This window comes from Coffea eugenioides, chromosome 9 (genome assembly GCF_003713205.1).
Source record: "Coffea eugenioides isolate CCC68of chromosome 9, Ceug_1.0, whole genome shotgun sequence".
In the NCBI taxonomy this organism is placed as follows: Eukaryota; Viridiplantae; Streptophyta; class Magnoliopsida; order Gentianales; family Rubiaceae; genus Coffea; species Coffea eugenioides.
Window position 1 is genome coordinate 3,574,063 of NC_040043.1, and position 142,346 is coordinate 3,716,408.

General features: G+C 36.3%; 14 protein-coding genes across 17 annotated transcripts in view; 8 read left to right on the plus strand and 6 right to left on the minus strand.

The window, feature by feature from the left end:
• Window positions 1-4,606: 4,606 nt before the first annotated feature.
• On the minus strand, window positions 4,607-18,297 carry LOC113782855 (starch synthase 3, chloroplastic/amyloplastic). Its single transcript, XM_027328791.1, has 16 exons — window positions 17,909-18,297; window positions 17,030-17,093; window positions 15,512-16,933; window positions 14,730-14,944; window positions 14,223-14,493; window positions 13,418-13,593; window positions 13,025-13,132; window positions 12,407-12,516; window positions 10,721-10,826; window positions 9,686-9,856; window positions 9,421-9,549; window positions 8,048-8,230; window positions 7,484-7,615; window positions 7,289-7,400; window positions 5,686-5,809; window positions 4,607-5,307 (listed from the first exon to the last, which is right to left on the minus strand). Exons 1-16 carry the CDS (start codon window positions 18,035-18,037, stop codon window positions 5,178-5,180), a joined length of 3,582 nt encoding a protein of 1,193 aa, XP_027184592.1. The 5' UTR covers window positions 18,038-18,297; the 3' UTR covers window positions 4,607-5,177.
• Window positions 18,298-28,034: 9,737 nt separating this feature from the next.
• LOC113782007 lies at window positions 28,035-30,112 on the plus strand. The gene is made up of 4 exons (XM_027327921.1): window positions 28,035-28,482; window positions 29,077-29,484; window positions 29,596-30,017; window positions 30,095-30,112. Exons 1-4 carry the CDS (start codon window positions 28,035-28,037, stop codon window positions 30,110-30,112), a joined length of 1,296 nt encoding a protein of 431 aa, XP_027183722.1.
• A 4,936-nt stretch (window positions 30,113-35,048) lies between these two features.
• On the minus strand, window positions 35,049-36,551 carry LOC113783423 (ATP synthase gamma chain, chloroplastic). Its single transcript, XM_027329552.1, has one exon. The coding sequence runs from the start codon at window positions 36,396-36,398 to the stop codon at window positions 35,268-35,270; it is 1,131 nt and encodes a 376-aa protein (XP_027185353.1). The 5' UTR covers window positions 36,399-36,551; the 3' UTR covers window positions 35,049-35,267.
• Window positions 36,552-37,241: 690 nt separating this feature from the next.
• On the minus strand, window positions 37,242-40,464 carry LOC113782679 (pentatricopeptide repeat-containing protein At1g11710, mitochondrial). Its single transcript, XM_027328560.1, has 2 exons — window positions 40,336-40,464; window positions 37,242-39,497 (listed from the first exon to the last, which is right to left on the minus strand). Exon 2 carries the CDS (start codon window positions 39,465-39,467, stop codon window positions 37,500-37,502), a length of 1,968 nt encoding a protein of 655 aa, XP_027184361.1. The 5' UTR covers window positions 39,468-39,497; window positions 40,336-40,464; the 3' UTR covers window positions 37,242-37,499.
• A 1,474-nt stretch (window positions 40,465-41,938) lies between these two features.
• LOC113783561 lies at window positions 41,939-50,784 on the minus strand. Of its 3 annotated transcripts, none has more exons than XM_027329730.1 (10): window positions 50,700-50,784; window positions 48,514-50,207; window positions 48,023-48,383; window positions 47,508-47,592; window positions 47,280-47,336; window positions 46,304-46,363; window positions 45,967-46,188; window positions 44,735-45,006; window positions 43,359-44,598; window positions 41,939-42,813 (listed from the first exon to the last, which is right to left on the minus strand). In XM_027329730.1, exons 2-10 carry the CDS (start codon window positions 50,102-50,104, stop codon window positions 42,376-42,378), a joined length of 4,326 nt encoding a protein of 1,441 aa, XP_027185531.1. In that variant the 5' UTR covers window positions 50,105-50,207; window positions 50,700-50,784; the 3' UTR covers window positions 41,939-42,375. The 3 variants fall into 3 exon arrangements, with proteins under 3 accessions (XP_027185531.1, XP_027185529.1, XP_027185530.1); XM_027329728.1 differs by having other exon boundaries at window positions 41,939-42,858; XM_027329729.1 differs by lacking the exon at window positions 50,700-50,784 and having other exon boundaries at window positions 41,939-42,858; window positions 48,514-50,235.
• Window positions 50,785-52,765: 1,981 nt separating this feature from the next.
• On the plus strand, window positions 52,766-53,744 carry LOC113783708 (transcription factor CPC-like). Its single transcript, XM_027329915.1, has 4 exons — window positions 52,766-52,793; window positions 52,938-52,995; window positions 53,291-53,381; window positions 53,497-53,744. Exons 2-4 carry the CDS (start codon window positions 52,944-52,946, stop codon window positions 53,585-53,587), a joined length of 234 nt encoding a protein of 77 aa, XP_027185716.1. The 5' UTR covers window positions 52,766-52,793; window positions 52,938-52,943; the 3' UTR covers window positions 53,588-53,744.
• A 1,272-nt stretch (window positions 53,745-55,016) lies between these two features.
• On the plus strand, window positions 55,017-60,846 carry LOC113782709 (tRNA wybutosine-synthesizing protein 2/3/4). Its single transcript, XM_027328612.1, has 9 exons — window positions 55,017-55,852; window positions 56,373-56,760; window positions 57,079-58,239; window positions 58,435-58,564; window positions 58,968-59,203; window positions 59,704-59,839; window positions 59,932-60,008; window positions 60,257-60,363; window positions 60,499-60,846. Exons 1-9 carry the CDS (start codon window positions 55,024-55,026, stop codon window positions 60,606-60,608), a joined length of 3,174 nt encoding a protein of 1,057 aa, XP_027184413.1. The 5' UTR covers window positions 55,017-55,023; the 3' UTR covers window positions 60,609-60,846.
• Window positions 60,847-68,178: 7,332 nt separating this feature from the next.
• On the plus strand, window positions 68,179-70,523 carry LOC113783119 (peroxidase 42). The gene is made up of 4 exons (XM_027329158.1): window positions 68,179-68,460; window positions 68,562-68,750; window positions 69,329-69,494; window positions 69,779-70,523. The coding sequence occupies exons 1-4, from the start codon at window positions 68,236-68,238 to the stop codon at window positions 70,186-70,188; spliced, it is 990 nt and encodes a 329-aa protein (XP_027184959.1). The 5' UTR covers window positions 68,179-68,235; the 3' UTR covers window positions 70,189-70,523.
• A 9,397-nt stretch (window positions 70,524-79,920) lies between these two features.
• Window positions 79,921-85,799, minus strand: LOC113782752 (calcium-dependent protein kinase-like). Its single transcript, XM_027328665.1, has 8 exons — window positions 84,713-85,799; window positions 83,012-83,155; window positions 82,767-82,919; window positions 81,524-81,639; window positions 80,982-81,149; window positions 80,751-80,878; window positions 80,394-80,493; window positions 79,921-80,309 (listed from the first exon to the last, which is right to left on the minus strand). Exons 1-8 carry the CDS (start codon window positions 85,476-85,478, stop codon window positions 80,235-80,237), a joined length of 1,650 nt encoding a protein of 549 aa, XP_027184466.1. The 5' UTR covers window positions 85,479-85,799; the 3' UTR covers window positions 79,921-80,234.
• A 2,867-nt stretch (window positions 85,800-88,666) lies between these two features.
• On the minus strand, window positions 88,667-90,219 carry LOC113783713. Its single transcript, XM_027329924.1, has 2 exons — window positions 89,363-90,219; window positions 88,667-88,732 (listed from the first exon to the last, which is right to left on the minus strand). The coding sequence occupies exons 1-2, from the start codon at window positions 89,747-89,749 to the stop codon at window positions 88,706-88,708; spliced, it is 414 nt and encodes a 137-aa protein (XP_027185725.1). The 5' UTR covers window positions 89,750-90,219; the 3' UTR covers window positions 88,667-88,705.
• A 4,117-nt stretch (window positions 90,220-94,336) lies between these two features.
• LOC113783585 lies at window positions 94,337-97,624 on the plus strand. 2 transcript variants are annotated; one of them, XM_027329771.1, is made up of 2 exons: window positions 94,337-94,803; window positions 95,662-97,624. In XM_027329771.1, exons 1-2 carry the CDS (start codon window positions 94,408-94,410, stop codon window positions 97,084-97,086), a joined length of 1,821 nt encoding a protein of 606 aa, XP_027185572.1. In that variant the 5' UTR covers window positions 94,337-94,407; the 3' UTR covers window positions 97,087-97,624. The 2 variants fall into 2 exon arrangements, with proteins under 2 accessions (XP_027185572.1, XP_027185573.1); XM_027329772.1 differs by having other exon boundaries at window positions 95,701-97,624.
• A 19,500-nt stretch (window positions 97,625-117,124) lies between these two features.
• On the plus strand, window positions 117,125-118,334 carry LOC113782881. Its single transcript, XM_027328827.1, has one exon. It carries the CDS (start codon window positions 117,397-117,399, stop codon window positions 118,054-118,056), a length of 660 nt encoding a protein of 219 aa, XP_027184628.1. The 5' UTR covers window positions 117,125-117,396; the 3' UTR covers window positions 118,057-118,334.
• A 5,836-nt stretch (window positions 118,335-124,170) lies between these two features.
• Window positions 124,171-131,440, plus strand: LOC113783426 (uncharacterized GPI-anchored protein At1g61900). The gene is made up of 8 exons (XM_027329557.1): window positions 124,171-124,615; window positions 126,332-126,508; window positions 126,611-127,216; window positions 128,579-128,824; window positions 128,947-128,958; window positions 130,006-130,155; window positions 130,287-130,331; window positions 130,920-131,440. The coding sequence occupies exons 1-8, from the start codon at window positions 124,531-124,533 to the stop codon at window positions 130,994-130,996; spliced, it is 1,398 nt and encodes a 465-aa protein (XP_027185358.1). The 5' UTR covers window positions 124,171-124,530; the 3' UTR covers window positions 130,997-131,440.
• A 6,695-nt stretch (window positions 131,441-138,135) lies between these two features.
• The window catches only part of LOC113783470 (protein DETOXIFICATION 40-like), a 4,770-nt gene continuing 559 nt past the window's right edge, over window positions 138,136-142,346 (plus strand). Inside the window, exons 1-6 of the mRNA XM_027329610.1 lie at window positions 138,136-138,674; window positions 138,999-139,630; window positions 140,618-140,674; window positions 141,540-141,778; window positions 141,949-142,067; window positions 142,203-142,289. Coding sequence (XP_027185411.1) covers window positions 138,360-138,674; window positions 138,999-139,630; window positions 140,618-140,674; window positions 141,540-141,778; window positions 141,949-142,067; window positions 142,203-142,289 — 1,449 coding nt within the window. The 5' untranslated portion in view covers window positions 138,136-138,359. The remainder of the gene's footprint in view (window positions 138,675-138,998; window positions 139,631-140,617; window positions 140,675-141,539; window positions 141,779-141,948; window positions 142,068-142,202; window positions 142,290-142,346) is intronic.

Below are 142,346 nucleotides of genomic sequence, written 5' to 3' on the forward strand. Positions count from 1 at the left end.
CGCCACCGAAACACATGAAATATATAGGACGAAGGGTTGGGTTTTTGGCGTGATGGGTCAGGAGGAGGGTGAGGATGGAATCTAGCTTGATGTGCTTTGGCTCAGCAGGTAAATAGGAAATGAAAAAAGAGAAAGAAAGAAACGGGTTTTGGTGCACCTCTTCACAGAACCAACCAAAAAAGAAAAGTAGGAGTAAGAAGTTTTGTGAGAGCTAGCTAGCCCCAGAAACTAATACCACCTCTCTGGCATGCAAAACTCCAAAATAATTCACAGATTTCAAGGGGACTTCAAAACGAGTCTGCTGCGGTATCAGTGGGAAAAAGACAATCACCACAGAAATACTAGTAAATGACATGGGCTGTGAACTATCTTGGCCATCAGATCAGATCAGAAGAATACGTAACTGAAATAAATAAAAAGCCGAGTTAAAGGGGAAAAAAAGGAAAAGGGATCAGAATCTCAGTTCCCGCAATTTGTTGTTGTACCTTTATGTTATGGTTCATACATACTACCACTTTCTCATGTAACTGGAAACAGTTTTGATATTGAAAGCTGCTTTCTTGGTAGTACGAAAAAGGGGTCTAAAAACGCCCACAGGAAGTTGTAGCTACCATATGGGACAAGAGAAGAGATAGACACACTAGGGAAGCGGTGGTGAGGGGCATCAGGATAAGGGCATTCTGGACTTAGGAGGAGGCACAGGAAAGACCATATAGCCAACTGTCGTGGCACCAATTTTTTCCCACTCTTGATGTAGGGATTTTTTTTTTTTTGGTTTCTGTTGACATTGATGGAATCCATTGATTGCAATAGGTTATTAGTAATTTAGTACAAGGCCATAAATGTGCTTAAATACATAGACATTATCAAAGGCTATAAATTCCTCTGAAGTATCAAAAAAGTCTGGTGTGTGATTGGGTAAGGTGGAAAAGAACACTTGGTGGATGCAGCCAACCTCACACTGAATTCTGTAGCAGGCAGCCTTCTCTTCCCTCTGCCCTTATCCAACTCTCAGTCGTAGTTAGTCGTAGTTAATAAAAGACTTTGCATTAAACCAGAGAAAGGCCAGCCATGAAATGAAATGAATTATAGTTTCTTTTTGTGCCTAGGAGAAGGTGCTAATGCAGTAAAAGCATTTGGTTGGCTGATGCTGCATTGAGATTTGTGGTGTGTGTGTGTGTTTTGGTTTGATCCATCACTACTGGCCCTGCTGTGGATATATCTCGACTATTAGTTACTCTTCATTCTTCAATGCTCCTGGGTTTTTGGATTATTTGCTGAGATGATTGTTCAGTCAGCTTCTTAATTAGGCCTTAGATTCATAGAGATGGAGAAATTTCACACTATCATCAAGAAAGTCCTCAGTTTTGGGATTATAGCGTTGCTCATATGACAGCACAACATATACCAGGAGAAATGAACAGGGTCACATAATCAAATTTTTTTAAAAAAATTATTTCCAAAGTTTAGATTTTTTTTTTTTTTTACCTAATGGTGAACTAGGGTACTGTGAATTTTCATAAAAAATGTGGTGGAAATTATATGTCAGGGGGGACAGGGGTTGAAGGATGGGTCTTCTCAACTTTGGATCAGCAAGATACCCTTTATATGGATGGAGACATCACAATAGGTTGTGTGGGTCAACTTTGCTCAACATTTTTTTGTGCATGAAAATGCTAGTGCAATTAGAGTATGTTTGCAGTTGAGTGACTCTTACCCAATTTGTATTTTTGTCTACCGGTTTACCAATAATTTTCAATCATGTCGACACTTAACAGCGAGGTGATATTAAATATGATTTGTGACGAACATTTTTTATGTTATCTGTGGACTGAGATGGTGAAAGAAAGCATTCAAATCTCTATCACTGAACAACCTTAACAAGGCAAAAACAACAGTTTATGCCACTTAATTAAGTGGCACTTCTTTTTTTTCCCTCTCCTTTTCGTGAAAGAGGTGGTCCACTGGCACCTTTCTAATGGCGATTTTGGAGTGAAAATGTTCTTGTATGCATTTGCAACATTGATTTGAGAACTGGTGGTAACAAGACAGTATGTATATCCATGGTGGAATGTGTGTGTGTGTTCCCCCCCCCCCCCCCCCCATATTGGGACCAGCTATTCATGTCTAAAGTTCATGCATGCGGCATCGAAAAGAAAAAAGGAAAATTTTCGACGATAGAAATTTTACTATGTCAAAGGAGTTAAGTGTAATTTTTCAAATTTGAAGGGAGTTTAGTGAAATTGTTAGAAATCTAAAGGGAGGTTTCTGAAAATATCCCTTATAAATAAGCAAGGTAGTGCCTCAAATTTTTGAAAAAAAAAAAAAAAGGAGGAGAAGAAAAAGAATTACTATTGCTTGTAAATGCAATTTGAGATAATGACGTTGAGGGGCCATATATATATATATAGCTTTCTTTTGGGTCCAATAAGTAATAATACCAAATATGACTGAACCCGCCTCATGAGTCATACTCAATGACACAAGATGCCCACTAGCTCTCATGAACCAAATTAATCTACATGCAAATGAGCTCAGACAAATGCTCTTCATGTCATACCTAAACATCTTTGTCCCACTGCCTTATGCTCCCACCCTATCACTACTTAACTAGTATATACATGGGATTTGGGGCAGGGACGGTCATCAGTATGACCGTCCCTGCACGGTTGAGGGCCAAGATTGGCCCTCAAAATTTTGTGCGGCTGAGATTACACCATGTAACTCGATTTCCGTGCCAAGTGTGGGTCCCACCACTATCTGTTGTGAAAATACATCCTGTGAAAAAAAAGTTACACGATGTACAAAGAAAGTTACATGGTGTTGATAATGACCAAAATTGGCAGGGACGGTTGCCGTCCGTGCCCCGAGTCCATATACATGTATAGTAGACACTAATTTCACCTTCCCTCAAAGCCTCAAGTTACACCTGCGACTTGGAATTACATGTAACATCAATGAAGACTTGAAAGGTTTCGGAGTTTGATTCGAAATTAAGATACATTTAACATCAGTATTTCTATTTTAGTGTTAGGTCTTAAAAAGATGGGGTGGATAAAACGTTTTTAGGTAGTTCAAGTGTAAAATGAGCAAAGTTACTAAGCACGATTGATAAGCCTAAAGTACGGCTTAATTTAGTGCATGCAAGAAAATAAGCTTCTCAAGTGATTTACAGCAAATGCTTGTTCAAGTTCGAAACTGATGAGAGTCCAGCCAAACTTCTAGAGAATTTAAACTAAATTTTGATAGATACAGTTAACTGGTTCAGCATCACAGTTTTTCCTAAGAAAGTTGTCTTCATTACTGCCACACCCAAGAGCCAAGATGCATCACATTAACTGTAAATAATCAAAGCGCACCAACTCATTGGCTCTGTTAATCACAGTAACCATTTCATTAATTTAGCACAACACGTACTATCTACTACTAACTTGATTTTCGTGGACAACATTAATACAGATTTATCCTTTCTGGTCACCATAACATTAAGATATAGATTTATCCTTTCTCGTCATCATAACATATAGAAGCATGCAAAGAGAAAAGGTGGGAGTCCCTTAAAGCCAATAGTGAAATCGTCCACTGAATATGCCAACTTCTGTCAACAGTCGACTTCACAAATCACAACTATCATTTTCACAGAGAGTTGGTCGCTTCAGTGCTAGCCAAAACTTTCTATTACTTGAAAGTTTATGAGGTTAATAAACTAAGATTCGATCACTCAAACATGTATCAGTAAGATTCGATTACCCCAATATATATATCAGTAAAGATTCGATTGCCCAATATCAATATGTATGTATTATCAATACTCATGACTAAGAAGCATTAACCTTCTCAGGTTCTGCCATTGTGCTCGTACGACATTCTTGGATGATTCTGTTAATTATTCACTCTTTGATATATTCTCTCATGTCACTTCAAATTTAGATTTTGCCATGTACCCATCCACCTTTAATCTCTTTCAATGTTTTTTAGTCCACTCCATCAGGCGTTTACAATCTCTAATTCTCTGTTAGAACATCTCTATTGCACCCTCTTCTTCTTCTTTTTTCCCCGTTTTTCTGGTTGCTGCATTATGTCGTACGTGCATGTAGATAAATCGTATCAGACAGCACACCGCGAAAGTAAATCTAGCATATTACCCAAAAAATAACAAAACAAAAAAAAGGGAAAAGGAAAAGGCAAGCAAATCTAGCAAAAACGCATAAATGATTGAATCAGAGAAGATTATTGACCATTTGGTGCAATTGAGGTTTCATGTTTGTGGACAACACATGCTTCTTCGTCGTGTCATGAATCGTGCTGATTGATTGATGGGGAAAGATGCTAAAAGTCAAGAAAAGGATAGATTACAATTTCTCCACGGGGAGGAAATGTGGGCTATCAAATTGCTTTGGACAATATTTGGAAAAGTGTTTTTGGAAATGATAATATTCTGGGAAAGATTAGAGTGCCAAGTGCCAACCCCATTAAGCTGATATTCTTGAAGGTGGGAGACTACTGGCAAAGTGGGTGTAGAAATGGGAACTTAAGAGCAACTCTAAAGTCTACAGCATTTGACAAATGAAGTGCAGAAGAAAGTAGAACCTTGGGGGCCATAGAGGAAACGAAGGCTGCAAATCTACATTTCATGCCTGCCAACTTTTTATCCGGTCAAAACCTTAGAATGACTGGTGCCACCAACACGAACTCTTAACATACACCAAGAAACAAAAAAAGAACACTTTTTTCGTTTTTTGGTAGAGGAACAGAAAAAAAAAATTCTCAATCTCTGTACAAATCGATATTGTTAATCCTATTTCTGAAATCAAGCTCAAAATGGCAACGCCAAACTTCTCCTCAATAATTTGCCACCCTTCTCGTAATGATGCCCCCAAAAAACTTTGTCGTTATTGGATTGTTGATAATAATATGTACCATGTACTAAGACTACATTATCTGACCTCAGCTGTGTTCCTGTATGCTGCACAACTTGCAGGAACCACATCCATAATTTCAACTGGCACTGCCTTTGCTTTATTTACAGTAAATGGAATTATATGCAGCCCTACATTGCTGTCTGTGTTGAAGCAAAACTAGACCAGGAACCAGTATTCAACTGTACATCCATCTCTCTGTACTAAACCGTTTGCCCATCCCATTCTGCAGGTTGAACCATCTCACTATTTCTTGTTTTACTTTAGAGCTGCATGATAGAGCTCCAAGTAATCAAGAGCAGGGCGATTCCAAGACCAGTCTTGCTCCATTACTCGTTTGCACAACGAATTGAACCAGTCTCGGCCATCATAACAAGCAGACAAAGCTCTGAGAAACAGAAACAGGAAGCAAGTTACATCTCATAACCAAGTTAACTAGCAATTAAGTAGGCCCCTTATTTCTTGCTTCCTATCTTCCCCTTAAACACATTTCTGTTCCCACAGCATAGTTTCCTTTACTATTTTTTCTTGTTCCATTTTTTGATATGGAAATAAAAATCGTAGAGCATTTTACGACAGCACTTGGACGCTCAAACATTAGAATTGTCTTGCCTAATCTTTCTGACTGGCCCACGAAGTTCCAAAAGGAAGTAAAGAGAAAAAGGATCTAACTATTCCTATTTATATGAAGAAAATAGGCATACTATCACTGCAGGAATGAGTGCCAAATTTGGACTCCAACCCAATAGGATCGGGTTAATTTTACCTATTGAGTGCGTAATCAATGCCAGCAGCATCTGCTCCATCAAAACTGAATCCATTTGGTTCCAAAGCACAAGCTTGTGCTCTTTCTTTGTCATGGTCAACATCAAATACAGTGTCGTAAAGCCCTAGAATGATGCAGAAAAAGACAGTCAATGTAAAATAAAATCCAAGATCAAAAACTGCCATAAATGCAGATTAAGGAACTCAACATTCCAGTTCTAGTAAAGTTTCATGACATAGAAAGAAAAGAATTTAGTCACTTGAAAAGCTTAAATATGATCTGACACATTGCCTAAATACCTCACAGTGGGAGTACCCAGAATTCCAGATTTGGGAAATTATGCTAGGGAACCTCAAGGTGGATTACAAGCTGCAGGTGATGTCACACAACTACTGGACATATGACAGAGGCAAAATTCTTCTGGCCATAAAAGGACAACATTCAAATTGGCACAACAGAGATCTCATTATACATGCAAGTCGCCAGTTCAAACCAAATTTGCTTCATTTGATTCAGGGAAAAGCACATTTTACAACTTGTTAAACTCAAGATGATTGTTATTTAAAATGATTGGCCCTTTCACTGAAATTAGAAAATTATCAGTTTCAAAGAAAATTTAAAAGAAAAAAAAAACAATGGAATAGATGAGGTTTGCAACAGCAATTTGCAAGACATCCTAACTGTGAAAGGTCTTGCCTTGAAATTTTTTGTGCTGCTGGTGTAGAGATCCTTTACACATTTGCAGCTCATTTGGGAGCAAAGAAAAGTTATTTGAAGAGAAAGCCTGCCACTTTCACTCTTACTTGTTTAGTGAAGGAATAAAAGAGCAGAAATGGGATCACTGCACGTCGACTCTTGTCCTACAAGGCCACATCTTGTTAGTGAACACCCAAACAAGATGGGTAATGATTCAGCAAGATTCTCTTTTCTTTTCTCCTGCTTTCTTTTTGTCCTAATCTTCCAAAACTATGCCGTACAGCAAAATTTCTTTGAGGAGATTAAATTCAAAGATGAAAAAGAAAGAGAAAAAAGAAAAAATAGAGCAGAACTTTAGACGAACCAAAAAATATCATGGTGGCATAGCAGTTCCATTTGAATAGAATTTGTTCGGCAAAGTTTCTGAGAGAGAGCAATATCCTAATCATAATAGAGTCGCAAAAACTTTCGACTGAACTCCTAGAATGCAATAGACAGTTCTATAATAACTTTTCTTTTCTTTTTTTTTTGCTGCAACGATAACATACCTACAACCTAATCTATCATATTCTACAGGGAGAGGGAGCCTAAAAGAGGCTGTATAAGAAGCTAGCAGCTGTACAGACCCGACTAAACCAAAGGAGTGCTCTGGCACCTCCTTTGAATTTTTTTCACTACAGGTGCGTTTCGAACCCCCAACCTACAACCCAAAGAGGGACTTGATCTCTTTTTGGTGTCCACTGAGCCAAAGTTTGGTGGCTCAGTTCAATAATAACTTTCAGAAAAAAAAAACAACAGAAAAAGAAACCTCCCAAACACAAGGATTCAGCAAAAAGAAAAGGTAACAGATTAAAGTCACCATTTTCTATCACCAGAAATATCAGAAGACCAGAATTTATCCACACACCTCCAGTTTTACGAACAACAGGGATCGAACCATATCTCATTGCTGTAAGTTGAGTGAGTCCACATGGCTCAAAAATTGAAGGGACCAAAATAAAATCTGCACCAGCATAAATCTGCAATTTCAAATGAACCATTTAATACAAGTGCAACTGGAAAATATATGTGAAACTGGAGAGGAAGTTCCACAAGTGAATACCAAGTGAGACAGAGGTTCATCGTAGGTCAGGCAAAGGCGTGCACGGTCATTATGAGAAGAATGCAATTGATTTGCCAAATTAACAAAATCATTTTGAATGCGTGGATCAGGAGCCGAACCCAGCAGGACAACCTGCACCATAGTCCGTTAAAACACCAAATACAGGGTTGACATATCAACCACTTCCTAATTGGAAACAAGCATCAGAACTTTCAACTCATCGATGTATATGCACATTATGGTCATTTTAGTATGATTTACTTCACAATCATACAGCTCATTTATCCACCCAATGCTCCAAACCACCCAGATAGAGATACACAGGTAAGTTGACATCACATGTGAATATACAAAAAGTAGGCTAAAGGGCAAGTTTAGATTGATATCAACAACACGTCAAAACTAAAAAATTTCATTGTTATTAAGAAACTACAAAAGTCCATGGTATAGATTCATATCTGGTGAAGAGTCAAATGCAATCCTCGAACAATCAGATGCAGGGTAAGCAATCAGTTAAATTTGAACCCTATGAGCAACCGGAGAAGGAAGTAAGAAGCAAAAAACCTGTCCACCGCGGTCCAAAGTGCGCCAAATTGCATGTTTTATTAGGTGGATCCCTTTCTGGTGAGTCAAACGACTGATAATTCCTACCAGAGGCAGGTCTGCCCTTTTCAAGCCAAGCTTCTGCTGCAAAACTTCTTTAGCAGCCCTTTTGCCTTCAATAACATTTTCTGAAGTGTAAGATACCTGCAATAATTAGTAATGCATTAGCATTATACAAATTTAGACAGGAGAGAATTTTCCAGTTTCAAAAAATGGCCTCCCTTTTATGGTATATTGTCAGACCATGGCTGGAGACTCAAAAAAGTTTATAAAAAACATTTGAGGTCCTCTATGGAAATTCTCCTCCTCTTAAATGTTTCCTCAATTAATTTATTTCTTCTTTACATAAGGAAACCCAAAAATTTGCAGTAAGTGACCAAACATTGTCTTCATAGGCATAATCAACATATAGAGCCAGCAACATACTAGGCAGTCACATAATGCATAGAGCCTTCAAACACATATCAAACATAAATTTGGAATGCTTGGGCCCCAATTAACATATGGAAAACTTACCCCTTCGCAAGAACATATCACAAATTGAAGCTTAAGAAACCACAGTACTAGAGCACCCTTCATGCAGTAGTTACGATGCATGATAACATCAATGCTGCAGATTTAGCCTATCAAAAACTAGAATTTGCTCATTAAACAAATTATAGCTCCATAGAATCGAAAGTAAGAAGATTAAATAGCCGCAAAAGGGGACCAAAATTTTATGCAAAGCACAAAGAACATTTCAATTGATTCGTTCAAGAAAGCAGAAAGTCATCTAGATCATCTAAGAGCAGCTGAAATATACAGGACATGCATAAAAAGACTCCCATAGAGCCACTTATCGTCCTTTAGCTTCTACCAAGATTAAACCTCAGACTGCTTAGTTCATTACACACAATGTTTTTTAGCAGTAACTAATCTCTTATCTTACAGTGTCTCCTTCAGTTCTGTTTGTACCTTCAGTAGCCTTACCCTAGCCTGCTGCTCCACAAAGCTCTAAATTCTATCATCATCTCCAGAAAAGTATCTCATTCTGTACTAGATAAAACCTATCCCCAGTGCAAATATCCAGCAGTACCAAATAATTGATCAATATCAATTGGTGTTGATGTTATTTAGACAGTAAGGCACACTAAATCTGCTAAAAGTTGAACAAAGTACTGAAGTAGCAAATACCATAACCTTCCTAAAGTCAGGCACCATAAAATAACAAGTCAATGATATAACAAAATGGAATTTAACAAGATAGATTTAGTTTTACTCCATTATGGGTAAAAAGATGAATGAAGGTACCAGAGAAGCAGGGAAAAAGAAGATTAAAAAATTTTAATACTTACAGGAATGAATTTATCATTATAAGGGTCCCATATGTCTGGGTCAATGCCATTTAGTATTCCATGAAACTTGTAAAGATGAGAAGCAACTGCTGGATTTCCTGAGACCTCCCGTGAATAAGTGGGGGAGACCTAAAGCAGAAGACACATTCAGAGTCTTATGGCGTCTGTGATACTGATTGAAGAAACTTTTTTCATTGCAACAGAAGGTAAAGAATATAATCATTAACAGGCTGGAAAATGAGTATAGAGTATATCAGGCACTCACAGTTGTAGCCTTATCAGTGTATGCCATTGCTTTGCCAATCAAATGTGCTCCAAATTCGAGGTTATGTATTGTGAAAACAATGCGGGCTTTACTAAGACCATAGTGCATATATTGTTCTTTGAATAACCATGCAACTGGAGCACTAGACCAATCATGACAATGAATAATGTCCTGTCAAAACAAAAGTAACAGTAAATGTCATCAAAGCAATGGACTCTCAATTTTGTTCCTTGCACATACTCTAATCAGGCCTTTGCACGTACTGCCTACAAATTTCTTGGATTTTATACAGTTAAAAAATTGGTTTTACTGCTCGACAGACAGAGAGGACAAATGGAAGCACCAGGAGAAAGGAAAAGATGATAGCAAGAATATACTTACTCTATGTACCTTTACAAAGAACTAACATGAAAATCAAAATCAGAACATCAGAAGTTAGTTACACCTTCCTCTGTTTTCTCAAAAGAAGTAGGCTCCAGCTTGGTTCAAACTAAAATTGGTTTTAAGGTATTCACATTTAGCTTTTACCTCTAAAATATATATATATATTTTTTTAACTTGAGAAATGGTTCTTCAACAGGAAAAGTCCTGTGTAAATAATTTTTTTACTAACTTGTAGGTTATTTTTTTCCATGTCAATGGGAAGGTGACATTGGCAGCAACAAGAGTAAAAATATAGTTTTGGAGAACAGTGGCTTCAGCATTTGGGCCAACACGTGCTCTCTTTTAAACTTTGAAACAGCTTTTCCAGAATGTATTCTTTTCAGAAGCTTTAAAACAACCTAAGGAAAGAAGAAGCTCTAATCAACTAGGTAGTAAATAGAAAAGTCATCTCTGATTATGTGCATCTTTTTAGATATCAGAGCAATCTATACGCAAGAAGTGCCTCCATTCACACAATGCATCACTCATCAACATGATCAGAGAAATTGGATATAGTACTTTAACAAACCACTCATACATCAGATCTGAACAAAACTAAAATTTATTTTCTTAATGGTGAATGACTGTTACTTTATGAAAAATTAGACTTACTGGATGGAATCCACTTTGCAAAAGGAACTCAAGAGCAACATGACAAAAGAAACCAAATCTTTCACCATCGTTATGGCAACCATATATACAGCCTTTCCCAAAAAACCTGCCACAGGCAAATGAATGTATAATACAACAGCCATTTCCCCTAAACAAATTTACAAAGACCTAGGGAAAGAACATATATGATGTATAATTGTACTGAATATGTGAAGTAACTGAGAAACAACTTCATTCTCTTTTTTATCATCCTTCATAAGGTTGATTTTCCCCACTCAACATTTCAGAGAGAACGATAGAAAAAATGTATCTAAAAACATAGTGAAACTGAAATCTCAAACTGCACCAAACAAATTGACATTAGTTAGCCAATTATCAATTCATAATAAAGACTTCACTCACTGCACCATTTCATTTTCTCAGGTAGACAACTTAGAAGTTGATCTACCCTTCTACTTGTTGGAAGAAAGCAAACATGCACATCCAGAGACAAAGCAAAACTCTAGACTCAAACGATAGAAACAGATGGCATGAAAAGTTCTCCTCTTTACTAGATGATAACATAAGTGAAGCTTACAATAAAATGCACAAAATAGGCAAAATAATATAAACCTTCATTATGAAATTGTAAAGGAATCACATGCCAAGGTTCATCAAATTCGTAGTAGCAATCAAGTTGTTGGAACATGTATAAGGAAAGAAAGGATCTAAATAAAAAGTCACGTCTCTGTTGATTCAGAACTCAAAAGAAGAAGAGACACAATACATTACTTCAGGAAACATAAATTTCCAAGCAAAAGGAAATACCAAGTTTCCCATTTCTCCAATGATATGGCAACCAGGAACAAATTCTCAAACTGAGTAAAGCTTCTATGTGTTCCTGTCAAAAATTTTAGACGAGACAGCTATACTAATACAGTTTTTTCCAGAAATTTGTTCTATCTTGTTTAGCTTATTTTCTGTGAGACAATCAGAACCTAAAGATCCGAAACAACCTTTTAAGGGATAACATTTCCAGAGAGAAAGAGTTTATAGTGCAAAATATGAAGGCGGGGATAGGCTATCATCTTAAATGATCTATCAACTATGATGAGTTGACTCATATCAATTGAATGGTCAACTGAGATGTAGATTCCAAGACCACATACTTAGTATAATTACTTGCAATGGAAAAAAAAAAAAATAGCCCCATTTAGTTGTAATTACTTTTTTCTAATTTGACCAACTCTTTAGTTCCATTTTGTATTTTGAAACTGCCAAGAAGAAACATGCACTTCAACACAAATTGATTTTCGTGAGAGCTATGGGTACATAAGAGAGGGAAGTAAAGCCCTCTCAAGGATAAGAAGATATGAGGAGGCCATAAGTTGGGATACAAGTTACCCATATTAATTACCCATTTTTCAAAGAACAAATCAAGAAACATAATACCTTTCATGTCATGTGATTTGTGTAGAAAGAACTTTCCTACAAATAACTCAAAAGACTAATTTTATCAAGAACATTTGAATGTACCACAATAATAAAAAGAATCAGGAAGCATTTTAGCAAGAGAAGCTAAAATATTGAGTATATTACTGGTCATCAAGTACTCCCTAAATAGTGTTTGCACTATACAGCAAAATCGTAGTAGAATTAAACAAGGGGACCACAGAAAAAAAGGAGTATGGGTATTACAGCAATTACCCATTTTGAGGCTCCAAAAAGTAGACAGAGAGGCCTTCCACCTTGCCAAACCAAACTTTAATTTCAGTCCCACCCCAAGAATAGCTTTTATGAAACTGAAAATCCTTGACCTGTTTCAAATGACATAGAGCTAATCAGCTCTCGAGCAAAAGGTTACTAGTTCAGCCAACAGATTATGAGGAAGCACTTCCTATAAAAATAACATCTAAGATGGTTTTCCTGATTGGCTAACAATATTAGCATAAAAAGAGAACTGGTCATACAGAACAATGGATCAGGCACTAGATCTCTACATTTCAGGAAGCAAATATCCAGAAATATTGTGTAATATACATCTGTCTATATATTAGTGTAGTAAGACTTCTGTTGAGTTAGAAATAATCAATGATGTGCAATCATCATAGTACTGCAATGACTGCAATAGTCAGAATGTTTCAACTGCCCAATGACGGCATTTAAAAAATATGACTGATCCATAAAAGTACACATTTAATACATTGGAAGAAATATTCCATCAAACTAAGAGATCAGAAAAGTAAATAAATAGAATCTGCAGGCCACTATTCACAGCCGTAAGGAAGACATGACACCCAGCCATATAAACAGATGAAAACTTACATGGCTAAAGTTCAAACAGTCATACTTCGGAAGGATAACATCTACACTATGTTTTAAATCCTGTACAGCACGGGAAAGGCTAGTGACAACATCACCAAGGCCTCCCACCTGTTAAAGCATAGAGAAAATTGCAAAAATGAGTAGATGACCACAGCCTTCATCAAAATGGTTTTGAAATTACAAGCATGAATCAACTGCAACACCAATCCTAAATGGTACAAATCACATGCATCACAAAAAAGAAGTTTCTCCCAAACCATCAGTATATCAGAGAAAGAAACAGTTGAAACTGTTACTACTTTCTTGATAACAGTTGGAGAAATTAATCAAGGACAAATGAGCAAGTGTGTTGTGTTCACTTTTTGACATATCTGAAAAAACCTTGAAACCAACCTTTGCAATGGGAGCCATTTCAACTGAAATATGCACAATATGCATCGGGGGTTCCTTGATAACTCCTCCAATAACAGGTATGTGATAGTCCATGCCATTCTTGTTGTCAAAAATTCCACCATCCTCTTTCTCAGAGAATACAAAGTCCATCATATATGCATCTAAAGGAACCTTAACTATGGGAAAGAAAAAGGCATAAGAATATTATTTTGGATGTATTCTTATTCAAGGTTTACTTGCAAATGAATAAAAGATACATCCAGCATGTATATAGTCTTAAGAGTGCTGAGAAAATGGAATCCATATTCACGCAATGTATCATGAATACAGGTGGCTGCAGATATGCATCACTTATTGTTAATCTTCCTACTAAGCCATGAATTGGTTCTACCAAACTGTGCATGTAAAATTTACAGGATGCTACTTTTTTTATTTGTCATGGTTGCGTTCCAGAAAAGTTTTATGCAGAAAAGTTTTATGCAATTCAGAAATTTTAGTTACACATCATAAGTTTGTATTGTAAGCATCCAAAACATCACAGACGACTATTAGCCACCTTATCTTGGGTCAGAGCAAATGTATGTGCAGAAAAGGTAAACAGAGGTCTGCCGAAAGGTTCTGAAAGAACAAATTAAATAAAATTTTGATCTAGGGAAGCAAAGACTTCAGTCAGTTCTTCCCCAGATGAAAAATGCCTAGCCTTGTTAAATATCAAAATGCAAGCAGGAAACAGAATAATCTGTTAAAGAAAACTAATAAACCTAAAAATACTTCCTCGCTGTACATAGTAGCAAAAAATACACACCAGTTGCTTTAACATGAGAACTTTGATCAGCAGGCAACATTCTCTGTGGTGGCAATGGACCCATACGGTGAGTCCAACGATTGAATGAGAATCTGAACCAAATTTCAGGCTTCCCATTCAAGACTGTGTTGGTAGGATTATAGAAAACAGTTGCAGCATTCCCAGCTTGGACATCAAGAGGTTCAGTGTAGACAATATGCTTTTGAGATAAAAGAAATGTTTTCAAAGTTCTTTCCTTTGTTTCTGCTTTCATCCATGCTGTCTTCTCAGCCTACAGATGGCAGATCACGAGAGATTAAGATTTAGATATATCAACAGAAATTTTTCCCATAAAGAAAAATTGAATTGGACTGATTTTTTTTTTTTTTTTTTGGGGTGGGGGGTTGGAAGGGCACAGGCAGCAGTTAGAAAAGAATTTCTCTACTCCATCAATTTTGCATCATAAAGAATTGAAATCAAGGTGCCATTTTGACAACATCTTTTGAATATATTTTTCAAAACATCAACCTTAGCACGGATGGCCTCCTCTCTGATCCGTCTCTCCTCTTGGAGATTTTGGTATATCTGATGCTCTTCTTCAACCCAATAGTGATCCTCAGGAACACGCCGTGGAACAATAGCACGGAAATCCTGCCTATCATTGTTATCGTAAACCCTTGCTTGGTGAGGTGGACCATCAGCAAAAACCCAGTCCAAGACAAGGGCACGATTAGGCACAACAACTGTAAACAAAATAAAAATAGATCAGATAAAATTGCAACATCAATGGAAAAAGAAAGCTGAAGAAGAAGTGCATGAAGTTTTCAGAGATACAAACATCTGTTGCAAATAATATATTATGTCTCTGCAAGTAAAAAAATGGTTCAAGTAATTATTAAAAAAAAATTTTAAGTGTTTATCATAAACGCAAAAATTCAGTAAAAGATGCACAAAGAAATCTCCAACAAATAGTGCACAACTGTAGATCTCCGAATAGGAAGAATTTCAGAGATTCATGATAAATTAAGAATCTGCATGAACTCTGATAAACAGGTTCATATTATCACTTCAGGAAATGAGATTCTCTCAAAGAAATCAATACTGATGGAATCCAATTTTATCCTTCAAAAGACTAGCTCTACCCAGTCTAAGTACCGATTCCCCAAATCCTAACAAACTAGAAATCAGATGAAGCACTTCTTATGTAAGGTAAACATTTTGCTTGACAAAAAGAATCTTCATATCATACTCTATCATGAATACCAACATGCATCATTGATCATTCAAATCACATAGGATATCATACTTACTTTCAGCATACCACCAATCTCCACTTTTCCTCTCAGATCTGGCAAGCTTTGTTGAGATGGACAGCCCATCCTTCCACTTATTGTGACCTCCATGCAGCCATAACTCCTCAGCCTGAATCAATGGACCTGAGCTCTTTTTATAGAACAACCTGACCTTGTCCCCACCTTTAAAATCGCTAGGTTCTATGTGCCAGACATCATCAACAGACTTCGCAGCCTTTTTTATCCACTCTTTCAACATTTCCTGTCTCCTTGCAGCCTCCTCTCTTGCCTGTGCTCTATCAGCCTCACGTGCAGCTTTCTCTGCTTCTATGCGCTTCTGTTCTTCTTCATGTCTTTTCCTTTCAGCTTCCTCCTTCGCAAGTTTCTCCAACTCCTTGCGTTTCTCCTCAAGCAAGAAATCTTCAAACTCAGGAACAGTCATACCACCTTCAACAGTAATGCAGAAATCTTTTTTGTCATTATTATCATAGACATCTTTTCCATTGTAGAACACAAAATCTATCTTGTATGCTTCCTTAGGAACATGGACCTGGCAAGCCCACCAATCACCATTGAGACTTGTCTTATCCAACTTCGTAGTAAAAGATTTCCATCGCCAGTCATTAAAGGCTCCCATTATCAGTACGTCAGGTTCATTACTCAATGTGGATAGACTTCTATTGAGGAACACTTCTATATCTTGATCAGGTTTTACCAATTCAGGATAACAGAATAATCTGTTTCCTTTCTCAAAATTTTCTTCAGCAAGCCTTTCCAATGCATGTTTGCGTAAATTTGCTTCCATTTCCATCCTTAACCTTAGAGAAGAATCATCCTTCTCCTTTTGCTCTGGTTTCAAGAATTCATCTTCACTCATATATTTGACAATTTGAGTACTCCCGATCTGGTTTACATCATTTTTCTTAATTGTGTCTTGCTGTTTTGGGTCATCAATTTCGACGGGCTTATTACTTGCGATAACATCAAATGGCTGATCTTCTAAAGCAATTCCACTCAAATGACCGTCAACTTCATTTTCCTTTGCAACTCCTCTTACTTCATTTGTCTCAGTGAGGTCCTTATTACCAGATCTAATTCTTCCATTTTCTGTCAACTTGCTCATTTCAGCATCAAGTGGTGGTTTCCGGCTTGGCCAGTCCTCTTCAACAACATTGTCAATTTCATTTTCATAATCTTCCTCCTTTGCTTGTTCAATGTCATCATCCTGTTCTTCACTGGTTTGTTTGAGTTCAATTCTATTTTTGTTTGCAGTCCCAAGATCCTTGGGTGGCAAGTTACTCTGACTTTCTTTCTGCCCATTGTTTTTCTGATCTCTTCTCTGGCTGCTTGTCCCTGGCTGTGTTTTTGGCACAAACCCTTTTGGTGTAGAGTCTTGAGTTCTAGGAGTTGGTGTTCTTCTTTGTCTTCTTCTAGAAAAATCTACACAATGCAACATTCAAGTAAATATTAAGAAAATTAGAGAAATAGCTCAAGTCCAAGACGTTCAATGGAAACTTAAAAATGAAAGCAGCCAACCTGCACTTGCAGTGATTCGATGCGAAATGTGAGCTACCCCATAGTCCTTGCTCCATAAAGAAGACTATAACAAATGCATCAGATAGGATAAAATATATCAACGCAGCAAGTCCACTATAATCCACAATGTACACAAAAAGCTACCAGAATTTGACAGAAATAATGAAACTGCTATTGATGTAGCATTGAACAAAGTCTTATAAGTATTAACAGACAACTGGTTCTGCCTCAAAGGGCACACAACCAAATAGAACGAACTGACCAGAAACATATGCCTACCAAGAAACAATACAAAGACAAACCCTTTTAACAGTTTGTGAGACAGCTTATATGCATACAAAAAATGTTAATGAAAAGTGGCCACTAAACTACGCCTAGAAAAGAGTAAGCTTTAGCTCAAGTGGTAAAGCCACCCCTCCGCAGGCCATCTCCCACAGCTAGAATGTCATCACGATCAGCGGCAATGTACTCAGTTTGTGTTTGTGTGTGTGTGAAAGAGAGAAAGAGAGAGGAGGAAGGGGAAGGGGGAGGAGGCGAACACACTAGCCTTAAAGAGACATCAATCGGTTCTAATTCCCATCAAGACTGATTATAAATTCAGAAAAAAAAAAAAGTGCAATCCAATCAATAATCACTACCTTATACAAAAGGGTTCTACTCAAGATATCATTTTGAGCCTCTGATTGATACAGGACAAGCTCTATCTCTGCTTACGCATAAAAGCAACGAGTAACCAAATATCAAGACATGCACACACACAAGCACTTATTAAATGCTAATATGAACCCCTAGCATCACTACCATAGTTAACAGGGGAAATTTGCTCACGATAGTAGCATTGTAAGAAAATAAAACAGTGAGTGAGAAGCAAACTTTTACTTGGGAAGACAACAAGCTTGTGGTTCTATGAGGCAGGAATCCCAAAAAAGGCGTGATCTTGATGTGGGTTCTACCATTAACCACTGCTCTACAACTCAATGGTTTCTGCAGTGGCAAAGGGACCTCCATTGGTGATATCTTCAAGAATGTTTCATGAGGGTCTGTCTTCTTTCTTTAACCTCGGAATCGGTTAAAAACATCCCCTTTTGATTCTCTACTTGATTGAATTGATATGGATATTGATAATCCCTTCTGTACTTAATCTCACTTTTTCTCTCTCTGTATCTGTAGTAATCAATAATAGTACAAGTATGTGCTTACTATTATTAAACAAATCGAAAAAAAAATATCTGCACTAAAATCCAGATGAGGTGCTCAGCCTACTTTGGTAATCAGCTTTTCTTACTAGTTAGTATTATTTCTTTCACGGATAACAGAACGGGAGAGTCCAAAAATTCAGAACCATAGAAGCAAAATGTTCCTTTTTTTTTCTTTTCTTTTCTGTCATAATCAAATATTTAACGAAAAAAAAATGTAACGAAATTGCGTGAAATAATCCTACGGCTGAGAATGGTTATCTACTGGATTCAAGGGTGGTGATTTTTGGGTTCCATTACTAGTAAGTATTACATGCTCTTTTTTATATTTTTGGGTTTAAATTTCTGGAGATGGGAAGATGTAGCTAGAATGAAACATTCCGGGGTGATGCTGATCCGGTTGGGGCAGGGCAATCCAATCAAAACTGGAAATAATAGGGTGGGGTCAAGTGACACTTGGAGATAAAAAAGAGTTTGGTTTGTCTAAAGAAACGTACGAGGGTGGCTTTGATTGATTTATTTAGTATAATGATTCAATGGTGAACTGATAAGGCATATACTTTAATTGATCTTTGACTAGTTTGATCTGGGAGAGGCATAATTGTTAATCACTAATTGATCATCTACTTTCCAATATTGCCAAACTGTCCCCAAGAAATGACCCCCACCTAGAGGCACTGATGAGAGCGATGGCAAAGGAAAGGCAGGAGCAAAAGAGCACTCTTGAAACATCCAGAGTCAGTGAAGAAGCTGTTCAGGTACAAGATGAGGCTAGTTAGGGAGTGCTAGTTAGTGCTTAGTAGAGGCTCCCCTGTTCCCTCTTTCTATGTCCCACATCGTTTGTTGAGTGTGTACGTGAGTAGTACTTAAGTTCCATGGGTGCAACCAAAAGTCAGCCTTTTGATTGTATCTTGTGGGGTTAATTTAAGTGTCATTGATGAACTTCTTGTCAAAAAAAAAGGTACAAGATGAGGCAAAAATTAATCCGAAGATAGCTATCTATGAGGATAAGGATACCAAGCGGCGGGGAAGGGGCATGGGGGCAAAGAATCACATGGGACAAGTTAAGACAGCTTGGGCTATGAGCGACAGAGGCACAAGCATACCAATACTGGATTTAGCTGAAACAATAAGATTAGTTTTGATCAAGGCTAGAGAAAAGCATTGGACAGAATTTAAAGTCCATATCCCTCAGAAAGCAGCTTTTATCCTCGTTGATGTCCAAGAAAACCAAAGACAATCGATTGGCAAATCTGATGGATGATATCAACAATCTTAACTCTTTGTTTCAAAAATGCTCATTCTGTTTAGATGTAGCAAATGATAATATATGTAAATCTGTTAGTACTTATGTAGTAGGCATTTGCGGTAATGAGGAATGGAACAATCCTCAAGATATCTAACACTTTTATATAACCTGTTTGAGTCATTGCTCTACAAGTGTAAAATTTTTGGATTTATGAATACAATTCCTATCGTTTCAAGGAAAAAAAAAAGTGCCACTACTGAGTATGTGGTTTATGAATTTGATTTTGATGTCATTAGGTATACATCTTTGAATTCCATGCTATTAAAGCAATTTATTCATTTCTTCATCACTAGTAAGAAATCCCTTGAAAGAGAAAAACATTATTGAGTATTAACCTCCGAGAATTAACCTTGTCCACGATCTATATCTATTTGTGACGATTGAGTACATAAACTTCTAGGTTTTACCCAATTTCGTTCTTGACTGATATTGAGCTCACTCTTAACCTAAAGATGAATGATGTGTTGAATGTGCGAGACTATAATGCAAAGTAGGTTCTTTCTTCTAGAACTGAAATTTATGGACATAAAATTGTGTATTTGACATACCACTTGGGTCAAAGTGACATACAAAAGAAATTTAGAAAAAAAAATGTCATGCAAGGGATGCAAATACCGAAAATTTCAATAGTTTAAGAGTGCAAAAGTTGTGTTAAAACTTTGAGTACGACTCTTTTTTGATTAAACAAAAAATTCATTCCATGAGATGTGCATTAATAGTAGAAAGTACATTAAACATATTATAGATACAACTACTCTGAATAATCACTGGACTTAACAGATCTTAAAAATAATAAAAATTACACTGTAAAGCTGCAACAAATTATGAGCAGCTCTAAGTACAATTCTGAATTATGAGCAAAGAGGGTACAAATTTCTTTGAAATGTATTATCGTTTGTAAAGCTAAAGATTGCTTTTTTATTTCTTCTCTTCTTTAGATAGTAAAAGAAGTGCATAAGATGAAACAAAAATGAAAAAGTAAAAAAATATGATAGATTAAGTCATGGGGATTGGGGAAACATAAAAAAGCCCCTTAAATCATCCATAAGAAATGAAATACAAAATTAGGACAGAAGTCAATAGATCAAAAGGAACCATCACTATTTTCTCCTTTCTTAGCCAAAATGTCCACATACTAGTTAGGTTTTCCAAGATTGTGCTTCAAACAAGCATGTTCAAATGTAATTTAACAGCTCATCGCATACGTGAAAAAGTTCATGAAAGGTCATTAAAATCTAAATTTGACTGTAAACATTTACTTCTTCTGATGATATAACATGCCTTGTCCAAAATGCTGAAATGTCACTAATGAACAACTCAGGTGGTGTTTGGTAAGAGAGTTTCGAAATGAAAAATTGGAATAAACTCCATAATTGTTGTTTGGATTACTATTATCAAAATTGAAATTTTGGAATCATATCTGAAAATTTGGAATTCCCTAATTCTCTAATAACCTGAAGGGTTTTGAACAAAACCTAAGTCTGATTTTTATTTAATTTATCAAAAACTAGGGATAGCAATTGAGGTGAATGGGGCCGAGGGAGGGGGAATTTTTTTTGCCCCATTTAGAATGGGACCCATCCCGTCACCGGTTAAAAAAATTAATATATAATTATATTTATATAAAATTATAATAATACATATATTATATTTATAATATATTATTATGTACACGTATATAATATATTATATAAATATATATTATAATTATTTAATTAAATATAATTATAATATTTATATGTATATAACAATATATTATAATTATAATTATATATATTTATATTATAATATTAGTATACTTCTATTTAATTATATACATAATATTTAATTTAATTAGTTATAAACTTATAATAATGATATTATTAGTTATATGTATTATATAATGTATATTAGTATATGTAATATAATTGATATTATCAATCATACTAATAATTATACATGTTTACTAATAAAAATAATTAATTAGTTATACTAAATTTACTAATACATTTAATTAATAAAAATTTCTTATATCCCAATTCGAAAGAGTCTATTCTAAACCCAGGATGAAGGATCCCAAATCCGAATCCGATTTCAATATGCGAACAAAATGCCACCTCAATTTGCCCCACCTATCTTAAAGTTTTCTATTTGGATTACAGGCTTAAAAATTCATAACAATGAGTGATTAGCTACCTTTCTTTTTTCCTTTTTTCCTTTAGCATGCATTGAAAAGAGAAAAGTGCCCATTTGGATTATTGTTATTTTCTGATGTTTTTTTATAGAAAAATGTATTGTAGCAATTTGATGTTTGTGAGATAAAAAAATGGTTAAAAAATAGGGCAAAAAATCGCGGTGGTCCTCTAACTTTCAACTTTGCGCACTTTTAGTCCTCTAACTAATAATTGCACAAACGTAGTCCTCAAATTAAAAAAAGTGTATATTTCTAGTCCATCCGTCCAATTTCGTTGTTAAGATGGACAGAAGAGACATCACGGACTACTCTCATAATATTTGTTGGGGGCACTATGGTACAAAAAATAACAAAGTCCCTCGAAAACAACAAAGTCCCTCGAAAGCTTCAAAGTTCGGACTGTTAGTGGAACTCCATTTTCCAGAGAAACCTAAATTACTCCTTGCAGTAACGAGATTTGCAACAGAGAAAAAGACAATCGGGTTTGAAGTCTGCCCAAAGGAATGGTGGAATGGAAAATCAGGAGAAGGGGCGTCTACTTCAACCCCTAGTTAGTATACGGTAAGTGCACTTAAACTGTACAAAGTTCTACAAAAATGGTACAACAATTGATGGTTATTTGTGTTACAGTGATGGGTAAGTGAATAGGAAATTTTATTTTGGTTGTGGGGTTGAATGTGAGGGTGTTTTGTCTCAAATATGGGAGGAAAGTGGTCCCATATTTGGGTTCACTATCTCTGTCTATAAATAAGCACTAGTGGTCCTGAAGCATATTTTTTTAAACTACTTTGTCTTGTTGAGTTAGCCTAATTATTTAATTTCTATTGTTAATTAGTTTAGTATATATTATTTTAATTGTGCCTATTGACCTAGGTTTGGGATTATGGTCTTTTATACACAAAATTAATGAGTTAATTAACTAGTTACCAAATTAATGATTACTCGTAATTGTTAATATACATGCAGGATCTGAATGATTTACTATAAGAATGCATCACAGGGGAAATATTCGTTGGGAAAGTTACATAAGTTATGTTGGTGGTGATGTGGACGATGTAGACTTATGTGATTGTGAACGGATGTCAATTCATGAACTGAATCAAATGGTAGAGGAGTTAGGTCATATTCAGGAAACCATAATGTATTACTATTTTGAACCAACTAAAGATCTTAATAGTAGGTTAAGGGAATTGTGTACAGATGCTGATGTAAACAAATTTTGCAACTTGGCTTATGAACATAAAGTGATGGAGGTTTACTGTAACCACTTAACAATTGAAGAAATTGATCAAGTTTTGATGGAGGCTGCTGGTAGGGGTAATTCAGTAGAGCGGAAAAAATATGGTGTGGTAATCGAAGAACTAGATAATGAAGGTAAGGTGGTTACGGAACCATGTTTACAAATGGTACGTAGTGCAGTAGGGACATCACAGTCAACTTGGCAAACTGTTGACAATAACACTGGGCAGACTTCAGCACAACCATTAAGGGACAATGGAGGTCATGTTGAAAATCCAAGGAATGAACAGGGCACTACACATGAGGGATCTGGAACTACACATGAGGGCACTATACATGATGGTGAAGTTGCATCTGAATCAGATGCTGAAGTAGAGAGGTTTCCTTGGGATAATGATTATTGTGGAGATGAACAGCTTCTTTATAACCTCATTAGAGAAGGAGACCAGCAGCAATTGGATACAAGAGGTGAACAACAGCATGATACATCTGAGAGGTCTTCGCAGGCTAGAAACAAGCATCAGCAGTCTAAAAACCAAGTAGGAGCTGAGCAACAACCCCAACAGCCCTCTGTTCAGCAGACAACCAACAATCAGCAACCACAGCAGCCAAAAAAGGGGAAGAAACAAGTGAGGAGAAGAAGAGAGAAACCTGTAGATGAAGGTCCTGAGAGGCAGACAAATGCATTTGATGAAGATTATGTACCAGATCACTTAAGCAGTGATTATAATTCATCAGACGAAGATGAGAACCAGTTTGAAGGCAGATACAAGAGATTTGTATGGGATAAATCCATGATAGACCCCAAGTTTGAATTGGAGATGAAATTTGAGTCAAGGCCACAATTCAAGGCAGTAGTGACCGACTATGGTATCAAGACAGGTAAACCAGTCTGGACATGTAAAAATGATACCAAAAGGGTGAGAACTGTTTGTAGAGACTCGTGTCCTGGGTTTGTTTTTGCATCAATTGAGAGGGCCCTTGGTACATCAGATTTGGTGGTAAAGACAATGCATGATGTGCATGAGAATTGCAATCACGCTTGGAAGAATAAAAACATGACTTCTACGTGTGTGACAACTCGTAAAATTTCTTATATTTTTCTTAAAAATTTCCTTTTATTTGGAAATTATTACTTTATAATGGCCCTACTACCCAATCACCCCACAATAAGTGTAAATGAACATAGAATTAAGGATTTTTCCTTTCGTTTTCAAGTTATCGAAAATTAGTGTTTTTACGCCTATCCGTAGTGTGACTATCCGGTACAGAGGGTGGATTAAATTTGGTGATTAAGAGTGAGTTTTAGTGATATTAAATGTGTGATTAGAAGTGATAATAATAAATTAGTGAATTATAAGTTAAAACCCTAGTGTACGCGATTTAAGAAAAATCGGCTCGAACCGACGGGTATCGTTTGCTACCGATTGAACCCACCATTTGACCACCATTTTTATCAAGTTAATCTCATTGTTATTGGAGCTTAAATATCAGCTCTAAAGCTGATCAAAGTGGCCGAAAATTTTGACCAAGGAAAATAAAAAAAATTGAGATGGAAATTGGTAGTGATAAGTAGCACTAATCCAAGAACCTTTGACCCAAACTATGACTAAACCTTAAAACCATCTTGGAGCTTCATTCTTCTTTATTTTTTTCAGCTTGTGGCCGAACCTAGGAGAGAAAAAAAGAAGAGAAAGAACTTCAATTTCATCTTGGGTTTTGCTTGATTGAGTGAGAAAAACAAAATTCTAAACCGATTAAATCTTTCTTTGAGCACTTGGAAAGTTTGGTGTGTAAAAGGTTACAAGGAGAGGTGGTGGATAACTCTTCCAAGCATCTTTGAGAGGTATATTGGCTGCCACATTTATTTCCCTTAATCTTGTTTAAGTTGAGTAGTAACTTGTAATCTTGCTTGTGATGCCTAAGTCAAGTGATTTTGATGATTGAGGTGATGAATTTTGAGTTAGGGTTTTGAATAATTCACTTATAATTCTTTCGTTTGGATGGTATATGGTATATATAATCTTGTATAGGAGGTTGTAGTAGTGATTTAAGCTAGAAAGGTGAAATTATACTTTGAACTCCTTAAATTCCAGAAATGAAACTCTTCACTGCCCTGTTCTGTTCGGTAAGGTTTGACCATGAGAGAGGCTGAATTAGCCTTAGCACAAAACATGAAAGTTGTAGATAATGATATTTTATAGCTGTCTGTAAAATTTCAACTCAATCCGAGCACTATAACACATGAAAAGATAAAAATACCCCTGACTACCATAGGTAGAGTTTTGTGACAGTTTTGACATTTCACCAATCTGACCGCGTCTGTTCACCCTGATCCATACTGAATTAGTATTTGGCCAAAACGCAGAAGTTATAGTACTATGTCTTAGCTTTCTAACAGTCCTGAAAACGCCTTAATCGGACTTCGATAACCTAAGTTATTGTCGTTTACGCATAGTGCGGTTAACTAGCCCGAATATGAGATTCTGGTTCTGTAATTTGAATTTTTGACCTGGATACACTACGAACTGGACTGAGTGGTATTCATCAAAGTTGTAAGCCTTTATTTTAGCTTCGAAACGATATAAATTGTACCCTAATTTGATAAGCGTAGCTTCGATTGTGCCCGTTACGCTAAGCGACGGCAAATCTGTCTTTTATTTTCTGACTTAAATTTCATTTTCAGACATTTTCCTACCTTGAATTTGTGCTTGTACGACTTTGATCCTATTGAATGGCTATGGAAATGAGATTATTTTGTGTGTGATTTTGGGACTGATTGAGAAAAAGAGTGAAGCCATAAATTGATGTAAAATAGGTAAATATAAAGGGCGTGCCGCCCAAATTTACGCTCGAGAGTTAGGTAGATATACTTGCGACTCGAGTAAAGCTTGAGAGCGAATACCACGTGAACCATCTAGGCTATTGCGTTTTCTTTTATCGAGGTATATAAATTAGAATTTGGCCGAACTTGTACCCTTGAAAAATGAAAGTAATTATCATTAGAAATACGTTTTCTTCGTTCTTTCGACTCCAATAGGAGTTCTAAAGTTTTAACCGCTTCCTTATCGAAACTAAACGAGCGAGCATAAATTTTTCAGAATTTGATAAGTATCTTGAATACTACTTAAACGAGTTGCATTTACTTAATTTTTTTGAAACGAAACTCCTATGTTTCGAATTCTAGAGAGTTTTACATTCGTAAATGATATTTTATCGCAGATTTGGACTCCAACCAAAGAGTTGGACTTGAACGTGACTTTTGAGAGGCACTAGACCTTTAGTGAGTGCTTCCAAATATCTGATTGAACAGGACACTTGTTGTCAATACTTGATCAATGTAAATACATGATATGTGATTTGTTTGATCGGCCAAGAGTGTACTTTATCACACTTGTCCTAATATGGTATATACTTATTTATTATTGCAATTAACGTGATATACTTGTACTTGAGTTGTAAGTGTGGAGCGGCAGTATGTACTACACTCAATCCGAGTAGGAGGTGCCTCTCATTCCCGTCTCCGTATTTTTATTTTGATTCAGTCGATTGGAGATGTTATCTCATCGAATTCTTGAAAACCTAAACCCCACTAACTAGTTAATCGAGTCGAGCCGGCAAGGGTTTGGTCGATTAGATAACGAACCATGGGTAGTTAGTGATGTCCAGTGGAATGTTATCTTTTCGACTAATCGGTATACTCAAGTATTATCACCAGTGTTTATCGTAGAGTTCGGGCCCGATAATGGATTTGGTTGGTGGACGGAGATTGGAGTTAAGTGGTGTACTATTGGACTAGTTAATTTACTTGAAAGTTGACGGAGTGTCAACTAATACTTGATCAAGTTCTGGTGAAGAAATGGGAATTCGGCTCCTGAGAGTCATCTGTATCCTTATACATTGATTGTTATTCAAAGTGTTATTGTTGTTTTGGAAAACTATGGATGTACGCGAGCCGAGCTACTCGCGAGTAGCTTGGTCAACGGCTTGGCTCGAACTCGGGTTGACCGAGTTCGAGTCGAGTTTCGAGTAGCTCGATTGGAGTTCGAGTCGAGTTCGAGTCTCAAATTTTTGGCTCGAGACTTGTCGAGTAGCTTGTCGAGACGAGCTATTTATATAATATATTTATAATTTAAATAATATATATGTATTATAATTATAAAATGACTATTATGGGTATAGGTTATACGAAATTTACAATATACTCTTCTTTATAATAAAATTTTATAAGGGTAAAAAAGTAATAACATAATTATAAAAATACCTAAAAAGAAAAAATGTCTAAAAAATGCCTCAATTTTTTGGTCGAGTCGAGTCAAAAAACTTGATTAGACTCGGTTTGATAAGACTTGACTAAGGGTCGAGCCTTATCGAGTCGAATTTCAAGCTTAGAGCGAGTACATCGAGTCAAGTTTCGAGTATCAATTTTTTTGACTCGATCGAGCTCGAGTCGAGCTCGAGCCTAGGGATATATGAGTCGAGTCGAGCTTGAGTATAGCATTACTCGAGCTTGACTCGGCTCGATTACATCCCTATGGAAAACAAAAAGAGTTTTCACTCGCTCATTTTGACATTTGCTATTTGAAGTGTTATTGCTCACTTTCATGAACTTGTTATGCTCGCTATTTTGCTACGTGATATTTGTACTTTTCAATAATGGTCAACTTGCTATTTGGAACCTCACTGGGCTTTTAGCTCATTTCACGCCATTTATTTTCCTTACATGGGGTACGAGCGAGACGTGAGACTTGTACAGACTAGCGTAGTCTAGTTTTTTTTTATTTTGATATTGTACTCACGCCAACACCCGTCTAGGGTTGATTTTAGTTTGGTTATAAATAATTTAACGTTTTGGGCATATATAAATTTGTAGCTAGATTTGAACATCAATGTATATGTAAAGTTTGAGATTGTTGTTTCATTTCTTCTCTATGGACGCGGTATCTTTCTCGAATTACGCGTGAGTGAGTCCTGACGAGAGTTGGGCAGGCGGTCCGCTAAACCCTGGGGTACGCCTTAGGGGGAGGTGGAGTCGTCACAACGTGGCTATCCAATAGATATATGGAGATAATCAAGTCTAACACAAAAATGCCCGTTAGGGAGTTTAGGCAAACTGTTTATGAGAATTATGAGGTTGAGATTTCTAAATGGGTGGCTAGAAAAACAAGAGCCAAGACTATACAGCTTATTAAGGGGTCTGCAGAGGTACAATACAAGAAAATTTGGGAATATTGCAATGAGATAAAGAAGACACGTGAGGGAAGTATTATGGAGGTCATGTTTACCCCATTCAGACTGCCTACAAGTAATCCAAGATTCATGCGACTATACTGCTGCCTTAGGCCACTTAAGCAAGGCTTTAAGGATGGTTGTAGGCCTATTATAGGCTTAGATGGATGCCATCTAAAAGGCACTTATCCAGGACAATTACTTACTGCTCTTGGAGTGGACCCTAACAATGGTTATTGGCCAATTGCATGGGCAGTTGTGGAGAAAGAAGCCACAGAACAATGGAAATGGTTTCTGAAGTTGTTGAGTGAGGATTTCGAAATAGAAAACCAATACCACTACACTTTTATCTCTGACCAACAAAAGGTTATGCATTATATCATTGTAATCTGGTTTCTATCGTCAAGTTAGGTGTTTACTTTTCTATTTATATTGCAAGGACTGGACAGAACATTAGTTTAGGTGCTTCCAAAACTGTGAGCACCGATATTGTGTGCAGCATTTATATAGAAATTTTAAGAAAAAACATTCAGGAGAAGCGTCGAAAGAGAGATTTTGGAATATTGCATATTGTACTACATCTAAGCACTTCAATGAGGCAATGTCAAACCTTGAGATGTATGACAAGGAAGCACATAGCTGGGTGAAAAAGGCACCTCATCCTCGGCATTGGTGCAAGACATTTTTTCCAATTCATACCAAATGTGATATACTAGTATATCTTTCAATGATATACTAGTCACTATATCATTGTAATCTGGTTTCTATCATCAAGTTAGGTGTTTACTTTTTTATTTATATTGCAGGGACTGGACAGAACATTAGCTTAGGTGCTTCCAAAACTGTAAGCACCGATATTGTGTGCAGCATTTATATAAAAATTTTAAGAAAAAACATTCAGGAGACGCGTCGAAAGAGGGATTTTGGAATATTGCATATTGTACTACATCTGAGCACTTCAATGAGGCAATGTCAAACCTGGAGACGTATGACAAGGAAGCACATAGCTGGGTGAAAAAGGCACCTCATCCTCGGCATTGGTGCAAGACATTTTTTCCAACTCATACCAAATGTGATATACTAGTCAATAACCTTTGTGAATCTTTCAATGCTCATATCCTTGAATTCAGAGATCATCCTATAATTTCACTACTGGAGACTATCAGAGAATATATTATGGATAGGATTCAACAAAGAAAGGCAGCCATGGAGAAATGTAAAGGTCCTATTGGACCATTGCCCACCAAAATTGTTGATGAGAGGGTGAAGCGTTCAACTCACTGGAATCCTATTTGGAATGCTGCTGTTGGTTATCAAGTGAAGAGCCCTAAATGAAACCAATATGATGTAGACCTAAAAAAAAGGCATTGCACGTGCAAATTGTGGGCCGTAAGTGAAATTCCTTGCTGTCATGCAATAGCAGCAATTCATAGGAATAATGGAAATTCTTATAACGAAGTTGAAGGTTGCTACAATGCAGATCTATTTTTGAAGATATATTGTAATATCTTCGAACCAATTAGTGGTGAAATTTTATGGCCCCCATCCATCATGTCTATATTGGACCCACCACTCACTGTTGCTCAACCTGAGAGGCCAAGAAAGGCTCGAAAGAGAGACATCACAAAAGGAAAAAATCATGGTAGAAAACTGAGAAGGAGAATTGTTATACATTGTAGAAAGTGTGGAAAGGTAGGTCACAATACAGCTACATGCTGCAAAGAAGGGTCTACTCAATCTAATCAAGTAGAAGAGGATACTGATATTGGTGTACATACTCCACAGGGTGCAGAAAATTCTAAAAGTCCAAAGTCTTCTACGAGGCCATCTAAAAGGCAGACTGTAAGTGTATAGAAATTGTGGTATATATGAAATGGTAGATTAAAATCTTACTTTTTGCTATTTGCTGCCATTGACAGGTTAGAAAGGACCAGTAAAAGAAGAAAAAAAGAAATGTGCAGCGATGATCTCCTCAAGTTGACGAGGCATATGAGCATCAACGTTCGGGATTTGAATTTGAACACCAACATGAGCATCAGAAGAGACACATCAACAACAAGTGGATCAGCAAGACCACCAATCATCATTCCAGCATGGCGCTAATCTTCAAGAACAGCAGGCCTCTTGTAGCATTCCTTTAACACAGAAACTACCTCATAAGAGGCAGAAGCAGAAAAATTCAACAAACCAGCCTTTAACAGATATTGATAAAGGATTTATCAATCTAAACTACACATATTTTGGCAGGCAACCTCCCTACCTCCCTTCACTATTGGGAATTGGAAGGGAAAATGGAGTGGCAGGGGCAGAGGAAGAGCTGGTAGATGAAGGGGAACTGGAGGTACAAAAGGATAGACAGCAGCTTAATACAACAACACCCACTGTTTTGCAAACCTAGCAGTACTTTATTATTGGATCTTTTTTGACTGGGAAACGTCTTTTGTCTTTTGTAATAGACAGCTTTTAACCAAGTAATGGTTTTGTCCAACTGCTTAGCTTTTTCTGTATAAGTGGATTAGTTTTTTGTCTACTAATTGTTAAATGGTCAAGCTTGACTATTGTTTTGACTGCTATGTTGGATGGTATCCACTTGTAAATGCATATAACAGGGCATTTTGTTTTGTTTTGTTTTATTCTGGTTTCTACTATTATTTTTAGCACTCATTCAATGTCAATTGGATGGTACAATTTTTGTTGGATGGTACCCACTATTTTCTCTTGTAAAGCTATGTTGGATGGTACCCATTGTTTTATTCTGTTTTGTCTACTAATTGTTAAATGAATGTCGTCTTCATGTGTGGCTGCCAACCTGCCATTACAATTTCACAGCTACACCAGTTTAGATCAAACTTCATTCTATTACTTCCATTCTTCCAAAAGCATAGAGTACAATTCAACTGCATATTCGTTAGCCTAGCTAACACTACAAAAGGCCAATACAGTGTGGCAAGATTACAACACAATTTTTACATTATCTTAAAATCAGATTACTCCATCAGCATCTTGATAGATACAATTTTCGTAGAGCTTCTTCAATTTGCAGCATTCCAGAAGTCCATCTTTCATCTCGAGGCCAAACCACCATTAATAAGATTAAAACCCAAGAGAGTACCAGTAGTCTTACAAGCCACTTCCTAATATGCTTTTGTCTCGCCAAGTCGTGTTCCATGTCCTTCACTTTCACCTTCAACTTTGCAGCTTTTGACTCCAATTTGGTCAGTACAATTTGCAATTCATCCTTTGGTTGCTCAGTTGCATTCACCTTTCTTAGAAGATCGGGTATCACCTCAATTGAGTGACGACACATTTTCCCGTCGATCCAATCCCAACACTCGCAACCCCCATCTGCTTATACTGCATACCTCCTGCCAGGATTTCGAGATGTCCACGAAGTCACCATCTTTATCGATTTACCGTAGGGGCACATAGGGAGAGTTGGAGTGTTCAATCTCCTGATTTTTGCTCAATTGAGACCAAAAATCTACTAGTACCACTCCTACAAGCTTCAGATGGAGTGAAAATGGAGAAGAAGGAGATTTTTAAGGCAAGTCCCTCTGCTGTGTTGACAAGATTGCCCCTAACAAATATTATGAGAGTAGTCCGTGATGTCTCTCCCGTCCATCTTAACAGCAAAATTGGACGGATGGACTAGAAATATACACTTTTTTTAATTCGAGAATTACATTCGCGTAATTATTAGTTGGAGGATTAAAAGTGTGTAAAATTTAAAGTTGGAGAACCACCGCAATTTTTTGCCCTAAAAAATATGTTCACAGAAAAAGCGAGATTAGATCTAGAAGTTGCATATGCAAGGTACTAGTATAACTTACTCAAAAGTCTCTTTAAACTTTACATAGTTTGTAGAGTGACACTTTTAATTGTATTCTTTTGGTACTTTTAATCATATAATTTAAATTATAACTAATTATTATACATCTAACCCCACTTTTGTAATCAAATTAGGTGGTGAACTTTTCAAGAATTTAGTGTTACCTTGCCCCAAAAAAAAAATAGAATTTAAAGGAAAAGCATAGTGCCTTTGAAGCCAAAAGGCAAGCATGGTGCCTTTGAAGCCAAAAGCCCATTTACATGACTTCATAAGGAGGGAGGAAGCAGAGTCGCCAACAAAATCTCATCATCCCATTTTTCCCGCCTATCCGCCCTTTGTATTTAAAAAACCCTTCTTCCCCGCCTCCTCCTTCTTATGCTTCATTCTAGGGTTTCTCGATTCCTCTCTCTCTCTCTCTCTCTCTCATAACCTGTAAGCTACTCATCTGTTTGCTGAAAAATGAAATCCAGAATCCGAATCTGCAGCAGCATCAGATCACAGCCATCCACATTCTGCAGATACTACTTGAAGCCCGGAGCATTAGCCCAATTCAGGAATTCCAAAATCACCGCCAAATTCAAAGCAAAAGAAAATTTGAATTTTACCCAGATTTCACTCTACAAACTCAAACCCACCTCTGAATTGACCTTGCGGCCATCTATTTCCGACATGGAGGCGATTCCTTGTTTGCCTTCTCACGAAGAAACTCATCGCTGTCACGCCGATATTTTCCGAGTTGTAGTCGGAAAACTTGTGTTGGGATCTCTAATTTCTTTTGTTCATTTTTTTATCCATTACCGGTTGTGATTGTAGTAGCAAGGCTGAAATTACAGTAATCATTATACTAAAAAAAATACCATATGTATGATGTAGAAACTCAAAAATTAATTAAAAAAAAGTACTGTCTTTCTTCTTTCTTTTTTGAATATGGGTTGTTCATTGGCAGTTATCACCTATGTTTATAGTGGATTGATTATAGGAGTAATTTGTGCGGAACTCAGTTTTGTTGAAATTTTGTTTCTCTTGTGGGTGACGGGTTTTAAATCAAATGAAGAACGATGTCTATGTTGGAGAGGTTTGATATTTTGCTTGTTTTATTTTTACTAGTGCAATGTGGAAATGCCTAAGGTGTGTAAGTGTCTTACTTAGGGTAATTTAAATGGATCATCAAATAGCAATTTCTTCTCGTTCTGATTTTCCCAGGCCTGGCAAGCATCGAATCACTAATAGGACAATGGAGCAAAGTAGAGGGTTTAATTGACTTTGAGTTTCCTTAATACAGGACATGACTCTCAGCCCTCAAACACTCCAGTTATGTTTGTACAGGATAAGCTCATTAATATAAAGGAAGACCAGTATCAGTTTTTTTTTTTTTGTCAAAATGTCGCTTACTTTTCTATTAATAGTTAATGCCTTTACAACAGTATACAAAAGGGAGCAACTGCTCCATCAGAACTGTGATGCTCCTTTTGAGCCACAGGGGGAAGGTTCTTTCCCACTTAACATCATGTATCAGTTTGGTTGCAAATTTTGCAAGCTTAAAACTAACTCTATCTTCCTGCTGACTAACTAATGAGAATTTACACTTCCAAAAGGATGCTTGAAGTTGCTTTATATCTCTGATGATTACTGCTAGCTGGGATTCATCTTCAGCATCTTCATTCAGTCTATCTATCAAGGCTTTACACTCAGATTGGATCTCTAAAGAAGCCCACTGTTTCTCCATTGCATATAGCAGTCCTGCACGAATTGCTAAAGCTTCAGTTAAGATCCTATCTCCACTGAAAGTCAAAGGAATCGCCCTTGTCGCTGTTGGCTTCCTACTGTTATCTCTGACTACTATGCCTAATCCTGCCTTTTTCCTCACTCTATCAACAGCTCCACAGGTGGACATTTTCATAGCTCCTGGAAGCCCAGTATCAGTGGCTGGATAATCTTTTAAAGGATTTGATTTGTTTCTTGGACAAAACTGCTATAGACCTAAAGCTTTTCTGGCTCTTTCATCTCCAGACTACAAAATTATCTTAGTCTGCTAAAGTCTGAACTAGAAGTTGAGGAGAAATATCTTGCTGTCTGTCCCAGATATTTCCTCCTTTGTGTCCTTTTTTCAGCTACAAGCCGATGTTTCGTTTACAACTTGTATTGTGGATATTCATTAGTTTGTTGCCCATGGTATTTGCATTTGAAGCTAGTTTGAGATGTCTTAATGAGCTCCATGTCACCATCAACAGCTCATTAAAAGCTAATTATGCAAGCGGCACAATGCGACTAGTCATGAAAAGTTCATTCGTTTAGCATATTTGCTATTTAACTCTGTAGCTACTGGGATCTCTAATAATAATGTCTATAGTTTGGTTTGATGCTAATGAAACCAAAGTAAGAAGAAGGCTCATATGTCCTCGAGAAATTGGCAGAGCAAATCAGTTGATAGTAGCAGTATCGAGATGTTGCTGCAAGTTATTTCAGCCAGCAGCCTGGGAGGTAACATACATAAAGGCTACACCCCAAAAATGGTCCAGTCTCATGGTGGCATGGGAGCTTCCAGAAGGAATGGCAGAAATTGAAGATACTTGATTTTCTTCACATACTAGGAAAAGGGCCATTTTTCCAACAGTTGTACTCTGCATTTTCCAAAGTTAAGCTAGGAAGAAGTAAAGTACAGAGCAAATTATCTAAGACTACCTCATAGCAGCCAAGAGCATATGAGTTTAGATTATCTGAATAATTAGCTTTCAAGCTGACTTGAGATGAACTATTGTGTAATCATAATGACATCTTTTGTAGATATAGGTCCCAGAAAAATGATCAAGCTACTGGACATAAAAATGAATTTCATTTGGTGAATGTTTTACATATAAACTGAGATCTCATGCCACGAAGTAAACTAACCATCAGATGAAGAAAAAAAATGCCCGGTGCAGTGTCAAGTAATTCTGCTGTTTCTGTAGCAGTAGATTTATGAAAACAATTTAAAATGTCCTAGCGATCAAGAAAATATGTTGAGCTGAAACTTTCTGAATTAATATAAGAGGTATTACACAAGATGACTCAAAAATAAAAGTTTCAAAGATGCAGAAACACTCTCATGTCTCCAAAATACATTGTGGTTCTCATATTGCATGAAGTTTGTATGTGGTTGGAAGTTACAACACGAAACTGTCTACTCTACTTTACAGTTCTTAAATAAGCATAGTTTGATGAAAATGGAATTTTCAACAAAAATACCTATAGTGAAGCACAATCATGGGAGACAATTAGAATGCTCAAGTCAAAGCATTGGCTCCAGCAACAATTTCCAATATCTCTCCTGTAATCTTGGCCTGACGCTCTCTGTTGTAGGCTATAGACAGGGATTTCTTCAATTCACTAGCATTGTCAGTCGCATTGCTCATTGCAGTCATCCTAGCAGCAAGCTCACTAGCCAGTGACTCCTGCAATGACCTCAAAATTTGACTATTTAAGTAAAGAGGGAGTAAGGCATCAAGGATCTGAACAGGGTCCTGCTCAAATTGCAAGATCGCCGAAAACTCTGCTGTTTTAGTCCTCATAATGTCTCTTTCCACTGTCAATTTGCCTTCTTTGGTTGTCAATCTGAAGAACTCATCCTCGGCTGCATCAACACAGTTCCCATTTATGTCACAGATCTCTCCTTTTGGAGACAACGGAAGCAGAGTGTGAATCACTGGTTCGGCCTTCACTAATGAAACGAACTTAGTGTACAAAAGCTCTACCTTATCCACCTCTTCACTTATGAAAAGGGAGAAGACATCATCTGCAATTGCTTGAGCTTCTTTAGCAGTGGGAAGAGAAGTACCATCAAGAAATCTGTCTACCGGAATATAAGGCCTGCGGATAAAATATGCGTTACCCTTTTTCCCCACACTGATTATAGTGTAATCAAGGCCAAGTCCCTTCAATTCTGCTATCCTAGCCTCCGCCTTTTTAATAATTGCATTGTTAAAACCACCACAAAGTCCACGATCACCGGTAACGACTACAAGACCAACCTTCTTAACAGGCCTAACTTTGGTGAGAGGAACATCAATGTCGTCAGTTTGGAGCTGCTCATTAATGTTGTAAAGAACTTCGACTAGAGATTCTGAAAATGGCCTGGCATTGACCACAGCTTCTTGAGCTCTTCTCACTTTAGCAGCAGCCACAAGCTTCATGGCCTCCGTGATTTTCTGTGTGTTCTTCACAGTACCAATACGATCACGAAGCTCGCGAAGTCCACAATGAATTGGAGTTACTGATGATGGCCTTGAGGGGTTGGCAGTGGTTGAGTTGTTGCTAGGGAGCTGAACAGGGGTGATTGAAGAGCGAAAAGAAAGCGCAGTTGAATCAGAAAGAGAAGTTTTTGAGGAAACCCACATGGTTAAATTTGAGCAAGACATGGTTTCAGGCTTCAGCCCCTCTTTGGAGCTCTACAAAAACCGGTGGCAATGGAGGAGAAGAGGAGGATCAGAGGGAGGGGAAGAGAAGAAGATATGAGGTGTGGGGTTGGTTTGTTTTAAGAGTTTCTGTGCAATGATGTCTTATCTCTATTGCGTTGTTGTTGTTGTTGTTGTTGTTGTCGCTGTTGTTGGTTTCTTGAGGTAGATTTCTCCTGGTGTTAAGGGCAGGAGGGAAATGAGAGGTGGAGGGTGCTTAATTGGATGAGGCTTTGGGATAAGGATTTTGACCGTTGGAGATTACGGTTGGGAGCTAAATTTTGTTTTCGTAGTGGGATTTGGCACCTTAAACTCCATTAAAATTTTGATTAGATTCTGGATTGCATGGTTTGTGAGGAAGATGTCCTCTAGTGATTGATTGGGTCCACCGTTTCGTACTGCAGGAATATGCGGCAATGCGTGTGTGATTCTTCAAGAAGCGTCTGCTTCAGCAAACTCGGCTTTTAACTTATTTTTGCTTTCTTTCTTCCCTTCTTTCTTTATCGGTTTCGAATAGAAATTGGGTTTCACTTTGATTGATACAATATATAAGCACCATCCATCCCACCAATTGTGAGGTAACAACATTCAGTTCATTCAGAAGTTTGTACCTCTTCAATTTGCATCCTAATTTCAGCAGCTGCAAGTTCCTAATTTCAGCAGGCAAAAATGTTTCTCTTCCCACCCACCCACAAAAAGACCGTTTCTGAGGATAAAGAGATTATACTTTCTACATGTTAAACACTTAAAATTCAAGTGGAAACATAACGGAGAAAAGGATCCCGAAACTCACCTCAATCAGAAAGCTAATTTAAGCAAGTCGAAAAGAACCTTTAACCTTCAGGTGCGCCCAGCCAAAAACATTTAGTACATGAGAAATTCTGTAGCATAGGTAGGAACAGAATGTGCAATATTCCCAGCCATTTAAGACACAGATACAGCATGCCTCTAAGTCATGGCTTAAAGAAGTCTAGTACACAATGCATGTTCTACCAAACTGAGAAAAAAGGAACATGCCTTTTCAACTTCATGAGATGCATATACAACAATATGTCCAGTAAAAAGTCAAGTGAAATCTGAATATACCCCTGCTGTGAGTGGATGAACAATGGCTTGGTATGCGTGACTATCAGGAATTACTCCTTTAAGCACCATGTAGTCATGTAATTCAACAACTTCCTCAGCTTCACAGTTCTTGATCCCGCTCATAATAAGAGTCGTATATGTAACAGAATCAGGATTTATGCCCCGAGCAAGCATCATATCCACAAGTTCCTTTGCCTGCTCAATCAACCCAAACTTACACAAGAAGTTGATCAATATATTGTAAGTGACTCTGTTGAAAGAAATTCCAACCTTCTTCATACCCACAAGTAACTGAAATGCATTATCCATATTGCCGCTAATGCAATATCCATTCAACAAAGTGTTAAATGTTACAATATCAAAATAATCTTCTTGTTTTAGTGCATCTAGCAATAGTTTCCCTGCATTTACAGATTGGTCTTTGCAAAAACCATCTAATATAGAATTATAGATCACCAAATTGGGATTTTTCTCCACCTTTACCATATCATCATAAATTCTCAAGGCATTTTCCATGTTTCCTTCCTTGCAATACCAGTCAATCAATGAACCATAAGTGACCAGGTCTGGAATTAGTCCACGGACAAACATATTGCACAAAAGTTGCTTAGCCCCTGATACATTTTTAGTTCTGCAAAGATAATTGATAAGTATATTGGCAGGACAAACATCTTCAACAAGCTTCATTTCTAATATCCACTTATAATACTTAACAGCTTCACTCATATGGCCATTCATACAGAGTCCATTTGCAAGAATGGAATAGGTAAATTTGTCTGGGCATATATTCCTCTTGATCATGTCAGACAATAATACTGAAGCTCCATTCACATCCCCTTCCATGTACAGCCAATGAATAACTGAATTATAAACAACTGCATTAGGCATCAAACCCTTTTCAACCATAACATTGCACAACCTGAATGCCTCCTCCAAACACCCATTTCTACAATATCCATTAACCAGTGTTGCATAAGTTCTTACATTGGGCTTGATACCCATCTTGAGCATTTCATCAAGAAAGTCCTCTGCTCTTTCCACACTCCCCAACTTACAAAATCCATTGATGAGAGTATTATAAGTAACTGAATCAGGGGTCACACAACCCTTTGACATGGTTCCTATCTTTCTGATAAGCTTCAATGCCACATTGAGGTCACCCATACCACAAGCACCATCAATAAGCATGTTGAGAGCAACAACAGTTGGCATAATCCCATTTTTCAACATCTTATAGAAAACTGAGATGGCTTCAAAGAATTTACTTTCCTTGCAAAAAGCATATATAATCAAGTTAAAAGTATTCACATTCTCATAATACCCATATGAAATGATTTCCTTGTATACCATCCAAAACTGAGCTACCTTATCTAATTTCAGCAGATGACTTAAAAAGTTATTCCATGCATGAATAGAAAGCCAAAAGCCCTCCACTCTCAATTTATTGATGACCTCATAAGCACCCTTGGTTGAGCCAATTTGAGTACACACCCCCACAAGTGCTTCAAAAACTGCACTACTTGAAAAAACCGAGTCATAGCTGTTAAGCAATATCTCCAGAACAGTTAAGGGCGAGCATCCCCTAGCCATCATCAATTCTTTCATCAAAAACAGTGCATCATCATACTTTCTGCAGTTCACCATGACATGAATGACTATACCACAACAACTTGAAGAATCCAATATAAATTTGTACCCTCCAATCCTGTTGTAGAACTCTAAAACTACCGGTGGGGATCTTTGAAACTCGTGGAAGACACGAGAAACAACAGAACTTGTTAGGCTTGGCAACATTTTGTCCAGTAAATTCCATTTCTTTTGCCTTAAGTTCACACAAATTGCCTTAAAAATAATATCTTCAGCACTTGGGTTGGCAAACTGTTTAGCCAAATGAAAGCCTCTGATAAAAAGACATTGTCTTTTTGGTGAAAACAAGCCTAAAAACATAGAACGGACAAAGCCACTTCATAGCATAGCCTGCTTCATACCAAAAACAAACAAAAGGTTGCCAAACAAATTTATTTGAAGAAAATGAATATAAGCAGACAAAAGTTGACCATATCCGTGAAGAACAAACTAAAAAGTGCATATAGAGCAATCAGAACATAGAGGTGAAGATAGTCAAAGTGGAATTTCAGCAGCTGAGTTAACAGTCTTCAGGCCACTATCTCAACTATAAGCAGGTGTTTCGACAGAAATAGTCAGTGAGCCAGCAGCTAAGTGACAGCAAGAATTCGCAATTTAATCTGCTTCAACTGAATTAACCATGGAGCCCTCACTAGTTGAACGTATAATGGTCCAGGCCAAGAAAACATGTTTTCAAGAAAATGTTTTAAGTGAATCTCAGCTTTCAATTCAATGGAAAATAGGTTATCACAGACAATACATAGATGCGTAATTGATGCCTGAGAAACAGTTAAAACAGCCACAAAATGTGTTTGCAATTAGAAGAACGAAAGTAGTCTATTTGGATTGTGATACTCGCAGTATCCAGTATAATAAAAAAAAAAAACATGAAGACCAAGCGTATCATGTCCCCAAAAAAAAAAAAAAGAGTTTCTTTCTACAATTTTAGTTCATGGGCTGCTGAGAAATTGTACACCCAGAAATCCATCTTGCAACAATCTAACCTAATTATTAAAACAATAAAAACCCATATCTGCAATTAAACTTAAACAAATTAACAGAGAAAAAAAAGGGCAAACATTCTCTGTCAAACACTCTATCAAACAAGTGGTAGAACTATAACAACCGCCAAGAAGAGAAACAGAAAACTCAAACAAATTCAATCCTGAACTTGGGAATGGGGACTCACCGGATTAGTTCCAGGGGGTTCCCTTTATGGTTCTTCGGGGACTATGGAGAGCACAGAGAAGAGGAGTCGCTGGCGGCAACGTAAATAGGAAAATGTGACTGTCTTGTTCTAAAAGGCAGAGGAGAAGCAGCAGCGGGGGCACATTTTCAAGATTTTATTTACTACCTGTTTTCCCAAAAAAAACAACAGGTTACGGGTCGTAAAAACAAACCAGGGCTATTTGGACTTAAAAAAGGTGATCCAGATTCTATCCCTTTTGGATTAGCTATTTTTTGGAGTGTTTTTGAAAAATTTTACTGTAATAGAGTTTTTATAGTATATTTTGAGATATTTTTAGAAAATATTTTGGAATATTTAAGAGCAAACGAGTCTTTAGAATATATTTTGGGATATTTTTTAAACATTAAAAAAAATTTAGACTACTTTTTAGAGTACCTTTTAAAATACTATTAAAAAATTTTATGTGTATTTGAAAAATTAGTTTATGAAAAACTCAGCAATCCAGAAACAGTTTTGTTCTACCAAAAAATTTTTACATTTTTCTGTAGATATATTTCTCAATCACTTTTTTATTTCACATACATCAAATCATTATAATATATTTTTATACAAAAATTTTAGAAAAAAAATAGCAATCCAAATAGGAAGTTTATCAAATCAAAGATTAAACAAGGTCATATATTTTGTTTATTTTTCCAATTGACATAATAAGTGTAGATTATGAAAAATTCACATGGTGAGCTAGTCAAGTTTTACTTGAGCTTGAGTGGATTCATTAAAGCGGGCTAGGCTAGGCTAGATTTGAAAAAGAAAAAAAAAAGAAAAGAAAATAAAAGAAAAGGTTGATATACAATTTCGAAGTGGTTAAAAATTTAAAACAAGTTTGGATTCGCATTTATAGTATTTGGACTCAGACTTATCCATATGTGTATTGAAGCTAGTTTTTTGTGCTAATAATGAATAGGTTAATTGACAAACCAATCTACATTTTCAAATTGTGTTTAATGCATTGTTATAATTTTCATTAAACTCTAGGGAGTAAAATCACATTTTTAGAAGAATAATGCTGTTGTTTTCAAATCTTTTACTGGAAAATAATGGATTATTAGCTCTTTGTTCTTTTGGCTTGAAATACAAAAAGTACGATGAAGAAAATGCAAAGAATTAGCTAATTTTTAATCTAACTGATGTTAAAACTATCAAAAAAGTTGATGAAATACCCTAAAGTTATAATGCACCCAATTTTTCTTTTCACTTACTTTTACTTGCAAGTAACCGAGCGTGAGGCAGACAACAATTTTCCTGTTGCACAAGGATTAACCCGGAAACTTTTACCCAGCTCCATTATCAATCCGGATTAGTTAAATAAAAGTCTTGAAGGTCTTAATGCTTTTATTTTATTTATTTACTTACGTATTTATTTATTTTTGTCTAATGGGAGATTCCAACATTTACAAGAGAAAAGGGAAAAAAAGAAGAGAGTTTAAGAGTCGAACCAAAAAAAAAAAAAAAAAACTCATAGTAATCTGACTAATATCCCTGCTAACTTTAGAATTTAGAGCTAGTAGAAGATTGGAAGAGTTTTCGACTCTTTCCTGTTCAGTTTTTCTGTGCCCTCTCCTTCCCCCTTCCCCCCATATAAGGAAGGCATAGAGATAAAGAGTCCCTTGGATCAACAAAGAACAAAAATGGATTCACAAATCTAAATGCATTTGGCATTAATTATGCGAGTTTTGTATAGCCGTTCACCAACTCTGACTGTTCTCAGAGATTAAAGAAACTTCAATCTGATTATCTCTCTTTCTTTGATGCCATTAAAACCAAAATTCAGGAGGCCTTGTGGGGGATTTGTGCAAATACAAGAATCCCCCACTCTTACCTCTTGAGATCCACCAATCTACAGACAAAACTTCACCTTTTATTTACAACTCAAGGTGTTGAAATTTGGCATAGCACCACCTCCAAGACGAGTAGAATAAGCCTAACAAACTCGAACGTTTGAAAAAATTGAAGAGCTATCCATACCTAGCCGAATTAACCCTAGCTGTCTTGCTTGGACTTTGCTGAGTTCGTATCAGTTTTCAAGCTTGTATTTCTTCTTTTTGGTGTGCCCCTCCGTAAGCGCAAATCCGCACCACATGCACGTTTTCTAGGTTTTTTCGATGAAGTGATGCCAGAATTCAGATTTGATTGTGATCCAAGCTCCACGACTTGCTTCTGAGACGCTACATTGTCATCATTTGATGGAATGTTTTCAGTAGCTGCTCTGGCACCAGAATGAACCTTCTCGTCTGGAGCTGTATTACTGCCCTTTAGACTTCCATTGTTGGGCTTCTTCATTAAAGGAGAGCCTGGAGGACAGGAGTTTAAATTTAAAGATAAAGAGCTGGAGGAATGATCAATTTTCTTGCCCATCTGGCAGCCTTCTACGGTTTGAAAAGCATTGCCTTCTGAATCATCACACCTAATTGGATCGTCCTGTTGATCATTAGAATCGGCATCAGCATCTGCCTTCTCCACATCCTAATCAAAAGTTAGAAGTAATCAATAAGAAACAAGCAATTTATAGAAAGAATGAAATCAAATCTCACATTAAACAAGTTCAATCAATCAGAACTTGGTAAACAGCACTATTAAACAACGAAAACTAAAAATAAATCTACCCTCTGACAAGCCAATGTCCATAATCAGATATTTTACACTTTATATAGGTCCAAATGAAAAGGTATAAATCCCAGCTTCGTCATACACTAACAGTTACAGAAGTTTGCCATGAAACTGTTGAGTGGCTTATTCTTTTTAAGTTTGACAATAAACTTGAAAGCCATACAGTTCTTTCTGTCACATGAATGACATGATAAAGAAAATACCATGCAGATTTGTGCAACCTAATCAGCAAAGCAGCATTAACAAACCCAATTAATTACCACAAAAAAAAAAAAAGACATAAAGCATCATAGTGTATCTTGCCAGGGAACAAGAATTCAGGCAGTTGAAAACGCAAAAAGGCATTGGAGCAATACCTCATTTTGCATGTCAACCATCTGGTCAGAATCAGATCCCTCCTCTGCTTCTGAATCTGCCATCTCTTCACATTCAAACTCCACATTCTCTCCAACTTCATCCTCAGAGTCACTTAACTCCTCCTGCTCCATTACAATTTCTGGAAGAGATTGGTCCTCAGTATTATCAGCACTGCTCCTGTTTCCTTCATCACTAGCTACAACCACCGCATGGACACCCGAATCCAACTTACTGCCAATTTTGTCTGGAGCATAAGCCACAGGCATATATTGGCTGGACTGTTTCAAAGAATCCTTTGGCATTGGAGATCCTAGGTTTCTAAAATCCTTGGCATTTGCTACTGATACAGCAGTACCACATTCATTTACATCTTCACTTCCTAGTGCCTTGTGCTGTCTGGATGTGGAACTGAGGCATATGTCCAAGTCAAGTTCATTAATCTTTTGACCGGGGCTCACTGCAGAGGCAGCGGAACTATTATGCGCACGACACATACTAGGTGTGCCACCTAATGGACTTTGAACCTGAGCACATCTTCCCTCAGATGTCTCTAAATTTGCTGAAAATTGAGCTGTGGAACATGCAGCCACTGAGCTGGAATTCACATCCTCAGATCTTTGAAGAAGTGGATGAAAATCAACCCGACAAGATGAACCTGATTCACTCGGCTTCAATGACTTTGCAAGGAAATTAACAGCACTGTTTGCATGGCGTGGATTGTGGAAGAGACTCAGATTTAATTGGGGTGGACTTCCTGCAAAGAAGTTAAAAGAACTAGAAGCACTTGCACTAGAGTGCAATGGATAATATGGAAAATGACTGTTTTCAGGGGCCTGAAACAGTAAAGGATGCATCTGAAGATCAGACTCATCTCTTTCTTCAGAAGCATCCTTATTCCTGATGATTAGAGAATCTCGAGGCTGCCGATTACTAGTGTTGGCGTTCACAGGGCTTATTGTAATTTGTCCTGCTTTTGCTGAATTACAAACTCCTGAATTTGCAGTATGCTTAACCACTTTCCCAACTCCAGCTTCTGCTCCAGGACCTATAACAGAAGAATTGGCACTTGAAGGCTGCACAGTTGCTCCACCCTGATAGCTCTTAAAAGCAGACTGTGACATCACACGGACAGAGGGTGGAAGATTTACAGGAGGCAGGTCTGGAGCTAATTTCACTAGACGGGCATTATTAACTCTACGTGCACGATAGGGTCTGCCACATACTTGAGAGCTAGATGACCTTAAAGTTAAATCAAAAGCATTAGCTGAGCATTTAAATGAATGTCCAAGATAACAGTGTGAATTACATTGTCAAATTGATTTCAGAAAAACTAATGAAAGATATGAAATGATAATGGTGCAGACGCCTGAAGTACCTTACAGCGGCTGGAAATTCATTGAAGATAGGGGCTTGGGCACCTTCTGACCCACTCCTATGCAGTTGTTCACTGACTTGGGAGCCCTCCTGCAATGGTGGTTGCAGAGGGGACTTCTCCTGCTGCTGTGAGTTGGGAAAACTGGAAGCAAGATTGGAGGTACCTGGTCCCCAATCTGCCAAAAATGCCTCATGAACATAAGATTCCTCTTCTCTGTCCATCTGATTACGTACATTATTTTTGTCTACACAAACTTTATCCGTGCTATTATCCTGTAAATTATGAATTCAAATAAGTAGAGACACATAGTTAATCAAAAGAGCTCTTTGGTTGTGTCTGGTAATCCCAAAGCCACAAGTCAAGAGAGAGACAAAAAGCCAAGGCCAGTTATTAAAATCTAAAACAATATGATACCCAAGATGCTAATCAACAAATTTCACTCAAGCCAAAGAACTGCAACTCAGTCTCTATGCACAAAGTTTGCAAACAAGCAAACTAATTATCATTCATGAGATATAATAACAAAATGTCTCTCCACCAGGCTTAATGCTCTCAATTTTTTTTCTTCATTTTCCTGTATTTTTGGGCTTTTAAGGAGAGAAAAGGTTTTTCTTTTCTTTTTTTTTGTTTGTTTGTTGTGGGTGGGTGGGTTGGGGGGGGAGGGACACAATGCCATTGAAATCCTGCTAAACTAAAAGATAAGACCTTATAGGGAAGGAAAAGCACAAGGGCCAAGATTAGCTTGCACTACCACTTCGCATAGGCTTGCAGCGTGGGGTCATCTCTCCAATTACAATCAAAGAATGGGACAATCTGCCCCTTCCCAGGCTCCAAATCTGCAAAAACCTTATTGCAGTGGGTTTGCTTCTAACGAGAGCTCATAGAAGTTATGCAAACATGGTTATGCAAGCACACATTTGACATTGACATACACCACTGAACAACACAACAAAATTGAACCCCAAAAAAAAAAAATCAATTCCCTCCTTTGTTTATCCTTTTTTAAATTTTCACGTGTACCTGATTAGGCATTATATATTTAACACAAGCCAAGATAATTGAAACAAAAATAAAAATAGTAAAATTAGCTGAAAGCGATAAGGCACTGATATAGAATATATTGTTTATGTAGCAATTATTCACCTGTTAATGGGTTCTTTTGAAAAGGAAAGAAGGAGGGGGGGGTGCATAGTAAGTGTGCAACACATACCATTTGAAAGATGAAAGCTTACCTCTTTCTCTGGTGAAGTCTGCCAGTTGGGCAAAGCTGCAGGTTTGCTTGCTCTCCTGTTTCTTTCATATAGCTGCCGCTTTGCATTTTTAGTTGCGTCACATTTATATGACTTTTGAGTTCCATTAGCAATACGCCATTGCCGAGGTAGCAAGGATGGATCTCTATAAGGAACAAAAAACTTCCATATGGACATCCAATCAAGTTTAAATATCTTCAACCCCTATACATAGTATCATTAGTCAATAGACATCCAATCAGTTTAAATATGTCAGCCCCTACATAATCAATAAATAGAAAGGATGCCTATGAATTATATTCAGCTATTACATAGTTACCTCTTCTATGCGTGCTATTTCGTCAGCTGTCAAGGGAGAATTTTTCATCCTTCGAACTGCCTACATAATCCCAAAATTTGGAATTTCATCATGAAGCATACTAAGTACAAATTCTCAGCACCAAAATTCCAATAAGATAACGAAATCCAGCTTAACCAAGATGATGGCTTATCAATTTGCTAACAGGCAAACTACGATTTTCTTGATATAGATGAACTCAAGTTGATGAACTTATCAAATAAACACTGGAGTATCTAAAGATGCTTTATTATTTTAAGGTTTTCTTTAATCTGATGGAAAGCGCCTTATGTAAAATGCTCTTGCATATACACAGATGTCAATTATCTTATTTATATCTTGACTGGAAGGAATTCTTGGAGAATTTTTACATCTCCATTTTAGAAAATAGAAATTTTCTTTGAACATATCATTGGCTGTAATGGCTTGCTTATATTGGACCCAAATTAACCAGAAACAAGACCAACTAAGAAGGTTTCGTCTTAATAGGAGTGTGCCATGCCGAGGAAGTTATTTGAAGAGGGATTCTTTTTTTCTTTTTTTTTTCATAATGTTAAATAAATCATTGCAAGATCTAAATGATGATGATATTAAAGTTCCTCTCCGTGCTATAACATCTATCCTGCACTGTTTGGTATGTTGGAGACAATTTTATGATCCTGATGCCCTTAGATTTGTTCAATAACTATGATTTTCTTTTTCTCTTTTTCAAAGGGTAGTTGTTGGAGGAGGAAAAGCGGTGCTTACAACAGACATTTCCTGGAAGCATTAAGTAACTAGATCCAACTCCTGAGCCAGAGGTTTATTTACAGCAAAAAAGAAGAAATGAACCAGAACTTAATTCTACCACTTGTTTAAGAATACTCTAGTAATATTATAATCAATGAAGATGGACCACAGCAGCAGCAGATTAGTCGAATAGAGCTTCAAGTTGTGAACCAAACAAGTGTAAACATACCTTTATTGGATTTTCAGGTGCTTTAGAGGACGAACGATTCTTCTGCCTTACAAAAATCTGTCAAAGATTTAATAGAATTACCACTTAAACACAACTACTTTAACGAGACAATGCAACAATCAGAACCAAGATGTGATGCCATTTCACAGAGAGGGATAATTGTTCTGTTTGGTGGGGGAAAAAAGGCATAACGTATTCTTGCCACTGCCTTGTCCAAAAATAAATCACCTGATGCTTAGATTTGCAAGGAAGAAAGCGCTGCTGAATTGCTTTCCAGTCTGTATTATATTCCATTAACCCCAATGCTAATAATCTGCATTTGAGATATTACAAGAAAATAAAGTTCTAACGCTTTTCAGTTGCAGAAGATAACAGAAGCAAAATTGCATGAGTATGAAAATGCAGATAATCAGCAAATAACAATAATACTCTAACTTTAGAACTTGATCAAATGCTAAATTCTAACAAAACCACGTACTATAGTTAACCATGGTTGACTTTCAATAACCTTATCTTCACAAAGACAATTGAAAACAGGAAAGCATTGGGAAACAATGCGGTATGTTACAAGTCAATAGTAGGCAAAAGGCATTTCTAGCTGAATGATTAAAAAAAGAAACCAAAAAATGACAAATGGAAATTGAACTATGAGTCATAGCCAATGACATGAACTTTAAAGCATTCCAACATATAAAAAATTAACATGATAAATTAGCAAAAGTAATGAAAAGCATACAACTCACTCATCCTCTGCCTCGGTGAAAAGTACACGGTTTGCAAGAGGGGCAGGGGGTGGCTTATGAGGGTAAAGGGCAGGATTAAACAAGGGATAAAATCTCTGAGCTATCTCAGCAATCTCCTTTGGAACTAGAGCAACTGATTGCTTTTTGGCCCTTTCAACTAGGGCAGATGCCATTGTCTTCTTAGGTGTTCGATCACTTTTAGGTGACAAATGTGCCACACTCAAAGTTGGAGAATCAGCACCTCTCAAAATTTGATCACATGGTTCAGAAGCAGGGAAACAGCTTAAAGGGAATAACGGTTCCCTTTCTGAGCGAGTATCACACGTAAGTCCCACTTGGCGTCTATGATATTCCTGCACCACTGTATGAGTTAAAGATCAATAACAGATAAACCAGAATGTTCCAAATATACGAGGAAGCATCATGCCTCCATGACTAAACATGCATAATGTGAAAAGATATAGCTGATAGTTTTGTCTTGAATAACATACCAGCAGAAACATCATCCACAAAGTTCCCAACTAATCTGAGTGGAGCTACATCCATTACAGACAATACTGAACCATTTATGTATGGCATCCAGAAGGAACCCTCAGGACCATGGCCATCACGAAGAGACTCACGTCTTCCTTTTGAAGCAGAGATGATATCAGGCGGTACCATGTTATTCCCTGAAGGACAGCTTCTCCAAACGTCAACAACAGAAGAAGATTCATCAATGCATGGCACTGGGGAAATTCTGGGTGCTTCATTTGGCACTGATGGATGAATGTGAGGAGGAAAGAAGCAGAAACTAGGATATGGTAATCTTCTCCATGCTAACACATGATCACGTACATGAAGCATCTCTTTAATCAATTCCTGAACTTTGGCAGCTATGTGCCGTCGAGAAGGCTCAAGTACACAAATGGAAAATACCTGAACAAGAAGCTGCATGTGTTCATGGATCAGACAATGCAATTGCCCAATCTGATGTGGAGAAAATCCATTTATAGATCCATCAGTTGTTGAAGGAGGAAAATCTGCAGCATGGTTCATTATGAAGCTTTTCCCATCCAGAGTTGCAAAAGGCAGCCGTTGTGCTAGAGGTGCACTTGGTAAGAGCGGGCGTAATGGCCTCTTCGACTGCCCCAAAAGCTTCTTGTTGCCTTCAACAGAAGCTTTCTTGCGTCTATTTTGCCTAGTCTTGGGTCGGCGACCAGCAACATCATAAACCTCTTCTTGAATCCCATCCCTTGCATCCTCATCAATGTCACTCTCAAGTGCCTCTTCAATTTCAAGCTCGAAGTCTGCATCATTTTCTTCATCTTCATCATCAACATTGTCATTCTCTTGTGCACTTTGAGGGTCCCCATCCCCACCAAGTAGAACAGCAGCAAGAAATTTCCTGTACTCTTCTTCATCATCAACATTTTGAAGGTCATCATCATCATCTGTTTCTTGAAGAAAAGTCTCCAATTCATCAAGTGTAAAGCTAGCAAGTGAGTATCGAGCTCTTGTGCGCATGCAAATTGCATCCTCATCGTCCATATTTATTACAGGCTTCCCGGAATGTACAGCAGGGCTGAACTCCCCAGCCACCAAATCACTATCAACAAACATCCGGCTGCCTGATCCTTCACTCTTTTCATGCAGGGACCCAATTTCGGAGCCTTTTTTACATTCTCCTGCAGTAGAAGTTTCAGTCTGTGTCACAACCTCTTCACCTGGGTCAGTGTCTCCCACAGGACAGTCCTGCACTGGACTGGGAAGCTTTGCTGTGGAATCAGTTGCTACAGATGCAGAAGCATTTTCCCTAATATCCGTAACATCAGCATCCAAACCTTCATTTTCAGAGCTCAAGCTTGAAGAAGCTTCTTGAGAAGGAGAATCCTTTAATAAAGGATTGAAATCTACATCCTCTTCCTCATCTTCATCTTCATATCCATCCTCAACCTCATTTCTGTTACCAACACCATCTGCAGTATCGCCCTTGTTCTCATTGACCTCTTGTTCCATTGGATATTCACCACATTTGTCTACGCTGGCACAGGCAGGAATTGTACCATGCCCATTGGGGTCCTCAACTTCCCGTGGTAGCATAATTCAACCTTAAATAGTAAGGCATATTTCAAATGCAACCTACCCTGAACATAAGTTCACGACTTGGGCACAATTTCACACACAGAGATATCCACTTTGCCTCCTATGCAATTTACAACCAATCTAATCAGTAGACAGTTGAGCTTGTATTTTGTATGAACCAAAGTTAATGAAAACTAAAACTTCCAACCAGAAGAAAAATGAGCCAATAAAATTCCAATGCTAATAAAGCTTCCATTTTGCTTCTCTGGCTTTCAGCTGAGCACCACAACTTTACAGCATAAAAAAAGAAGGGCAATGCAAAAGATGCATGATCACCAAAATTCCCCCCCACTGATCCTGAAATTGTACCATAGCTTATTCAACAAAGCCAAAAAAATTTATCACAATCCAATTCGTTCTCAAGTTTTATAAACATTTTGCTATTTAATCCCTTTTTCAACCCCTTTTTTCTTCAACCTTGCATGAAGGGCCAAAGATAACCAGAATTTAAACCCGATAATTAAAATCAAACCAAGATGATTAAAAAAACCAGGCTTGATAATACAAACAGGCAAATTTACAATCAGATAAGAGAAGGCGAAGAAAGGAGTACCTGGAGAAGCAACTGAGTCTGAAGAAAACCCAAATGGAGATGGACTGATGGAGGAGGAAAACTACACCCGGAACCGGAAGGGGTTGTCGGGTCGTGTCCCTGTTTTACTTTGGGAGGCGTTTTTCAAGTAGAAGCGTCGCTAAAGCTCAGCGATTTTGCTTGTTTTGGGGGCCCAAACAACAAGATCCAACTCTACCCGAAAAAACGAAACAAGCTTCAAAGAACCCAACCCAAATAGCTGCCTGCAACCCAAGGCTCTTTGCTATCTACCTTTGACGTCTCTTTTGGACCCGGAGTGAGTGACCCAGTTCTATGATGTGAAGTCGGCTATTATTCTAATCCCTATTAGGGTGTTGATATATCAATAATCATGAATTTTTTTTGAAAAAATTATTCAAAACGTCCCTCATATTTTACAAAATGACTTTTTTCATTCCTCACTTTTAAAAGTATAATCTTATGTTTCTTACAAATTTACATTGGTCAAGTTTGGTCTCTACTTAGATTTTCGATTAATTTTTTGTCGGAATTCACTACGTGTCTAACATGTGATCATTTTTTAGGGGTAAAATTGTCAAACATATTTCACATAATCTGATCCATAGTTCTTTACATTTCACAAAATAAATTCTTTCATTCCTTATATTTCACAAAATGAATTTTTTCATCTCTCACATTTTATAAAATGAAAATTTTCATCCATCGTTAATTATGTATACGATAGTTTTTTCTTATTTTTGAAAGCTCATGTATATGTCTATTTGATTTTACCTGAACAATACAAATAGCATGTAAAGTATCTCTATTTAATTTCACTTGAATAAACTAATTGTTGTTGTAGATGAAATCAAATACAGATATATTACATGCTATTCGTATTGTTCAGGTGAAATCAAATAAATATATACATGGGTTTGAAAAAAACCTATTTGAACACATGATCAATAAGCGATAAAAAAATTTATTTTGTGAAATATGAGGGATGGAAAAATATATTTTTTTGAAATGTGAGGGACGAAAAAATTTATTTTGTAAAATATAAGAGGCGAAAAAATCGAATTATGTGAAATTTGATTTGACAATTTTGCCCCTAAAAAATGATCACATGCAAGGTGTGTGGTGGATTCTGACAAAAAATTAGTCGAAAACTTAGGTAGGGACCAAACTTGACCAATATAAATTTGTAAGAGACATAAAATTACACTTTTAAAAGTTATGGATGAAAAAAGTCATTTTGTAAAATATAAGGGATGTTTTGAACGATTTTCTCTTTTTTTTTAAGGACAATAATCATGAATTTGAGTAAAATTTTTCAATTTTTTTATTACCATCTAAATTTAGATTTCGTAAATTAGATGTTCATAATTAGTTTGCGATCGAATAACTGGTAATTCAATAATATCCAAGACTTTATAAGTAATTAATCAAAAATTTTGAATTTCCTCTCGTCTTCCAATTGAAAACAAAAAAAAGGTCAAAACTAAAACAATATGTTTATAATTCCCATGTCAAAATCTTAAACAACATTGAAATGGCGCAAGAAGTCCTAAATTATAATTATATCAAACAACACGTCCAAATTTCTAGAGTTAGTTTAGACATTTAGGGTCAGAGTTAGCTTCGGAACGCTTCGAGAATATGTATTTGGATAATGATTGAAGCATTGGGTACAAGTCATTATAACTCTCTGATTTTTGTTTGCAAGTCATTCGATGCATTGCCTTGCCTGCTAGTGTTTATGCTTCTGTTGTGGTAAGGATTTTAGGGATTGATTTAATAGAGGAATTATTTCCAAGCAGTAATGTACTGTTTTGATGGCTGCTCTTTCACCTTCTTCCGTTAGGTTCTGTTCATCTTCTTCTGATATGTGTGTGTGTAGTTTGATTATTAAATCAAAACATGTTCAGCAATAATGTACAGAATCATTAAACTACAGAAGGAAAATATATATAATAGTACTATAATGACTGGGGTTGCTGGATTTGCAATTTGCATTTGGATGATTTACTTGTTTGTATATACAGGCGGAAAAGACTTCCAACAAACTACCAAGTATGAGAGCTACCAGTCTTGTACGTTAGACTACTTCTACCTGTAAGTCTGTACTCTGGTGAGTATATCAATAGGCCATGCAGCATAAACTACACATTATCCAAAGCATAAATATTACTGTACTAAATAGTGGACATTGAATCTGGCCATTTCATTCCTGCTCTGCTATACTACTGCTATTAGTAGCCCAGAATGGCAGACTCTCATCGCACCAGGGTTGATGGCAATGACAAAGTTGAAAAAGGTACTGCATATATTGAAATTTTTTTGTCCATGGCAAGTAATCATAGCCCATGATTTTGCTTGCCCATAAGTATTATGAAGATGTTGATAAACCCTCGACAAGGTCAAGCTCAAACGTGATTATAATGATACGCAATCTGTGTCTGGTTGAGCTTGAAAATCAGAAAATGAAGCGATTAAGTTTGAGCTCAGCTTTGCTTATTTACAGCCCCCTATAAGTTATAATTATGTCATCTTTTTTTTTTTTGGGCTAAAAAACCTTTCTTTCTTCATTATTTTTCTTGGTTGTTGTGTAGAGGGCACCATCAAGAGGAGGGAGTCCAAGCCAGAATTCTCAGAAGATGAAGAAATGCTTATGGCCAGAATGTATAGACTGGTTGGACCAAGGTTAACTTTGTATTAATACATTATAAGTTCAAGGAAATGTTTAACTAGTACATATTCCTGTTGGTGGAATTTTAGTTGCTACTAATAATTCGCAATTTTCTCCCCTCTTGTGCAGGTGGGCTTTGATAGCTGGAAGAATACCAGGAAGAACACCCCAAGAAATGGAGAAGTACTTCACTTCCAAAAATGCTTCAACAAGCAATTAACCAAGGATCTTGAGTTGCACCTATCTAGCTAGTGTTCGTTCGTCTGCTACTCCTGGTTTGGATTGTGCTGCTTCTGCCCCTAGCTGTGAAGATTGTTCCATGGATTTTCAGCAACTCTTTTAAGTGTGTGCATTTTCTTAGTTCTTTCTTCTCTTCATCAGACTTTTTATCTGTGCATTATGTTAATCAGTGTTCAATTTATGTGCCAATATGTGGATATATTTCCAACTCAATGAAAAAAAACCCTGTGGTATACCTAATACACAAAAAAGTCACCTGTGATTTCAAAACATACAAAACGACACCTCATATGTTGAACTAAATTGTAAACTAATAGAATTCGTTAAAGTTAACGAAAATGATGATTTCGACTGTTAAACTTACCGGATTTCATTAAATTTCTGTAAAGTTTATTGGATTTTGTTAAGTTTAACAAATTCTGTTAGTTTACAATTTAGTTCAAAAAATGATGTGTCGTTTTGTATGTTTTAAAACTATAAGGGGTTTTTCTATGTATTAGGTATACCACAGGAGGCTTTTTTGTTTTTAACCCAAAAAAAAACCAAGCTAGTATTTTGTCATCTATTAATTGTACAAGTCCATGCAGAATCAGCATGCAATCATACTGCACGTGCAGGGTGCTCATCAGCAGTTGCAAATTGTAGTCTCCTTCCAAGAAAAGAAATTGTAATCTCCTTTTGCCTGATATAGCATATTATTGTTATAAATCCCACAGTAGTTTTTGGCATCTAAGTCCAGAACAGAGTATTTCAAAATCAGTGTAGAAATAACAAGAAGAAGAAGAAGGAGGAGGAGGAGAGACATTTGCAGGAGTCCAAAGAATTTCAGCCGTGTAGAGATGGACAAGTGTGGCTGCTTTTAGGAGATTTTGCAATTGATTATAATGAAGGAGGAAACCTTCATCGCATACACCAGTGAATATCTAAAAGACCAGAGTGAACAGATGGGAAGCTTACATCAAGCTTAACTATGTTGTATTTTTTATTATCAAACACGTTTGAATAAATTAAAATCCGAATGCATTAACTTAAAGCGAAGAATTGAGTTATCAGACACGACGTAAATTAAAAGTTTATGTCAATAAGCCAGGCATGAGAAAAACACAAAATTTTCCAGTCCAGTTACATACTACGCCTTTCAATTCACAAAGTGCCAACTGCCACGACTTCGAAATAAAAGCGTGATTCTCTAGCCCTATTTACAACTACTATATGTTAGGGACACACAAGGGCGTGGACTTCAAAAAAGCGTCCACCTTTGAATTGATGTAAACGTGAATTTATAAGATCGAACGCTTGCCTGTGGAGCCCCGGTACCGTTTTAGGGTTTATCCCGCTAAACCCCCCACCCTCTTCCAAGGGAAAAGAGGAGAAAGGAACAGGCCTGAGAACAAGAAGAAGAAGAAGAAGGAAGGAATGGAGTTTGAGAAAAGAAAGGCAGCAACTTTGGCCTCCATGAGCTCCCCTGAGCCAGACAAGTCCCCCAAAGGCACAATTGACACCCCAATCATCCCTCTCCTAACAGCTATCAACTCCCACCCTTCATACTTCACCACCAGCTCTTGTTCTGGCCGGATATCCATCTTCTCCCAACCTATAAACCCCAACCCCGCTTCCAAAAAGAAGGCCAAAGGCGGTTCTTGGCTCTTCATCTCCCATTCCCCTGTCGACCCTACTTCAGTCCTCCCCCTTCTCTTCCCCTCTTCTTCAATCCAGTCAAGTTATCGTGGCATCAGTGATCAAGAATTTCAGGATTGCCCACATAGCCTAGTGTTCAAATTTGAGCCCCTGATCATAGCTGTGGAGTGTAAAGATATTGAGGCAGCTCAGTTTTTGGTTTCTTTAGCTATCTCACGTGGGTTCAGGGAAAGTGGGATTACTAATTTAAGTAAAAGGGTTATTATTGCAATCCGGTGTTCGATTCGATTGGAGGTGCCATTAGGTGATACTGAGAAGATAATGGTGTCTTCAGAGTATGTAAGGTATCTGATTGAAGTTGCTAATGAGAAAATGGAAGCTAATAGGAAAAGAACTGATTCTTTTCTTGATGCACTGCTGAAGAATGGATTTTCTGGAGGAGGGCGTGTTCTTGAGCATGGAACTGCTAATGGTGAATTGGGGTGTGATGAAGATTCTGGGTGTTACAATAGTGGAAAAGTGGAATCTTTGGGAAATTCTGTGAGTTACCATGAGGACAATTCCATGGATGGTGAAAAGAGGAGCGGTCTTGATGACAGCCAATCTGGTAATTACTTCTTTAACTCGATTGAAAATGCATTACTTTAGCGTCAAGAGTGTTGAATTTGTCATTCTCAGCACAATTTCTAATTTTTTATAGCACCAAATATGTTCATTGCGTTTAGTCAGTCTACTTGAGAGTTCTGGCCCAAAGCTTCATTTTTTTTTTAGTTTTGCACATTGACCCTTAGTCATTGAATTCAATATTACATGTGCTTGCGAAAGATCATCTCACACTCATGTTTTTCCAGTGAGACTTGGGTAACATCCAATTTTGCACCTCCAATAACTGATATGGGAAATGAATTTAGATCTTTGATTTGATTCTTTATTTCCTTTTTCAATCTGATTCTTATTGGAATATTGATTTGCTTTCTCCTCGTAAGTTTTGCTGAGCAAGGCCTGGAAATTTGTTTATTGCTGTAAAGGCAGAAGATATGGTCATAAAATGACATGCTATATATCTTTGATTGCAGGATGCTTTGCCTTAACTATGAGCACAGTCTGAATATTTATATAATTGACAGGATCTTCACAACTGCCTATTTCTCCCATTATAGTTGTTGGCGAGCCTGTGGAGAGGCTTTTCCTTTGGGGTCACAGTGCTTGTACATTGGATAATTTAAACCATGAGGTGATTGTCATTTTTGGTGGTTTTGGTGGCATTGGAAGACATGCGCGACGGAATGATTTGTTATTACTTGACGGAGAAAGTGGAAAGACTCAAGTGGTAAATGTTCAGGGGGCAGCACCATGTCCCCGTATGGGTCATACATCTAACATTTTAGGGGATTCAATGTATGTTATTGGAGGCAGGGCTGACCCATTGAGTGTTCTGAATGACGTGTGGGTATTCAGGATGGGAACAAAAGAATGGAGTCTGTTGCAATGTTCTGGCAGTCAGTTCTCACCAAGGTGATTTCTTTGATGCATTTTGATTGGGTAACACATTTGACAGTGCTAATTATTAGAGTCTAGTATTTGTCATTGATGCTTGCCTCCTAAAAGCATGACCTTCAATGTTCCAAAGCATCTGAGCTGTAAGGTTCGAGAATTTGATCTTTCATTTGTTATGATTGCTCTACTTAAGAGTCTTTTTCTCCTAATTCTTATTTACCTTTTTTTGTGTCCTTGTCAAGGTAAAAAAGAGTCCTTTGCTCCTAATTCATATTTACCCTTTTTTTGTATCCTTGTCAAGGTAAAATGTGTCCTATGATGTTGAGGTTTTTGCAGGCATCGACATGCAGCAGCTGTAATGGGTTCGAAGATATATATATTTGGTGGAGTTGATAATAATGCAATAGTATCATCACTTTTTGTCCTTGACACGAAAAATTTACAATGGACAGAGATACCCATCAAAGGTGAATGGCCATCTCCACGTCATTCTCACTCCATGCTGGCATATGGGGATCATTTATATATGTTTGGAGGATGTGATGGGGAGAAAGCGCTTGGCGACCTATATGCTTTCAATGTTCAAATATGTGAATGGAAGAAGTTAAATATGGATGGAAGAAAACCAACTGCTAGGTTTTCCCACTCAATGTTTACTTTCAAGAATTATCTTGGCATTATTGGGGGATGCCCTGTGAGCCAACATCACCAGGAATTATCCCTTCTTGATCTGCACTCTGTTTTGTGGAAGCATTTCATGGTGGATTCTACTGGCACTGACCTTTTCGTCCGCAGCACAGCCAGTATCCTTGGTGATGAGTTGGTAATGATTGGTGGAGGGGCATCTTGTTACGCATTTGGAACAAAGTTTAGTGAACCGACAAAAATAAACTTGCTTCCTCTGATGTCTCTTACTCAAAGTAGGGAGAAGCATATTCACTGTCATGAAAAAGGATCCACTCATAAAAACAGTGACAGCTGCCAACTTTCAGATATGGAGCTGAAACTGATTGGAAATGGAAGCCTTAAGCATGATGCTGATGTTGAAGATTTTGATGTAAAAACTAGTGATGAGATGGTTGTGTCTTATTGGGTTCTTCGACTTGAAAGAAGATATGCAAAATTTGGGAAGGATATACTCAAAAAATTTGGATGGTTAGATCCTTCAAGACAGGTTTGCTCACAGGAAGCTGGGAAGTACATTTGCTTCCCAGTAATTGAAAGTTTTTGGGCTCTATTCACTAATACTTTATCTGAAGTACCACCTGATCTTCGTCCTGATCAACCATCTTGTGCAGAGAGGTTTTTGTTGAAAGATGTAACTGAATCAACAGCTTTGAATACTTTAATGGAATGTGGTGCCACTAAACTCAAGGATGAGTTTGTTAAACTAAAAAAGGGACCAATTTCTCCTTTAAAAGCAATGAAGGAAGCTGTGGCCTCTTTGGTTGCACATAGAGGGCTACCTACCAATCTCTTAGATGACCTACCTTCAAGGTCTTAGTATTTCATTTAGCATCATTGGTACTACAAAATTGTTGTTTGTTAACTTTTCTTTCTTTCTTTTTTTTCCCCTCTTTGATATGGCTTCAACAATTGGAAATGAGAAATTTTTAGTGCCAATCTAGGATGCTGATTGAAGGTTTATCTTATTCCCTAATACATTTTACATGCACATTTCATCTACCTCAGATGGCAGCGACTAGGGGACATTGTCGTGCTTCCTGTGACATCATTCAAAGATCCAGCATGGAATTTGGTAGGAAAGGAGCTCTGGCCTGTTGTTGCCAAGTCAATTGGGACTGATCGTCTTGCTCAACAAGTAAGATTCTGCATTTTATTGATTGGAGCTGCTTCTAAAATCTTTGTGTGAAATTTTCAGATCCTACATCGATGTGCATATTGTTGAACATGTGCTGGAACAATTATTTATATTAGGATTTTGAGAATGTGGGAAGGGATGGTGTAGATAATTGCATGGTTAAACTTCTCTATTTCCAATTTTTATTCTTAATTTTTTTTGAAAGGGAAATTCTTTTATTTTCAATGTGTTAGATTTGTTATGGGGAATTAAAAAAACATCTCCATTTGCCAACATGAAATTTCTGATGGTCCATATCAATGGCTTTTGGGATAAACTTGGATCCAACCAGGAATTTTGCTGCACTTTTTTCACTTAGAAGAATAAAATAGCTTGCTTTTGATGGAATCTGCTGATACTTTAGGGTCTGGTTGCATCAACTGGAACAAGAGATAGTACTCTGGAGATTCTTGTGGGAGACAACGGATGGGTTGAACACCGTGAGAATGGTATCTTATATTCTTTTGATGCTACCAAGTGCATGTTCTCTTGGGGGAATCTTTCTGAGAAGCTTAGGATGGCCCGTCTTGAATGTAGAGATGAAGTCATTGTAGATTTATTTGCTGGCATTGGTTATTTTACCTTGCCATTCCTTGTGAGGTATACTATGATATCAATTTTAAGTTTCTCTCAAATGCTATCTTATATATTTTGCATTTTGTATTCTTTGAAGCTACAATCAAATTGGCAATCCTAACTTCCTTTTTCTATGTTGTTTGGGTAAATTGAGTTATTACATCATTTTGGGAACTAGTTTCTTAAATCTACTTGCAGTATAGCATATATATCTAGGACATAAAACTGAAAATTTTAACTTCTGTTTCTATGTCTTACCATTAGTCGTATTGCTTTCCTCCGCATCTTCCTAAAAATTGGAGGAAAGATTGCTATCAATTTGCATACTTGCCTGATTTATTTAAGTTTTTCAAATGTGCTAATTCAGGATAAGCTTGAGTGTTTTATATTTATTTTATGACTTGTTTTACTTGAACCTCAGCCATGATACTGCCGGTTTGGAGCCTAAAGCATCCATGATTGCTGATCTTGCATGTCTTCTTGAATGCTGCATAAGTTCTTTTGCTGATCTTTTCTTTATATAGGGCTAATGCAAAGCTGGTATATGCTTGTGAATGGAATCCGCATGCTGTTGAGGCACTCCATCGCAATCTTTGTGCTAATAATGTGGCAGATTGTTGTGTCATACTTGAAGGAGACAATCGAATTACAGCCCCCAAAGTACATATTTAGCTTTATCTCGTAGTACATGGTCTAGCTTCACCTTGTAATAGAGAAGGTTTTTATGAGCCAAGTTGTTTGCTTGGTCACAGGGAGTTGCTGATCGAGTCTGTCTTGGTCTCCTGCCATCAAGTGAGGGTAGTTGGATTACTGCTGTGAGGGCATTGAGGTGCGTAATATTATCATTTTGAAAATGATCTTGTGCTTTGAATTTACATATCAGATGATTGTTGATGATTTTGCTTATTCTCAGCATCTGAAACATCTTCACTTTTGAACATCTGGCTATGTTTTGACCCTCCCCCTTATCTGTGTGTCCACAGTCTGCATGCATGCATTACATATTCTGCTGAAAGTTGTACTGCTATGTTCCTGTCTATATGTCTTTGACATTTCGACTTGCTGTTGCCTTGGCAGAAGTGATGGCGGGGTACTGCATATACATGGGAATGTGAAGGATACAGAAGAATATTTGTGGACAGACCATGTCTCGAAATCCATCAACAGCATTGCTCGATCGGAAGGTATAAAATCCTCGTTTAGTACCCTGTGGCATGCTGCATCTTTAGTTATAGCCGTATATAGCAATTCGAAGGGATAACCGTACTTAAGTTGCGCGTGCTCGCTCGAAATTAATGGAAAACACTGGTTATGTGCAGGTTATTCCTGGGAAGTTTCAGTAGTACATGTGGAAAGAGTTAAATGGTATGCCCCCCACATTCGTCATCTTGTTGCAGATGTACAATGTAGGAAAGTTTTAAGGGTATAGTCGAAGAAGATGTTACCCTATACTATGTTAGCTGAGTATGGATAATTTAAGTTTCCTTACAAAGGAGAAAGCAAGCTCTGCTCTTTTACCTTTATCATGGTACAACATCAAAGCCTGGTTCAAAGCACAGGAGACATTGAGATGGCTGCAATTCTGTACCTATCGAAATTGTGGAATGGGACAAAGTATTTGATGCAATTCAGAAATTTATGGCGTTATGAAGTGTTGTTATGTGAAACTTTGCCAAAATAGTGTAGTTTATTGTTGACATAGGACAAATAAGGGAACGCAAAACTTGAATGCCCTGGACTAGAGGTGGCATTAATTCCAAGGCCACTTGCCCTGCTAAGCCCACCCATGTTGGGTGGGTTTGGGTTCATTTATGTGAAAGTGGGCCCTAACTCTCTGGACACCTCAGTCAGGTTCTTTTTTTTTTTTTCTCCCAAATAAACGTCCCATGTTCCTCCTCCCCATGCCTTTCCCACCCCTGACTGTCAAATTTAGAATTCGAACGCTAAACTTGATAGCGAGAAGAATTATAAGAGCCTTCCTCTAATCATAGGGTTAATCCTAGTGGTTACTAATAGTCAGGTTGGATTCTTTTTTTTTTTTTTTCAATTGTTATCCCTACTCCTACTCTATTTACGGGGAGGCTCAACTGAGCCTATGGGGACCGATGGGGACAGAACCACCACCGGACCAGACGGGTGCACTACGCACCCGTCAGGTTGGATTCTTAGTCTGGTTAAATTTGTGGAAGGTGTAGCAGGAATCATGGCAGGAGGGTCATGGATATGATTTAAGGAACAAAATGTCACAATGTTAGGGATTTTAGGGATCAATGATAGATCTTACAAGGGTTCTACTGTCCTTTAGTCCTAATTATTGTGCGGTGATTCACAGCTACAGGAAAAGACTGTGGATGCAGAATGGATTTGGGTATGGAAACCCATCCTAAGGTAATTGAAGTTTTGCCACTCTAGTGTACTGAATTGTAGACACCTTTTCTCTTCATTTTTTTTTGGGGGGGGTCAAACTGCAATAATGACTTGGTAAAAAGAAAAAAAAAAAAAAGAACTAAACACCCAGAAAGACAAATAATACATGAGAAGCAACAAAGGAAAAGTTCCAAAAGCAGAAGGCAGAAAAAGAAAAGGGGAAAAGAAGACAATTGAATGACATCCACATTAATTTATTTGCCTTTCCCTTGAGCGAAGGCATAGGATCCTTATTCCTGGAGTCCCGGGAATCCCATCCAACAAGTCCAACAAAGTAGCCTAGCCGAAGGGTTTCCAAACCTACGTATTGTTAAAAATAAAAAAAATAAATAAAGTTTATTAGAGGAGAGTTGATTAGTTTCTCCTTAGAAAATGCAACTAGTCGTGTATAAGGCAAATTTTTTTTAATTAAAATAAATCACATCTACACTAATAATCGAAATACATCAAATCAAACATGACACACATACCCATATCTTCCATCCAAATATAGTAAATATAGTGTATATGGTGAATATAGGCTCTATTTGGACCCTTGAGTTTTTCAAAAATTAATTTTTCAAATACTATAAAAATCTCTAAAAAGTACTTTCAAAAGTAGTTTTAATTTTTTAAAATGTTTAAAAAATATCTCAAAATATATTTTAAAAACTCTACTACTCTTAAATATCTCAAAATATATTCTAAAAATATTTCAAAATATACTCTAAAAACTCTATTACAGTAAAATTTTTCCCTATAGTGTTAGCGTGTTTCAATTAGTGAAATTTGTGATGTATATATGCATCCCAATAATTGGACTCACACAACAAAATTACTGACCCAAATTTACAGCAATTTGGCCAAATCTTTAACTTCTTCAGGGTATGATTTGTTTCTTTAGAACCTTTTTTTTTTTTTTTTTTTTGGGGTGATAGATGTATGACCATCCAAGAACCATATGCCAGTTGCTAAGAAACTGCACGTGACACCACCCGTGACCGTGTCTACTTCGCTAAACAAGTACACACATATAACAAGCCGCCAGCACGAAAGTACACGAACCTTCAATTAATTAATCCCCATCATTCACCATCATCGTCATCATCATCGTGGCGGTGGTGTTTCTTCTTTCTTTCTTATGGGTTTTGTTGATCAGACACAAATGTCAAATCATTATGGCCAACGGACGGACGGATAAGCAGGGTACCAGATCATTGTGAATCTCTAGGCTATTGGCTTTTGTTTTATCGACGGTAAAAGAAATTATGGGCATCCGTGGATGAAGCTACAGTTATGCGATCAATTACATTCTTTACACAATGGAAGTCGTGCTACTCAACCATTTTTAAAGGAAAGAAAAAAAATTAAATGAAAAGTCGTTAATCATGTGAATTAATTTTCTACGTACTGATATCGACTTTAAATGCATACTACATATGAATTTTAAAAAGATTGTATATCACAATAAATTTGATACATTCGATTGTATATAAAAGATTAATTATGATTATATAGATATATAAAATAATTATTTTGATGATATGATAAAATTCTATTAATATAAATATGATAGTGTTGGAAGGATATTACTGAAATAAACGTGACACGTAATTTGTAGTTATAATATAATGTTATATGATGAGTGTCGAGTAAAATAAGAAAACAAATCATATTACATGAATATCGTTTGGCTGTTCAGGCTTCGCATTTTGACAACAATTTTCTTTGAATGAAAACGTAGATCAAAATAGCAATTGGAGAGTTCAAAGGAACTCAAAGGAAAATGGAGAGGAGAAGCAGAAATATAATCCGTTTGAATTGCTATTTTTAAGAATATTTATTAAAAAGTATCCTAAAATAATTTAATATATGACAAATAAAAAATTAATTAAAAAAATGTGTTCATAATAACTTAAAAGTTTGATCCGAAAAATCACGATCCAAACAGCGCTTAGAGATGCTGAGTTGTGTAGCGAGTGATGTGATGAGTGGGATCGGGGAGTCGCAATCACACTCGGCCACCTGTAAGTTTGTGAGCTATTTTAAAGCTGTCGCAGTGACCTTGCAAGATTGTGGGGGCCGCCGGATGTAAATACTATAATTTAGGTCCGGTGGTTGCGTGAAGGCTGAGCACTCGGGACAAAAGCCAAAAATCATCTGTCGGTGGTCACAAGCGGCTGGCAGCTGGCTCCTTAGTCTGGCTTCAGCCTTCAGTCACTTATTCGGCTCGCTCCTTTTCCCTTAATGGTTGTTCTAGCAATTTTCCTTTTTTTTTTTTTTTTGGGTAGTTTTTCTCCCGTTACAGTGTAGTATACATTACGAATTTGAAAATATAGATGAAGAAGTCAAACGCTACGAAGAGATACGGATCACTCTCAATTTATTAATTTTTATATTTATCATTATGTTTCTCTTTATCTTAATTTTTTTAGATATGTTCACGCGTGATTTGTAAATAATTTTTTTCGATTATTTAAAATTTCAAATGATATAAGTATTGGTATAGAAAGTGTTATATTCATCCGTAATTTTCACCTAACTATTGTATCCTATGAATTTCTCTGTCATGTTTTCTTGTAAATTTTTTCTTTTTCGTGAACATATTTTTTAATTATCTTTTATCCTATATACATCAAATGACTATAATACTTTTTTTTATTAAAACTCTTCAAAATAGCAATCCAAATGGGCAATTTTCAACTGAGACAAGAGTTTGGTTGTTGCACATATTTTTCTATCAATTACCATTTTATGATAATCAGATTAATCAAGTCCTGACCAACCTTTTCCTGAATTACTTTATATTCTTTTTCCTTCCTTAACTGTTTAATTATTACGAGGGAGGGAGTGTAAGCAAGAGATCTTGGGTTCAAATCCTCTCGCTTACCAAAAAAAAAAAAAAAACTGTTTAATTACTACATGTTCTTAATCTGAATTTTTTTGAAATTAATTGTTTTCGGTTTTTTTTTGCCTCATTCAACTGTTAACTTTTAGATCAAACGATCTATTTTGGTTTTTTGACATTAAAAAAAGGAAAAAAAAAAAAAAAGAGTGCCCAAGTTGGGACAGGAATTGGGAGTTTAGAAATATGATTTGAGTCTGAATACTTTTCCAAATTGTAGGATAATGCTTTTGGATTCACTAGTGTTCACTTGTATCTCAAAATGAGGATATTAATATTTTCAAAATTCTCATTCCTTCCTTCTATCAACAACAAGTGCCGGCTTTTTGTCTCCGTATTTGTCATAAAAACTAGATCAATGTTGAGTTTTGAGTTCCATGCATCCTTTTGTCTTAGCTTGCATGTTCATATTACAAAAACAGAAAATTGGTCATAACTCCAAAATATGTAGTCTACATAACAATAATAATAACTCAACATCCCAACTTAATTGCCAGATGGGGTGAAACTTCATGCAATTGAATATTATGCTACGTTTGGAAAGCAACCACGTTTTTTTTTAACACATTTTTCAATCACCTTTTTACCTTACATATATCAAATCGCAACATTTTTTTTTATAAAAAAAAAAAATCAGAAAAATACAATCTAAACTCCAAATCAATTATAATACTAGGCAATCTGGGCTGATATGTTTCTTTCATCATTTATTCAAATCAACAATAATACACTCATAAAACAGGTTAACTTTTGCTCATTACTCTCTAACTAATGACCCCACGTAAGTGTTTGAATATATTGTACTATTATGGATCACCACATTTCATGACCATTTAAATATAAGGCTCCACCCTCCTTGGTCCCCGTACAAAGCAAACAAATTGCAACTATTTACTTTAACCAAGAATTGCCCAAATGGATGCCATTGGCATGGGCAATGTGTCTTCGAATGGCAGAGCCATGTGCTTGTTCTTGTCTCGAGGGTTTTCTATTAATTCAAAGTTTACCAAATCTCTGGCGTTGAAGATGGAAATGGGGCAAGAACGGTTGCAGTAAGCAACCGTTTGGTAGGTCGATGGCTAAGATTTAATTAACAAAAAAAAATATAAGATTCAGATTTTATTTTATACATCATTTTTCACACAGATGAAATCCACAAAATTTTATTTTATAATTATGTGTTATGTAAAATAAATTATATCGTATGTAAATTGAGTTATATCTTGTGCAAAATACACAAAACCGATCCAGCTTCTCTGTTGACTGCTCTGCCTCTGGTCCGTTGAAGATTGTATGAGTTGGATTCCTTCAAACAGTAGCCTACGGCATTTTAAATTTTGTATAATGCATGATATGATCTGCCCTACTACACTCTTCAATCATGCACTCAACTTGCTTATTTTGATAAGCAAGGTGGGATGATTGGCAGTGTAGCAGAAGAAATCAGGGGCAAAAAAAAATTAAAAACGTTTGATAAGATATATGTGAATGATAGATATCCTCCTCCTCCTACATTTTCTGCAATTTCTCGAAACAATTATTCAGGTATGCTTTGTACTTTTGTTTATTATTCTAATCAATTGTGGATAAATTTTAATTGCAAATTAGAGCAGACCAACCCCTAAATTTGGGTCAACAGATTATGCTAAACACGAAAAGCGCTTTTAAGTACTAAAATTATTTTAAATAGAGTGTTTGGTAACTAATTTTTTATAGGTTAAGAAGCATATAGTTTTGACAACTTCAAAGCGTTTATGTTAGAGTGTTTTTTTTTATAAACGATCGTTACCTAAACGGAGCCTCAAACTAGTTCAAGATGTCAATCTCAAAGTAACGTGGACATATTTCCGTTAATGTTTGTTTTGACCTCTTGAACAATAATTGTTGTGAGTTTCAAAATGGTGAATGGCTGTATAATATAAACAAGTGATAATCGGGACAAAATCTTTTATCACTGAATCCGGTAACGTATGACTGTATCTTTTAGACTTTTCCCATTTGAAGCAAGGAAATCGAGAAATGTCGGTCCCAACCATCATTTATATATTTTAAGTAAGGAAATGAGCGAGATTTAAAAATTGGGAAAGAAAAAGCAAAAATTGAGTTTTAAATTCAAATTTAGATAATGTGTCATGCATCTAACGATGAAAGTGTATATACTGTCAGTCAATATATAGAAAATTAATCCTTAAACTAATATTTTTTCAGTAAAAGAAACACGCTCTCCTCCCAACTGCTTGTTTTACACCAAAAAAAAAAAAAAAAACTCTTTTCATCCTTCTATACGCTCTTACTATACAATGTCCCTAGTGTAAATGCTTGTCATTTGATTTAAAAGACATTTACCAAATATGTGTAGATTTAATTCTAACATTTGTAGTAACAAGTTCTATTCCTCGGTTTGTACTACGCTACTAATAAGTAATAGTAACCAATTCAAGTGCCCGGCTCCCGAAAACAGGTAGACTGCGGTGCTGAAACGCCAATGCTTTTCTTGGGCGTCAGCCGAAAATGCTGCACCGATACAAATGTCAAGATAAGGCAGATGCATCAGCATGACAAGCTGACGACTGCAGCTCTTCACTAAAGATAATTTGACAAAACCTCCCCTTGAGGTATGTTAATTACGAGCACGCCCCCATATAAGTTTGGGTAATTGTATTTGCATTTATGGTTGAAAATGACTATCATAACATTTACAGATAGTCAAACCCTTTACGTGAAGAGATTGCTATAAGAAAGAAATTCAGAAAGATTTTGCTGCAGCCTGCAGGGCTGCTTCCCTTGCACCATGCCCTTGGTGTCTACTTGTATGAGTTTGCACGTCAAATTGTGTGTTAAAACTTAGAACATAAAAATATTTCAAGAAAAAAGGCAAAAAAATAATTGGTAGAGTTGGATTCAAGACTAATATAAGATTTATTGTGGTTTTGAAAGGTTTTGGGTTTTGGTCATTTGGAAAGGGTAGTGAGTTAAAAATGGAACGATGTATGAATATTTGGAGAGCAAGAAATGAAAGATGCGATGAAAAACGTACATATTGTGAAATTTGGGGGGAGAGTTAGGTTGGGATGATAAGGTGTTATTAGTGAGAATAACATGCCTTATTCAATAATTACTCTGGTTCATGACATGTATGGTGCAACTTTTCATCAGCATTGTTGTTCACAACTTCTATGCCTAATTATACAAATAAGTTTGTCGAGCATTCGAACCTCCTTCTCTAAGACTTGTGCTCAATTTGAATTGACAAACGGGATGCTCAAACTCGATTTAAACTAGATTTTAACTGAGTTCGACTCCAACTATTGATCGAGTTGTTTAAGAACAGTTTATGAGTAACTTAAATTTCTAGCGACTTTAATTGTAAAAGTATAATGATTAGTCATACCCCTAATGTAAGGATATTTTAGAAAAATAATAGGTTGGATTTACTATTCTAACAAAGTTAACTAATTTTCTTAAACTATGTAAAAAAAATCAAAATTATAAAAGTGGGACAAAAGGAGTACTATTTGGAAACACTACCGTCGGACGCCTGAGGGGTGCTGTAAAACTATAGGGGTCTAAGCATAATTCTCACATACATCACTGGATCTTTTATGAATAATGAAAAGAACTCCAGTAGCTTCCTTTTGTTGCCGGTTTTGAAAAAAATCTTCCTTTTCCCTTATTTAAGAGGTAGCTTGGCAAGCGATCCAAAATGTAAGGTCAGTCACCTTTACTTTACTGTTGTGCGGAAAAGATGAATTCCAGAGCTCTCTTCATCTTTGCCATCCTCTCCTTCTTCGCCTTCTCTGCTTTTGCACAAGAAAATGGGGAAGACCCTGGTCTTCTCATGAACTTCTACAAGGATTCATGCCCTCAAGCTGAAGATATCATCAGGGAGCAAGTCAAGCTTCTCTACAAGCGCCACAAGAACACTGCATTCTCCTGGCTAAGGAACATTTTCCATGACTGTTTTGTCGAGGTGTTCGATACTACTATATCAATATTATTCTGCGTTAGAGAATCTTATGCGTAAATTCTTGAAATTATTGAAGTTGATGCATCTTTTGTTTTGTTTTGCAGTCATGTGATGCTTCATTGCTGCTGGACTCAACCAGGAGAGTCTTGTCCGAGAAGGAGACAGACAGGAGCTTTGGTATGAGGAACTTCAGATACATTGAGGACATCAAAGACGCTGTGGAAAGAGAGTGCCCTGGAGTTGTTTCCTGTGCTGATATACTGGTGTTGTCTGCCAGAGATGGCATCGTTGCTGTAAGTTAAATCTTCCTATTAAAGTTCATAGTACTATCTTTTTTAGTAAAACTATTTTCTGTAACATTTTTATTTGTGCTATGCACCATTTGAAGTAATTTTTTTTTTCCTGAACTTCTGAACCACTTAGACGCTTAAAGTTATGGTACAGGGCTCTAAAGTTCTCCAATTTGTGTCGTGCTGGTGAATAATCGTCGTGTTTCTTCCGGACAACTTTAAAGAAACACCGGTTTGTTTGAATCATATACACATTTTTCAATCACCTTTTCCTCACATACATCACATTAATAAAAATGCTACGGTATTCTTTAAAGAAAATATTCCAAATAATCTACTAACCAGATAGCTCCTATTCTCTGTTCCACTTGGAAGCTAGTTAGAGACTTGATGCGGGGGTAGTAGCGGAATCTTGTGTTATACCTATACCGAACTTCCTCTTTCCTATCTTACATTAAGGGCTCGTTTCTCACTGTATTTTTCTTGAAGTACAGTGGAAATTGGTATGTTTTCTTCTGGTATTTTGCTGAATACACTTTAGAAATTGGTATAATCCTGTGTTTTGAAACTTTTTTGTACAGTTGGGAGGCCCATATATTCCACTTAAAACTGGAAGAAGGGATGGCAGAAGGAGCAGAGCAGAGATTCTTGAGCAGCATCTCCCGGATCACAATGAGACCATGACCGTTGTCCTTGACCGATTTGGATCTATTGGTATTGATGCCCCTGGAGTTGTTGCCTTGTTAGGTATATACTCCCATACCTGTTCCTACATTTTGTTCCTAAGAATAGGCACAAGAAATTAAGATGCATTGTCCATATCTAAACACGGGGTTGTACTCAGAACTCACACCCTGTATAAGCACTTAAAATAGTTTCAGACAATTCTACTGCTGAAACTAGCTTAGCATTCCCTTAGGAATATTAAATTGATCAACTTAGAATTTTAGCAGTACTTTTACATACCTGAACATATTTCTAGCAAAGAAAAGAAGGGCTGAATTAACTTTGCTATTAATCTATGGGTGAAGGTGCTCACAGTGTGGGCAGAACCCACTGTGTGAAGCTGGTTCACCGTCTATACCCAGAGGCTGATCCAGCATTCCCAGCTTCCCATGTAGAGCACATGCTCAAGAAGTGCCCTGACACGATCCCTGATCCAAAGGCAGTCCAGTATGTGAGAAATGACCGTGGGACACCCATGATATTGGACAACAATTACTACAGAAACATATTGGACAACAAGGGATTATTGCTCGTGGACCACCAATTGGCTAATGACAAAAGAACCAAACCCTACGTCAAGAAAATGGCCAAGAGCCAAGACTACTTCTTCAAGGAGTTCTCTAGAGCCATCACCATTCTCTCTGAGAACAACCCTCTTACAGGATCAAAGGGAGAGATCAGAAAACAATGCAATCTTGCAAACAAGCTCCATTAAAGGGTTTGCATTGCTGTAAAAATCCCACCTTTTTTCTTCTCTGATGTATGCGTTCAGGAAGGAGAAGAAAGGGAGGATTGACCAATAAATTTGAGGTTCACACGCCAGTGGCTGTGACCCATGTTGATATTACGCACTATTTGTCTTGTAGGTTTTATGTATTTCGTTGTTGCTTGATTGCCTGTGAGCTGTGACCTTCCAAGGTCGATCTTAGTAATGATCATGGTGAATGTTCGCGTGGATCATGATGTATTGTTGATGATGATGGTGATTGTGATAGATTAATATGCAGCATTTGCAATGTGATGGTTGCTTTAGCAGATTTGAAGATTAAAGTAATACTTGCACACTGTATTTTCTTTGAAGTTCATTATTGCAAATTTGCAATTATGGCTGCAAGTATAGATCTGGAACGAGTGAAAGAGAAGCATCCTTTCAACAAAGAAAAAGAAAGAGGAGCATCCGTCCTCTTCAAGGGGACAAAAACTAATAAAGGAAAAGCGAAGTAAGGGCCCTCAGAGAAATTGCTAAAATATGAATTAAATACATAAAGATAAGATTCCCTTGCAAGAGCGGATGTGACTTTATCCATATTAAATTTTCTTTTATTGGGGCATGTTTATATTAGGTAAGAGATCATTGTAGCCAGGTCCAGCCACACAAGGAGAATTAAGAATGATTCTCTGCTGCAAGCCATCATGGCTCGAGACTTCCAGACTAGAGAATAGAAAAATACCTTATGGTGGATAATTATTGTTAATAACCATCATATCTACTTTAGCAAAAAGGTATGATATGCAGTTACTAGTCGATTGAGTTGATCTATTCAAATATCAAATTTAGCTTAATTTAAGAAACTCAGCATTCACTTTGACAGTTCAAACATCTACGTTTTCAGCCCAAAGAAACCCTGGTGCAGAACCTTTTAACACCATTTCACCTCAGGAGTGTACCTGTGGCAATTGCCAAATATAGGTGACTAAAGAGGAAAACTTGAATGCCAGATTGATTCCAGAATACATTGACAATACGTTTCTTACTGTAACAAGTAAAGAAGATATATTTGGCTAGATTTATGCTTCTGCAAGAAAGTACCCCCAACAGATTGAGATCTACTAAATTTTCTCTACTTAGCACTTTTTCTTTTATACACCGTTACTTTCATCACATTCCTGAACCACAATTCTTTTCATATTCAGTAGTCAAGGACATGCGCGTTTCAGTAGCATATTTCAAGGAGAATCCTACTGTCTTTGATCTTCTCTCCAATTTGATCTTAATTTTTTGAAGCATCCTTCCTGTGACCAAACAAGGAGAACATGCATGTTGGAGACATAACAACCATACCTCCTAAATAAATCGAACATTACTTACAATGCCAAATTGAGACAATCCAGTTTATCTAATCTAGGTACCCTCCACACTGGCTGGTAATTCTGGAACTGAATTTACAGGCAATCCTTGGTGCCAAAGTACCAATATTTTGAAAGGAGTCACCACGGCCAATTGCTTTCCAGTAGCAATGTTGAACCGCAGTAGAAGCTGGAATTGAAAGACCAGCAAATTTGTTGAACCACGGTAGAAGCAGGAATCGAAAGCCCACAAATTACACATATAAAGAACTCCAAGTCAATGGTTTGAAGCTTATATGACAATTAGTATCCACCAGCACCTTTGAGTTAAGTTCAACTAGAGGAGTAGAAGTCCCTCTTGAATGGCACTGCTGAAGAATGATAATTCGCATAAAAAGCTATAGAATCCTATTTGTCTCACTTGTCAGATTTTCTGATCTTTTTTGGCTCTATACTGCATGAAGTGCTATTAGAATCATAGTTAGCATTCTCAGATGCTACATCACTCTTCCAAGTATCTTTTGATGGCTTTGGTATTAGAGTAGGAGGGCCATAATAAGGCTGTGGATAGATAGAGATGTAATTCCCAGCAATGGGATACCTAAAGCTATGAGAAGATGGATGAGGGTAGTGAAGGAAGGCAGTGGATGGGTGCCAATACATCATGGGCACAAAGGAACTTGTTGGATGAGGTGGGAACATAGGACATGATGATTGATCACATTGGATGATGTTTGAATTAGCATTGCCGATTAGAGGGTTGGCATTGGAGAACAAGTCTGCTGGAGATTGATATGTTATGAACTGAGCAGCTGTGATTGCTTGGTTTTGCAATGAAGCATATCCCTTTAGTTCAAACTGTGAAGAGGCTCCACAGGTTGAAGGGGCTGAGGGCAAGATTGAGGTTTTCTCCTTAGTACCATGGCAGGCTGAGTAACTGTTTTTCTTGCATTTTAATTTTCTTGAGATAGTCTTCATGCTTAAGAGTGAAGAAGGAAGACTGTCATTCTGCAAGAAAATATGATAAAATCAGATCCTGTTTATTTTGGACAGATCAAGATAAATGGTCAGGCTGCAAAACTAAGAGGTCTGAGGTGCATATTTTTTAGCACTCCCATGAAGGCACTGTCTCATTGTTGCAGCAATTTATGTCCACCCTACAACATCTGTATGCTATATATTCTGAATCCTGCTTTAAAATAACAAGAGCTGGAGAGAATTGCTTTGCAGGAGGATTCATCTTCAGAGTTCAAACTCAAAACAAGTAACTCACATCCATTCAATAGGTATTGAACATTTAAACTTTTTGATGAGGATGAACTAAAATCAAGAACTTAAGGAATTCAAAATAAAATTTTAAAATTATAGTTAATACTCCAACAATATTACTTGCAGCATCTTGTTTCAGGACAACATACCAAAAAAAAAAAGAATAAAGAATATGCAAATTTCTAGACTAGCCAACTCATAGTCATGAACTTACAGTATCTGTATTGACCGGGTCTGGCAGAAATAATTCCTCCCCTTCAGCATCTTCATCTGTCCTGTGATGAAAAACATTGTGGGATAAGCAAGTTGTGGGCAGAGGTTAAGGATAGCTGGCAGAAGAGCAACTCTGAATTGTGCCTGGTTTGACAAATCAAACCATGCAAAATCTTATGCTGCTCATCCTCTTGGTGTAATGAGCCTTGAAGTATAAAAATTTTGAAACATGATTCAGTGTCATTGCTCATGTTCACTTGGAAAGCTACTAGTTCTTTTTAATCATGCATGCAGACTGAACATGTCAATGGAGTCCTGCTACATTGTTATCTCATTTAGTCCTGTTCTCTGGTAAACAGTTCTGAGGTTCTGATAATATTACAGTTATATGCAGTTAGAAAGATTGGTTATCAGCACCTCAGCAGGAGTATTTCTGATACAAATTACCTGTAGTATTTCTGAAGGAGATCCAAGTTCCTGTACTTTGTTTCCCTTTGAACAAGGTCATCAGGATATCCAGCCATAAACAGAAGTGTGATACCTAAAGCCTTGAAAAAGAAGCTTCCTCCGCGTATATGGACTAGCATTGACATTCTACAAATAGCAGGCCCAAAGGATTTGAGCTTGTTTCTTCCCATTCGCTGCCTGACATATCTGGATATTAAATCATAGAAGAGTTTCAGCTTATGCTGAAGAACCAGCTGTAATTTTTATGCATCGGATACAAATACAAGAACTTGACGCCACGAAGTACTGATGAGTTGTTGGAACGCAAGGTTGCGCCTATCAGTAAACCCCGCTGAATAGAACGCCCCAAAAAAAGATCGGTGAGATTCATACTTACTCATTTTGGGGAATATTTCTGGTCCTTCCACCATATTTAATGCACAGGAATAAGCATGAGGGGCAGCTAGCATCTTGTGGACGCATAGCCTTTTCCTCTTGAAGAATTTGGACAGGACACATGGTAGGATTCTGCCGGTTGGGATAGAAGATCTTCCTCCGGACCCCAGGGTTTTCATATAAAACATGTTCCTAGGACAAAAATTGAAATAAACTCTATTGATACCTAAAAAAAATATTGATTCTATCAAAACTCATCAAGCTCACAGATAAGGAACCACAATGAGAACATAGAGTTGGATGAACTGTAAGGCATCACTCCATTGTACAAAGGGAAACCATAGACCACTTTCGTAGGACTGGGACTCAGGGATCTTAACCTAAATTGCTGTTCAGATATCATTTGACCCAATAGTTCTCTAATAGCACATAGAAGACTTGCATGTCAAATCCTTCACTAAGCCAGTAGACTGAAGCCATTGAACTTGCATCAAATCCCCAGAAAAAAAAGAAAAAGGATTCATTGCAGACACTAATTGATACAAAAGAGTGTTCAAAAAAAGAGAAGAAGAAGAAATTTGATACAAGGATAATATCACCTCTTTGAATGAGTACAAGTTATTCTTCATCCATCTTCTTCTTTTTTTTTTTTTTTTTTCCTTTTAGCCATTTGTACTATCCCTCGAGGCCATGTCAGCTGAGTTTAAAAGCAATGCAAGAGAAGCACTATTTCCGCCAAATCACCAACAAACAATACAAGAGATAACATGTATAAATCATGCATTCTTTCAACCTGAGAATTTAACAAGGCTGCTATTACTTGAAAAAATCATTGGAAGTTCAAAGTTTGAGGTCTAAAGCATTGCACAATATTTTGCACTGTTAAGGCTTGTTGTCAGCTAAACCAAAGGGATCAGCACAGGGCGGTTCATATTCACCAGAAGTAGATGACAAAAGAAAAATCTGCAGTAACGGGCATGATGATGCTGATGAGATTGGTATTCGATATACATGCCAAAGACGAACAATATGGGTCTTATAAGTAATTGGAGTCTTGACTTAATTAAACAAGCAGCATCACTATTTCAAAGGAATTCTCGTTTCATATTAAATCAGTCTAACATGGAACACCTGAAGTCACAATTAATAAAAGAAAGCTTACCCCAGGATCCTTGGGGGACAAATATGGTTCCCCCTTCCGTAAAATGCTAAACTGATTGAAGTCTAATTCATACATGTCTTCACATCCATGTCTTATGCCAAGGGATGCAAAGACTATGATCTTCCTAACAGTGTGAGACTGAGCATTTTTCACCAAGAGCTGTTTTGACTGTATCATTCTCTTGACCTCCTTTGGACAGAAAGCTATCTTAGGAGGCTTTTTCTGTAGAAACATGTTGTCACATATTTTGATCTCCCCTCGAGGGGTACAAGAATATGATGTATACCCATGACCACCAGTCATGATTGTTTCGTTTGTATATTGGTGATCACATTCCCTTGAGCTAGCAATAGGATTCATACATGATTTTAACCTTTTCTCTATCACATACTCATGAAATTGTTTGTCTACACGTGCAGCAGACATCAGCTTCCCCTGACTGCTTGAGGGACTTACCACATTTTGTGTATCTCCTTCCCCATTAACTTCCTGTTTCAAAAGAATTTCTTTCACCTCTTTAGCACAAGTTAATTCTTTGGAATTTTCCTTACTTTTTGGGTCAGTGCCAAAACTATTTATTACATCCGCTTCACCATCTTCATCACCAGTGTCATCTGTATCTTCAAACTCTGCAGCAGAATCACTCCCTTTCAGGAATTCAGACTGCAAAAATTCAGTTTCATCCATGCCCATCCAGGTGACAATGCCTTCTTTCATAGACACGTCTTTATCTGGCATGCATTGGCTATTATGCTTCATGTATGAGCCCACCCTGATATCTTCACCTTCAGGTTTCATTGAATTTGTTTCTACCTTCTGTCTCTTGGACATGTGTTCAACTGTGTTTTGAGTCTTTCGACAATAATCCTACAGTTGAGATTGAAAAGAGGAAAGCAAATAGATAACAGAAGCCAGAATTGCTCATCATAGAATCTCAGTACCTCTTCAATCAGTCAATAATCATCAAATAGCAACTAGGATGCACAAAATACTGAAAAAAAAAAGTTAATCTGGGAATTTTATGAATTAATTAACATATAGCACCAACTCACTTGTATCACATTTTGAAAGTCAACAATTTCTCTGTCAATCAATGAGTTTCTGTCATGACATTGTTTGGAAGTGTCAACTAATATGAGAATTGTCAGCATAAATACAAATCATTAAATGCTTGTGACAAGCTATGGAGTTTCAACAAACTACAAATGAAAAATTTATCTTCATAAGAGCTATAAATTTATTTCTCTACAATACTTTATACTCAAAAACAACTTATATTAATTAAACTCTAAAAATCTAGCTCATTTAATTATTTTTTGGTTCCTTGTAACTCAGTGAAACAAAGGCCAGGGCGGAAAGGTTGAAGATTAAAAAAGGAAAAATATCATTTTTGCATAGACATTACAGTCAATGCGGTCTCAATTTTATTGATCCTATTGCATGGTATGCTAGTTTGTCGTCTCACAATTTTACCTCGCATACACAGATGTTTCTTGGTTATGGTTATCAAAGAAATTTCTTATTTTAATTTCGTCCAAGGTACTATGGAAAACAAAACTGATTATCAATAGTAGAAAATGTTGAAACAATAAAGTCCTCAGATGAAACCGTGTGCAATCATACAAGCGAAAACAACATACACTTGATCAATCGCGGATTAAGCAGAGAAATGATGATGAATGTTTTGAGTTGGGCAAGCTTACTTGTCCACAAAAAACCAAAGGGCCATTATCTCTTTCTCTTGTTTGGGCTTTAAGTACAGTTATTCTCTGCATAAGTTCAGCATTTTTCTGCTTTTCCCTTTGCAACTCAGCTGAAATCTCAGCAACGAGATTGACAGAACTGTCCCCCTTTACTTCACTGTCTATAGCACGTAATGCAGATGCATTCACCAAGCTTGCACGAGACTGAAGCTCCACCATTCTTACGTTCTCAATAAATAATCAGAGACAAAATCCTAACTCTCAGAAGTCGGAACCTGAAGAAGAAAATTCACTTGCAGTATAGTGCAGCAATGGGACAAGAAATGTTAGATGGGATAAACAAAGAGCAACTTGCACAGACTAAGAGAAAGAGGCTAAGTCTAATCTAGAATCTAAACCGAGGTGGGGTTTTTATTTTTTTATTTTTGGAGCTAACAAAAGCTAGATGGATAATGAATAAAGACTTTTGCTTGCTATTGCATGATGGTTGCTGCTGAGGTTGCAGTTAGAGAGATGGATCAGCCCCAAGAATGTCATGAAGTTCTTAAGTGTTTTTGGTTTGGTAGATGGAAATAGAGCTTTTAATGATCAGAAAAACGGTAAGCGTTTTTGTTTGGTAGATGTATCAGTTTCGTAAATGAGGCCGATGGCCGTGGGAGGCTGCATGCAATGCCATGTGCTCTTCCTAGGATTGATGGTACTACGATTATTTACATTAGATATTTTTACGTGTAATCACAAAAAAGAGATTCTTGTAATTGTTAAAATGGTTGGATTTTCTTTCATTGTGTAACATCTTACCTTAAAACCATCTTACGTAGAAATATTACTGTTTTTATTACCATTTCATCTTACTCTTATATAAAGTTTAACTAGTTATCTAAGAAGAAATCAATTTGGGCGGTTTTTAATATGCTTAATTCTCCTCTTGATTCACTAAACTTCAACTATTAGTAGCAATTTTCCATGAATCATTGTGCAGATGGTCTTGGTCTTGCTAGATGGTTTGAAGAGATAAAGAAGACCTTGTGATGCACCTTTGTCATAACAAAAAAGAAACTCTAATGTTCCAAAGAGACAAATGCTTTCATGCATAACAAATTTGGACTCTAAAACGTCTGTCTAAATATTCACAAGGGGCTAAAGAAGAAAATTGCAGCTCTTTTGACCTACCTAGAACAATTTGAGAAGGCAGCGATTATTGCACATGGTGTACTTAATATTTTTTTAAACAATTTGAAGTTAATCTCGTACCATTATTGTTGTTTCTCTTATCAAAAATTAATGTCGTTACGACGAAAAAGAAGTCAAGTTATACCACCGTACATATGAATATCAACATGATTGAAATAAAATAAACAATTAACAAGGTTTTGTTTAGTGTTAGAACAACAAAATGCTAGAGAATTAGTGCTACTAATTAAATAAGAAAGCGTAGGTAATGACAGATTGAGTACATGGAGAGTGGCTGGAGGCACAACAATCGACATGCTAGGAGCATCCGAGGCTAATTATAACATGCTATAACAGTGGTGCTTATCGAACTTCTCGACTAAGAGGCAAGCAACTTGGCCAAATTTAATACAACAGATTTTATAGCTTTGTACTGAAATCAAGAAAAGCGTTTGAAATTGTGGTGGACATATAATCACTTGAACTTGCACATTCATTGTATACTAACACCAATTCACCTAACCATCAAGAAGATTGTTACTTCATGAACCCTACTATCTTTTGTTCTTGTGTTTCGAGAAATGAACATGCTCATCACTCTATACTTCCATTCAATATAGGTCTTTAAGTGTATCCTTGTATTGTTTTTTTTTTTTTTTTTTGTTAATATGCTTATTTTTGGGATTTGTTTGAAGATCTTGATAGGAGAATGCTAGATGTTAATGTGGGAAAGTTGCTATACCAATAATTAATCAAGGTAGAGAAGACTGAATTGTGCTGTCTTTCTCGGGCTTATGGGAAATGAATACTTTTTCCCAGAATAAAGAAAGCTCGTGCACACGTGCACATGATCATATGCTTATTGCGCAAAGCATTCGAGCTTAAAATATATTCCTCACCTGCAATAGTTAACCTAAATGGTTGTCCTAATGCAGTTTGTGTCAGGGAATATCAAACTTACCCTCGGATTCTTCATTTGTGCACTTGTCATCTTAAGCCAACTAATGTTTAAGATGAGTTCACCCCTAAACTGTTCACGATCCAAGACAGCAAAATTCATTGAACACTTCATGTTATGTTATTCAAATTTTTAAATGCCAATCTACCCTTAAGTGGTTCTTTATGCCATTTACCGGAACATTGCCAAGTGATGCCTAGAATTCAATTTAGTGGGTGGAGATATTGATCGAGCGATCGTGAGGTCTCAGAAAATACTCCCTTTTTTCATTTCCTCTTGTAAAATTTAGAGTCTTCCTTCGAAAGAAAGAGAAAAAAAAAACTGTTTATGAGTGTCTTTATAACAGATAAATAACGCATATTATCCTAGGATGGGTGGTTGACACATTTGGAAAAAGGACAAACTTAAAAATGAAATACAGAACAGGTTACAAGTTGTGGAATCTTGTAAAGTCGTGATGCCCTTTCATGGAACTTGAGATATTGGAAAAATGTTTCTGACAGCTTTAAATTGATTCCCATTTTTCCCTAGAGGTCTGTGAAATACGCTTGTTTAAGGGTCCTATCTAATCTAGGACTGTTAATAGGATTGGTTGGACTGAGCTCAATCTGTTTGGTCCTAGAACTAGGCTTGGGCTGCAATATACTCAGTTAAAGATCGAACCCAAGAACAAGATATGTGCAAGTGCTGTGTGTGTATATTTAACAACATTGATTGTTTTTCTCTCTTTTATAAACTACCAAAATTGATTGATTATCTTGGTCATTCAATCTGTCTGGTCCTATGTAAGATTGTTAGTAAATTTTTTTTCCTCCCATTTCATTGGGTTATAATGAATGAGTCATGGAAGTTGGTTAATCAGATGGAAGGAAACCTATAATGCCTCCCACTTCTGGGTAAAGATGATGGACAAACTACTGCAATTCCTATTTTGCTGCATTTGCCTGATACAAATTACAAAGTGAGTCGTCATAATTTCTCTCCCCATGTTAAATCTGAAAGACAGCCATCAGCATTTCTTCTGTTCATTTCAAGCATATCATTCACATGCAACCTTATAAACCTTAAACAATATACCCCAGTTGAAGACAATGTAAAATTTGGGTGAAACACAGTGATATGTAGAGAAACCCACAACGTTATTATTCAACCGAATATGCACAACTGCGATTTACTCCAGAAGAAATCCAAACTATAGGCCTCATTCTGTGTTGACTACAATCGTTTCGATACACAATTTTGGCGAAAGATACGGGAAAAAAAAAATGCTAACTCATGCGTCCTCAGGCCAAATAGCCCTTTTACCAGCAGACCTCTCTTACTGTACCTAGCAAATCATTAGAACTTCCCTTGAGAGGTCAAGTGCTTACGTTCTAGAAGAGCTTCCCCTGTGCTGCAGTTCCACTTCTCATCATTGCACAAAACTCCTCATAATTGATTCTCCCATCCTGTAAAGTGCAACAGATATTATGCTACAATTGGATCCAAAATCGATTGTGAAATGTTTTTTATGAGAATCAAAGGACACTTACATTATCTGTATCCACCTCTGAAATAATTTCCTTTATGGTGGCCTCATCACCCATTCCATACTCCATCATAGCGGACTCCAGTTCATCTCTCGTGATAAAGCTGTTATCACACCAATAATAATCAAATGTCACTAATATTTCAGAAGCAGCTCATGAGGAAAGATGATTTAGGTGGACAATTAATCAGGATAAAGTGTCTGTCCTCCAAGAAATAAATGAAGAAAATTTCTAACAACTCTCAAAGCTCTTCCAAACAGTTAGGTGTGCTTCTGGGGCAGCTAGAGTTGGCAGAAGTTTCAAACTAAATACCACATGCATGTAACAAAACCGAGAAGTTTGACCATTATATCGACTCACCCACTATGATCCGTGTCAAAGTGCTGGAATGCTTTATACAGATGCTCATCTCTTTCAAGCCTGTGTCTGTGCATTGTAGCAGTAATAAATTCAATGTAGTCAATGGATCCATTACCATCCACATCAGCCTGAAATAAAGAATGATATATGATCGTAGGGTGTAACCAACAAAGAATATGAATTGCAAAAAAGTCAACTGATCTACTTCTAGCTGAATGCGTTGTTACTTACAGCTTCCATGAGTTGCTTCACTTCGCTCTCTGACAACTTAGATCCAAGTCGAGCCAATCCAGATTTCAACTCTTCATAAGTAATTGTGCCACTATTGTCGGTATCTATATTTGTGAACATTGCTTTAAGACCTTTGATTTCTTCTTCAGATAAGTTTTCAGCAATGACCTGTGGTATATTAAAAATGGAAATTAACAAGCACAGAGATCAGATGAGTCCCATGTACACAATCTCGAAGATCCATTGGCATCAATTCACAGCTAACAAGTGATGAAGATTTTTGTGGGAAGATTTCTCTCCTTCAATGGATTAAACAAGAACTAAATCTCAATTATATCAGTGTCCGAAAGATATGTAGGAATTTTACATTTAAGAAGCCCTTATTCTACAGTAAATGAAACATATGGGGAGCCTTCTAAAGCTTAGGTTATCGACAGGTTAACAGGGTGTCTAGTTATTTTAATTGAATATGATTCAGAGTCTTTCTAATTAGAGTGATTGGTCCATTTATGTTCGACAAGAAACAGAACACTGTAGATCACCTTCAGAGCGAGTTTCTTGAGCTTGTTCATTGCTCTGAATTGCTTCATTCTGGACAGTACTGCACTATCAATTGGCTTATCTGATGCTTCTCCACCTACTCTTATCCATGGATGCTCTGTATAGACAAAGCAAACAACGTTAAAAAGTTAATTCAGGAGTAATCATGTACCACATGTTATCAAGCAGATAATAGAAAAAGGCACTCAAAGTTATGGAATGCATTTCAAAATATAGCTAATGAATCTGATTAAGTTTTAATTTTGGCAAGAAAAGAAAAACAGAAATACATGGAAATGAGACTGTAGAATTAGAAAAACCAATTCTTGATCCAACTGATAATCGAACTGTCAATCTTCAGTGACCCAAAATGTGTCACCAAAACATAGAGTAATGAACTTATATTAGCATAAAGAAGCAAAACAAGTAGACTAGATAAGAGCTAAACAAGAAAATAACAAAGTACATTAATTAGGCCCAAACACATATATATGATACAGGATATTCAGGGCAACCAATATAGAAGAAAACTTAACTAAAAAGAAAGAAGAGAAATTCATCCCTGTTTCCTGAGAAATCAGCTAATGTGTGCTTCTCTAATATATCAACTCATTCATCAGATGATAGATCCATCCCTAATCAGGTCTCGACTTCCATGGTCCTCTCACTAGTATTGCAGGTTAGATTGAAAACCTTTCCATTACCTATAGCATGTTTGTCAGTCTCTGAACATAGCTAATTTTTGTTGAAGCTAATTTATTTCATCCCCAATTGAAGCCATACTCCAGATTTATATAGATCCATCCCTAATCAGGTCTCGACTTCCATGGTCCTCTCACTAGTATTGCAGGTTAGATTGAAAACCTTTCCATTACCTATAGCATGTTTGTCAGTCTCTGAACATAGCTAATTTTTGTTGAAGCTAATTTATTTCATCCCCAATTGAAGCCATACTCCAGATTTATATGAAATATGGTCTAGCATCTTATCAGTCATAACTCATAAACATCGATTCTCATTTGTTAAAATGTGTACCAAGAATTACCATAATGAGTTGTCTAGAAAATCGTACCATGAAATGATGCAGATGGTTGATGATCAACATGTCTAAGACTCAAATCAGCTTACCTTCCCCAGTAAGATACATAAAACATTCAACCAGGCACCATGTGCATACTATTTAAACATTATTTATGAAATTTGTTTAATATATGTAACTTCCAAGGCTTGCAAACAAAACAATACCAAGAACTTGTGCAGAAGTGATCCTCTTTTTTGGATCCATGGTCAGCATTTTGCGAACTAGGTCTTTGGCAATATTCGAAATCGATGGCCATGGCGGGCTTTCAAAGTCAATTTCCCCTTGCAGTATGGCATCAAATATTCCTTTTTCAGTCTCTGCAAAAAAAACAAAAAATTATATGTGTCAGCGAAAGACAGTAAAACATGAATCAAAAGGCAACATATAGGGAAAATGCTATTGTCCTTACCAGCCCAAAATGGAGGTACACCACTAAGTAGAATATACAAAATAACACCAGCACTCCAAATATCTATTTCTTTCCCATAGCTACGGCGCAATACTTCAGGAGCAACATAGTATGCACTACCAACTATATCACGGTAGACCTTTCCTGAGATATGTAAAGTGAAATTTGATTAGATATCATAAGACCAATTATTCAACAACTAATAAGATCAGAATAGATATACAAAAAGCGAATAATGATTATGATCTTAGCAAGCAGTTGAGTAAGAAGAATGCTAGAAGTGGAGCATATGTCTGATTTATATGAAAGATACTTGAGTTGGTTAACTGTATTGTACCTCTGACATAGACAAAGAGAAAATAGAGGATTCTAGGATAAACAAAACCATAGCATCTTCTGAAGCTGTTCCATGACATACACTGAAGTGCAGGATATGTTGATGTTTGTTTAGGGGAGGTACATATTTAAGTTTTTACTATGACTAAAATTAGAAATTTGAAAGTAGCTCAAGTTAATAGAAGCTGCAGCCAGTAAAGCACTTCCATTTGACCCCAAGTGATGCAGCAGATATCCAACGATCCAGAACAGAGGACCTGTTAACATTGTTATATTGCCAATCCCTAGCCGAATGCATTTTAGTTATATCATGACTTCATAATTACTTACTTTTCTAAGACAGACTTAGGATCATAGTGTTCCTTATTTGGTTTTTTTCTTGGAGGAAAAGAACTCCACATTGATCATGACTCTGTTAGCATTAGACTACTAAATATTATGGTTTATCTTTCCAGATTTTTATCAAGGGTCTGGGTCTTGTTCTAAAAGTTAATGAAAACAGTTCTCTCTCCAGTTCTTCACAAAGAATTTTTGATGTTTGAGATAAGAAATGACCTGTACATATTGAATTTTAATGATAACTGTTATGCATGCACAAGTTACACCAGCATTTCAATCTACCTCCAATTCAATCTCACGTCCTACCAGAATATTGCTACAAGTTTGTAATAGCAAATATTTTTTAGTATTTAAAACATTGCCATTAGTTCATATAACATAATACTTTTAGTAAATTTCATACTATCTATAAAGAACTGTGACCAAAGTAGCTATTAACTCATTGAAGAAAATTTCCACATAGTCAGATGCAACTAACGGAGCCTTCATTTCCAACCTTATGGGGCTATTTGAATGGATTTAGTGCGGCTATTTATGGCAACAACAATCTCTTAATGTTGAAACGTGGATACCAACCAACTTGTCATCTACATAAGCCCATGAGTACATACTTTCCTAGTATAAGAAAACTGAATAACATACACTGAACAACTCGGAGGTTGACCAAATTATCTATGCAAGGATGCAACTTGAAGGACATCTGCTCATAGCACAATGAGTTTAAGACTTTAATAAAAGAATTAGAAGACATAGTGAATCTAAAGATGCAAAACATCCTGCAAGGATAGACATTTAAGGGATTATAGCTATTGATTATCTCAGAGAAACAGCTCCCATGTAGGTATCGTAGCGCACAGAAATCACATGTATCACTAAGTCTACAATCAAGGAAGCATATAGAATAACTATCTGTCTCCATAAATATGGAAAGTCTTAATCCAGGAACGACAACAGGAAATCTAATCCACCAAATTTTTTGTCACTGAGACTTAATTAAATAAACGACGAAGTGCACAAGAAGCTCACCTTCTTCAATGAAGACAGAGAGCCCAAAATCAGTTGCCTTTAGCATTGACTTTTCATCCTTGCTTGCTAATAAGAAATTCTCAGGTTTGAGATCCCTATGCATCACACCCATAAAATGACAAATGTGGACAACATTCACAATTTGTCTGATAAGTTCAGCAGCATCCCTCTCAGAATAATGTCCCCTAGAAACAATCCTATCAAACAACTCCCCACCAGCACAAAGTTCCATAACAATGTGCACTGATTGCCTATCCTCATAAGCACCCTTGAATTCCACAATATTAGGCTGTCCACTCAAATGCTGCATTATCTGAATTTCCCTCTTCATATCCTCCTTGTCATTTTTGCTCACAAGCTTCCTTTTCAATATTGACTTGCAGGCATATTTTTGCCCGGTTGCATTCTCAGTACAAAGATAGGTCACCCCAAACTGACCCTTACCCAGCTCTCTGCCAAGGGTGTAGTGGGCCCTCACATCGTCGAAGGGCTTCCCCAAAATTGCATTTGGCTCCTGCCTCTGAGCAGGCCTTGGCTTCTGGGGTGGTTGCGCTGAAGGTTTTGCAGGAACAGATGACGGTGGCTGCGGCTGATAAGACCTCTCTGCTTGATGTGGCTGAGGAGTGTATTGGACGGCCTGTTTTTGATTGGTTTGGTAGCTCTGCTGATATGCTGTGGTGGTGGCTGCTGCTGCTGCACCACCTCCTGATCTGTGCCCATTAATACTTGATTGGGGGTACTTTTTCTTGCTGAAACAACCACCCATTTCTTCAGACAAGTTATTGAATTTCAGATCAAGCTTGAGACTTTATTGATGGGATTCCTTGAAATTTCGCGGAAATGATTGAACTTTGGAGCATCCAAGGATAAAGATTGCAACTTTGGAAAATATGGCAAGTAGGGATCAGGGGGAAGTAAAATAAAATCTCTTGATTATTTTTGGGTTTCAAAGCTAAAAACCCCACGCGGAAAATGGCGTAATCCAGCTCAATTTTGATGGAGGATCAACCGAAAGATGGATATTCATCAGATCAGAGCAGCAGTCACAAGACCTGTAGTCGGTTGACTTTTCTCCAGCCCATCAAAGGCTCAAAGTCCAATTTTTGTTTTTGTAATTTTGTTTTTGCCCTTTTATTATTTTATTTTATTTTTTTGTTCAATGGACATAATTGTCTTCGTCACTTTCTTTTGTTATCTTTATCCATCTTTATACCTAAATGACTTCGGTAGCGTCTCAACTTTTACCAATTATCTTTGGTTAGTCCGTTAACCTTTGAAAGTGTCAATTTAAATCCTTTAGCTTCTGAATTTAGTTTTAATTAATTCCTAATGCCAAATTCAATTGGAGCAATATTCACTTTTAGCCATTACTATTTAGATTAATGTTAATTTGGCACTTCCAAAATTTATAAACCAGTCAAATTTTCTCATTTAATGGCTTGGGTAAATATTGAGTCATTGGAAAGTTAGACTATGAAAAAATGATAAAGCAATTGTTTTACAAATTTTATCTAAGCATATAGTGTTCTACAGTAATATTTAATTGTGAATATTATTGCTCTATGGTGGGATTAATCAAATTATTTGAACTCTAATAATGACAAATTTAGTAAAAATGGATTCATTATGTGAAATATATGTACATAAAAGAGAATAGAGCATAGAAGAAAAAATTTTGACTTTTGGAATATCTATTTATTTATCTTTTGGTCATTTTTTTTTCAATATCATGATTTATCATTTTCATTATTACATTGACTACACAAAAATATAATATTGATACAAGCAAAACAACACTCTATGAATTTAGCTTAAAATCTATTCTTATTCCTTATGGATTAAGGCGTATGTGTGTGTATCGATTTATTAGACATAAAATCAAATAATAATAATAATAATAACGACAATAATAACAATAAATAAAGTTAGTTTTTATAACACATGAATTTAAGCTTGTTATTGTTTAAAGAGTAGTTTTTTATTTTTTACTTTTAGTTTTTCTAAATCGTTAAAAGGATAGTATTGGATTTTTTTTTTTTTGTTAGTCAAATTAGTTAACTCATGCCTTATCTCTAAATTTAGAGGAAGAAAATAGACACTTAATCAAAGTTTAGGGGGCAAAATGAAAACAATTTTATTTAGATGTGAATTGTACATATTATGTAAAACAAAAATTTATAAGTTGAGGGATCTAATAGATACTTTTAAAAGTTGAAAGCGACTGAATAAGACTATTGGTTAAAATTGGAAAACTATTAGAGTCAGTAACTCTATCTTCAATTCTTCATTCATTTTGAAAACTTTCAACTCATGTTTTGTTTTTCTCTCTTCACATTGAGATAGGAAAAAGATAGTTGGACTAAATTCACTTTGCACCTCTAACTTATTACTGAATCTAACTTTACACTTTACTTTTTATCATAAGTAAATTAAGATCATTCCCTATTCCCCACTTAGGCATTTGCACCTTATTTTTTGTGGTTCAATTAAAACTTTTCTCATAATAATAGAAAAATTAAAAAAAATACGAATATAATCTCATAATAATAAGTTAGATTGAAATGAAAGTTAAGATGTAAGTATCCAAGATTAGAGTTCAGGGCAAAGTTCATATCTTTTTTTTGGGGTTAAAAAAAATAGATACTATATGTGCGTACTCAATTAAATTGTAATTAGTTACTAAAAGACTTGAATAAGACTAGCTATTAGAAAGCAAGAGTACTAAAGTTGCAGGCTGTAAAATGACCTTCTTTCACCAACAGAAGGTTGGAAAATGAAATATTACTACAAAGAAAGTGAAGAATGATGTTGATACTCCACAATGGATAAAGATAGCCTTTTTATCAATAGATGATTGATCAATGAGTGAAGGAGAAAACAAACAGTGATAAAAGAAGGGATTGCAACAACTAAATTAATGGACAATCCAATCATAAATTCCTCTTTAGTGATAGGAGAATAAATGAAATTGGAAGAGAAAATATTATAATACATATCAGTAGTGTCTCTACATGCTTTTCTAATAGTTTGTTTTGGTTTTTTACCTCAAAATATCACGCATATGCATGAGTAACATACCAATAGCCTATTACTGTTTCAGAAGGATTAAATTTTTTTTTCAAATATTTAAACCTACTAGCCTTTATTGCCTCTTTTTACAACATTCATTGCAATCTCATGGTAATAAATATTATTGTTCATAATGAATGATTCCTACCATAATTGTGAAGAAGAATATTGATTTTTCATTACATGCTAGTATGAAATTAGTGTCTAATAAGCCTTATTAAGCACTATTTCATGCATGTTTTTCTAGTTCCCAAAAGTGCATTTTATGTAAATAAAGTTTTCGACATATGAAGCAAGCTATAACACAAATCCGGTCACACTGATAGAAAAAGTTCTTGATTTCTTCTTTTGAGAAGTTGGTTTTCTTTTCCAGAATTTCGAGCAACAGAGAAAAATGAAAAGTGGTATATAGAACGTGAAACTAAGGAAAGATTACGGACAGAAAGAAAAATGGAAATCAAAACGCACAAATATAGGACAAGCACAATCTGAGATATTGAGATACCAAAAATTCTCCATAATAAATGGACAAACAACTAAGCAGCCAAAACGGTTTCCATCTTTCCCCAAGTTGAAGCAAATGGAGGGGAAGAACAATACAAAGTCTGACAATAAATGATTTTGCTAGTGATGGGGGGACCTTGAGCACTAGAGATGGTACGTGGACCATGAGGCTTGCAAATAGATTTTTTTCACAGTTTCTTTTCAATCCTTTTTTTTCCTTGTTAACTACTTCAATCTGATCTCTTCTGCTTATCAAGTGGTACATAAAATCGAAGAGGAAAAAGCAAAAAAAGAAAAAGCTGATATGGGTTCATCTAAATTGAATGCCTTGGAAGGTTTTCATGACGAGGGAGAGTCTCCCTGTACAGAAAGATACATTTTCCAATACATTGTTAAGGATGTCCAACACACTCTGAAATCTCAGGCCAAGTTCTTCAACAAGAAAGCCTGCAAACAGAAAAACGAAGCAGTGCTTAATTGGTGGTCGTGTATGCCATTTTGTCCTGCTTATTTTAGCATTTGATTTGCAAACATATTACCATGTTGGGAGAAAATGCTTCTTGTCTTTATATTTTGTTCTGATGAAAAAAAAAAAAATCTCCTGACTTTTTGTTTAATATAATATAAGGAATTAATGGGCAAGTGAATTTAATTCTAGTGCTGTCAACGCACGAAAAATAATAACGATAACAATAATGGAAGACATCTGACAGTTGTTCAATCTATAGTTTTTTTTTTTTCCATAATTTTCAACTTTAATGAGTGGACATCTGAAGCAATTGAGTTACTCATTATATCAAAGCCATCATACTGATCAGGGCTAAAAATGTCATACTGATCAGGGCTAAAAATGGTTTAAAAAAAAAGTAGTTGTACTCTAGAACAAATAAATGAACCACTATTTGATCATATCCACAAAGTTTGAAACACATGAGATATGTACATCAATCAAATGAAACAACAACAATTGACACATGAGTTGGCTGGCTACAAACATCAAGTGGTGAAATTGACAAGTGCGGTCAATATTATGTTAAATATTGGTGACATGAGACCAAGGATCAAGTCTCAGTTCACCTCAGGAATGCTCTGAAGACGGGGCCTCCATGACCACCGTTGTTGTTGATTTTGAACCTGAAAATGTTGATCGCTAGCATTAATCAGCCTCGACAACATTTGGTCCACCGGCATTTCGCCCACGTCAACTTCCCCTAGCAATTTCTCCAGCTGTTTTTTGGTAATCCTAATCTTTATTTCTCTCCCATTGGAAAATGAAGATGATGAGAAACCCGGGTTATGGTCATCATCGAGTAAGCTTTGGTTTTCTGGGACATATTTTTTTTGTGCCTCGGAGGAATCCCAGTCATCACCAGCCCATGCCATTGATGACACTTTACGCCTTCTGAGTTTTAGACAGTTGCCCATATTTTGAGTACCTATTTTTGTACTAAAGATTCGAGGCATGTATGATATAGCTGGGAATATAGAAAACAAGTGATGTGGGAAAGAGATCAAAGAGAGGGGAGAAAGTGGAGCTGCATATTGTGTTTGGATATATAGGAGGAGGAGGAGGAAACAGGGTTGGTAGAATATTGGATATGTATGGGAGGTGGTATGAAATAGGACCAGCTAGCTTGAAGAATTAAGCCACCAAGACAAGAAGATGGTTAATTAGTTGACCAATTGCCTGTGTCGGTCCCTTTGAGGATTGAGGTTGAAGGGATAGGCTTCAAGAAATAGCTTGAGCTTGGACACGTAAAGCTGGCTTGGCTAGCTATACTAGCTATTTCATGGCTCTTGACACTAGAGGCTGAAGCCTTTTCCAATATTCAATGTTGATTTCCTAGAAGGAAGGATGATGTCTAGATGTTGGAAATTTTCAAAGATCATTTGCAATTCTAGATAGATATTCACCGAAAGCTTTTTTAAGTTGATTCACCTAATTTACAATCAAGGTAGAACAATTCTTCCCTTGCATTGTCTCTAATATATGCAACTTAGTATAGAAGATATACTCTACTTCGTTGTTTGTACTTCTGAGATCTATTCTACTTTGTTGTTAATTAACTATTCAGGATAATTAGGGTCGACGCAATTGCTATATATATCACCTCGAATTCACATGTACCAAGAGCAATCTCAACCAAGATAAAATTGTTTTCAAGATTTCTACATGTTAATTTGGACATGTAACTAAGCATATGCTGGCATTTTGAATTATTATTAGTATATTCAGTCTTGTGCTTCATGTCCAAGCCTAATTCGTTCCAATAGCTAGAAGTATCCTCTGAAGATGGACCTTTTCTGCTCTAGTTTATTACTACGAAACCTTCCTCGTCTACACTTCAGCTAGCCGTCTACCAAAGCCAACAACTCATGATGGAAAAAACTAATCGTTTTCCTAGTGTGAAAAGGTTGGGTGATGGTATCTATTGTAGATCAAACAGAGAAACACAAATGTGAACACGAAAATGTCAATGGAATCTTGATATTCTTCACCTACCTTGGTTTTCCTCTTTAGCTTTGCATAATCATCAGCTAAAGGGCTAATTAATTTTAGTTTTCACGAGTTGATAATGGTAACTTAAAACCTCGTCAAACATCATTGTCAATTTTACACAATCATGTTTAACAGCCAATTCGACCTAATCTTGTCCCTTTGACACTTTCGCTCACCTGCGTTAATCCTTGTGTGTAAGTATCAAATTAGCAAGCAACCCGAGCCAACAAACAGTTCACAAGGATTTCAGCTGTAAAATCTTTCCATGAATTAGTTCGAAACTTTTTCCCTTAATTCTTTTAGAAGGACACAGATTAAAAGAGGACTATAAGGTGTTTTATGAAAATTCTGATGTCCTACAGTATGAAAAAGTTGAAAAATCTTACGTCCAAAAATTTCTGATATATGAGCATTCTTTGTTATAGATCAACTGACAGTGAACACTGCAAGTGCAAGGCCCCTTCTTATCTCATTCTTTAAAGCTGATCAATGAAGCTTCCAACCACATTGCTATTTAGGGATGTAGGAGCGAATTTAAGAAATTTCGTCCTAGATTGATTTTGGCAATTACTCACAATAACGTAAAGTTTTTAGGTAGGTTAGGCAAATGGGGTTCGTCATGTCTTATTATTCAATGCGAAAGAGTGCAGCTTTCTTTCAAAATGACAAGTCAAAAATTAAGTTTACATTGAAAATTTTAAATTTGTCATTTTGGAAGGAAATTGCTATGGCATTAAAATATTAGCTATGGTATTAACATCGCACTTCATTTTTCCATTGATTTAAAAGAAAAAAAAAAAGAGAGAAAAGAAGATAGGGTTTACACTTCCCTGCAAGGAATATTGTGATTGCATCTCCTTCTTGAATTTGTGAACTCCTATGTTATCATGTAAATTAGACCCTAGAATCAAATCTGATTGTAGAGGCTTATTTCCAAGAATTGCAATCAATCAGGAGGAATTGGGGCTCACTTACAGATATAAACACTGGGCAGAGCCGTATTTTACATGATGTAAGTCCCCATTTTAACCAACCATTGGTGGCCTAACATCTTGGCACTCAAATTCTATCAGCACCATATATAGTAACGTACCAAATTCGATGCAGGGTATTAACTACTAAGTAACACATGAGATTCAGGTGGGAAATGTAGCTTTAAGAAAGGATTCGGTCGAAATAAACATTTTTTTTCTTTAGGGGAGTCCAAGGTTTACAAGAAGTGGATAGGGAAAGATTTGAATCAGAAATCTCACGATCAACTTATTAACGTTTTTATCAATTAAGTCAGGTCTTGAGGACGAAACAAAACACCTCTGCAAGTAACCATGGTGGTTCAAAATGATTCTCTATCTTTTGTTTTCCACATTACTAATTCCTCAACCCACCACCTCCACTTTGGCTGTCATTTTTACCATATACCCCATCATCTCTTTTTTTGAGAGACACCATTATTGTTGTTGGAAACTGAGAACCCAATGATCACTACTGTCGTCATGGCTACCCTGCTGTATAGAAAACCCACTAGCACTATTGTCTGGAAATAGCTATTCCCTGTGCATGCACATATGGTTTTGGATTAGTCAAAGAAAATAAAAAATTCTGTCATAGCTACTTATACATATCCCTCAAGCTTGATGCTTTAAACAGCATCCCACATTTCTTGGTACGTAATTTGTGAATCTACTACCATCGAAATATATGGCAGCCAGCAGAATGTGCTTCTTATCAACAGACGGGCCGCTGAAATATTTTCTAGAAACGTAGCTTGCTTGAGCTTAAAGATGTTGGTTCATCCAGTAAACGCTAATTTGGGCTGTTAATTTGGATTTCTTCTATGCACGAGCCAATTTGATTATGACAGGCACATATTAATTTTTTTACGCTATACGGTTTGTCTTCAGTTTTTTAATAGTGCAAATAAATAAAACAAGAATGAAATTATAAGTAAAAGATAATTACAATATTATAACAAATGTACAAATTAGTAATACTAATAGGAAAATCAAACAAAGTAGTGACACTTTTATCTTAAACTAACAAATAAGGGAGCGAAGTGCTTATTTAATAAATTCAAATGTACAACTAAAGGTAAATGTCGGGGAGCGCATTTAACCCTTAACTAATTGAAACCAAAAAAATAATACTAATAAATATGTGTTTGTTCAATGTTTGACTGTGTAGCTCGATTGTAAGTTGTAACTCTTTAAAAGCTCTAGTACCTAGCCGTGAGTTTCTCCCCTGTCGCAGTTGCAGGTCTTGCGCCAATTGTTGTTGAAACAGGACCTAATTAAATGGCTCTGTACTGGGGCTGCAGGCCTGCGACACCAACAAATTCACAGATCAAAATCGAACATGATAAGTAGAAACCGGTAGAACCACCAGCTCTTGGGCTGGTGGCCACCACCAAGCCCTTAAGGCTTTGGTGGGGTGGGAGGCAAGGGTTCAAACCTTGCCTCCCACCAAAAATGCCACTCTTGTGGCTCTGCTTCAAATCCAGACGGGCTGGTCGGTGGTTGTTCTGTTCCCATCGGTCCCCATAGGCTCAGTTGAGTCTCCCCCTAGATGGCGTAGGAGTAGGAGTAGGTGTAGAGATGACAATCGAAAAAAAAAAAAAAAATAGAAACCGTAGATTTTGCCTATTTCGATGGGAGACTCGCCATACAGAAGCGGCGGAACTTGTTATTGCACCTAAGACATGATTTTTGCCTAATTTCTAGGATAAATTACTCATAATGCTCTTGTACTTTTGCATGATACTGCATAATTCTCTTAAAGTGTCAAAATATTCATACAATCTCCTAAAATTTTATGTGAATTGAAATTAGTTTAATGAAAAATAGTTTTCGTAACGTCGTTAGTTGAATGTCAGCGTTGACCTTACTTATTTTCGAAGTTGCATCTTTGTTACTCACGGTAACGAGAGATGCTTTCTGTCTATTTCACTTGACATAAAATTTTAAGGTATTACTTGTATAGATATTTTAAAATTTTAAAGAGGTCATATAATATTATACTAAAGTACGAGTAATGAGTAATTTATCCTAAGTAGGAGTTAATCGAAGAACGGTCCAAAAATAATTTAAGAGAGACCAGTAAAGAATCATTATTCAATTAATTGATAACTGAACAGATTCCTGTAGACTTTAAATCCAGAGTAAAGACCCTGCGTACGTGGGATAGGATACTCCTTTTGTCATATTTGCACCGTTTTGATTGTTTCACTAATGAATGGAATTAACAACTTGGTCGAACCCCAAAAGGAAAAGAGTGCAAGTGTACAACTTGCAACACAGTAGTGACTAGTTCTTGAGTAGTAAATCCATGGAGGCAGGCTACAGAAAGCTGCTCAGCGGAGAGTGAATTTATTGATCGCTTTCATCAGATGTGCCCGCATGCATTTCTGTGCCCTCTACCCAACTGGTTTCCAGCTCCTTGTCCTATATTAATCCCCCCTAATGGCTCATCTCCCTGAAAACACACACACTCACACAGTGACACAGTTGAATGAGTGTCAACCTGAACACTCAAGAACTCAAGAACACTCGCACAGTCTAAAACTTTCTTGCTTTCTTTTTCCAGTGCAATGGCAGGTCAGATGATACGTGCCTAGCTAAGCAATAACATGGAAACTTCAGACAGAGCCCATAAATTTCCATGTGATTTTGGTAAAGACTTCGTTAATGGTCATTCTCTTAGTTCACGATCACGTGGGCGACGCGTGACTGATGGAACTGGGAACCTCTCCGGCCACCGGAGTACGATAAGGGGACCTAGAAGGAGGTTTAGGTGGGAGGCAAGTGGGTTGGCCACTCCACGTGTGGAGTGGAAATCAGATGGTGCTGTATCCGGTGCTACGGCTGCCGCCGGAGGGGAAGGGATCCGGCAGGTGCGAGGTGGCATTGTGGTAGGGGTCTCAGCTAGGAAGTTGGCAGCTCGGATGTGGCACTTGGCGGAGGGTTTTAACTCTGGTGGTGGTGGTATGACGCGGCAGGGGCGGTTTAATCGGTTACGTTTTGGGGTATGCTTTTTAAACTGATCTTTGTTTATTATGTAATGTTTCAAAAAATTTTTAGTTTCCAATAAAAAAAAGTTTCAATTTTTGTGGTTGTCCTCTCTTTCCTAGGGACTATTGGATTTTGCAGCATGTGTCTTTTTCCAATTTGGATTTTTCTTTCCTTCCATAGCTAGACTTGGAATATAAAGAATTGGGTAGCTCATAAAATGAAATACTACTACTCAAGAATCAAGATTGTTTGCAGAGAGAATCCAATCTCGTAATGATGATCTGATCTTTTCTTGGATGGTAGCATGCGTCTATTATTGTTTTGTTTTCGTTTTTGCCCTGCCGAAAGTAAATGCATAAAAGGGTTGATCAAAAGTTTCAAAATAAAAGAGCAAATCTGATGCTGAGAAGAAGTATAGAACAGAATTACTGTGCATAATACATTGATATTGAACTTGATCTAGAATTATAATAGATATGATGTAACCATAATGAAGACTGAAGTAAGGTGATAACTGACATGTTCTTGTTCAAGAGGATGCAGATCGAATGTGTTAGCGAGCTATAGTTTCCTTGATAGAGCAAGCCAACCGTCTCTGCCTAACTGAATGGTTCTTGCCTTGCGGCGCATTCACATTTCTAAAAGCATTCTGTTCTATACAAATTGGAACTTAAAATTTGCTCCCTTGCTTTGCTGCATTAAATATCATATCCTTCATTGACATCTTACTTTATGTCGTTGTGTCAACTTTCAAGAATTGTGAAGTTGAGTCAGTGCGTAATGAACAAGGTGTGCCGTAATCCTTTCTTCGATTTTGAACATGACTGTTGAATTGTGATATCCTTTCAATTCTTTGCATCCTTGGTATTTAGCTTCAACCACTCTTGTCCATTTGCAAATCTGCGATGAAGGGAGGTTCAGATTGGGAACTGGCGGGTCTAAAAACGCCGAGTGCCAATGAAGTTTGCCAACTTCACAACAATGGGAGGCTTGTAACTAGTCACCAAATTGCAACAATCTCCGTTGCTTCTGCTTTGCAAGTTGAACTTGTGAGATCTCAAAATCGGGTGAAAGAGCTTGAATCTGAGCGCCATTTGGTTAAAAAGAAAATCAAACAGTTTTTGAAGGGGCACAGTGAAGAAAAGGAGTCGAGTAAGAGAAGAGAACGGAAGATGGTTCAGAAGATTAATGACTTAAAGGTCGAACTACAAAAGGAGAGAAAAAGCTATCAAAAGATGGATCTCGTCAATTCCAAACTGCTGACTGATCTAACCCGTGCCAAGTTAGCGGCCAAGCAATTCAAGCAAGAATACGAGAAAGAAAAGAATGCAAGGGAGTTACTGGAGGATATATGCCATGATCTAGGTAATGATATCAAGGATCACAAAGCCAAAATAAGAGCTATCAAGGTTGAATGCGCAAAAATCCTAGAGGAAGTGGAAGAAGAGAGACAGATGCTGCAAATTGCTGAAGTTTGGCGTGAAGAACGTGTTCAGATGAAATTAATTGATGCTAAGCTGATTCTTGAAGAAAAGTACTGCCAGATGAATAATCTGATAGCAGATTTGGAGAATTTGTTGAGAACTAATGGTACAACTCCAGAGATGATCAAGATGAGAGAAGTCGAAGGCATGAACCTGGAAATGCAATCATTCAGCGTTCAAGATAGAGAGGAGCTACGTTACATGCCACCTACGGTGAATGACATACACACAATCACTGAGAATCTTCAAGATGGTGGAACAATGGAAACTGGAAGTCATGAATGTCAAAGTTATCTTTCCGACACTCACTCCACTAAATTTCATAACGCCAGCTGTGAAGCTAATGAATTCACCAAAGACCGTAGCATTGATCATGATAGGAGTTCAGCAAATGCCAGTTTCAGGAAAATTTTGACTTGCAGTATGGATCAATATTCAAGTCATACTCTTGGAGATGGCACAAACTCTGTGGATGGAATTTCTGGAGGCAGACATGTTTCTAGTCTCACTATCCACAACATTCAGAATGCAAATCAGCAGTCTCTAAATTGTACGATTAATAACTTCACCTCCATGGAGAAAGATAAAAATAAAGGACCATCTGTTCGCAAATTTTGGAGATCCACACCTAGTGTTGCTGATGTTCTCAGGACAATATCAGTTGATGAGAATCGAAGGCCTTCAAATGGATCAAATTCTTCCAATGTAGCCGTTTCCCCAGAAAATTTTTCCGAAGAGGCTGTCAACCACAATGAGCTGGTAGTCATTGGTGCTTGCCTGGCCAAAGAAATCCACACGTTACTCGAGCAATGAGAGGATATATTGAATGGCCACGAGGGATTCAGAGGAATGGTTTGAAGGCCAGGCCCTTGGAACCAAGCTTAGAGAGTCAGAAAAAGCAGTTGCGCAATGTGCTTAAGCAAAGGATTGAGTAAATCCCTAAACTTCTTGTTTTGCCAAGGTTGGTCCGCCATTGAGGTCATTTTGTTAAAAAATTTTGGCAGCATCAATTTGCTGGTATCATTTTTTAGTGGTGGGATCGTCTATGCAATCAAATTGTCCATTAAGAGCTCTTCCCTGGGGCTGCAGCTTGACGATAGTTGTATATAACTGTTCCTTCAAGAATTTTGCTGAATTCCGCTGTGCAGATATACTTTTGCATGCTTGTTCCAGGGACATTGTTTGGATGAGTTGTAGCTGAAAATTAGTCTGCTGTTATCACGAACTATACAAACTGTTTACAGCAAAAAAGAGCCATTACTTGCAGAAATTGTACTCTTCTATTTCTTACATTTTGAGTATTAGGACCTTTCGAAGATTAGTAGCTTGTATCAGAGGCTATGCAACACGAAAGTGGCTGGTTAATTGCCTCTTGTAAATTGGCAGATCACATCATAAAATCTTGTTCATACATGCTGCGACTTGCTAAAGCGTTCGGATTCCATCATTTCCCACTCATCTTCATCAATGTGCAAAGAAAAGCGGCGTCACAATCTTGAGATAGATCATCTTTCTGGATTAATCAGCGAAGTATATATCTTGAACAATGCAAGTAGCCAATTACATCCTTTTCTTTGGATTCATTGCCACACAAAGTCTTCAAGCTAATTTATTATACCAAGACTTGTACACATGAGTACAAGCATGTATACATCAACAGAAATGTGCAAGCAAACTCATCCAGATGTACACAGGGTTAATGATTAGGCTGCATTTTTTCCCCCTTGCACTTTTTTCTTCCACCAATGGTAAACCACAAGATCGATTCAGCGTCAAGTTCCTCTTATCCTAATAAAAGATTCAAGTAATGACTTGAGAAAAGGTGGTATCTTGGTACAGTTACATAGAAGACTGCATAATCAGTCGGTTGTTAAAACTTAAATGTTAGTAACTTTTCTTCTTTGCCCTGTACAAGTATAGAAGCATTCACTACGGCTAGACTATCAAGATTGAACTTTTACTCCTGCTGTGGGGTGCAGAAATATGTACTTTCTGTAACCGTTCCTTGGAAATCATTCCAAACAGGACTACTTGGCCGGCGTGGGCATCCAAGTTCATTGGCTAAGCAATTAAAGATGCTTGGTTGCTGACTGTAAATTAATTTATTCCATCATGCTGGGGACCCAATTCCCCGGATTTCGGCATCCATCTTCTCATTTCCTCACTTTCATGCGTGAGCCCACTGTCGACTGGAGAGTACACTGTCATTTGCATAATTGGAATTTGTCTTTTAGTTTTGAATTTAAAGGTAATATATCATCATGAGATGACATACAATGGAGCTATTCTTTTGGCAACAAGGAGATAACATTCTACATTATCTTTGAGCTTTTTAGTACATATGGAGGTGCTTTATATCTCGTGTTATGCTTTGTTGAGTTGTTGTTCCAGGAACAGGGCTGCCATTGACAATAAAATTTAACTCGCACATCTCCTTGTTTATTATTATCCCATACATAGTTTATTTGCTAATGTACATCGACTACATGCACTTAAGCAGCCCTAATTTCAATGTACTAATGTAATACACATGTATATCCTTATTTGGATATGTAATTCCATTTGTGCCTCCTATTAGCAAGTTTTTTTTTTTTTAGTTGTTTGGATGTGTTTAAAATACACTCTTAGGGTGCGTTTGATAAAACTGAAATATGAAAATTGAAGTCTAAATCTGAATTCTGAAGTTTGAATCTATTAAGTTGTTGAATTGTTAAATATTAAATATAATACATTTGAGTGCACATCACATTCAGTGATAAGTGAATAAATTTTGCCTAAAAAATTTAGTACCACTTAATTAATTCAAATGTTCAATTTTTTGTTATCAAACGATCTGAATACGTTAAGAACTGAATTTATTAAATTTAAATGTCGAATTGAATTATCAAACAGGCCTTACATAAAAATTTGCATGTCACAAGCGACCCATGTAATGATATGTTGCATTGAACTGAACCTCTGGTCTCTAGCCAGTCTAATGGCCAGGGTTCAGTTCCACTGGTACATTAAGAGACCTGTTTAGTTTGGACATGGATTCTCTTTCCCTTTAGTGCTCATACAAATTTAGTTAATTTTTGTCCTCCATAATGTAACGTAAGAGTATGAGTAGGTTGTTGCAGTTAGACCAAAAAAACAAAAACAAAAACAAAAAGAAAGTATGCTGCATTGGCAATTTAATTAAAAATCAACTGGCTGATTAATGTTCCTTGGACGACAACATATTAATAGTCCATAAGTGGTACTGGTAATGTGGCTAGAAGAGGGAAAATCCCCTGGCAAGTTCTACAAACATTCCCCATCCAAGGATGTAGACCAATTTTAATTGTAATTGTTGCATTATAATTATGGGATCATGAAGTGTTAGAAGGCAGTTCTGAGTTCTTTTCCCAAAAAGCAACTGGTGGAAATCAAAGGGTTGGTTTTGATTCCAGGACATGAATTATGTGCATGCTCTATCTTTTGCGAGATTCTGCAGGCTTAATGACTATGGATTTAATTTGCATCATTTAACTCTGTTCAGCTGCTTTCAGCTACTGACCTGGACCAAGCACCATTGCTTTTTTTTTTTTGGTACAAAATGAAAGAGCTTTAACTAAGATCAACAAGAAAGTTTTACACAAGATGGAACTCTACTACATCATACAATAACACACTAATACTAACACTAAGCTCGCTCACAAAACTAGCACAGGCAATTGCAAGGGAGCCCCATTTAACAACTAGTTCCCAATTTTCCTTAGTCCCAGAAATTTTTCCTCAAGATAAAACCGTGCAGTGAATGGTGGCTGTGAATGGCCGGAGTGGGATTAGTCGAGCCCCGCAAGGATTGATCCGGACACCCACTCCGTCAGCAAAAAAAAAAAAAAAAAGAATGGTGGCTACTATAGATTCCAGAATTCCCACAGCTGACTGTTGCTTAGATTGAAACCTAGCCACATTTCTAGCCTTCCAAATTTTGTATACACTGACAGCAAGTATCTTTCTCTCAAAATGATGACCAAAGGAACTGGAAGTCCAGTGGTGAGCAAGCCTGTAAAGCTCTTGATTCCAAGACTACTTCCCACTGTAAGCTCTTGATTAAACTGGTTCTTGAGGCTTGAGCGTTCTGTCTTGAAGCTGCTGAGAGTATGGATCATTTGTTTGTATCAGTCAGATTATCTGGCAGAAAGTGCGGAACATATGCATCTTTGAAAGTTCCAGACAAGATGTCATGGAGTTGGGTAATCCAAAATTTTGTATGATCTTAGAAAAACATTCTTGAGCAGCTATCTTCAGGCTTCCCTTTACCCTATATGGAGAGGACAACCATCCTCTCAACTTGGTGCATTGATATTGTACGAACATCAATCTACAATCAGGCCATATGCACTACTTTTCACAATCTTGTGGAAGGCTGGATTTAGTGTTCTGTTTTATTAAAAAAATTGGACGGCACAAAGATATGTATTAGATGAAGATCAGCCTAACCATTTCTTAAAATATTATTCCAATTTTGGTGATCACTATGGCAAACCCTCTATGTGGTATCTGAGCTTAAGACAACCAGTTTCTTTTTTCTTGTGTTACAGTTCTCTGCCACTGGTCTAGCTACGCAAATAATGTTATGGTTGCCTTAGTACTTTCTGCAGTTGTGAATATGTACTGATTTCCTTTATATGCTCTTTCATGTTAAGCAATTGAAACTCCATTTTCGCTCGTAAGATAATTATATATTGTGGTTGTGGTTTTACGATAGAAAAGTCTACAGTTACCGATATTTCTCACAAAAAGCGTGGAGTTGCGTACCTCTAAACAGAAAAGGTCTAAACTTAGCCTCCAATCAGAAGGTTCCAGTTGTTACTTGAAAGATGAACTTCTCTCTTGCTTTCACATCCAAATTCTATAAACTCAGATGTGAAATTTGATTAAATGAAGTCTTTGATAAATGTTTTTTTGGTGGCCCAAGAAAAAGAAACAGTAATAAACCAAATGTCTCTAGTATTTGTCCAATGAGTTTTTGGTATTTAAATGTTATAATCACACACAACTGTAGAAGTCTATCTGTGCATGTTCGAAGTGTTGTTTCGTATGCAAGATATATGGTGCTAGAATTGTGTCATTCCCGAGTTATTGCAGTCCTCTGCTTAGGCTGATACTCTCTATCTTTCTGTGCAAATTCTGCTTTTCATCTTCCATTCTTTTCTTAGTTTTTGTTTGTAATAAGACTTCCTGCAATGACAAATTGCAGTCTACTGATACTCTCTACTGGTCCTTTCGTTAGATTTTTGTTTTTGGTTTTTTTTTTTTTACCCTTTGGCATAAAGCCGCAAATGGCGGACGCATGATAGAAGTGGAGCTTTCCTGATGAAGGGCTGGGGATGATGTAACCGAGATCATCTACTCCATATGGTGATCACAGAAAGAGGCTGAATGGGCAGCCAAATCAATGATCAGTTGAGTAAAAGCACTTTCAATGGCAAAGCAAACTGGATGCTAGAAAAAGATGCTCATTCCAGCATCCTTGCAGAGCACAATCAAGGACAATGGGCCATTTCTGAGAACTGAAAGGACCTGTTACTCCCATCACTCATGCCATGTTCGGGTTTCTTTCTGATGTAACCTGTGCTGGAACAATCACCTTCTATGAAACAATTGTGTTTCTAGGCAAGAAGAGACGAAATGACAGGCGTCAAGAAATGGTTGCACATTCTGGGAAAGATGATCTCTTTTGCAGCCTGCAATTAAACTTTTCAAGTTTCAATGATACTAATTTAAAACGTGGGCAGGCATCAATTACGTATGAGGGAATTCCCAAAAAAAAAAAATTTTTATGAGAGAATTCACAAAAAGGGAAAAATCTGTTCACCCTAGTGGAGAAATATTTTTATTTGTTTATTGGTTATCAAAACGATCATTTTGATCCATTTTCTTTGGATCGTGGTCAATTTGATCCTCTAGAATTTAGTCCCTCATTTTGACAAATAAAGTTAATATTAAGACATAGAGTTAGTCATGTGTACAGTATATATAAACTATTAAAAACAACAGTTTTTGTCTCTTATCTTGGGAGTCATGATTAAATGATTAATAAAGTTTCACGAGAAAAAACCCTAGAAGAAAATAAAATTCTCACTAGAACAAATGTAGGAGAAAGAAACTCTCACTAAGAGAATTAGCAGAGAAGAATCTCTCACTCAAAAACCTTATGAGAGAATTTATTCCTACGAGAGAAACTAAAAACCTAAAGAGAGGACTTCCTCTGATAAGAAAAGACTAGATTTGTCAGGTCTCTTATATGGTAGAGTTAGAAGAGATTTTGGCAGTAGGAATTCTAGAAAGGAGGAGGAGAAAATAGTTCACAAGAGAAGAAGGATGTATGACTAGGGTTCCGTTTAATAAAACTGAATCTGAATTCTGAAATCTGAATACTGAAACAATTAATTTACTGAATTTTAAGCATTGAAAAAAATATATGAATGTTTGAATTTTAATGCTAAACCTATTTATGCTGTTTGATAAATATTTATAGCTAAATCCTTAATAAGTTTAATTTGACAATTTTTCTCTTATATCCTTTCATTCACAAAAGAAATAGAATCTATGATTTAATTAGTTTAAAATTGTTAGGTATGAAAATGACAATATTTATTTTTAAATCAAATTAATATAAAAGATGAAATATATTATATGAGAAGTATGGAGAAGATGTGAAAGTCATTAAAAAGGGAGAAAAGAGAAACTAAAAATCGTTAGATAAAGAATATTATGTTGTTTAATTAGATAAGAATTTTGAACATAATTAACAAACAAGGGTATATTTGGTAGATAAGATAAGGTAGTTGAAGTAATTCTATTGATTCTTATCAGAATTAAGCATTCAGTTAGGATTCTTGTGCTGAAAAAAATATACACAGGTTCAGCACTGCTTAACAAGTTCAGCAAATAGATTTTCATTTATCAAACACTCAAAACATCTGAATGTCTGAAAAAATTCAGATTCAGCACTTTTTTATGTTATCAAACAGACCCTAGCTCTATTAAAGAGTTTGCAATTTCTCGTTAGAAATCCTATATTAGACTTATTAATTATTATGTAGAGCTTGGGAATTAAAGGGCAAGTAGAGACACATAAGAGATTAAATTGATTAGGGTTAATTCCATTTTGTCCCCCCAAATTTTGGACGATTACCCACTTAAGTCCCTAAACTTCAAAATGGGACACTTAAGTCCCTAAATTTATAAATACATCCCACTTAAGGAAAATTGTTAACAAATCCTGAATGTCGTTGGTGGTCGAAGTGTCCCATTTTATAAGGGTTTAGGGATTTAAGTGTCTCATTTTATAAGTTCAGGGACTTAAGTGGGAAGTATTTATAAGTTTAGGGACTTAAGTGTCCCATTTTGAAGTTTAGGGATTTAAGTGGATAATCGTTCAAAGTTTGGGGGGACAAAGTGGAATTAACCCAATTGATTATGACCTTAAAAATAAAGCATCAAATCACTTGCCATCTGACCAATATTGTTAGGATTCTCCAATTTTCCAATCTTATTACCTCATGTTTATGTTTTTGCTCTTACCTTTTCTCTTCTTTTCTTCCCAATCGAGGGTGGGTGATGTGGTTTCATCAGATATTACAGACAAAAGAGCTAAAAGGCTGAGGAAAGAAGATGATAATTAATTGACTTTCTCATTAATTATTGAAGTTTCAAATCCATTTATGTGATTTAGCTAAATTAGCTTCTCGTTTTAGGATTCCTTGGTGTAATTATTTCCTATTCTGCACAATTTAGCTGGCTCAGCTGCAAGTGGAGCAGGAATTGGAAAGAATGAATGCTGGAAACAGAAGGTTGAAGAAGATACTAAGTCAGGCTAGCAACAATTACACTGCCCTACAAAATGCATCTCGTGACATTGATGCACCAGCAACATCAAAACTGAGATAAGTTTGGCTATTGTTAACTAAATCTTCAATTGTTGATTTTTCTAAAATTAATCTGAGATGCTCATTAAATTTCCATCATTTAGATTGTTGAAAGGAAAGCTAAAGAAAATAAACATAAATAACCATTTTGATCTATTATTTTCGGAGCGATGGTCAATTTGGCTCCTTTTGTATTTATTGTCTATCAATTTAATCCCTTAACTCAACAAGAGGCTTTTAACTCTAATGTGTTGATCCCGTGCATAGTATGTGCATCCTTTTTTTTTCATTTTGTTAAAAGGAGAATTAAAAAAAATCTCATAATTCTGTCGAATTCCCTCTCCAAGTTTTTTTAAATCTCTATAATTAGATAACTTAATTCTTAAAAATCCACCCAATGATGGTAATAGAAAGACTATAAATGTTGCAAATGTTGTGCATGTAACCAGTTCCGTTAAAGAGCTCAAATATGTCAGTAGAAACCCTATATTGACTTTATTTTGTAGAACTTAGGGATAAATTGACAAGTAATGACACATCTGAGATCAAATTGGTTATGATCTCAAAAGAAATCAACATGGTTGTCTTTAGCTTTGCACGTGACCAATTTCATTGGAATTGTCCAATTTTTTTCTTTATAAATTTTCTACATCCACTTTATTTTATAAAAATAAAAAATCAAATTACTAGTAAGCAATCAAATTGATTAGGAGCCTAAAATAAGGGACCAATTTGTTCATTTTCACTATGTATTGTTGATAATATAACCCTATGCATGCAAGATTTTTCTGAAGTTGGGTGATTGAATGCTTATAATCTTTATTTTTTTAATACAGGGAGTATCCCAGTTTTGTCAGATTAATCTCCCTGCACCTGTGCATCCCGCCCCCCAAGGATACACAACCGGTAGAGAGGTGACTCGAACACACGACCTCGGAACCTAATTAAGTTACCCCAAAACCATCCGAACCAACCCCAATGGGCTGATTGAATGCTTATAATCACAAATACAAAAGCTAGTCATGTGATAGAATGGAACCGAGGGACTACAAGATATGCCAAATTTGTAGATGCAAGACTTGTTGATAAGGTCTTTAACCGATTAGGATTACCTTCACAAAGGAATGCAGGACAAACATTCACATGTTCATCAGGTTAGCAAGAAATCTGCTAGCTAGGCGGACATTATCATCCTCTAACTCGTTGTGACGAGAGATACTATACCGTAAGAAGAATCGAGAAAATTGGTGTTCTATCATTGTGATTTGATCACTCAACGGATATCGTTATTCAAATGCCAAGATGCCATATCAATCAATTATATGTTCATTCCTGCCAAAGTTGATGATTGAAGAAAAGCCCACCTAACAGAGAAATGGACTTGCTACCAGCACTTGAGCCACTCTTAACTACGGCTACAATATACCCAAGCGGCGGACAGATAATTGCTTACTCCTAACTGTCCTGAACGGCTGCAGTGAAAGAGGTAGAAAGAGTTCAATCTATAAACGACATGAGAGCCACAGTAGCCTAAAAAGGCTTCTTTATTACATCAAAAGAAGTTGAAATGTGAGCATAAGTTGTCAATCTTCTCAATTTTTTATATGTTCATAATTATTTTGTACTTCATTGGTATATGCCCAGAATAATTTGGTGATCGAATGTATTCGACTAGAAGCTTAATTCCCAAAACAAACCAAAAACTTATAGTTTAATAGACAAGGGATTGATCAAGATGCAGCAATTAATTTGGTCAGCAAATGGAGTTGCTTTACGGATTTGAAAGGGCTTGAGACTCTCTTTATCATTTTTTTTAATAGCAGAAAAGTTAGGTAAAGTTGAGATTGTCGCACGGATGATGAATAATTGACAAGAATCTTGTGAGACGTATATTTTATGACTTAAAAAAAAAATATATATATATATATATATATAAAAGGAGATTCACTTCTTATTCATAACAAGCTTGAAGTTGGATTAATCAACAAAATGTCTTTGGAAGGCTGTACTTAGACCACTAAAATGGCATCCCATGGGGTGATTGATCCTTACTGCATAAATGGTCAACAAAGTAGAAGGTGAAAGCTTTTCGTTGTCGATGATGAATTTCTTAATTGCGTGCAATGGTTTGACCAAAGAACGCAAGCTCCTCCCTTAAAGGTTGATAATCATGCTCTCCAAATAATTCATTGTGGAAAGTTTTACATGATAACTTTGAGGTTATAAACGATTATCACTCAAACTATTATAAATTATCTTTACATCAAGAAAATTTGTTTGTGGAAAGTTTTGAGAGATTGAGCCCATTTCAAGTAGACCAAGTACATTGCAACAAGAAACAAGATGAAAAGGAACCACTTAGTACTAGTACTAATTTCAACTTGAGAAAACAAAAAGAGAATATATCTTAATTACATGCACAATCAGGATAAATGTTTCGTTGCACGGAGCAAAACCCTTAGAAAGGTTTTATATACCTAAAATTGAACATGCTGATTGAAATAATTAAGTTTTACAACTAAAACTCAAACAAGTATACATAAATTAGATCAAAACCAAAAAGGGCAGGAAATATAAAGTGCTTAAAATAGTTACAAAACGTGAAAAAAAGCTTATTTGTTTGAACAAGAGTCGTCATCAAGAAAATGAGATGCGCACAAGGGCACATGCAGGGCAGGGTCCTATCTAATCAAACCCTACCAAGAAAGAAGACCGAGTGGGTTGTGTTGTTAGTTCTGACGGCCTATTCTGTAGATTGGTCACGCTTAAGATAAAAACGAGCCCACCAGGCACCAATCGTTATGCTGCCATTGGTGGCGGTATCAGCATCCCGGAATAGCTGATTGGCGGTGGTGGAGTCCTTCCCTGGCCTCACTGATTGAGACTCATTTGGGCATGGGTCAAAACTTGAAACTCCTTTGTCTTTTACTGTATTTCTTTTCCATTGATTGTTTGGGAATGGGTTATTCTGGATCTTCTTACCTTCTCTGGTTACAAGTAGCTAAACTCATTCATGTGTTTAATACTAGGGAGGGAGTGTCGCGCATCGCGTGGGTATTTGGTGCCTGTGATTAGAGAGGATTTTTCATTGAACAAATAATAGTTATCAAATATGATAAAACTAATAATAGTATATTTTAATTGCAGTACATAGTTGTACATTTTGTTTTATCAACACTTTTACAATTTTACTATTCTCAAAAGTCCCCTACAGATGTCAGTTGAAAATTGTTCAAGAGCAGATATATAGGGATGGCAACGGAGCGGGATTGGGATAAGGGACCCCTCCCCCTCTCCCGCTTCCGCCCCACTGCCCTTTAATTCCCCTCACCCCCGCCCCGCTTTCGCCGCGGGGATTCCCGCGAAACTAATAAAAATTTGCTATATAATTTGTGGGGTTGCACTGTGGATAACTAGGAGTTGAATTCTTGCACCGGAGATGTAACTCTCTCATCATTGTGAACTTATGTTAAGGAATATCAATCTAGGCCCTTTTGCTTAAAATTAATTAGTTCAGGAGCTGTACAAGCAGTAAACAACTTCTCCATTTGAACATCATTTAATTATTCTAGAAACTGAAATTCTAAAAAATCATCTGAATGATGAATATATATCATGCAAAATGAGAGAACGCAAGTGTCAGTATCCTTCACCTTTCGAGGCACCGGTGCATGTATGTGACACTGTAAAATGACTTAATCAAGTTATGTGGTTGTCTGAATTATTAGGGATGGCGAGAGGGATGATGTCTTTTTGCATGGAGTTGCGGCAATTCTGTATTGGCTATTGGGCAAAACAACGGCATCGCCATCCTATCTGCCACCTTTGTAAAGAAGGCTGTTGTTTCGCTTTCTATTTCTTTCCTACAAGCAAAGGATGCGAATATAAATATATATGGTAGGTTTTACCAATCATTTGCTACTTCGAAAGTGATGCACACAAAATTATTAGGAAAAAAAATGAGAGATCGAGCACATGAAAGAGACTAATGGATAACATCATTAGCCTAATAGATTAAGCTAATCTTGACCCAAAGATTTAAATCAATACGTGATAGACCCTTATCTAAATATATTAATTAAGCACTATTTTTTTGTTTCTCTCTCAAATCAATTTGGCATAGCAAAACAATCCTTAATTATGAACCTAACAAAAATACGTATAATTTACAAGTTAGAATGCTGAGTTATGAATTTCAAGGAAAATTAATGTGTAATCTTAGGTGCATGAAGTAATTATGAGTATTGTGAAAAAAAATTGAAAAGGGAATAATAATTTTTAAGAAAAAACTCATTTTATTAATTCGGCTGTTTTGAAAATAAAGCTTTCAAGGCCCAAATTCCAAAAACATAATTGTAGTTAAAGTAGACCATATATTTTATTCAAGGCTTAATGGCATAAAATATTGATTATCCCAAAAAGAATATATCCAACTTATAAAACAAAATGAAATAAATTGGAGTCCCAAGAATCTCCATGTATCCAATGATCAAGAAATCTGACAGACACGCGCTCTTGTAGCGAGTAGCTCTGGCATTTGTATATTCTACTAGAATCTATTGCAAGTTCACTGAGTTGACGTTAGCCACGCTTGTGCAAGGTTCATATTCCATTGGCTGCTGTATCATTCATATTTAAGAGCTCTGACAATTCTGACAAAAACCCCTTGTCCTGAAAGAAAGCCCCCATCTCTCACTGAACTACAAAATATGGGAGATTCTTTGAAGAAAATTACTTAAAATAATAATATTATAACACTTTTTGTGATGTGATATACATGAAATAAAAAATAATTACAATTTGTGTGTTTATGATGTAATCAGAATAAATTTAAATCTTTTTTTGTTTTAGTAGTACTTAACTCCAATTAATCACTTAATTAATTTCTCTAAACCGGCTGCTAGCATTTAAAATAATCATTAGTAGGACACTGGACATTCATAATTCAGCAGCCATATTCAATTTGCATTAGTACATTCATTATTGGACCTGGGATCCAATTTCATATCTTCAACTAAAATAAGTCATGGAAGCGGTGATTATTACCATTATTTAATTGTTTTAGATTCTGATTCGGAAGCGATCAAAAGTGAACCCTATATAAAATATCATCATAGACTGTTGAATAATAATGTCTTGTTTTAAGAATACTAAAAAAAAGAATACAAATTTCACCAAATTTACAAAGGAAATGATGAGAATTGAACCAGCCCTCATTCTAATGTCCACGAATTGGGGAAGTAAAAAAATACTCGAACCCTAATTATTCAAAGTTGGAATTAAGGTATCAATATTTTCTATATTGTAATTATTTTTAAGTTGAAGAGACTATATTATAAGTTACCAAATCTTCCAATTTGGAAAGATCCCTATCCAACTATTAAATTAACCATAGATCAGTTGGATTTTCTTTAGAATGTTAAAAACTATATATATATATATATATGTGTTCTCCTGTAAGTTGTCAAAGCACTGGGAAAAAATTTGCACTAAGCACCATACACAAACTCTCTCAATACCCTCAATACTTTCTTAAGTACTAATGATTATGGCTCTCAATCAATTGGGGACAGCATAACCGACAAGCCAAAGTGATAGTATTAATAAATGTAATCTGCCAGTTCAAGTAGATGCAACACTACTACGATTATTCAATGAAAAAAAAACTAATCAATCTGTCAACCATGAGATCACATGGGAATCAATTGGGGGATTAGCAGGCGAGATCCTGATTCTATTCAAAAGGGTTTGTGCCACCCCAAATCTTGTCTGTTCAAGCCAAAAAAATATATGTATGATTCCATTTGGGGTCTCTGTAAAGTGCCCTACGGAATCATGAACTTGATTAATAGAGGCTCACGCGGTATAAAAACCGTGTATATATAGTTTATTTTCTCTGTATTATTCATTACAGCCCTACAATTCTCTTCCATTTATGTGTGAAAAAAATTTGCAAAGCAAGAAAAAGAAAACAAAACAAATTAAAAGGTTCTATTGCATAGTAGAAAGTTGAACTAACATTCGTGCACAATGTTTAATAATTATGAAGGATTATCTTTGGATAGTCTTGTCGATTTGTGAACAAAGCATGTGAGCATTTTGTGCTTATTAAAATTTTTCACCTTCTTTGTTTGCTGTTTTTTTCTCTTTTTTCCTTCTGGTTTATTTTATATGGAGAAAGATGTTCTTAAAATGCTGAGTCAGAACTCACATCATTGAGTCATGCCTATTTGGATTACTATTTTTAGAAGATTTTATAGAAAAATATACTGTGATGATTTGATGTATATGAGGTAAAAAATGATTGAAAAATATGTTCGCGAAAATCATAAATTTTTTTTTTTTTGCAAAAAAATACAGTCCAAACAAGGGTTCATTCAAACAAGTATACTCAGGATATTATCTTGAACACCTCCTTCGAAATTTTACACTCAATTTATGGTTTTATAGTCTGAGTGATTTGACTCCTTCTTGGAGTATGGTCATGATTATTGCTAATTTCGTTTATTGATGAGCTTCTTTATTCTCCATCTATGAGTGTTTATTTAATTGATTAGACTCTTACATCGTCAAATATCATTATCACCTATTTCTCATCATCCACGTTTAGTGGATTATCCATAAAGACTTGTCATTAGAAGTTGAAAGCGTGGACGTAAGTAAAAGACTAGACTCAACAATTAGGATGGGCGGGGGTCTAAACAAGAACTAGTACTTGATAACTCTTATGAGAAAAACAAGGTATGATGATATGATAGGTACATTGGTTCTCACTCATTCATCGTAACTAGGAGTGAAACATTCTCCAAAGAATGTAGTATAATTCATAAGAAAAGTGGAAATTAACTTTTCAAGTGGGAGAGTTCAACGTAGTGGTGAATAATTGATTGATTGTGGCCTTTTCTTATTTACAACAAATTAAAGTCTCAAACTTCTCCAATTTTTTCTTTCCTTGCTGCAAAAATGAGCGAACACTTGCCCTTTTGAAAGCGATATATGGTCGTTGTTGTTGGAGTCATCTCGTGGAAGAATTTACAGAAGCCTCAGAAAAAGCCAATTACAATATCTGAGGCAATTGGTTATGCAGTGAATGACAGACGGAGTGCACTATATATCTTGATGGTTACACATTTTGATTAGTGAAAAGAATGCAAATCGTCTCGATGTGTAACATCTAAAAGTGATTAACCAAGTGAAATGATGGCTATATATAGCAGATCATCGTAGAAGACTTTTTTAATGCAAGATTCCACATAATGCATGCTGTGGTGCATATGCTTAACTGTACTTGTTTGTGAACTCAAGGTTTTCGTCTCATGACCATTTTGATTTTTGTTTCTTGGGTGGAAAACAAATTGTGTGTTCTAAATTATGAGATGCTTTGTATATTTTATTTTGAAAAAAAAAAAATCTTGATTGTATCAATTATTTATGTTTCTAAATTAATCATAGGTTTGCTTCTCTTTTTAATCACAAGTAATTTACACACACGAATGATTGGATGAACCCCTCAGTTGCAGATGAAATTAAGTTAAAATTAGGTCATCATTGAGATTCCTGATTTGACCCTCGAATCCTTTCCTTCTTCCTTTCTTTTTACTGGTAATTAAGCCTTGGAGTTTCATTTATACAAAAATATATATATATTAATTTTTTCTATACACTAGTGCATACACTCTGTTACTCTATTAGTGAAAAAAAAAAAAAAAAAGCAGTTCAATAGTCAATTCTTGACATTTGATGCTGAAAGTAAATAGATTTTATTGCGGTGAGAAAATTTTAATGCAATCACTCTTATCACAGTAGTATAACCTAATGTGAAGCCATCAAATTTTACTTCATAACTGCATTCCAAGTTTACAAAAATTCATTTCCATGCATCGAACGTTAAATACCACCATCTACAGCAGAAACGTGAACGGAAGAGCAAGCCTCTATTTTTGAAACTTCAGCTCTTGTCTGTTTCTGTTAATCTTGTATAGTAGCAGAATGTGATTCAACCTCTGCCTCGATCCATTGATCGTAAGTTGGAATTCCACAACCAATCTCAGTCCAGAAGGAAAAAAACAACACTAGCATCGGATACTTCCTATTTTTACACTATCAGAGCTAGACAGCATCGGCAGCAAGAGGGTTAGAACTTAGAACCATGCATGGGTCCAACGCCAGGCAAAGCCAATGGGTTCATGAGGGTCCAAAAAAGTCCGGTCACTGCCAAAATCAAATGGTTTCTGACCTCTACTGCTCCACACAAATAAGGCCATCGACGGAGGGTCCCCGATAATGCTCTCCCTCCACTGCCATTTACAGTTTTCACTAGCATCAACTACCAGTACCTAACATATTTACTCAATGGAACTGATCATCAACATGTTCAAAAGCGTACGTAGTGGTTAACACAAGTTTTCAACAGAAATCCACAATCCCTCCCCCCCCCCCCCCCCCCACAAAAAAAAAATCAGCATGGAGCTTGACTCGCATCAACTAGGAAAAGTTTAAGTAGATATAGTCAATATATGTATCATGATTCATGCATATGTAATTATGGACAGCAGTAGCCAGCAACTATATGCACGTACAGCGTACTGTCAAAAGTGTGTGTGTGTGTGTGTGAGCTTATTCTTGCACAAGGGGAGAAGGTTTTCTGGAGTTTTGTAAGGGGACCTCTGAATCTTTGAGCGTGAAAGTGCCTTGGAAGGTAAAGGATGATGAGGCTTTTTGTTCATTCCATTAAAGACAAGCTAATTGTAGGATCCACAATGTTCCCACTAAAATCATCCTCAACCATTCAATGTGCCCCATCATCACAGACTTCACTTTTTTCCAACTCCTCTCACAGCTAGGGAAATTTTCTACGTACGTCTATCTGAGGCTGCCACTGGCCATTTGGACCAGTGGTCATGGTGACCATTAAAGGTGATGCTAGAGGTCAGGGGTTTAATCCCTGCCTTCACAAATTTGTCACAATTTATGGCGGTCTTAATTGACCTTCATCGATGAAATCTGTACTCACATCGAACCCCTTCCCCTTCCCCTTAGACTAGACTAGATTAGGTTATAGGACATCTATCGTTACGACAAAAAACAAGTCTATCTGAGGCTGCGGAAACGTCTCAATTAAGAAAGCCAGGTCGAAGCTCGTAGGATTTCAACCGCATGCATTTTTCGAAACAAACAAAATTGGGGTAAATTTGAAGCTCTGTTAATTACTTGAAGTTCAAGATGCTAATGATTTTAACATTTTATCAAGTTGCTAGAATTTATTTATATTTGACATCTACACACCGTGACTAAAACCGAAACCAAGAATGTTAGTTGTATCGAATAACTCATTCAATTTCTGCATGTGTGATTTTGCATAAGAATAATCAAGCTCTGACATACACACTGTGAAAATCTGTACGATCGTTAGTTATACAAAATGAAGGACATTAATGCAAGTTGAAATTCATTATTGTACGTGTGATTTGTACATGCCACTTTAAATTAATTTCGTACAACACTAAATAGAATTGTTTAGAATTTGATATATAAGCCACTTTTTCTTTTCGAGTATTCTTCATAGACTAGGTTTGAACATTAAACAATTAGAAGCCAATATATCAGTTTTAAAGAAAGAAAGAAAAAAAAAACAACCTAGAAAACACTTCAAACTTACTTTAACCACATAAACACAAAGAAATTTTATTTCATCTTGGAAATTAATGTAAATCTTAAAAGAACCCACTCAAAAGCTAGATTTTGAGTTAGAGAGTTCAAAATCATCAAAATCCCATACTTATGATGTGAGATCCAAATTTCATACTTTACAATTGGTTCGTAATATATAACTGGTACTTTAACCAGTGCTAATGCATGGGGCATTTTTTGTTTTTCTATTTTTTTGGATTAGTTGTTGAAGTTGGCAAGCATGAATAATTCATGAAAAAGATATTAATACTGGTTAAGTAATATTATTTTAAAAAAAAATTAGTATATTCTAACCATTCAACTATCATGACAATATTTAAAAACTTCTATAGTGACAAGTATTATAATACAATAATATTCATCAAATACTCCAAGGTATACCAAAAGATTAATGGATAGTTTTTGAGATAATTATTAAATCTTTACAATGATTATTACATTTATGCATTTAGTTGACCACAGAAAATGCAACAGTCCATTTTATCATGAACATATATTCTGAATCTAGCAACATTAATAAATTTACTATGTAACAATTAAAATCCACTAAATAAAGTCACTCAATATTGTCTAAAAAATGTGTCACTCTCTATGAATAAAATATAATTCATATTTATAAAATAAGATACATATTCTTAAGGAGAGAGAAACCATGATAAAAATAATAATTTAAATTTGTGAAAAAAAGATAAAACTATTAGAAAAGAGAGAAAAACAAAAAAAGAAAATATTGATTAGAGAATAGTATTATACAAAAAAGAGTAAAATAACAATTTTCTTTAATTTTGGCATGCCATTCAGGAGAGAGAAAGTACTTATTTCAATGATGATAGACACACACAGATACACAAAAAAAGATATATATATATATATTCTATATGTATGGATACTAGTGATCAACACACACTCGATGTATGTGCAACTAATTAAATAAAAAATATATACAAAAGAAATTTTTCTTTAAAGTTATAGTATTAAAAGAGAAAAAATTGCATGGAGTTGAGATGATTTAAAAACTAGAAAAAAGGCAGAAAGAAAAGAGGAAAAAAATAGTTAATGTTCATAATTCTAAAGAGTTGTTGATAAGTATGAAGAAATTCAAAATATGAAAGATGGAAAGATTGGAGATTAGTTCAATTTTCTTTTTTTTTTTTGTTTTGTTAGAAAATGGGAACATTTTATCCAATGATAAAACTAAAAATAGCAAAACATTAACTGATGGGGCACCATAAGGTGGCTCTGGCTTCATTTATATATAGTATAGGTATAGATATAGATGTTATAGTTCTTCCTTCCGTGACGCTAATTGCTTGAAAACTACTTTTGACTTTCAACTTTCGGTAATAATACACGCACTTGAAATTATTCTACCATAGATTCCCCATTTTCAACCATCTTTCATTATCAGTATATTCAATAATAGTAAACTGCAAACTGTGCTTCACATTGACATTTTGTCCTTCTATTGACGCAATAAAAAGCTTTACATCTGCCACACAAAAAAAAAAAAAGAATCAAAAGTCTTTAACTTATTAAAACTCAATTTGTTTACCGCATGAGGGGCAGGAGCGGTCATCAGAAGGACCACTCCTGAGTTATTCATGGCTAAGATTTGGTCCAAAAAAATTGTACGGTCCAGACCATTTATTGTGTCTCGTTTTTAACAATATGTGTGGGATCCATAAAAATTTGTTTTAAAGTTATACATTGTGTAAATAAAGTTACGTCGTATGCAAATAAAGTTACGCACGAAACCGCTATGAACGGTTGCCCGTGATCCTTGTTTACCAAATGCATCCAATATTCTAAATCGACTATCCAATTGATAGTGATACCGTACATGTTTACTTCTCTATTTTCGAGATTTACTCTGGAATTGAAACCTTTTCTTTCCCGAAAGACTCAAAATTGGAACTTGATCCGCTGTTGACTCTCAAAATTAATTTAGCGAAGTACAATAAACTTATTCTTATAGTGGTATTGTGCATCATCATACTAATGCAATTTGACATCTATATCATACTAATTTTATTAACGACTTTTTCCTGGAGTATTACTTTGCCATTAATCACCTGCTTGCTTCTTTCTTTTGTTAGCAAAAGAAAACATTAAATGCAAAATTTGAGGATTCCAAATTACAAAGTGTAAACCCTTTCTTCTCGTGTTTTTCACTTTGTTGAAATCAAACTTAAAGATCGATCACGGCTTCTTACATATGCACAACTACTTTAATCAATTGAAAGTTGGAGTGACCAATGATGAGCGTTTTATTTATTTATTTATTTATTTTGTTAAGGGGAGATTTCAAACTTTATAAGAAGAAGAAAACTGAAGGACTTGAAAATCGAATCAGAGATCTTGCAATAACCTGGTTAAATACCCTAACCAGCTAATTATGGAAGCAGCAAAGTGGCGAGATAATGAAGTGATCAACAACCTCCAGGTGAATGGATCATCTGGCATGTACTGTTTCCTCCGACTAGTCTGATTTATTCTAACCAAGTCATCCCAAAGATTATATATTTTTTTCAACTTTGATATCATGTTGCAGTAGCATGTTTAACCTTACGCATACTAGATTGAAATCGTATTAAAGGATAATCTCCAGGATAAACTGAACCGTGTCCCCTTTCTTTCTTTTTTTTTTTTATTTTTGTTTGCTTTTAAGAATAGATTCCTTTTTTCCGTTTTTTTGGGTGAAAATTGCAATATGTTTTGAGCGAATTTGAACTTTGATAACTAGAAATAATCAATTCAATTTTACCTGCATCATCCACCTTTTGTAGAATATTAAGCAGCAGCAGATAACTTTAAAAATTCATTCTGTCAATTTTTTTTTTTTTTGTGGAAGAATAATAAGGAATCCACAAGACAAGAAGTTAACATCACAGCCAAAAAAAGAGAAAGAAGAGAAAAAGACTAAGACCACCATAATTTGCAACTACTAGAAAGTGCCACGTGTTCTCCACTCTCTTCCAAACGCGCGTTGCTATCTCCCCCATGGCTGTGGCCACCACCACTCTCAGCTCAGCAGAGCAAACTGTTGGTCTGATTTTTGCAGCTTCGTGCTGGTCTTCTAAGTTCTATCCTCTCCATAGTTTAGTATTCTTATTCTTTTGCCCTTGATTGCGACGTCATAGATCAATGAAATGCGGACAAAATTCGCCCCAAATTCAAATGAAATTCACGTCTTTTTGAAAACTACCTCCACTCCTCAAATTTCTCATGCACTTGCCAGTTCTATATATACCACCCCTCTCCCTTCCCAGCTCCGTCTAGGCATTTATCATTAGTATTTGTATTATTAGTATTAAATTATTCGCTTTTGCTTCTCACTATAATAATTTACTAATGAAGCTAACTTGTTTTCATGATCATTGAACGCACACGCGTACGCTTTTGTTTCTAACTTGGTTCGCCGGAAAATCAAGACTCCGGCTACCAAAGATAGTTAGACTGTGTTTTTTTTGCAGCTTTGAATTGGGTTTGCAGGGAAATAAAGGAATAAAGATTTCGTTAATCTCTAAGATAAATGGCAAAGGGCAGAAGATTGACGACCAGTCGGAGTGAAAGGTTCTTAGGGAGCTACGGTTACGATCATCAAGGTCAAGAAGGGGTCAACGACGCGCCTGAGCTAGGGGAAGATGATGTCTGGTCAATGGTTGACGGGATGGTCAACAGGGACGCTCAGCTAATGAACGGTTCTCACGGAGCGTGGAGTCCAAGCGCCGGTTCGGAGAGTAATGGAAGCTTGAGTAGTTATAGGAGCCACCGGCATCCTTCGCTGGCGGACAATCAGCCTCATGTGGGGGGCTTGTCGTTGGCCTTCGAAGATGCTGGTAAGACGACGTCGTCGCACAGGATCGTCCACCAGCTTCGCGGGGGGCAGGATGGCAGCGTTTCGTCGCCACATGGACGACAGATGGCCACCTCGGCCCCAGTGAACGTACCTGATTGGTCAAAAATTTATCGAGTTGACTCAGTCGAGTCCTTGCATGACTCTGATGAAGGGGTAGACGATCAGGAGGACTCGGAGTGGGTTCCACCACACGAGTACTTGGCGCGTGAGTACGCACGCAGCCGGAAAATGGCCGCAAATTCTGTTTTTGAGGGCGTTGGTCGGACTCTCAAGGGCCGAGACCTGAGCAGGGTCCGAGATGCGGTCTGGAGTCAGACAGGGTTCGACGGCTAAAATGTCGTTTCGATCATTGCTAGATCAAAAGGCCAAGATTGATTACTGATTAGTCCGGTTGTGGATTTTCATTCGTAAAAAGTACTAAAAATTTATGACAAATTTAAAAGATCATATATTCAGTGTGTCTTGCATCAAGCAATCAAAGTGGTACACAGCGAATTCGCACTTGGCCCAAATTAGGTGGCCTAAAAAAAAAAAAAAAGCCAAAAGTGGTGTAATTTTGTTTATCTTACCATATTCTCTTTGCCTTCAATGAGATCATGAATTTGTGAATCCACATTGTATACACTTCAATATAATGGAACTTGAAAGCTAGTTGTACTAGTATTAATAATGCAGGTCAATTATTTGAGCACTTCTAGAATGCACGACAGTTGAGTTAATGTAACAATCCATACATTTGCAAAAAGCAATTCTCGAGATAGACGAGGGTCCCTATTGCTAGTTTTGGGTGATGATTAATCTTGATCACCAAGAAAACATGTAAGTTTATGGGTCTGTTTGGTTGGAAGTAAAATGTTTTCCTTGGGAAAATATTTTCCGTGGAAGTAATTTTCCATGAAAATCATTTCCCTTTCATCATTTTCAGGTGTTTGGTTAGCTTATTGAAAATATTTTCTTACTTCATTTTTCTGGTGTTTGTTTAACTTTTGAAATATTTTCACTTTTATCTCTATCTTTACTTTCTACACATTATAACTACATATTTCTTCTCATGCAAAATAAGAAAATTTATCTCATTGTTTAACTTTAAAAAATCTTGGAGAGATGTATATATGAATAAAAAATATCTCCTTAAACAATAAACAAATTGCTGGCCATTTAGTGTCAAATATCAATCATATGCAATGCTTATTGTGACATATATCTTGCACTCTCACTGCTGAAAGTTTTTCTAGAAAAGAATGTCCCTATTATACATAATTAATTACTAGCATAGGATGAGCAGGATGAGGTTTTTTTTTTTATTTTGAATATACTGGGGGGTTGGGTGGTACGGGGGAGGGAGTGTAAGGAAAAAGTCTTGGGTTCGAATCCTCCTGTTTACACTAAAAAAAAAAAAGAACATACTACAAGATGTTTTCAGTAAATTTGGAACATACTACAAGCGGGATGCATGTATTTCGGAAAACAACTTCAGTAAGTTTGGAAGGGAAGTTGTTTTCCATAAGATGAGTGAAAATATTTTACATAGGAAAATGTTTTCAGTAACTTTTGTGCAACCAAACACGGGAAATTAGGAAAATATTTTCCTGGAAAATATTTTCACCCGAAACAAACGGACCCTATATCTCAACAAAGTGGTTAGTATTATGTAGGACTTCTTAGGGACAACTCAGTTTCAAGCACAAGATCGGTTTGACACTTTACAACCATCTTGCCCTGAAATATTTGAACATTGAACAACCGCTTCTCCATTAATCTAAAGTTTTCCCGTGTGCTAGATCGGAAATTCAAACCCTAGTTAGTGCATATAACATAGTATTTCATTTCTTAAAAATTTTAGAGAGCGCAGTAATACGCTTGTCTGATCTGGTGATTCACCTCTCTTAACTCTCCGTACAAAGCTCCTTTGATCTTCCTATTTTTAGTAACGTAGATTGGTATGGGAGTAGGGTAGATTGTTGTCGTTGCTGTTGCCAGAAGGAAAAAAAAATTCAATCTAAAGGTTTCAATAATTTCTGTGAGTACCTAGTGTTCGGTTACTTCAAATCTTCTGACGTGAAAATAAAATTGGAAATTAAACATGGGGTTTAGCATAAGCAATGTACTGCGGTGATGCATGTTTATTGTTTGCAAGTCACAACTGTATATGACGGGTGTACTGTGGACGTATATCCCCACCTAAAGTACCAAGTTGCCGTTAGTTGTCATCTTCGGCTATTTACCCATTTCAACTAAATTGGTATAATCTCATCAATGTAGGATATAAGTGGAAAGCTGTTAAAGTAGAATGCCAACGCAAAATCAGCTCACTGTGGTCTCTTTCTTTAACAAAAAAAATATATAAAAAGTGCTTAAATTCTTCCGTTCATGTGAAAGAAAACTACGTTGATGGACAATCTGTAACAATTTCGGACTTATGATCCCGAACCATGCCCTGCTTGCGCTTGCAGTAGTAATTGCAACCAAATCCGTCCAAATTTTTAATTATCAGAAGAATAGCATAAGCAAAATTAAATTACTGCATGCAAGTTAGAGTAGCACTAGGGCTCCAATCCATTCCAGGTCCCAAAAATCCAGAAAATAGGAAAAACCAAAATGCTTTTAGTGGAAGGTGATAGATTCGGCCGTCTTGGTACAAGTGGACAAAAAATAGGGTGCTATAGAGTAGAGAAGAATGGAGCCCGGAGGCATCCCCACTCCCAAATGCTGAATAGCTTCCAGCTTACTTTTACCAGAAAGAGACACAAGTCTCTTGATTAGGCTTACGATCGCTGTGAACCAGTGGTTCCATTGCCTTCTTCCTTGTCATAAATAATAGCAATAATGATGTCGCCAAGGACTTTGTGGATATTTAGCGGGAGCCACCCTTCGAGGGATCAGGACATCCTTCGAGGGATCAAGATCAATATTTTGGCTGTGTAAATCCATCACTGATACATTCAATTTCACAGCATCCAATTGCGCAAGTGAACTTTGAGCCGAGATGACTAACAGAACAACTTCTAGCTGGTACCATTTTAACTTGGTTATACAATCCTCTGTGTCAATATACACTTTTTTTTTTCTTTAAAAGAATCAATAGTGATCCTCCGCTTATCTTCTTGATAATTTGAATTCGTGACTTGTCAGTTACAGATAAAGCGTTTTACTAACTAAGTTACGTTTCGTTGTTGTCAGTATACTTATGGTGCCTGAAAGCCACTAAATCTAACTCAATCGAGTTGCCAAGGAGCTCCATTGATCATTGACGTATCATACTCTAAGATCAAACACCAATCCCTCCAAACAACCAAGAATTTTTTTTTGCCAAGACAAGTTGAAAGGGGAACTATGTCCACAGGAAACCCCAACTTAACAGGCCTCCTTTCCAAGAAGGCAAAATACTACTATTCCACAACATTCATAGAGTTGAACAGTTTGTTAAAGCTTGGGCTTCTACATGGACCTCTTTCTTTCTGAAACTAAAACCAAATCACAAAGTTGAGCACCTTGCACTCGTAGCAGCTACAGTGGGCCTTCTGTTGATCGCCCATGTCTTCACTCACTCAGTTGAAGCCCAGAGAGTTTTTGGTGGTTCATCGTGTTTCACCAAACACAAATGAAGCCCACAACAAGATAACGTTGCAGACTCCAAACCCATAGAACTAAGTCCCTCATTCTTTGATCTTTCTCAAATCTCAAATACCATCCATAAAAAGAAAAAAAAAAATTAGGACCTAGAGTTTCTCTATATTAGTTGCAGTTCGAACACCAGCTCCTGAGATGCATAAATTATATAGACATATCAACAAGTAGAAGTAGTCCATGAAATTCTTCAACTTGCTCTAGTTTGCCATGCAATATTTCTCAATTTAGTACAATAAATTGTTTTGTGTTTTTTTTTTCTATAGAATTGATATTTTAGAGAGTTAGCCAAGAAGTTTACTAAGCTTAGAAGCTATTAACAATAAATGTTGAAATTTTTCAATATCAACTCTTAGATAAATAAAACTGTGTGGGATATTGCAACACTTTTTTTTTTTTTTTGGTTTGCTTTGACAAGTGAAGAATTAGTGTACGAACCATTTTGTACAAACTTCATGATCACGAGTTCCCTTAATTGGGCATCGAAAAAATTGAGCAAAGAGAGATTCCAACCTTAATAGGACAATCAAAAGACAAAGAACCCACTTAGTTAAGATAATGGATCATTTTATTCCTTCTTAATCACACTTTTATGTCATCAACTGTGGCAACTATAATTATTGGAATTGCCCAATGAATGAATGTTCCGGGTACTTATTAATCAAGGTCTTACATATTATTTTCTTATAAAAATTAAATTGAAGGTTAATGAATGTAAGTGTCTGTATTTAAATGACAAATTTAAAACTGTATTGGAAAAGTTTATAAACATTCTGACGGACACATAAGATTTACTATGATCTTTGGTATACTAACCATACCAAAATCATGAATATAAGTTGATTTAGTTCAAAAGAATCGATCGTTTCTTTGTTTACGAAAAAACTTAGGGTAAAATACAAGAAACCCCCTTGTGATTTCGCGAAAAGACACCTTACTCCCCTATCGTTTAGAAACCTGCACATAAACACCTTAAACTTCGTTACTAAAGTGAAAATTGACCTTTAACCGGATGTGCAGGTCGAACAAGGCAGGCTGAAAACTGGACCTGTGAACATCTCCTAGGATCCAATTGAGGATCATTAAAGACCCTCGCTTCCTGCAGAACAGCACCCTTCTCGATCCCCATGAATGGAGAGTAATCCACTACAGATTAAAGAATCGAAATTACAACATCGGATTTCATTGACTGCTACACTCAGGCAAGGTTCAAACAAATTCCAAAGGCTAAAGCAGATCTGAGCCAAAATTAACCGATCTCTTCGAAATTAATGTAGTGAAGAACTAACCCAGGGCTACAAATACAAATAGTAAATAAATCCGCAGGACCAGTATTTCAACTTCTGCTAATTCCTTTTTTTTTTTTTTTGTCTTTTTGCTTTTTAAGTGGGCACAGGTTTTGGATAAAGTGTTTGATCCGTGTGTCTTCTGGTTTTTAAAAATTTACAACTTCCAGATGGAATTTCATTGACTAAATTTGCTTGCCATATATGGAAATTGAACTGGTTATGTATTTTAGCAATTTTTCACCAGAGGATCCAGTCAATGACAGACATGGTAAAGCTAGAACTCAACTCTCCCGTTTCTGAACAATGAAAGGTATGTCTTCACTACTAAAGGTCGTCTCATGTTGCAGAGTGTTCTGAAGGATATTCAAACTCAGAATAAAAAATTTGAATGGAAAATCTTGCGATACCATATTCCCTCTTTCATCAATGTTGTTCCTATAGACCTGAAGCATTGGGTCTCTGTTTTAACAAGCCTCACTGCACTTTCTTCTCCTCAGATTCGAAGTCCGTAACAGCTACAATCTCTTATTTTCAATCTTCTCAAGCTTGGCAAACATTTCTTTTTGACATCTGCATTCACGTGATTATCAGCACCAATTTTCCTGACAAAGCTCGTTTCTTGTCAATCTGTATGGCAGAATCTGATTCATAGCAAATTTGCTTTGGTGGTGTCGCATGCCGCTGATACCATTGCAAGATTGGAGAAAGGAGGAGTGTTGCGGATCTCTTCGCTTCTGCCTTCTCTCTCTTCTGTATGCTTATATCGGGTGGGAGAGTGAAGTCGAATCGCAGATATCTCTTTGGTCGACGTTGTACAAATTAGTTTCCCTGGACAGTAACTTTTTTCTTTTTTGTGAAGGAATTGGACAGCCTGCCAGGGTATTTCACCTTCTGCCGGTAACTAAGCCGGTTCAAAAGGTAATTTGCACTTTAGTTATAAAGTTTATGGTGTTTATGTACAGGTTTCTAAATGATAAGAGGGTAAGGTGTCTTTTCACGAAATTACAAGGGTTCCTTGTATTTTACCCAAAAACTTATATACTCAAATTCTATCGAACTTATATATTCGAATTCTACAGTCGAATAACTGTAAATGATCTATGATTAAGACAACTAATTAAGCCAACTGTCTGTCTTAATTAGTGATTTTTAAGAATCTTGTAAATGATCTATGATCCTTGTGGCCATGCCCTGATTCGTCGTGGCGGTGATCCAAGCTTTTTGTTACACGAAGAAGAAATCACATGCATGATCGAGGCTAAACAAAATGACTCGAACAGTCAACCCTCAAATCTCTAAGAAAGTGTGTGGAGCTGTGGAGTGAATGCGAAGTATAGGCGTCAAGAGTATCACGTGCCAATCATGCGCGTTATGAAAGAAAGCTAAAACAAGACAAAACAAAGCGTGAAAAAAAGGCATTAAATGGAATTTAATGCAGCAGGGATGTGTTGTTGGTTATGGCCTATGGGGACTTCTTTGGTGTCTGAGTTTCCCAGAAATTAATAGTAATTAAAACTGGCTCTCTATCTCTCTTTCTCTCTCCATTCTGATCTCTGCTCTAGTTATTAGTAGGAGTAGAAGTTCAGTTGGGGTGGGGTCTTCACAATATTCAGACAGCTATTGCTAATTACAGCTTTTGTCCCCACGCCCTCTCAGCACCTCATTCATGGCTGCCCCCAACTCTAACTCTCTCCCTCTTTACATTCCTCACCAGCCCACTTGTGTTTTTTTCCATTCTTTCCAGTCTTCACGTTCACATTGCAGCTATAGCTAGTCTCTGAGCTGGGATTTTTTTCCAAGACTACTCCTTTTTTGCTTTGAAACCCTTTTGTTTCTTTTCTTGCATTTTGTTTTCCCCCTTTTTTAGTGCCTCACTCAGTTTGGAAGTGGTATGAGAGCAAAAGGGGCAGGAATGAGCGGAGGGGAGCCTCAAAGTTCCAATTTTTATCTTCATTCTGTGTTCTTGCTACTTCTTTGTAAGTATTCTTACCTCATTTTCTTGATTCCTGGCTGGTTTTTAATGCATCTTTAATGATCTATTCGTAACATTAAATGGGTTTTGATTAGAGTTTACGTTAGTTTTTCTTTAATCCCAAGAATTAGCTGGAATTGGTTATTTGCTTGCTTTGTTGGTTTTGTGAGTGCTTGTGGAGGCTAAAATTGCAAATTGCTACTTTAAGGTTATCTTTGGGGTGAAATTGCTGCATTGGCTGCCACTTTGTTGAAATTTTAATGTAACCTAAACATTATTTGATGGACTAGAAAATGAACTTAAATTACCGCCGTTCTTGATGATCAACCCCGGTTTCAGAGTTTGCTTGTGTGCTCTGCTAGCTTGGTTTACGTCTATTACTGGGGCTCTTTGAGGTAGGATAGGGTGGCGTTATTTTGCTGTTTTGTCCAAATTAGGGTTTAAAGTTGGGAACTTGAAGGCAGTTGTCAGTGTCTGTAACATGCTTCAACTAGGCATGTCAAACGAGTATCATCTTATTTTCTTGCTACAATTCTGCCAAGCAATCTTTATAAAGTAAAAATTCATAATAGATGTTGAAGTAAGAAGTGCATGGCCCACGCAAGGATGACACCTCAAATGGAAAGGCCGTCATTTTTTTTTTTTTAACATGGCAGAGCAGAAATGCATGCTTGTTCTGATGGAGATACGTACTTCTCAGTAAGTAACGGTCTATGTTGGGAAGAAAAAGGGGAAAATGTTTCCTTTGTTAGGATTGGAAGATTGCAGGGCTTAGGAAACTGTATAATAACATCGCATAAAAGATGATCTTGCTTGAGACTTCTTGGCCGTATTTGTTGTTCTTTACTTTCTGTAGATACCTTTCACTTTCTGTTTAAGTTAGCTGCACATGGGGGCCTTGAATAGTTATGGATTCCAGTACGGGGCTTTGGGCTCTTCCACCTTAATATTTAGCTATAAGGTGTCTTCTCCTAGCGTTAACATTAGTTTATTTGGATGATAATCTTCTCTTAAGCCCTGTCTTAGCTTCTTTGGTGACTACCATTATACACTTGATATCTGCCTTCCTTTAAATTGAGAAATTTCGAAGGGGTCAGACAAACATAAAACTATAGCTCACAATGAAACATGTCAAGGAGAAGGGAATATAATGAAATTCATGAAGAAGTATGAAAGTTTTCTTTATTGGTCCTTTGGATTTAAACTCAATTTCTTTTTTGGTATGAAATAGATCTAAGCAGATTAGAATATATGTGCGTTTCTCTACATTCTCACATGCTTTATGCTTTGGGAAGTTGAATCGTGGTAAAAGATATGTGGGTCGGAACTTACCCGACAAGGAATTCGCTACCTTAGGACTGTTACAGTTACGGCTCGATTTTAATTTTCCGAATAACTTGTATGAGTATCAATTCCAGTTTCATTTAGTACTTTTGTTTGTCAATCATTTCCACTTCAAATCTTCAATGTAAGAAAAGTCACAGTGAACCTAGTTGTCTGTTTGATTGAAATTCGTCTTGAAGTTGGATTGTATGGTTTCCTGCCTGTGGTCTAGAACTAATATCTTCTACTCTGCTGCTACATACTGGGATAGTATATGATGATTTCCGTTTCTTTTACACAATTGCAATTGACATGAGCCTTGGCCATTGATTTTATAGTTAAATTGAGTACTATCTTTATTCCCACTGTCTCTCATGTACACATGTTAATTATGCAGGCTTATTTACATCGTGTTGCAGTTCATCAAGTTATATCAAAAGTTCTGTGATAGCTCAAAGAAAACATGCCCTCTTGCCTGAAATATCTCCCAGTGAAGCTCCTCAGCCCCTTCTTCCTCTCCTGGCACCTTCTCCATTTTCACCATTCACCAACAGCAGTATACCAATACTATCTGGTTCGATTCTGCCCTTTCTCTTTTTTAATCTTTGCCATTTTAGTTCAAGAGGATTATAAATTTCTATATCATCGTTGAGCTATCTCTCTCTCTCTCTCTCAGGAGTCTGCATATTAAACTTTGCGGCCATGGAAAGCATGATGAGGATGACATCAATTGATTGTGTGGGTGGTTTTGCACCATATCTAGCTAATGTTATATGCTGCCCTCAAGTAGATGCCACTCTTACTGTCCTTGTTGGTCAATCTAGTAAGGACACCAATATGCTTGCTTTAAATGGAACTCTTGCAGAACCCTGCCTTTCTGATTTTGAGCAAATTCTAGTGGGTCAGGGTGCCAATGACACTCTGCCCCGTATATGCTCCATCCATCCATCAAACCTTACTGAAGGTTCTTGCCCAGTCAGCGATGTTAATGCATTTGAGAGCACAGTGGATTCATCTAGTCTTCTTGCAGCCTGTGGGAAGATTGACACTGTTAATGAATGTTGCAAGCAAGTTTGTGAGAATGCTATAGCAGAAGCAGCTGGGAAGCTGGCTGTAAAAGCTTATGATCTTATGAGCATGGGTGGCTCTCATGCACTAGCTGACCACTCAACTCGAATAAATGATTGCAGAACTATAGTACTTCGATGGCTGGCAAGTAAACTTGATCCTTCTCATGCAAAAGAAGTTCTTAGAGGGCTATCTAATTGCAAAATTAATAAAGGTGAGTTAATTTACCCATGTTTCAGACTATTCTTTTGGAGTTAAATAACCTGTGACATAGTTAATTGTCTTCTGACCTTCATGTTTGAAAAGTCTTCACTGTTTCCTTAAACAAACTGCAAATAAGGATGTATACCTCCAGTTAAACAACAAAACAATACTTAGGATGTACTAATTAGGCAAAAAAAAATCAGGGAAGACTGATAATTAGGATGTACAAGAAGAAGCAATTCCTGGGTCTTGTGGCTGCCTGGCCTAATAAAAATCTTGAATATCATTTATCTCTTGCTCCTTGAAATACATGATGATGTTCAGAAGTACCCTAACCAACTGTACACTCAGTGTCCCTTTAACTTTGTTCTCTTTTTCTGTCTCTCTGTCTACTCGCACCCCCACTGACCAAAATGATGAAATTTAGTTTGTCCCGGGCCTTAGGAGTGATTTATGAAGATTCTTTTGTGATTTAACATAAATGTGAATGTAAAATTGCAATATACTTCCATTTTTTACTCTGTTGCTAGTAAATCAATATGTATTTTGTGACACAGTTGCTCTGTTTGCTCATTTTTACAGTTATTAATAACAGGTTCTGTTTTTCTTTAGTATAATACAAGCATATGAGTATCTCTGTTTTAAATGTCAAGTATAAATATCTAAAAGGATTTCTAGCCCTACCCTGTAGCTAATTTAGGGATATCACATATATTAATCTTTCTTTGATGTTCTGAACCAGATGATTGATCATGATCCGCACTTTTTTGGCTGTGTTGTCTCATGTCAAACTTCTGGTGAATTTGAAGTTTTTGAAGGTCAAATTCTTTGATATGGTATTCTTTTTCATTAAGTAGTGATACGCTAAAATATGTAGGACTGTATGATCTTGATTAGATAGGGTTATTTAGGTTTTCAGGCATGTGTAAGGATCTTAGGGGATATATTGTTTTCTAACATGCAGATAACAGAAACATAAATTTTGGTGAAATATAGTTGCCTCTCATGTTTGCATTCTTCAGTGGTGGTGGTTGGAATGTCGTGCTGTTTTCTCCTCAACATCCTTCATTAAATGAACTTTTGGGATGAAAATATCAATTTGACACGTGTTTTGATATTTCCCTCGCTTTTGGTGATTACTTGTGTAGATCAAATATTCCAATTGTTTTCCTTGCAGCATTCAAATTGACATGTGTTTTCATTAAATGAACTTTTGGGATGAAAATATCAATTTGACACCTGTTTTGATATTTCCCTCGCTTTTGGTGATTACTTATGTAGATCAAATATTCCAATTGTTTTCCTTGCAGCATTCAACTTAACTTTCTTTTCCCCCTTGTATTTGACTAATGTCACTATGTTCTTAATTCAGTGTGTCCTCTGGTTTTTCCAAACATGAGCCATGTTATAAAGAGCTGTGGGAGTGAATTGCATGACCAGAGAGCTTGCTGCAAGTCAGTGGAGAGTTATGTGTCTCATTTGCAAAACCAAAGTTTTGTTACCAACTTGCAGGCTTTAAATTGTGCTGCATCACTGGGACTTAAATTACAGAAAGCAAATATTACCAAAAATATTTATAATCTCTGTCGTGTCAGTCTCAAAGACTTCTCAGTCCAAGGTAATTTTTTCTTTATTTTACTGCTCTGAATATTAGATTGTTAAATAGAAAATTTTGAAGATGCTAATGCATAAGCTTGTGCTGATGATATGATCTGGCAATCTTCGACAACTGTGTACCAGTTACCCCGCAAGGTAATCTACCTACTCTATTGATTGTGTCATTTCTTATAAAATTTTTGTGAAGAAAAGAAGAAGCTTCTTACTATCATGTTCTACGTAGAATTCCCTTGTTCACACATCTAATGCCAGAGGATGAATGCATACATGTTGGAAAGATAAAGCACGGGAATTTAGATAGAGTTAGTGGGCTCTGTCAGGACTAAAAAGCTTTTAGAAAATAAACAAAGAAATTAGTTTAGGACTTATTGGAAGAAGGACCAGAAGGCTCCTACACATGCCTAGCATTCTTGAAGTTGATAATATTTCAATCCGCTGGTGGATTTGCAAGATAGTCAGTACTAAATAAACTTCATTCAACATACTCTTTTAGGGCTCAAACCTTAAGGAGTTCTGATTTGCATATCCTGCCAGGAAAGGTGATATTCTATGAATAGGCCAAATTCAGGAATCATTTAATGGTTCGTTTATCAGTAGGTGCAAGTTTGATTTGTCAGAATGTAACATGAAGGACATGTTATCTTCCAGGATTTCTTAACTCAAATGAGTAAATGATGCCCTATCCAATTGGTTAGAGAAATGAAGCATTGATATATCATACCAAGGTTTTATAGGGAAATCTTCCAAGTCTAAGCATATTTGAAGCTGCAAGTGTGCATCTTTAATATTCCATCGCTTTCATTGTTTACTCTTAGCTCCTCAAGTGTGGATGAATTTGAGGAAATCTGCATAATAAACTTCAAGAACATCATGTCCTTTTCTCTGCTCTTCTACCCAAACTCAGCTTCTTTTACATATCAAGGCACGTGGTACAAGAATGATTTTTTAGTTGATATGTTGTCTATCCTTGCTTTCCCAGAAGCCATCAACTCTGAGATAGAGCATTATGCTTTTTCCTCTTTAGCAAAGAAAAAAAAAGGAATCAATTTAAAGAAGGATAATATCAAATCTTTGAGATTTGACAACCTTTTGATCATGGGCACCAATTTTTTATTGTTGTTTTACAATATTCATTTGTGGTGTTTACTTCATCCTTCCAAATGTCCTTAATGCATCTTTTAGGTGTAGAATCTGGATGCCTTTTGCCTAGCTTGCCATCAGATGCAGTATTTGACAGTGCTACTGGTCTGAGCTTCCTCTGTGATCTGAATGACAATATTCCAGCTCCCTGGCCTGCTCCTTCTCAATTACCAGCTTCATCATGCAATAAGAGTATGTGGAGTACATTATGATTATTTTATTTTTTTGCAACTTATTAGCTGGAATACTAGATGTATGAAATGAAGGCATGCATTCTCTTCCTTAAAGCATTTCTGATGCCTTCCAAATTTCTCTTTCTGCAGCTGTCAAAATTCCCGCACTTCCTGCTGCAGCATCTGGGCAAAGCAGTAAGAACACTATTTTTTCCCTTTGGAGTTACTTGACAAGTGCTAAAATCCATTCCTCTGTGCATCAGTTTAGTTTTTCTTCTTGCTTGAGTGCATAAATTGAAATTAACGATCAGTTGCTCTCACAGTGCTTGAAAACAAAGAGAAAGTTATTCATGACAAAACCAGATGACTGATGTGTCAGCTGACACATGGATTTTTTTGGGGGGGGGGGGACTGCAGGGATTTGTGGCTGTGGTGGGAGAGAACTCTAAGCAACTTGTTATGTGCCATCACTGAGTGTTTCTATTAGAAGTTTCTCTTTCAAGTTATCACCCAACATTCTTCCCCTCAACTTAGTTCTAGTATAATGCTTCTAAATAAATGTGGTTTTGTGAAAGAGAGACATAATATTACGATGCTCTTATTGATTGGATTGTACAGTGGACTGCTTGGTTTTTTTTTTTTTCACCTAATCTTCCATGTCTTGGATGAAGTGCCTGACCGTTTGACGGAAAAAAAATCAGAAAGATTTTTCCAAGTTTATTTTATCTTTATATTTGCTTGGTTTTTTTTTTTTTTTGACATGATACTATTTGTTCACTTCAGGCATCTGTAGTGCGGACCAAGCATCCCATGCGCTTTTTGTAGTCTTGGCCATATTTGCACTTCTGATGAAAATTTAATTGGCCATTCTTGTCTGTTGAATTACCTGAGAGGAGGATCTACACCTTGCAACTTGAAGAATTGTACCAATCCTGGGGCACGAAGAACATCATGTGAAAGTTGAAGCAGAGGAGGATTCTGCCAAATATCATGCTACTAATTGGGCTTTGACCGGTACACAGAGAAAAAACTTAGCTACCGGGTGAAAATGAACTTTGAAGTTACTGCAAAGGCATATATAAATATATATATATACATACCTATTACTACTACAGTATAGCATCCATTCTTGCAAGTTCATGTAATAAAAAATTTTGTAAAGTTTTTACAAGTCGAGGATGTTAATGTAATTATCACCTCTGAAAGTGTCTCTGTAGATCTGCAACACTGGGAAAACAATATATATGTATGTATGTTGTGAACTAATGCATGTATAGTAAGGTTCTTGCTGAGTTGTGGCTGCATGAAGGGTAATTGCTTTCCTCCTCTTTCTGGGCAGATTCAGACTTTAAGCACCTGGTTTCCAGAGACATCGAAGTACTTGCCCTGAATAATATCTTCTTGGAAACCCAATCTAACCCGAAATCATGTACTGCTGCATACAGGGTTCATAATCAGGTTGATCCTTCCGACTGCTGCTGCAACTAGATTCCAGAGCAGAGATATCATAATTCATAACCAGTGAAAGCGACGAGAATTCTATGAGTTGTAACCTATATTTGTCATATTTCCACATCCAAATGTGTAGAAAGGTGACCATTCATGAAGGCTGTTGATTCGATCCTTCAGGATTATTATGATCAGGAAAAGAAAGTTGCAGCAACTCTTGGGGTTGCCTGCACAATACGGCAGATGAAGAAGAAGAAGAAGAAGATATGGTGGGGAAAAACACGTTCCGTTTTGAGAAGATTTTTGAGCACGTAAACGTGGTACTGCACCAACACAAGCATCACCACAATCATTATTAAGAGTTAAAGACTTCGTAGGAGATTACAGAAATAGTTAACGTCCAACATTTATGGCAATTTCACTTAGTGCCTTTTGAGGTTTTGAAAATTACACCTAACTCCTTTATTCATTGAAAAAGACAATATTATATTTTAATGCTTCTCCATTGTTTGGTATGCCTAGGAATGGCTACTCGGATTTTTTTTTTTTTTCTTTTTTTTGTTGTCCTTCCTACTCTTTGCTTTTATATATTGCCAACAAAACTATAAAACTATCAATGCTTGCCGAAGGCTTTGTAATAATCGACCTTCAAGCTAGTGACCTTTTTTGAGAATATAACTTTGGATTTGATCCATTTTTTTTTGTTTGCTAATTCTTTTTTGGTATAAAAAAAAAACCAACATCCACTCAAAAAGAAAATCCATACCAAAGTGTGGTAGCTTCATCATTTCGAAAATCCACAAACTAACAAAAGATTATAGCAGCACTTTCTTCTCCACAGGAAAAATCTGTGTCTCCGGTAAAGCACTAAAAAGAATAACCTGTAATAGTGAATGAATTATTGTTTATCAAACAATAAATATAAGTATGAAAAATTTGACATCCATTCCTTATAATTGTGCTGCATTATTCTACAATTGTTTGGGAAAGAATATTGAACTTCGCTAAATAAGGGCAATGTAGGTTATTCATTAAAATTTTTTGGCCAAGTCAAGTTTATTTTAAGTTTTGGTTCCTAAAACTATCAAACGTAGATGTAATTTTTGGAACTTTAAAGAAGCTTAGTGAAATCGTCAGAAATCTTAAGAGAAGTCTTTTAAATTGTCCCTTTTCTTGAACTAGGAATAATAAATATTGGGTAAGAGTATAAATGCAAGGGAGACAATGAGTCATTTATAAATTAAGTGTATTTATTAAGAAAATCCATGATAAAATAGTTCATAACTATAGTAGAGTGACACTATATATGGAGGATATGTTATTTCTTTTACTTTTTTAGTATAAGTGGAAGGATTCGAATTCTAAACTTCTCACTTATACTCCCTTCTCCGAACCACTCAATTCATCTCTTCTTCCTGGTAGAGCGATATGTTAAATTTAAGGTTGTCTTTTTTTTTTCCTCCTTTTTTCTCTCTCTCTCTACCGTGTGAATATCATAACTGAGTAGCTAAGATTATATGCTCTAGACAGCAAAGATTTATATGCTCTAGACTCATTTAAATTCATTTTTGCAAACTAAGTTATCAATTTATACCACTCTTTGTACCCATCATTAGTTTTAAATATTTACTTATAATGTTCAATAAACTTAATTACCAATTTTTTTCATTTATACTCTATGTCACAAAATTACCTATTATTTAATAATTGAATAATACGAATATAAAAATTTGAATTAAGTACTATAAAAATTAATATAAAAACTTAATCCAAAAATTTTGAACCCCTAACATTTTTTTCATATATAAATTTAAAATTTCATTTTATAAAGATAAGAAAATAGGCTAAAATTTATCATAAATTGGTAATGCTAAAAAATGAGCAAGTTAACAAACTAAGAAATAAAATAATAAGATAAAACCAACAAATAATAATAATAATAATAATGTTAACATCATGACAAAATGAAAATTTTGAAAAAAAAAAAGGTAGGGGAAAAGAAGATACTTGGGGGGAAGAGAATTTTAAATGGGTTAATTGGGTTTGATGGGTTACCCAATAATACCCATTTAACAAATGAGTATTATTGGGTAACCCATTTATACCCATATACAAAAATTTAAGATACTCATACCCATCTATTCATGGACGGGTATGGGTAAATCTAGTTAAGTGGGTTGATTTGCCACCTCTAGCTGTAAGTATCCAGGGTAAATGACAAAAAAGTGAATCATGTTAGTCGAGTTATCAAAAAGCACACACAGGTAGCGCAAGGACTTGTACCTATCAACTTGCAGCAGGACAGGTTGCTGGGTCAAAATCAGTACCTCGGGGATTTTTTTGTCAAGGTAGAGTAAAACTAGAAGTTAAACATATGTAAAATTTCTTTCATTGCACAGTGACAGTAGTGGTGGTTTGTTTGGATATCCCAATTATTCCAAATAATATTTCGCTTGCATCATAGACACATTTTCCAACCCACCTTTTTATAATCCCAATCACCTTTTTATCTCACATACATCACATCACAAAAAGTGCTACAATAATTATTCCAAATAATATTTCAAATAATACACTATCCAAACAAAAAATTTTTTTTTATGGGAGTTCTTTAGAGGACGTAATTAACCAACAATTATAATAGATGAATATATATATATATATAAGGGTATAGTTCTTTAAACGAAACGTAGAATTTTCATAATACATGAACCAATCTTGATCATATAATATTGTATTATAAATTAGGGATAATATTAAAACCTCTTTTGAGATTTTTTTTCTAATATCACTTAGGACCCCTGAAATTTTAAAAACATTACTTACCTCCTCTAGTGATTTTAAAATGACTATATTATCCCTCACTTGGTACATAATTCGCATATCAATTAAATGGAGTTCATAAAAATTAAAGAAAAAGAAACAAAGTCACTATTTTCTCTTTCCCCTTTCTCGAACTTTCTCTCTTATTCATTTTGTTACATGCCTCTGTAATTTTTTATCTATAAATTATAGTAAAATGTTATTTATCTTTTTCTTTTTGTGATTGTGGCAGAGTGGAGTATGATTTCTTTGTTTATTTTGAGTTAATTTTTATAATGATTCAGTTGAGCTTAAAGGCTTGGGCCATGGGTTGAGAAGAGGTTGGGAAAAAAAAAATAAAGTTCATAAGAAATCGGTTTTATAATTGAATTGGTGCTAGTATATTTCTTTACAAATATCTTTTTTATTTTTCAAATTTGTAATTTTATGGACTATAGCTCTGTGATATAGTGGTACTATTGGAGATTATTTTTCAGGTGGTAACTTTTTTTGGAGTAAACAAAGTGGTTTAGGAGTACTTTTATATAGGAAAATGAGCGAAAGGGCAGTTCAAGGATTTTAAAAGTTTTGTTACACAAATAAGAAAAGTAAAGAAGATAGGTGATATTTTTAAAATCTTAGACTAAACTAACAACGTACAGACCCAAGTCCAACAACCTTTCCATGTTACATTTGTTTGATAGGCATGGAGACTGAGTCCAGCAAAGAAGCACTGACTGGAAAATTAAAGGGCTGCCATTACGGGGAAAGAAGAGCAAGCAAATAAGGCAACTAATTCTGCATCGTGGAAAAACGGAAGATGAATTGGAAACTCGGGAACATGTGCCAAACTTATGTGACCAAAATTCTATTAAAAAAAAAAAAAAAAAAGAGTCAGCAAATTGGTATCAACAAGTAGATGAGCTGTTTTGTACAAATTATACTGGTACAAAAAATTTTTCAAGAAAATGACATCTTGTTAAGAAATGAAAACATCAGTAAGTGTCAATTCTTGCACGCCTCTCTTTCTATGCACCTCTGTGTAGGTCATTTTCTCAAAGAATATCTTATTTGGGATTCATCTAGCTACTTCAAAAAAAAAAAAAAAAATTTTTTTGGAGCTTTTCAATTCAAGTACACGACAATAAACTGGATTTCACCCCTTACGACATCATCTATCTTTTTGTTGTCTACTTCAAGTTTATGGTATTACCATGAATCATATTCTTCCAATTTTTCCAGGAAATGTGTACATATATTTCCATTCCACGTGGAAGTAACTCTAGCAGTAAACATTTGATGGAATGATGGAAGACAAGTTTGCTTTGTAAGGTTAACTTTTTGCAATTTAAACAAGAAAAATCATCTAAAGAAACTTATCAAAATATATTTTCCCGGAGTTACATTAATAATTTTGGCCACATTATCAGATATCATGTGCCCCTCTTTTAACTTCTTTTTCATTACACACTTAGGTCTTATTTGATAACCCAGTTCAGCACTTAAATTTAATGGATTCAGATCGTTTGATAACCAAAACTTGAACATCTAAATTAATTAAGTGATACTGAATTTTTTAGGCAGCAAAACTTACTCCCAAAATCAAGTGATAAACTACTTAATGTAACATGCACTCAAATATATTATATTTAATACTTAATAATTCAATAATTTAATAAATTCAGATTTCGAATTTTTTATCAAACGCATCATTAATTATTTTCATAGATAAATCGCTATGTTTGTTAGCTTTTGGATGTAATCAATTTTGACCTTGCCACCAAACCTTGCACACGAGCATGGGGCAATAATTGGATCCGCGAAAGTAGGTAATCGATTTAACACAAGGAGTCAACTGTTGTTTTCCCAGAAGGATTTTTTTCCTTTTTTTTTTTTATTTGGACGGGTGGGGGAATCTTTACATATTCTCAGAATTTATTATTATTAAAATCTCCATCCAAATCAGCCTTTTTATTAAACAAACAATGCCCCTTTCTCGTCTTCTTGTTTTCGTATTGAACTTCTCTTGACACCGACGTCCACTCTCCCCCTAGAAAATGAAGTGAAAATAAATAAAGTAAATAAGAGAGGCTAAACTATTGGCGGTGGAAATCAAATCATTGCTGCTCCTCTTATCATTTAGTGGTGATGAGTTGCTGATGCGATTCTTAACACTGAAGCCCACTCTCCCCCAAAAAAATGACGTTAAAGTAAATAAGAGAGGTCAGTTCTGTTAGTGGCGGAAATCAATTATTGCCGCTTGTCTTATCATTTAGTGCTGAAGAATTGCTGATGCGATCCTAAAGAATAGGATTTTGATAGGGAAATTTGTGTGTCCCGGATTTCGTTTCTATCTTGTATGTTCAATCTACGATTGTTTACCTCTATCACGTATATTGATTAATTATTTTTAGAATTTTATCGCGTATAAGTCTAACAATCAATAATTTTTAAAATTTTATAAGGGGATAAGTTTAAAAGAGTTTTTCTAATGGGTGTCTAACAGACACTAGTTAATACATTCAAATTGCACCTAATCTATATTTTTTTTTGGTAATCGAAAGGTTTAATCTATCATGTATATACACACATTAATAATTACTATTCTCTCTGACATTTATATACTTTCTCTAATTAATCTTATCTTTTTAAAAATCGAATATCTGAAATGCATCATTGGGCGCCCGTTAGATAGTCCTCTTGTAAATTTGCTTTTTCTTTGTAACATTAAAAATGAGAATGATCTATTTTTTAAAAAAAAAATCGATTTGATCTAATTTGTAGTCATACAGTTTAAAATTGAATACAAAAGTTGCACCAGAAAATCACGTGTTTCGATCAAGCACACATTTGTTTTTCTTTTCTTAGATGCTGGTGGAACAATATAAATCCAAATCGAAATCGTGTAGTAGTATAAATTAAGACAAAATTAGAAGAGTAATATACTTTTAGTAATTAAGTTGGTACAATCTTGCATTACTATCACATGTACAGTATTTTAGGGCTAAATGCAATATGCATATACTTGATTTTTGAGATCAGTAGTATCAAGTATTTGTTTTTTAAATCTATTTATATCCGTATATAATTGATGTAATTTTTAGTGCAGAAGTAGACTGCACACAAATTGATGTGACAAGCTAAAATTGATGTGACAAAACAATGGAGCACTGAAATTGACAGTTTAGAAGTAGACTGCCAAAAAAAAAAAAAAAAGAGCTGGACTGCAAATATTCGTGGTACAGGGGTGCGTACTGCATTTTTGTTGCATCTTGAATCGTGGCTAATGCGTGTCAAAATCGTAGATGATGCAAATTCATATCCATTCCAGCTCTGCTACGGGATTGGGTAATATATTCATCTGTCAACTTCGGTACCTCACAGTACGTGAATTTATTGATTGATTTATTTATTTATTTCTTCATTTTGAAAAAAAAAAAACGCACCAATGACTCAATGAAGAGATGATTTCATTCTATTTTTAATGACCTTTCTCTTTTTGCGGTTACCTTTTTTTATCCCATATCTATCGTATCAAAAAAAATTATTACAGTATTATTCCAAAAAAAGAAAAAGAAATCAAGTATATAATCTTCTTTCGAAGGTAACTAAATTCGTAACTCAAATTAATATCTTGATTTCATTACATATATAATTAAATTCGCTAGTATATATATATATGGTAGCTTAATGTTTCTTCTTCCTCCTCGTCTTCTTCTTCTTCTTCTTTTTCTTTTCCTCTGAAGATGCGTAAGGCATCTGTCTTCGTTCCAACCGTGTTATATCGGTAGTTCAATTTTGCAAGGGCAGGTCTGCCAAACCTTAGTGGAAGTATACTCGTAAAGCCGCCTGCGGGTCATATCTGATCTTCACCTCCAACATAAATTTCATAAGATACACGAGTTGTTGTTCTTGAATTAGGGGGGCAAACCAAGAAAAAATAAGGAAAAAAGCAGAAGAACAAGACCAAGCATGGAGTCCACCCCAGAAAATGAGTTCAATCAGACTTTGCTAGAGCAGAAACGATCCATGTTGGAGGAAGTTAGCTCAGAGCTTGAGGATGCGCTATCGGATACAAGCTTGTCACGGTGCCAGCGTCTCTGGCTGGCCGTTGGCATTGAGATAAAGACTCTTTTCCGGCTTGCTGCTCCGGCATGTGTGGTTTACTTGCTTAACAACGTTGTTTCCATGTCGACTCAGATATTCTGTGGCCATCTTGGTAATATTCAGCTGGCAGCCTCTTCTCTTGGAAACACTGGTATCCAACTTTTGGCCTATGGACTCATGGTAACGTTTATATCCCCTCTATATTAAATGCTTTTTATACGGATACCGAGTAATCAGCAACAGTATCTTCTTGAATGTCTCTTTTGCTTGCGGACAATTTGTGCACCATTTTGTTTTTCGTTTTTCTTGGCTTTTTCTGGGTACAGAATTTGTACAGCACTGCGAGTGTGCATATATTCTAGGGTCTAGCCTACGCCTTCAAATCAAACATCTTCCATTTTCCCACCACAGTTTTGTCAATTTGTGGCTTAGACACCACTGATGAATTAATCACGAACGAACAAGTGAAAATTACTGATGCATTGCTAATGTTATTATGTGCAGCTTGGGATGGGAAGTGCTGTGGAAACCCTTTGTGGGCAAGCATATGGGGCACACAAGTACGACATGTTAGGTGTATATATGCAAAGATCAACAGTTCTTCTCATGGCAACAGGAATACCCCTAATGATGGTTTACATATTCTGCAAGCCACTTCTTCTTCTACTTGGTGAATCAGAGGAGGTGTCATCGGCAGCTGCCTTGTTCGTTTATGGACTAATCCCGCAGATATTTGCATACGCAGCCAATTTTCCCATACAGAAATTCTTGCAAGCTCAGAGTATCATTTTTCCAAGCGCATATATTGCAGCCGGGGCATTAGTCCTGCACGTTTTTTTGACTTGGATTGTGGTGTATGTACTGGATTGGGGATTATTAGGGGCATCGCTAACCTTGAGTTTTTCGTGGTGGGTAATAGTGGTGGCTCAATTTGTGTATATATTGGTGAGTAAGAAATGCAAGAAAACTTGGAATGGGTTCAGTTGGATGGCATTTTCCGGACAATGGAACTTCTTGAAATTGTCTGCTTCATCCGCTGTCATGCTTTGCCTGGAGACATGGTACTTTGAAATATTGGTTCTGATTGCCGGTTTGCTTCCAAATCCTGCTATTGCATTGGACTCTTTGGCTATATGGTAAGATACAGAGTGTTTTTCTTCTTTTTGCAACAAATTGTGATTAACGTGTAAGCCATGTTTTCTGCCCCTTTATTTTTTTTTAACTCTTTTCATTCTCAATTTGTTTGGATTTGTTTGATAACCTAGTTCAGCAGGATAATAGGGTCTTAATATATTTAGACCATTTGATAATAAAAAATTAATTATTTGAATTAATTAAGTGACACTGAATTTTCTAAATAAAATTTGCTTCATAATTAACTGAATATGATACGTACTTAAATGTATTATATTTAATACTTAACAATTCAATAAATTAATAGATTCAGATTTCAAACTTCAATTTTATTATTAGATGCATCATTAGACAAAAAATACTACCATCCACCTTTTCCCACTCTTCTTTCTTGTTTTTTTGGTGGCGTGGGGTGGGGGAAGGAAATAGGGGTCACTAGTCACTACTCAGGATTCCTTACTAGGGCCGGATTGGATGGACGCATATTTTTGGCAAAGATTATTGAACTAGAAATTGGTCTGATGTGTATAAATGGTGCAATCAGTTTGTCTTTTTGCCATTTATGCATGTGACACCACAGAACTAGACAAGATGATTCAGTGCTCAGTGGTCATATTCTTGGAAATGGCAAATCAAATGGGCCCAACCAAGGTAAAGTAATGGTGATGGGTGAAAGGGTACTTCTTAAATTATTTTTCCTCCAAATTTTCAGGCAAGAAAATGAAATGCAATTAATTGCTTGAATGCATTGGCCCAAGGTTTGGATCAGAATAATAATAATGTGAACTCATAGTTGCTTGATTTTGAACTTTTCTTGGCCACGAAACTATATGAAATTGGAAATTTTCCTTTTGGTGAGCAAAATTTCTGTACTCTCCGCTTTTGTCATGTTTCCACAGTATGGCTAGAAAGCATTTGTCAAATGTTTTCCACCACACCCTAACATAGCAGAGAAATAAGTAATGGAATGGTATGTCTCTGTGGTGCAGTCAGACGATCCAAGGATGGGTTTTTATGGTCGCAGTGGGCTTCAATGCTGCAGCAAGGTTAGTAGTTCTCTTAATCAGTTTTCGTGATGTTCTCTGTCGATTACTTTTGTATTCTGGTTATAGATATTTTTAATCATTAAAAAAATCTAAAATCTAAAATTATCTAAAGAGTAGCTTTTATTGATTCTAATCACTCTCAGTTTCTATAATCAAAATTTGTAAAATCAAGAGCAATCGAGAACAAGGGCTTATCCTTTAATAATTTATCGGCTTTCATTGCTGATGAATTCGAGGCATGAAAGAAAACTTGATTGTGACCTCCGCCCAAAGATTAGAAAACCTTTTGATGTATTGAGACAGATATTTATATATGTAGGGCTAGCTTGGTCCACAAATTTGTTTGTGAATCATGTGATGTCAATCATTGGTGCTCATTTTTTCCTACATCATCACTATGTAGCCAAACACATACAGCGTACGTACGGTACACAAATAGTTCCATGAACCAAGCCTAAAAAAGTACTACTACTTTGTATTAATAGTTGTCTTAATTTGTTTTCTATTGTTCTTTTGAACCACTTTATTGACTGATTTTTTAAAGCATTTTTCTAACGAGTACCTAATAAACACTTATTAAAACACTTAAATCACATCTAACCTAATACATAAAGAGTAAATACTTAGGTTATAGAAGATTATGGTCGAGGTGCATTTTTAAGTTCTAATATATCTTAAAAAACGCATTTTAATTTTTCAATTTACAAAGAGACCCTTCCCCTCCTCCTCGACACTGTAATCTGGCAGCGTATATAACATATGCATTTTCAAAATATTAACACATGCACCATATTTTAACGAGTGGACACCCGTTAGACAGACTCAATTAATCCCGTCAACCAACGTAATGTTCTTAATGGAACAGTGTGAGGATTAGTAACGAGCTGGGGGCTGGACATCCCAAATCGGCAGCATTTGCGGTGGTGGTGGTGACCGGAAGCTCGCTTATCATCGCAGTGATCTGCGCCATCGCTGTGCTTCTTTTGCGGCATGTCATGAGTTATGCTTTCACTGAAGGTGAAGTTGTCGCCAATGCCGTCTCAGATCTTACCCCGCTTCTTGCAGTCTCTATTTTGCTTAATGGGATTCAACCAGTTCTGTCTGGTAAGCATATGTATATATGTTTTAACCAAGTTAATACAAATTTTCTCCAGACTGGATGCAAGTTTGTGGCAGACAAAAGATTTTCTCTAGACTATACGGAAGGAATAGTTACCTTATTGTCTTTTTCCTAAAAAGATTTTGGTGTTGAATTGTTCTTCACGTACGAGTAGGTGTTGCTGTTGGGTGTGGATGGCAAAAATTTGTTGCTTATGTGAATGTTGGGTGTTACTACGTGGTGGGCGTTCCATTGGGTGCACTTCTTGGATTCAAATTCAATCTTGGTGCTCAGGTACGTATAGCTAGCCATCAAATTTTCTTTTCTTTTCTTTTTTTTTGGGGGTCTTTTCAAGTTAGAAGAAGGATGAAGTCAAAACTACTACAAGAATACTATTGGGGTGTGACTTTTGTTCGGGTTTAATTGCAGGGAATATGGTTAGGAATGGTTGGAGGCGTGACCATGCAAACTTTGATCTTAGTTTGGGTCACTTTTCGAACCAACTGGAACGATGAGGTACTTATTACTTAAACCTCCCTATTTAAGTTGAGACTCAAAAAACAATTAAAGATT

Bases quoted from the DNA above. Each gene is read 5' to 3' on its own strand.
- LOC113783585 (XM_027329771.1), top strand. From the start codon at position 94,408: ATGGAAACTTCAGACAGAGCCCATAAATTTCCATGTGATTTTGGTAAA. The intron at 94,804-95,661 runs GTATGCTTTTTA...CTTGGTATTTAG, and splicing joins TTAATCGGTTACGTTTTGGG to CTTCAACCACTCTTGTCCAT.
- LOC113783119 (XM_027329158.1), top strand. From the start codon at position 68,236: ATGAATTCCAGAGCTCTCTTCATCTTTGCCATCCTCTCCTTCTTCGCC. The intron at 68,751-69,328 runs GTAAGTTAAATC...TTTTTTGTACAG, and splicing joins CCAGAGATGGCATCGTTGCT to TTGGGAGGCCCATATATTCC. The intron at 69,495-69,778 runs GTATATACTCCC...CTATGGGTGAAG, and splicing joins TGGAGTTGTTGCCTTGTTAG to GTGCTCACAGTGTGGGCAGA.
- LOC113783708 (XM_027329915.1), top strand. From the start codon at position 52,944: ATGGCAGACTCTCATCGCACCAGGGTTGATGGCAATGACAAAGTTGAA. The intron at 52,996-53,290 runs GTACTGCATATA...GTTGTTGTGTAG, and splicing joins CAATGACAAAGTTGAAAAAG to AGGGCACCATCAAGAGGAGG. The intron at 53,382-53,496 runs GTTAACTTTGTA...CCTCTTGTGCAG, and splicing joins TATAGACTGGTTGGACCAAG to GTGGGCTTTGATAGCTGGAA.
- LOC113782709 (XM_027328612.1), top strand. From the start codon at position 55,024: ATGGAGTTTGAGAAAAGAAAGGCAGCAACTTTGGCCTCCATGAGCTCC. The intron at 56,761-57,078 runs GTGATTTCTTTG...AGGTTTTTGCAG, and splicing joins GGCAGTCAGTTCTCACCAAG to GCATCGACATGCAGCAGCTG. The intron at 58,565-58,967 runs GTAAGATTCTGC...CTGATACTTTAG, and splicing joins CTGATCGTCTTGCTCAACAA to GGTCTGGTTGCATCAACTGG.
- LOC113782679 (XM_027328560.1), bottom strand. From the start codon at position 39,467: ATGTTTTTAGGCTTGTTTTCACCAAAAAGACAATGTCTTTTTATCAGA.
- LOC113782881 (XM_027328827.1), top strand. From the start codon at position 117,397: ATGGCAAAGGGCAGAAGATTGACGACCAGTCGGAGTGAAAGGTTCTTA.
- LOC113782007 (XM_027327921.1), top strand. From the start codon at position 28,035: ATGCCCGTTAGGGAGTTTAGGCAAACTGTTTATGAGAATTATGAGGTT. The intron at 28,483-29,076 runs GTGAGGATTTCG...AAAAACATTCAG, and splicing joins ATGGTTTCTGAAGTTGTTGA to GAGACGCGTCGAAAGAGGGA. The intron at 29,485-29,595 runs GTTATCAAGTGA...GTCATGCAATAG, and splicing joins TATTTGGAATGCTGCTGTTG to CAGCAATTCATAGGAATAAT.
- LOC113782752 (XM_027328665.1), bottom strand. From the start codon at position 85,478: ATGGGTGGTTGTTTCAGCAAGAAAAAGTACCCCCAATCAAGTATTAAT. The intron at 83,156-84,712 runs GTGAGCTTCTTG...TACATATCTCAG, and splicing joins CTCTGTCTTCATTGAAGAAG to GAAAGGTCTACCGTGATATA. The intron at 80,310-80,393 runs GTAAGTGTCCTT...TGCACTTTACAG, and splicing joins CAGAGGTGGATACAGATAAT to GATGGGAGAATCAATTATGA.
- LOC113782855 (XM_027328791.1), bottom strand. From the start codon at position 18,037: ATGGAGGTCCCTTTGCCACTGCAGAAACCATTGAGTTGTAGAGCAGTG. The intron at 13,594-14,222 runs GTGTGTATTTTT...TCTTTCCCATAG, and splicing joins TTCTCATGTTAAAGCAACTG to TTAAGGTTCCTTTAGATGCA. The intron at 5,308-5,685 runs GTAAAATTAACC...TCTGTTTCTCAG, and splicing joins ATTGATTACGCACTCAATAG to AGCTTTGTCTGCTTGTTATG.
- LOC113783426 (XM_027329557.1), top strand. From the start codon at position 124,531: ATGAGAGCAAAAGGGGCAGGAATGAGCGGAGGGGAGCCTCAAAGTTCC. The intron at 124,616-126,331 runs GTAAGTATTCTT...TTAATTATGCAG, and splicing joins TGTGTTCTTGCTACTTCTTT to GCTTATTTACATCGTGTTGC. The intron at 130,156-130,286 runs GTATGTGGAGTA...CTCTTTCTGCAG, and splicing joins AGCTTCATCATGCAATAAGA to CTGTCAAAATTCCCGCACTT.
- LOC113783561 (XM_027329728.1), bottom strand. From the start codon at position 50,104: ATGCTACCACGGGAAGTTGAGGACCCCAATGGGCATGGTACAATTCCT. The intron at 47,337-47,507 runs GTGATTTATTTT...AATCTTTGACAG, and splicing joins CTTGCAAATCTAAGCATCAG to ATTTTTGTAAGGCAGAAGAA. The intron at 44,599-44,734 runs GTACTTCAGGCG...TTTAACTTTAAG, and splicing joins GAATTTCCAGCCGCTGTAAG to GTCATCTAGCTCTCAAGTAT.
- LOC113783423 (XM_027329552.1), bottom strand. From the start codon at position 36,398: ATGTCTTGCTCAAATTTAACCATGTGGGTTTCCTCAAAAACTTCTCTT.
- LOC113783713 (XM_027329924.1), bottom strand. From the start codon at position 89,749: ATGCCTCGAATCTTTAGTACAAAAATAGGTACTCAAAATATGGGCAAC. The intron at 88,733-89,362 runs GTGAACTGAGAC...TTCTGTTTGCAG, and splicing joins GTCTTCAGAGCATTCCTGAG to GCTTTCTTGTTGAAGAACTT.